At 40.1% G+C, this 144,179-nt stretch overlaps 1 protein-coding gene across 1 annotated transcript; it reads left to right on the top strand.

The window, feature by feature from the left end:
- The first annotated feature begins 28,001 nt into the window (after positions 1-28,001).
- On the top strand, positions 28,002-135,040 carry LOC126335416 (UV radiation resistance-associated gene protein). Its single transcript, XM_049998692.1, has 9 exons — positions 28,002-28,337; positions 32,140-32,260; positions 55,107-55,407; positions 80,677-80,950; positions 113,289-113,587; positions 115,177-115,349; positions 120,586-120,812; positions 122,868-123,038; positions 133,472-135,040. The coding sequence occupies exons 2-9, from the start codon at positions 32,180-32,182 to the stop codon at positions 134,601-134,603; spliced, it is 2,658 nt and encodes an 885-aa protein (XP_049854649.1). The 5' UTR covers positions 28,002-28,337; positions 32,140-32,179; the 3' UTR covers positions 134,604-135,040.
- Positions 135,041-144,179: the final 9,139 nt, after the last annotated feature.

The following is a 144,179-nucleotide window of genomic DNA, read 5'->3' as shown; positions in this document are numbered from 1 at the left end:
TCTAAGCACCATGAAAAATAGTGTTTTAATTAACATTAGTAACAGATATTTATTGATTTATGATTCAAATAAAATTTAATCTTACCTGGAGTTGAATTCAATTCTGTTGCTATATTTTCCATGAATCCAGTTTTTCCCTAACTGTGCAACCATCCGTTTTTTACGCTCTAATATACTTGAATTGGAGACAACCAACTCTAAAAGTATGTATACTTCGAATTTGGAAAAATTCGGTGTCCTTTTCTTGTGCTCCATAGTGCAGTAACAATGCTCATGTTATGCCAACAATTTGAAAAACGCGCGTATCCACTACATACAGACCAAGGCAGTTACAGCACCCTAGCCACAGGCAGACAGCAAATATCATTATCTTTGCGTGTATATGGGCGCTTCCCTTGGTAACACGCGGAGTTAACCGCGGTCAAACTCCCAGTTAGCTAAGCACATTTTGGTAATCAACGTTTAACGTTGGTGCAGCACAGAGACAACTTAATCGTGTTTAAGTTTTAACCGTGATCACGGGACCCTCGGTGACCTTGCTTTTTAATCGGCGTTCGTGCTGTTAGTCATTAAAAGAAAGCGATTAGCAAAGAACTTAAGAACTAAGCGACTTACATTCAGCACGTAAGTGAGCAACGATGTGAAAGGTAGAATGAAATATACACATAGAAAATGCGTGTGACTGAGACGTAAACTATAAAATAGCATATCGTACAAGATGTAGCGAGAGGAGCCATTGTGCACTTATAGAACCATACTTCTTTACAGACAACATTAGAAGTAACCATCTTGATGTACATGGAGAACACATACCCATAAATTTCCTATTACAGAACTCACTTATGTCAGTTGCTATTAATTACATTAATTAATTACCTTACAGGAAAATCATAAGTAGCAAAATGAAACTGTGAACATGAATCGTACAACACGCAGGAGATAAGCTAAGTAAATACGAAAACCAACCAATAAGCACACATTGTAATTACTTGAACTTAAACAAAATACCTGAAGTAAGTACTGTATGTTTAAAAAAGCGATATGGAGAAATAAATGGTTTTCACTGCTTGATAATACTTGGAAATAGAGACAGTGTGAAAGATTTTGGGTTCAATTGGAGGTATTAATTAATCGAAGCGTGCGCACGAATAACGCTGTATGGCACATTTAGACATTTCGTAGAATCGAGTGGAATAATGTTGTGTACGGCAGTCTGCATTGCCTGCTGTTATAATTGACATGTTCATCGTCCGAGGGCAGCAATAAACAGCGACGAGACGCGCACAATTTTCGCGCCTCTGCTCGAACAATGCTGTATGTTACAAGAATGGCAGAGTGCAGCAAGGTGACGCTTACCGCAAGTGGTTTGAAACGTGCAAATAATGAACGGAAAAGGAAAATTAACATTGGTAGTTGGCAGGATATTAAGAGGAAAAGGCTTCGTGATGCTGGACTGGAACATAAATCACGAAAAGGAAAGGTAGTTCCTGCGAAACAGCCTCCAACACAGGTGAGTGGAATAATGCTGTATGGGTTTTGTAAAAAGGTGTATGTCTTTGGAGAAGCATATGTGTCCTATAAACCGGCGATGTGCTCTGTAGAGTACATGGCTCTAATGACATGTTATGTGTATCTTCTGAAAACATTACAGTAAAAGAACATAACGTGAATGAAATTAACTACCGTTCTGTAGCTATCATTAGCGAAAAAATAGAATACTCAGTCTGAGTAATGCTATATTATTAAAAGAGAATGTAAAATTTGATAATCTAGTTGAATATTAGGTAGTAGGTAGTAGTGTCAAAAGTTATGTTTCCTTCAGAATGGAAGTACGTCATTGCTGAGGCATTTGTCGATCCTTCAAAACTGACCACTCACGAGATGATGATGGAAGACTTCAAGGACATAGGATCCATCGAGATGCTTTTGAAGAAGCCACCTGCTTTGAAAATTACCGATGTACTTTGGTTGAAGCTGTGTAGTGACGATCCTCGAGGTTTAAGTGTGCGCCGTACCCACAATGTGCTTCGCCCATGAGAAAGACACTGTATTGTAAAGCAAGGTTGTGAACATCAAGTAAAAAATTGTCCATTGCTTCTGAATTTCGGTTGCTCTATAATGGGACACTGAAAGGTCATAAGGAGAAGAAAAGGGATCTATTGGACATGACGAAATATATGGAACCCAAATACAGGCAGTTTTATGAATACCTGCCGTGTGAAAACTGACTATAATGTACTAGATTTGAACCTAAGCTTGATACACTAATGTTGTATTTTTTTCAGATCAAGTAATTCAGTTTACAATAAATATCTCTTACTTACTATTTTTGGATTCTAGACACCTTATAATTACAGCAGAGCACAGGCTGATCTGGAATAATGCTGTATATCCATTGCCATACAGCGTTATTCCATTTTAAAACTTACTTATTTTCGAAAAACCTGTGCTTAGAGCAATTTTTAAAACAAGAAATTAGTATTTTCCACAGTCTGTATGCACAAACAATACATATCTGCTATTACATTATTATATCGTTTTAATTCTCTGTAACTAACAGTTTTTGTCAATTTCCCAACAACTGCAAAATGTGCCATACAGCGTTATTCGTGCACACGCTTCAATCTATGTTTGTGGTGAAACTAGGAAAAGAACAAAAGTGTATTAGAGTAATATGAGTTTATTTATATTTGCAGGAAGAAGTAAATAGAGCGATGATTCCAGTATGAGAACCTCACAGGTAATACATGGGTATAAATGGAGATTTATGTGGAAGAATTTTAATGGGTATACAGCAATGAATATGAAGACTAATATTACAGGGGTATCTAGTAAAGGAACACGAAGGTGACATAAGAAAGAATAGACTATATAGTTATAAGTCTTAAACGAATGGTTGTATGAGTGTGGAAAGCAAAGTATGATGATGCATGTACGGTAAGTAATTATGAAAACTAACATCTCGAAGAAGCAGTGAAGAGTAAAGAAGAAACAGTGAAGTCAAGAGTAACAAAGGTACACAATACATTTAACATACACCACAATACAGTGATTTGCTACATATACATCAGAATGTAAGACAACTTAGTATGAACAATATTTCCTTAGCGACGAACTGCTACAGCTTTAGTAACTGCAAGCGAATATAAATTAAAATATGATATAAAATTCATATGAGGAATGAACACAAAATGCAGTGAAACAATATTTTCTACACTGAGTTCTTGACACACTCAGAAGCGAAAACAGTAATTTAACATAAGCAATTTCTTCTATAGCGGGCATGAATTATGAGTGGAATTACACATGACAAAAATACAGTAAAATTACTGGTCACACATTACGAAGGTAAACATGTATATGCCATTGCACCAATAAGTCAGAAATATGGCTTGGAATATGTATTCATGAATGTGAAATATTATGACGATTAACAAGCAGTGATGAAATCAGGATTGCCAAGAGAGAAAACATTCCCCACACTCTCTCACAAACGAGCACTTGTAAACTTGTACATAGTATGAAGTTTATCAAATGCCAAGGATAGAATAAGCACACAAACGATGCACCACAAGTAGCAATCCTAGCAGTAGCTTGATCTCTGAAGCAGACCCTAGCAAATCCTCTTTTCTCCATGTAGTGAGTAGTTGGGTTGTTTGGGGGAAGAGACCAAACAGCGAGGTCATCGGTCTCATCGGATTAGGGAAGGACAAGGAAGAAAGACGGCCATGCCCTTTCAAAGGAACCATCCTGGAATTTGCCTGGAGCGATTTAGGGAAATCACAGAAAACCTAAAGCAGGATGACCAGACGCAGCATTGAACCATCGTCCTCCCGAATGCGAGTCCAGAGTGATAACCACTGCGCCACCATGCTCGGTGTAGTGAGTAGTGCTGGAACGTATTTTCTATGTCTATTTGTGAAGGTCAATACACGCAGGAGGTTGGTCCTGAAAGACAACATAAGAGAATGCAAATATTCAGCATGAATGCAAGATTCCTTCTAATTTACTTTCTAGTGTGTAAAGAAGGTGCCTAACATGGAATCCATGTATGAAATATGAATGTGAATTGTCCTTTTAATTGTCAACTATATTATTGTCAATGTCTGTGTCTACAAAAAATGTATGTACTATTATCTATGTGTAGTTGTGAAGGTAAAAATGCGCAGGAAGTCGGTCCTGCAAGACAAGAACAGAAAATCCAAATATTCAGAGTAAATGAAAGATTCCTTCTAATTTACTTATTTGTGTATAAGATGTTACCTAATATGGAGCCCATATATGAAATGTGGATGTGAACTGTAAATTTATTTGTCAGCTTTATTATTGACATTGTCTATGTCTATGAAAAATGTATGTACTATTGCTAATTTTATGTGAAATTTTATTCTTGAAGAAGATCCATGTGTGTATGTATGTGAAATGCAAAGTGATGGACGAGTAAAACACTCGCACATGAAGTGATACAAAAATATTAAGGCCTGATAATAGTGAAAATAGCGGCTGAGCCACTATAAGACTAAACGCTGCAGTCTAACAAACTGAATACAGTGAATGTGATGCATGTGCCATGGAGAAATCAGAGGAAATCCTTATAACCACTAAGTGATGCGTGAGGACCGCCGAACTACAATGCATATCGGAGGATAATGCTGAATCCTGTAGTGCGGCCCTTACCTACAATTCCACTGGCTGAAAACCTCGTCCAGGTGCGAGATTATATATTGGTGTTCTTCGGGTTGAGCGTTGGAGCTGAATCCGTCGTACCCAGTCTCTGGACTGGAAGGCATATACAACACCGACTTCATAAGCGAGGAGCGACATTACGATGGATACGAGAGGCAGTGCTGCTGCTCATGTGGCGCTTGCGTCAATGCGATGGGCGTGTTAAACAATGAGCTGCTGCTAGCCATAAGTGCAGCGAACAATGAGATAGCGTGGGCCAAAAGGGCCCCTTCTCAAAACTGGCAATGAACCAAAAGCAAGTACAAAAAACAATTTTTAAAATGGGGTGAAAGGACAATTTAAGAAATGTAAAATTTTTCCCCTCTTCATACCATATGGCTTAACAAATGTAAGGAGAAATAACAGAGACGTTATCACAACATTGACATGTAATTATGTAATATAAATATTTATGAATGTATTTAGGTGTATGAATTTGTAATGGACAAAGAAATGAAGCTTTGTAGATATACTTGTAGTAGCATAAGGGTATTAAAACTCCATTGACTTGCACCAAGTGACCAACCTAAGAGCCCTAACGTCAATAAGCCTAATGTATACTAGCTTCCTAAATAAAGATACTTATTTCCGACAGTATACAGTAAGGAGGCATTTATGATGATCATTTTGCATTTCTTACTTTTATGTTTTCGTTATCTTTAAAGGCAAAGAGAAAAGGTGAAGTGGCAGCCCAGCATAGAGCCTGCGTCAACTGTCATGTATTTTTGATTTTCAAATGTTACAAAAAACGGCCGTGTGGTTTGAGTCGTCCTGTCACAGACAGCGTGGCCCCTCGCGCCATAGGTTCGAGTCCTCCCTCGGGCATGGGTGTGTGTGTTGTTCTTAGCATAAGTTAGTTTAAGGGGTGTGTAAGTCTAGGGACTGATGATGACCTTGGCAGCTTGGTCACTTAGGGATTCACACATTTGAACATTTCAAAAAACATAAGATGTTTTCCTTGTTCCTCAGTAAGAGTATGGACTTGCTCTCTGTTAATGAATGAGAGTAGACGCATGTTACCTTAGCGCGTAGTTGCAGACCGCCATTTTGGGCGATGTGAATAAGTGAGGAGTACTATTTTCAGTGTGCATCAAATAGACGAATATGGTGTTATTTTATGAAGTGAAATATTGTATGAGTTATTAATTCAAGTAGTACAATAATAAGAAGATCTGAAGCCCACCTGTGTACTTCGGAAAATTTATGAAGATCCGATTAACGCAACATGGACACGGTTTAGGTGGATACAGCGATCGGACATAATATTATTAATTCGTAAGCATAAATATACCACAAGAGAACTAATTCATTTATCTGAAACTAATACAAAATAATTCCTTACCCATTTACAGACACAGCCCAGCTTATTGTTCTAGTCCAAGTGCTGAAAAAATAATCTCATTAATTGAAGGCCTATAAAAAGCCACACACTTAATTTTTTATTGTTATATATATTTTTATTATATTATAATGTCCTATATCCTTGTACAAAGAGATCTATGGACGAATAAAGGTACTATTGCTACTACTACTACTACTATTTACATGCTGGTTACCAAAGATGTGTTGAGGTGTTTGTTTATCTGCTGCTTTATGTTGCCATAGCGCCTCTTCATAAATAAGATCAGTGGAATCCAAAACCAGACAAAAAGCACTCAGTGTCGTTTTCTGGTGTGGCTACTAATTTTTTCCTTAAGTGTGGCGAAAGTCGGCTCTTTAATATAACCAATGCATCCACCTGTGGTGGTGATGGTTAGTGTTTAACGTCCCGTCGACAACGAGGTCATTAGAGATGGAGCACAAGCTCAGGTTAGGGAAGGATTGGGAAGGAAATTGGTCGTGCCCTTTCAAAGGAACCATCCTGGCATTTGCCTGAAACGATTTAAGGAAATCACGGAAAACCTAAATTAGGATGGTCGGAGATGGGATTGAACTGTCGTCCTCCCGAATGCGAGTCCAGTGTGCATCCACCTGTGGTATGGGATTGATCCAATATCTGGTTTCATTTAAATACTTTTCGAAATAACCCCACAAACTTCCATGCTTGCTATTAAATGGAGCTGAGATAAGGACTTCACAAATTAATCTGTCTTGAATTGCTTCCGACCAGTTCTTGTCTAAGAAACAACGTTCAAATTGCTCTTAACTGTGACAACATCCTGCCATTTCAGTGGCCCACAAAAGAATATCACAAAGTATGTTACAGAATGCACTGATAAAAACTACCGGATTCATCCGCTTTCCATCTGTCGAATACATGGGAAACTGCCTATGTCTAAATAGCCCTTCATCAGCGAAGAGGTGTGTTAAATATGCAGCATTATAAGATATCTGTGAGTTGCAAGTGTGCAGAGCACTTTGTGGCAATTGTGTATGTGTTGTGAGTACTGCTGTAGGTAAATTCCGAATTTTAAATTTTCACTTGCACTTGCTATGGGGCTTGTGACAAGATGTAAATAACGATTGTACACATCCGTCTTGGGTACAGGTAGTTGACTATTAGCAACATGACCTATATCATTTGATGATTTGGTTTCCCTTTCCTTCATGGCCTCTTCTGCCACATCTACATATACTTTGCGTTCTGATGCTACCTTTTGCACTAATACACTACTTTGATCTAAGGTACCTGCTTTTCCTCTTTGGCCATATTGTCTAAATTATTCCTTATTATTGTGTAAATTATTCCTTATCTTTTGGCATATTCAGATTCAAAGTCCTAGGTCTAGTCTTAATGTTAGCTCCTCTACTGCCAAGGGTAAAGCCAATGGTAAACCTTCATAGTCCTTGTGTAGCTTGTTGACAGTCGTGGTCAATTTCTTTATAGTATTACATATTTGGTTTTGATTTGCTCTTATACTATTATTCGCGTCTGTGATGTTCTTTAATTCACTTTCTATGTGTTCTTGATTTTCACTGATTGAACCTACCTTTTCGTTCAAAACATCAATATTTCCTTTAATGTCTGAAATAACCTCTTTCAAATATTTTTTCATTTTTTTTAATTTTCAGATATATCTATGTGTGGATTTTCTGTCAGGTCATTTAATTTTTGTAGGACACTGTTTTGGAAATTTTTCAGCACCAGTATTTATTCTCTTTTGAAATCTGAAAAATCTTGTGATAACTCCTTGCATTTTGTGTTCAAATTACTAAGTTGTTGTGTAACTGGGTGCACAATTTCGTGTTCGTAGTTGTCGGTAATTGCTGTAACAGCGCATTTGAGGTACTATTATCTTTGCTATCAGCTGTACTTTGCATGTTAATATGGAGATTACCGATAATTGGTGTCCGTCCTTTGTTGTCAGAATACATTGCTGTTTCAAGTTCCTCTGTTTCTTTCAGAAATGATACATCACTTCAGGAGATGCGGTCTCGTCATAGTTTGTCTGTGTATCTGTGCTGTCACTTCTTACATCTGTGATACCTAACTCTGATTTATGTCGGCTTCCTGCTAGCTGCTCGGCTGGCGCTTCATTTTCATTATCTGTTCATGCAAATCACCACCATCTTGGAAGATTGCACCTTCTGTATTACGATCAAGGACGGGTAATTTTTGGTAAGCCATTTTCATCGTGGTAACAGTTACCAAAAAATTAATAAAAATCAGTAGAATTTTTTTATGCAAGTCAACTTACACCTGAAAACTGCAATTTCCTGTGAAATTATGTTTAGAGAAATTCATGTCGAAAAAAATTTTCGTAATAATTTGAACAAACTGATGAGTCAAAGTTTGGTATGATTTTTAAGTCCTTTCGATTAATAAATTTTCCACTATGGAAACAGTGAGGAAAAAGGAAAGAAAGCCAAATACGAGAAGAGTGGCACTACTAAGCATAATCATGCAAGGCATTGCGCAAATTTCCTACCTTCTTTGCGTAGTCAAGCAACTCACTTAGGTCTCCCATTGGTGTATAAATTGCTCTTTTGAATTCTCTGCTTCTCGAATTTTATATTATGCTCCTCATTTTCATATAATGTGGTTTTTGTTCCACTCGTATTCATGCAATATGATAGTAGACAAAAACTAGTTTTTATTTTACACAATAATGACAAAATCAGGCGTATGTTCATTTAACATTTGCTAAAAAAAGTCGGTGTTTAGTTATGACTTGCCTAGGAAATTCGGTAGCCAATTGTGATAGATCTGTGGTCGATTTTGGAATAACCATGCTGGGAGGAAGCCCAGCAGCTAACACAAAGAGTATGAATAAGCAAGAAAAATACGTGATGAGAGATAATTACTACTTGCAGTACTGGAATTAAAGCATGGATTCTTGTTGAAACTAAATCTGGTGCCACGAACAGTCTTCCTAGCAATGTAAGAAAAACAAAATGCAGTGTACCAATACTGAAGTCACACAAACCGTATTTTGCAGCAAACTTAGTGCTTAACAAAAAGTCAATTGTTCCATAATTATACATTTAATAGAAGTGACTATTAAGTTATGCTAACATCATTAATTTACCTCTAATTTTCTTTGGTTGCTGATCGTACAGTCCATCCACTGAATCTTGATGACTAGCAGATATATATTTTAGACGTCTTACAGGATAGACGAAATTACTGCCTCTTCTTCTGATTGCAAGCATAAATCTTGCTATGAACGAATATTGGCGTAGTAAATAAAAACATTATTGTGGCTTGCATTTTTTATCACACACAGTGTCTACTACATGCACTGTTGATACACGAGTAAAAATTACACGTCCTTTTTGTGTGAGATCTAAAACATAAGTACTCTCAAATGGGACTGAAACAAAATTTGCTAAAAAATTGAAAATTCTCCCGACATTTCTCTTTTGTTAGAAAGATAATTTTAAAAGCCTATATTTGCTGTCTTCTATGGCAATGTACAAATTTCTTATTACTAATGAGGAAAAGAAAACATTCATAGAAGTTAATAATGATATAGAAAGTAAAAGATATTACACAGAGGCTGTGATGGTAACATGTAAGAAGAGAATAGTATATTATGTAACAGTCTTTAGAGAGGTTGAATGGAGTAGGATACCAGAAGGTAAACAGTCGATTAAAATAAGTACCAAAGAAGACCAGAACATTGGTCTGAAAAGTATGAAGTGAGGAGATAACTAGTTAGCTAGGCAGATAAGGTTTATTTACCCATAACAAGGACAAAAGACCTAAAAGAACAGATCTGAAGTGGAAGGAAGATGGCCAAAAGCCCACCAAACAGATAAAATCATAGCTGTGGGTCATTGAGCACTTTGTGTACTTACGGATGGCACATGACACGTAGGAATAAAGGTTTGCCCAAATTTAGTATTGAAGTTTTGATTTGTATACTGTTTGGTCGAATATTCATTTCTTTGTTTGTTTCATAGTATAGGCATTTGTGTTCTAATACAAATTGTCCATTTATTAGACAGTGACCTAGCCCTGATTATGAAAGTGTCGAAGCTAGACATTGCATTTATTTAAAGAATTGTCAAGTCAATAGTTGCAGGAATTTTTCTTTAATATTTCTATCTGTCCAGAATATCTGAATGAAGTTTTACTTTTAGAGAGTATATAAATATGAACTGGGAGCAGGATTAGCATTTAGTGCTAAACATGGCCACTGCATGACAGGTAAAATGCGTTGGATAAGAACTGACATGAAAGATGATTACACCTTGAATTTAGTAGATCTGGTAATAAAATTACCTATTTACTTGTAGGAGTTCTTTTGGAATGAATATTTGTTATCTTGCATATCAAAGCTAGTAGTTACTATGGAAATGGAAATACCCTGTTTAGGAGATGCAGGAGGCAGAAAGTTATATTCAGTCTACAGAGTTTTTTTATGGAAGTATTAAGAACAAATCAGATGTTGTAAACACCCGGAGTCCACTCTAATTCCTCATTCTTAAAACAGTAAGATTTGATTTATGGTGAAATTGAAGCTGAGGAGGACTAAGTGGTCTTTAAATAGTTAAATTTGAGGTACACCAAAGCTTTGGAAATATGTGAAGGCGAGGAGGCAGCCCTGTACTGCGCCAAATTGTGTGACGCGTTTTTGGTCTACTTGTTGCCTCCATGTGTTTGCAAAGGTAAATGTTCGTAAAATACCAAGGAAACTAGGTTGAACAACCTGAAGATGTCGGACAGTTGCTCTGAGGAAATATTGGGGAATTTGCACAATGTGATCCTGTGGCTAACGCGTGAAGACACATCCGCCAGTAAAGCTTGAAGAGACACACCAAGGAAACTAATTCAGAACTGTATATGCATAGTTGTTTATATATTTGTAATAAAATCTGCCATAGAAATCCAGTATGAGGATGGATGCTTCTAAAAAAATCGGCGCATCGAAGCAGAGAGCCTGTGAGACAGCAACTGCGTCCTCCAGAGATCATCAACTGGCAATGCGATCTAACTGCTAGTAGACTGACCAACAGCTGGCCAATACAATGAAGTGATTATTGTTAAATTGCAGTATCGACACAAGGTTCTCTAAAAGTATGGTTCCTAATGTAATCAACATTAAGAGATAGTTAGTTCTTTCTTGACCATTACACACTGCAGATCATCCTGAGGAGGTGAGTTTGCTCAAGAACTTTAAGTTCAGGAGCTGTGAACTTAACTACTTGTATGGAGGCTGTGGTTAGCATGATACTCACGAATCTGCCTATTGTAAATTTTCTCTGATTCCAAGAGAACAGGTTCCTTTTATTTATAATATGGAATGTAGTTGTCTGATAGATCATGCTAAAACTAGGAGGATATTTTTAGGTACTGATGCGAGTTAGCAGATTAATACAAAAACATTAGATCATATAGTTGTCATTAATTTCCGTTTCTTTCTAGAATTTTGATTGATATCCTGGATGTGATCGGACAGAGGATCTGATCTGTTTCCTTTAAAGGAAAGCTAGTGGATCGGTTGGCCCACTCAAAGCACATTGAGTGCAAGTTTTCTATTCATATAATGGTTGTTGGTTGTCTGGGATTACTCGAGTGAGGTGATGTCTCAAGGTGTGTAAGTGGTCATTATATTTGATCTAACAGTCCCTGTTGTTGTTGTTGTGGTCTTCAGTCCTGAGACTGGTTTGATGCAGCTCTCCATGCTACTCTGTCCTGTGCAAGCTTCTTCATCTCCCAGTACCTACTGCAATCTACAGCCTTCTGAATCTGCTTAGCGTATTCATCTCTTGGTCTCCCTCTACGATTTTTACCCTCCACACTGCCCTCCAATGCTAAATTTGTGACCCCCTGATGCCTCAAAACATGTCCTACCAATCGATCCCTTCTTCTACTCAAGTTGTGCCACAAACTTCTCTTCTCCCCAATCCTATTCAATACCTCCTCATTAGTTACATGATTTATCCACCTTATCTTTAGCATTCTTCTGTAACACCACATTTCGAAAGCTTCTATTCTATTCTTGTCCAAACTAGTTATCGTCCATGTTTCACTTCCATACATGGTTACACTCCATACAAATACTTTCAGAAACGACTTCCTGATACATAAATCTATACTTGATGTTAACAAATTTCTCTTCTTCAGAAACGCTTTCCTTGCCATTGCCAGTCTACATTTTATATCCTCTCTACTTCGATCATCATCAGTTATTTTACTTCCTAAATAGCAAAACTCCTTTACTACTTTAAGTGTCTCATTTCCTAATCTAATTCCCTCAGTATCACCCGATTTAATTTGATTACATTCCATTATCGTCGTTTTGCTTTTGTTGATGTTCATCTTATATCCTCTTTTCAAGACACTATCCATTCCGTTCAACTGCTCTTCCAGGTCCTTTGCTGTCTCTGACAGAATTCCAATGTCATCAGCGAACCTCAAAGTTTTTACTTCTTCTCCATGAATTTTAATACCTACTCCGAATTTTTCTTTTGTTTCCTTTACTGCTTGCTCAATATACAGATTGAATAACATCAGGGAGAGGCTACAACCCTGTCTCACTCCTTTCCCAACAACTGCTTCCCTTTCATGCCCCTCGACTCTTATGACTGCCATCTGGTTTCTGTACAAATTGTAAATAGCCTTCCGCTGCCTGTACTTTACCCCTGCCACCTTCAGAATTTGAAAGAGAGTATTCCAGTCAACATTGTCAAAAGCTTTCTCCAAGTCTACAAATGCTAGAAACGTAGGTTTGCCTTTTCTTAATCTTTCTTCTAAGATAAGTCGTAAGGTTAGTATTGCCTCACGTGTTCCAACATTTCTACGGAATCAAAACTGATCCTCCCCAAGGTCCACATCTACCAGTTTTTCCATTCGTCTGTAAAGAATTCGCGTTAGTATTTTGCAGTTGTGACTTATTAAACTGATAGTTCGGTAATTTTCACATCTATCAGCACCTGCTTTCTTTGGGATTGGAATTATTATATTCTTCTCGAAGTCTGAGGGTATTTCGCCTGTCTCATATATCTTGCTCACCAGCTGGTAGAGTTTTGTCATGACTGGCTCTCCCAAGGCCGTCAGTAGTTCTAAGGAAATGTTGTCTACTCCCTGGGCCTTGTTTCGACCCAGGTCTTTCAGTGCTCTGTCAAACTCATCATGCAGTATCTTATCTCCCATTTCGTCTTCATCTACATCCTCTTCCCTTTCAATAATATTGTCCTCAAGTGCATCGCCCTTGTATAAACCCTCTATATACTCCTACCACCTTTCTGCTTTCCCTTCTTTGATTAGAACTGGGTTGCCATGTGAGCTCTTGATATTCATACAAGTGATTCTCTTCTCTCTAAAGGTCTCTTTAATTTTCTTGTATGCAGTATCTATCTTACCCCTAGTGAGATAAGCTTCTATATCCTTACATTTGTCCTCTAGCCATCCCTGTTTAGCCATTTTGCGCTTCCTGTCGATCTCATTTTTGAGACGTTTGTATTCCTTTTTGCCTGCTTCATTTACTGCATTTTTATATTTTCTCCTTTCATCAGTTAAATATTTCTCCTGTTACCCAAGGATACCTAGCAGTCCTCGTCTTTTTACCTACTTTATCCTCTGCTGCCTTCACTACTTCATCCCTCAGAGCTACCCATTCTTCTTCTACTGTGTTTCTTTCCCCCATTCCTGTCAATTGTACCCTTATGCTCTCCTTGAAACACTGTACAACCTCTGGTTCTTTCAGCTTGTCCAGATCCCATGTCCTTAAATTCCCACCTTTTTGCAGTTTCTTCAGTTTTAATCTACAGGTCATAACCAATAGATTGTGGTCAGAGTCCACATCTGCCCCTGGAAATGTCCTACAGTTTAAAACCTAATTCCTAAATCTCTGTCTTACCATTAAATAATCTATCTGATACCTTTTAGTATCTCCAGGATTCTTCCATGTATACAACCTTCTTTTATGATTCTTGAACCAAGTGGTAGCTATGATTAAGTTATGCTCTGTGCAAAATTCTACCAGACAGCTTCCTCTTTCATTTCTTAGCCCCAATCCATATTCACCCACTATGTTTCCTTCTCTCCCTTTCCCTACTCTTTAATTCCAGTCTCCCATGACTATTAAATTTTCGTCTCCCTTCACTACCTGAATAATTTCTTTTATCTCTTCATACATTTCATCAATTTCTTCATCATCCACAGAGCTAGTTGGCTTATAAACTTGTACTACTGTAGTAGGCATTGGCTTTGTGTCCATTTGGCCACAATAATGCGTTCACTATGCTGTTTGTAGTAGCTTACCCGCACTCCTATTTTTTTATTCATTATTAAACCTACTCCTGCATTACCCCTATTTGATTTTGTATTTATAAACCTGTATTCACCTGACCAAAAGTCTTGTTCCTCCTGCCACCGAACTTCACTAATTCCCACTATATCTAAGTTTAACCTATCCATTTCCCTTTTTAAATTTTCTAATCTACCTTCCCGATTAAGGGATCTGACATTCCGCGCTCCGATCCGTAGAAAGCCAGTTTTCTTTCTCCTGATAACGACGTCCCCCTAGCAATGAGCAAATCAGGAAACTTTATGATGGAAGACTGCAGAAAGTGATGAATAGTGGTACGTTCCTTGAAATTTGGAACCATATAAGGAGACTGCATATATCTATTCTGTAATTTGTTGATTGAAGGAGTGACAAAGTGAGTGTTTTTCGCTTTGAGTTAATTAGTCAACAGCTGAGGTGGCTTAGCTTTGTATATTGTCTTAAGGTTAGTGTAAACTGGTGGTCACACTCAGAGCTTTTATTTTATTTCTGTTATTTTTTTCTATTCTGTTAGAAGGAATTAAATTGATTTGCTGGCACTCAGTCACTACTTTTTGCAAAAGGTGTAAAATACTGAACTTAATTGGCACATATGAAGAACGAAGAAAAAAATGACATCAAATAGAATTCAAAAACCCCAAATCAGAATTTTTTATTTCTCTCTGTAAGTTATAAGAAAGTTGCAGAAATATCTTTCAGGTGTGTCCATCATAAAATGACTCCTACAATTAAATTTGTGTGATTTCTTTAATTATGACTAAAATGGACTTGCATGTAGGAAATAGAGCATCTTGAGAAATATCAGAAAAATATTTTCTACAATAAATAATTCTCTTTGAACATTTTTTAAGTAACAACGTTTTATTAATTAATCAGTATGTGCATAGCAACAACTACCCACTTCATAACATGTAATAAGCACTGAGTAATTGCAATACAACAGAGTAAACAAAAAACTGTCGATATCAATTTACATATCCCTTAAATTAGCATCGACACACTCAGCTGGCGGCTACACGGGTAGCGGAGGCTGTGTGGCGTGGACTAGGCGGTTTTTTAGGTTAGATGGCCTCGGGAATGTGCGGGGTGAGGCTGCAATCTCAAAGGGTGCATGGTAAATACAGGACGTGCTTGGATCAAGGAACAGTCAGAATTGTAGTTGAAAATTGTTGTAGTTGTGCTGGAAAAGTCCCTGAGCTTCAAGCGCTAATAGAAAGCACAGAAGCTGATATCGTTATAGGTACAGAAAGCTGGCTAAAGCCTGAAATAAGTTCTGCAGAAATTTTTACGAAGTCTTAGACGGTGTTCAGGAAAGATAGATTAGGCAGAATTGGTGGTGGAGTGTTTGTGTCTGTCAGTAGTGGTTTATCTTGTAGTGACGTCGAAGTAGATACTCCGTGCGAATTAGTATGGGTGGAGGTTATACTTAACAGCCGAATTAAGTTAATAATTGGCTCCTTCTACCGATCCCCAGACTCCGATGATACAGTTGCGGAACAGTTCAGAGAAAATTTGAGTCTCGTAACAAATAAATACCCCACTCATATGGTTATAGTTGGTGGAGACTTCAACCTTCCCTCGATATGTTGGCAAAAATACTTGTTCATAACCGGTGGTAGGTAGAAAACATCTTCCGAGATTGTCCTAAATGCTTTCTCCGAAAATTATTTCGAGCAGTTAGTCTACTAACCCACGTGAATTGTAAATGGTTGCGAAAACATACTTGACCTCTTAGCCACAAACAATCCAGAGCTGATAGAGAGCATCATGACTGATACAGGGATTACTGAACACAAGGTCGTTGTAGCTAGGCTCAATAGTGTTTCTTCCAAATCCACCAGAAACAAACGCAAAATCATTTTATTTAATAAAGCGGATAAAGTGTCACCAGAAGCCTTCCTAAGAGATGATCTCCATTCCTTCCGAACTGACTATGCAAATTTAGACGAGATGTGGCTCAAATTCAAAGATATAGTAGCAACAGCAATTGAGAGATTCATACCTCATAAAGTGGTAAGAGATGGAACGGATCCCCCGTGGTACACAAAACAGGTCCGAACGCTGTTGCAGGGGCAACGGAAAAAGCATGCGAAGTTCAGAAGAACGCGAAATCCCGAAGATTGGCTAAAATTTACAGACGCGCGAAATTTGGCACGGACTTCAATGCGAGATGCCTTTAATAGGTTCCACAACGAAACATTGTCTCGAAATTTGGTAGAAAATCCGAAGAAATTCTGGTCGTATGTAAAGTACACAAGCGGCAAGACGCAGTCAATACCTTCGCTGCGCAGTGCCAATGGTACTCTCACCGACCACTGTGCCGCTAAAGCGGAGTTATTGAACGCAGTTTTCCGAAATTCCTTCACCAAGGAAGACGAATGGAATATTCCAGAATTTCAAACAAGAACAGCTGCTAGCATGAGTTTCTTAGAAGTAGATAACTTAGGGATTGCGAAGCAACTCAAATCGCTTGATACGGGCAAGTCTTCAGTTCCACATTGTATACCGATTAGGTTCCTTTCAGATTATGCTGATACAATAGCTCCCTACTTAGCAATAATATACAACCTCTCGCTCACCGATAGATCTGTACCTACAGATTGGAAAATTGAACAGGTCGCACCAGTGTTTAAGAAGGGTAGTAGGAGTAGTCCATCTAACTACAGACCTATATCATTGATGTCGGTTTGCAGTAGGGTTTTGGAGCATATACTGTATTCAAACATTATGAATCACCTCGAAGGAAACGATCTATTGATACGTAATCAGCATGGTTTCAGAAAGCATCGCTCTTGTGCAACGCAGCTAGCTCTTTATTCGCACGAAGTAATGGCCGCTATCGACAGGGGATCTCAAGTTGATTCCGTATTTCTAGATTTCCGGAAAGCTTTTGACACCGTTCCTTACAAGCGACTTCTAATCAAGCTGCGGGCCTATGGGGTATCGTCTCAGTTGTGCGACTGGATTCGTGATTTTCTGTTGGGAAGGTCGCAGTTCGTAGTAATAGACGACAAATCATCGAGTAAAACTGAAGTGATATCAGGTGTTCCCCAGGGAAGCGTCCTGGGACCTCTGCTGTTCCTGATCTATATAAATGACCTGGGTGACAATCTGAGCAGTTCTCTTAGGTTGTTCGCAGATGATGCTGTAATTTACCATATAGTTAAGTCATCTGAAGACCAGTATCAGTTGCAAAGCGATTTAGAAAAGATTGCTGTATGGTGTGGCAGGTGGCAGTTGACGCTAAATAACGAAAAGTGTGAGGTGATCGAAAAGAAATTCGTTGGAATTCGATTACTCGATAAATAGTACAATTCTCAAGGCTGTCAATTCAACTAAGTACCTGGGTGTTAAAATTACGAACAACTTCAGTTGGAAAGACCACATAGATAATATTGTGGGTAAGGGGAGCCAAAGGTTGCGTTTCGTTGGCAGGACACTTAGAAGGTGCAACAAGTTCACTAAAGAGACACCTTACACTACAGTCGTTCGTCCTCTGTTAGAATATTGCTGCGTGGTGTGGGATACTTACCAGGTGGGATTGACAGAGGACATTGAAAGGGTACAAAAAAGGGCAGCTCGTTTTGTATTATCACGTAATAGGGGAGAGAGTGTGGCAGATATGATACGCGAATTGGGATGGTTGTCATTACAGCAAAGACGTTTTTCGTCGCGGCGAGATCTTTTTACGAAATTTCAGTCACCAACTTTCTCTTCCGAATGCGAAAATATTTTGTTGAGCCTAACCTACATAGGTAGGAATGATCATCAAAATTAAATACGAGAAATCAGAGCTCGAACAGAAAGGTTTAGGTGTTCGTTTTTCCCTCGCGCTGTTAGGGAGTGGAATGGTAGAGAGATAGTATGATTGTGGTTCGATGAACCCTCTGCCAAGCACTTAAATGTGAATTGCAGAGTAGTCATGTAGATGTAGATGTAGTATGAAGTCTAAATGTACAATCACTCCTTCACTCATTTCACAAGGCCATAGTTTCTTACATACGTTTCATGTCTGGCGTTGCTAAGTGGTTTTGTGAAAGCATTGCCTAACATTTCTTCAGAAGGCAGATGTTCAACGTTAATAAGACCTGACTCAACATGCCTACTTATAAAATTCTACTTTATATGCTTTGATCTTGGACTCGTCACTAGATTTTTGGGTCTCTGAATGGCACCTTTATTACCACAATATACTGTAAATGAGGTTATGACTCTACTTGCATCTACCTCAAACAAAAAGTTGTCTTAACCAGAGTAACTCTTTGTCAATTGATACCAAGGCCATATAATCAGCTTCACAAGGAGAAAGTACCATAGTTTTTTATTTTCTACTAGACCATGAAATTAAAGGGTTCTGCAATATTATACATTGATTTTACTTCCCCAATCTGCATCAATGAAGGTCATTATTTCTCTGTTTCCATCTTTAGAAAATACTGGCTTGTAGTCCATGATTCTCTTCAAATATCTAAACAATATTTTTACTGACAACTAATGAATCCTTTTAAATTGATGATCGTATCTGCTATGGACATTTACAGCGAAACACATATCAGGTCTGTAGATTTGACCTAGACATAGAAGACATCTTATTGCTTCTTGATATGGTACCTTTATATCACCGCATTCTACAACTTCAAAGTCCAAACTAAGTTAAAGTGGTGTTGACACTGTTAGCTTCACTCATTCCAAATTTCTCCAGAGCTGTTTTTGTTTAGGATTTCTGGGAGATTCAATTTTTTCCTTTATAGCAAAGCCATGTAATTTCAGTGCCTAGGTATTGGCATGTCTGCCCTAAATCTTTTATCAAAATATGTCTTCAAAGAACTTTTGAATTGATGAAAACACTTCTATCATTTGATAATAATAGCACAACATCGACATATAAAGCTATGATGATAGTTTGGTGCTGCCTCAGTGAAAATAGTTACATGGATCAGTGTTTGAGCTATTCAGTTTCAGTTTCCTTAACATCTCATCAGCTTTTTGATCCAGTTCCTACCAGTTCATTTCAATCCATAAACAGCTTTCTTCAGACTCCATAGTTTCCAGGAATTGCAAAATTTTCTGGTGGAATTACACAAATTTCTTCATTTAAGTCTCCATACAAATAAGCATTAGTGATGTCAACATAATCGATCTCCAGATTCTCTCAAGCTGCCATAGACAGTAGATATATAATGAATGCACGCTGGACTACTGAGGAGAAGGTTTCCTGACATTCAACACATTGAACTTGAGCACATTCTTTTACCACTAGGCGTGCCTTAAATGTTTCTGGTGTACTTTATTGAAATACCTATTTAGTCTTGAGTAGTTTATGTCCCCTGGCTAGCTCTACTTCTTCAAATGTATTATTATGAACTAGAGATGAGAATGTTTTCTTCATTGTTTCTTTTCCATTGTTCATTATTTGTCCCTTCCAAGGCTTCTTTGACATCAGTGTCCTCACTCAGAAGTCCTTCTTTCAAAAAAAAAAAAAGTTCAAATGTGTGTGAAATCTTAAGGGACTTAACTGCTAAGGTTATCAGTCCCTAAGCTTACACACTATTTAACCTAAATTATCCTAAGGACAAACACACACACACCCATGCCCAAGGGAGAACTCGAACCTCCGCTGGGACCAGCCACACAGTCCATGAGTGCAGCGCTTTAGACCGCTTGGCTAATCCCAAGCGGCAGTCCTTCTTTCAAGTAGTAAGTAACATGGTCAGCCAGTGTCTTGGGTTTTGGTTCTCTGTTTGACCTTCAAGGTGTAACATCTTGAACTATGTTTTGATTCTCATGATCCTCGTCTTGAGCTTCAGGTTCTATGGAATCACCCATAAAAGGGTTCATTATCACTGTCTTCTGATTTAACATTTTCTTCAGTTTGTGAAGTGCTGATGTCCTGCGCTTGTGCTCTTAGGTTCCTCTGTCTTTGATGTTGAAAAGCTCCCATACTACAGGGAATTTTACATTCCCCCTGTCTGGCCAGTCTCCCTATTGATGAATTTATAGCTTTGGTTGCCTGACAGTAACCTATGACTGTCAACTTCTGTGACTTATTATCCCACTTCTTGCGATGGGGTTTTAGAATGTGAACCATTGCACTGCAGCCAGAAATTCTCAGGTGTAATAAACAATGCTTTCTCGTATGCCAAAGTTCATATGGCCTCTTATCTCCGAGTGTGGTGGTTGGTGAATGGTTTGATACGTATGCACCTGTAGACACAGCTTCAGCCCAATACTCCTTCAGTAGGTTAGCATCGAACATCATGGTACGAGCCTTTTCAGCCAATATTCTATTAGCTCTCTCGGCAACACCATTTTGCTGTGCACTGTAACGTACTTTAAGCTGGTGGATGATTCCTTCAGAAGCCAGAAGACGTTACACTTCATCGTTGACATACTCCTTTCCATTGTCAGACCGCAACTTCTTGATACTTCTGCCTATATGCTTTTCCCCATGGTTTTAAAATTTTTAAACATCTGTGTTACCTCATATTTTTTCTTCAAGGAAGAAACAAGCTTGAATCTTAAAAATCAGCAATAAATGTGAGAAAACAATGATTTCCACCAATGTACGCTGTCTCCATTTGCCCACACAAATCAGAATGTACTAAGACTAAGGTATGTTTAGAATATCTTTTGCTATGTTTGAATGGAAGACATGACTGTTTTTCCGTTATGCACAACTCGCAGGAATCCTTAACCACAGTATCTTCATTTAGTCCCATCAAAACCTTTCACAAGTTTTGCGATTCATATGTCCTAGCCTGCGATGCCATAGGAATCCACTGTTTTTGTATAGTATCACTGTTTCATTTCACTTGTATTCAAACAATAGATGCCATTCTTAGGCAATACTTTGGCAATTAGTTCACCTTTTACATCGTAGACGAATCCGTCTTCTTGAGAACAGTCACTTCATAACCTTTGCTTCCAATTTTATTAACTGAGAGCAAATTTATAGCTGAGTTTGGGATATGAATGACGCCAGATGCTTCTACTTCTCTTGTTTTATCACCAGTATAGCAGGTCAGATCTACAGTTCCAGTAGTATCTGCTACTAAGCTATCATCCTTCGTGCTGGTCACTAAACTATTACATGGCTTGACATTATGAAGTTTCTTTCCATTTTTAGTAATATGAGACAAGGCACAGGAAATTAAATACCACATATCCTTTCTGTGAGATTGTTTAGCATCAGCGGCAAGAAAAGCTTTCTTTTGTTGTGTCTGGTTCTAAATACATGTCCATCATGGCTATTTTTTGACGAGCTTCCTTCGTTTTCGTTCTTGCTAGAACAATATTTAGCAATATGACTCAGTTTATTGCACTTGTACCGTCTTGCATTTATCTAATTTGGTTGTGATTCATGATCTGAGCCAGCCCACTCTACATGTGAGTCCTAAGTCTACAAATGCTTTTTCCAAGGCCATCCATACTTGTGCTGCTATATTTGTGTCCCTTAAAAGGGAGTAATTCATCTCGTCCATGAAAAATATAATCTGGGCATGTGCTGTTTGGTTTCTCCTCTTCCAAAAATGGTTCTGTTTCGTCGGATCCGAAGGAGAGTTTTCAATAACATCTCACAGTTTGTTGTGGACCAAATACGCCTTCGTGGTATAATTGCCCACGTCGTGTTGTGCCGACTCCACTGTAGCTTGAATGGATTTTTAAGTTTATTTTATATGCCCGACTTCTAATTTCATCAAACAAGTTTCCAAGGTTGAGCAGTTATTGACTGATGACGAAATGCAATACAGTTTGTTAAAGCGGAGTTCGCCATTATTAATTATGTTTTTAGATTTAATTTTATTACTCGTACAGAGACTCAACGTTCCTTTGTTGAACAGTGCGTCGTCAAAATAAGTATGAAATGCTAATGTCTTTGCAGTACATAACATCGACTATTGAATTAAAGTTTCTACCTATTTTGCCATTTTAGAGAAGAGAAATCTTAAGCGCTTCTTCTTCTATAGTCTCAGTATCACTAATTTCAATTTACTTCCTATCTCAGTTCAGTATTTAACACAGATTATGTATCAATGTCATTTCACTAAACGGAATAACACGTAATTGTCATTTAACATCACTTTTATTAATAATCCTTTTTCTTATGATGTAAATGTTAATGAATGATCACTATCTAGGAGGAAAGAGAGATTGATCCTAATCATGAGACAATAGCTTTTAATGAGCCCACAATCGTTAATTAAATAAAAAGTCACGTTCAAGGATGATATGCAAACAACTTTCGTTGCATCCGTTTTCACGTATCTCTCAAAACTAATCCTGTCGCCCACAATTCAAATTAACATCGACTTTAACCCCTTTTGTCGGAACATCGAATCATAACTATTATGTGAAAGTTTATTCTAGTCCCCGAATTAATTCCTTTCAGATACGCGCACGACGAAACAGCAGAATGGAACACAAATGACTTGTTTTAACAACCGAATAACGCAATGACGTTACATTACCATAATGTCCGCCCAATGAAAATTTCTTTGACTTTATCTTTTCTACTCTGCTTAATTAACTTATTCCTAATTACAATTTATTCAGCTATTTAACGAAAACATCTAACATAAAATAAAATAAATTTATCCCAACATAAAAAATCCGTTATAATGGCCAATTTCCACATCAAGTAATTTACACGCCCAATCAACTTTTCAAGTGCTAGAAGTCCAGTTGAGGGTGTACCACTCATTTTTAACATTGAGTGGGAGGAAAAATATTGGCAATATGCATTCAAGAATGACCAGTCGGCAAAATATGAATGATCGGCACAGGCCAAACTGGCTCTGGATTTCAGAGCACGACTTCGATTTGAACATTTATAAAACGTTACTTTCACACCTGTGCTTTAGCTCATAACCTTTTGTTGGGCCTTTTTTAATATAAACGAGAAAGCTTTTTGAATCAAAGTTTTATTACTTAATAAGTATGTGCATAACAGCAACTACATGCCTCAGGACATATAATAACTACCGAGTAACTACAACACAGGAGTAAATAAAACTATCGATATCAATGTATGTATCTTAATAATTCGGAATAGAGAAATAAATTGAATTATCTCATTTTTTATAATACATACTCAGAGTTCAGAGGTATTGTTGGTATAAATAAACTGAAGTAGCGAAATACACTATTAACATTGCTGGGATACACAACAGGCAAAGGGATAATTTTCATTCAAAGAATCTGGGCATCTGTATGAAATATTCATGCTACTTAATATTACATTAAGAAAACTAATAAATTTACTACAAGGTGACATTGGTTTTAACAAGGTATACAGTAAATAGAAGAGTAACTTCAAGTTCTTTGTATATTAATAACAGAGATTAATGGCTTACAAAGTGGTAAACCAAACTCATTTAGCTACTCTGATATGAAGTAGATTCATCTTAGTAGTTTTCACGCGAATTTTGAAGTGACAAAAACTGTTGCAGATTTTTCAACGAATTACTAACAACTAGTAGATGTTACAGTGATTTTTACCTGGATTGCTCATTCATCGAGTAGACGTCATTCCTGAGAATTTAAAACCATTCATGTAGCAGTGGTGTGTCTGATTGTGTGGTGACAGGCTCTTGAATATTAATAACTGTAATAAATTCTGTAAGTGCAATTCTAACAAAAATAATATCGAGAAACAATAGATTAAGAATCCTCAGCTAATTCTACATCAGAAACTACAAATTATTGTACTATGTGCAGGAATCTGTGAAGTATAGCAGGTGCCATTGAGCTCATTATTTATTAAAATATGGTGCACTTGCTGCATCTTGTTGCAGTGTCTTCTTGGAGTGTAATTACTGTTCGATAATACTGTTATATACAGCAAAGTATGGTACAACATTAATACATACAAATGGAAGTCGAACTAATAAATTTCACACAATAGACAGTGCAGAATGGCACAGTATATCTGACAGTGCCTCTGTTATTTTTCAGCAGGTGGGCTTGTTGTGGTGGGGACAGTGTCAGATGAGGTGAGTAGAGAGAGAGAGAGAGAGAGAGAGAGAGAGAGAGAGAGAGAGGGGGAGGCACGAGGCAGCGAGAGGTTCTGGCAGTGGGTAGCTAACAGCTCAGAAGGTGGCAGCTTGTGCACAGGTTATGAATGTGGGAGGAAGGGGTGGCAGGTATATGGGCTGACATGATTGTAGTGGCTGATGAGAAATGACACACGCAGAAGACAATATGGGAATATGAATTGGGAGGGGGTAATAGGATTGAAGAGGGGGAAACTGGTGGGTGGAGGCAAAGTGCATAGAATTGAATAGAATTGTGTTTGAGCCACATGAGGTGTGTCAAGCTTCCCCCTAATTCTGGGTACCAGCAAGTGAAATTTCGAGTCATCTGATTTGCTTCGAAAAATTATTTATGTAGATGAAGCAAAGCTACAGCCATCAGTGTCGTTAGCTTCTTAGTAAAATTTTACTTTTCGCACAAAAAAAGAATACCACTCTTTTGAGATTCATGTGTTCTCCACTATGCATTCTTCGATTTCGAGGAAACTATTACTTTTCTGCACCTTATATCTATGTGTTGCAGCTTAACGACGAGCTTTTGTACTTTTCATTATGGTCCATAGTTGTTGTGATACTTTGTGGTAAAGTACAACATTGTGCTAATTTTGGAAAGATTTAAGTGAAAAATGTACTTGCTGGCCTGTTTACATTTGGTTCACTTTATGCCAACCGTTACTGCATACGAAATATACCTAACATATCGAAATTAATTTTAACAGTGGAAGGAGAGTCCTATCTCTTTCCATACTCGAGAAAATGTGGGAGATGCACTGTATATTCTCCGCGACGACTTTGGCAGTTGCATGCCATTCGCTTGGCTATTGCTGCTTGCTATGTCAAGTGTAGAGCTGCTTTGTCTTCCTTGTCTTCATATAATGCCGGTACAAACCGAAGATGGAAAGGAAAGAAAAACCCAACTCATGAAGCTGACTGTATGTTTTTTCAGTCTATGCTACCTGGTTTTCGGAAACAATGTTACCTTTATTATCGGTATTATTTTGCTCAGAAAGTATATTATTTTATATTTTCGCTCATTAATGTCTGAATTGTCCACTTTACAATTGCAGTTTAGGCTGAGCTCACTGAAACTGTTGACATGCTCCGTTACTGGTTCTTTCAAATGATGCAAGAGCAGTATAACCATAACATGGTTCCATAACTGTACTTGATATATCTGCAGCAAGTAAAACAACCGTACATTCTGTTAACAAGTGTCTACAGAAAAACATCTGAAATACACGTCAGGAAAATAAAGCTTTTTTGCGTTCTAACAATGGGATTGTGTGTACAGGAGATAATGAAACTTTCGCTTTTAATATGTTCTTCTACAGGAAAGCATAGGAATGAAAAACAAAAATAAATAAAACGTTTGTTACTTTTTGATAACTGAAGGACACTGTAAGACATTTACTATTGATACATTCTTCATGAGAGAAGTGTATGAAATTTTTTAAAAAAACTATTGTTTTACGATCTAATAACTGGCACTGGGCTTCTGATCACAGTTGTTGGTTTCTTCGCACCTTTCTCGTTTTCTCTGATTGTTCTAATAAAGTGTGCACACCTCGCTACAATTCCCTCTCTCTCAAACAGAAAAGTCCTATTTTTAAATTTTTAACATGAAGCTTACCTTTCTGTTTTTCTTCTCGAAAGAACTGAACTGAGTTATTTATCAACACTTTTCCATCCAAGCATACTCTTCGATAATGTATATTTGCACAATGATTATCCATTTCAGCAGACGCTAAGAATACACAGAAGTATTAGCACACTATGACTACAATGTGACAGTTAATTGTCAAGCCATGAGTGTCAATCATGTACTGTTGAGTATTGTCTGATGACTTTGGACCTATCTGTATGTTAATTGAGTTCAGTTCCGCTTTCTGCTGTCGGATACTCTACAATGGTAGGTTATCGTTAACTTGAAAACTAACAGCAGCGAGATTGGAGCTGTAGTAAGCGCAGTAGACACCCAAGAGGTGGGGAGCATGGGCATACGCCATCTGGTGCTTCACCACGGAAAAGGCTCCTCTATTTACTTCTATGCTTTGAGGGTGGAGGGTGCAGATACAGTGGGTTACCTTAGATTGAGACCAGGGCACTTAGCCACCTTAGACGATGTATCTGCAGTGTCAAGAACCCACATTGCATAGCATACTGAAGGTCTTGCAGAGCCCTTCACAAGCAGTCATCCCCATCCTACCACCACCCAAAAAACCAGCTACAAAGTGGCACCCCGTCATCATCTAATGTCACCCTGGACTAGAACAACTGAATCGTATCCTTCGCCAGGGCTTTGATTATCTCTCATTCTGCTCTCAAATGAGGGTATTCCATCACCCACCCGACCTACAGAACTCCTAGCCCATCCCCATTCCCAACCAGTTGCCACAGGGACCAAATCCCTGTGGTAAACCAAGTTGCAAGACCTACCCAATGCACCCACCTAGCACTTCCTACTCCAGTCTTGTCACAGGCTTATCCTACCTCATGAGGTCAGGCTACCTGTGAAAGTAGCGATGTCATATAGCAGTTCTGTTAAATCATTGTACAGTTTTTTTTTTATATTGGTATGACTACCAACCAGCTGTCCACCAAGATGAATGGCTACCAGAAAACTGTTGTCAAGAGAAAAATTGTCCACCTGATTGCACAACATGCAGCTGAGCACAACGCACTCAGTTTCAGTGGTTGCTCCAAAGGCTGAGCCATCTGGATCCTTCCCTGCACCACCAGCTCCTCTGAACTGCACTGATGGGAGTCGTCCTTGCAACAAATCTTCCACTTCTGTAATTGTCGTAGTCACAATCTCAGGTAACCCACTGTCACCGCATGCTCCAACCATCAGTTTCCCCTTCCTATTTCCTGTCAACCCCTCCCAATTCATGTCCCCATATCTACTTCAGCAAGTGCCGCTTCCCATTGGCTGCTACGATTGTGCCAGTCTATATACCAGCCACCTCTTCCTCCTGCATTCATCACTGGCAAACCGGCCGCCTCCCTCCGAGCTGCTAGCCACCCACCTCCAATCCCTATCCCTGCCTTCCGTTTCCATTTCCCTCTACCTGCCCCACCCGACACTACCCCTCACAGCTCCCAGTCCACCGGCCGAAAAATAACGTTGGTGGTGTCGGTCTAACTGGAGGCAAAGGCGTGTGTATGTGTGTATTCAATTTTCTCCAGCTCGTCAAAGTATAACTCTGAAAGCTACCAAGTTTTCTTTCTTTTGTGTGTGCCTGTTGACAACTCAATGCTTCTGCTTTTTGGTGAGTGGTGTCCTTTATTCTTAAAGTATTTACATATCATCGTTTCAAATCTTTCTAAAAATTTCTTAGTGACCGTCGGCAGACAACGTCTTTGTAGAACATTTCTGCTAGATAGAAGCACCAATGGTTGGTGTTTCTTTAAGTATAACACTTTAGTAATGTATAAACTACCTGACAGATTTTCCTAATGACATCATTCATTATGATATTACGATGCAAGAAAGAACGGATCAAATAACTAAAATATACTAATTATACGTAAAAATTGTTATCGTTGAAACTTATGAATGATTACGTTTATCTTTGGCAGTTGGTTGGTAGCTGTGTAACATCTGTGAATGTTGTGTTTTTAAGTTTTCTGCTAACCTGTAGTTGTCAAAACAAGAAAATGTGTGATTGCCATATGTGAATGGTGATTTTTCCATTGCGAGAGTTTTATGACGTATCAACAACTTGAAATAGTAACTGATTTGAAGACTTATGGCCTTATATACATTAACGCTCGTCCTCACGTGACAAACACTTGCTGTGGCTAGCGATTGGGTGGCTGATATGTCTGCATTTGTGACAGCCAAGTAGTTTGATGTGTGAAGGTCTCGATGGCGCTGCAGTGTGCGGAGATGCATAACTATCCTGTAATGACAACTGAAATTTGTTTATGTACTATTTGATAAGAACAATATTGTGTAGTTTCCTGCCGCTTAGTATTTAGTGTTTTCATTTTCTCACATATCAGTCAGTACCGACACTGACAATACGTGAATTGTGATAAAGGGTGATTGAAGGGCAACTAACGATACTACTATATTTATTTTTTGATCTGCTGAAAACACTTAAGTTCGCTGTTTACTGCACCCAATTTGAATACCGCAGTGGTTGCAGGAGATACGGGAATATCAAAAAGTAACTATAGTGAAAGTGGATTATTATGATATATTCTTTGTCCAGCATTGAAAAGGAAGGGCTCCATAATTTGTACTGCCCGTCGGCCTTTATTCTATAAAATATCATCCATTTGATTTCGAGGGGGGGGGGAGGGGGAGGGAAGGGAAGGAAATTGTTATTACGATATTTTGTGCTGTTCGTCCAAACTACCAAGTCTCCAATTCCAACTTACGTAATTGCTGCCCAGAACAGCTGAAATTTTACTAACGACTGCTTACTGTATTTGCATGAAAAAAAAGTGCCATTTTTCATATTTATTTACCCACCGTTGGTAGTTTATCTCATTTAGTTTTTTTTTGGCTACTTCTGTAAGTGGACAAGGATGTAATAGACAACAAAGTAGACATTGGCTATTGCAGTTTAGATTTCTGAAAATGCAGTTTAGTTTATGAGGTAACAGGAAGTTATAATAGTCAAAAAGTTTTTGTCCACTTAATGTCACCATCAGTTAGCCTCATAACACCAACCACTGATTAAATTGATATCTGATATTTGCGACCAATAGGTACCCAAAATAAAGCTGCCATAAATCCAGATGCTGACCTTAACCATAACGGGAGTTTAATTAATGTAACTGTAACTCAGTTTGAGTTAGTATACTGTTCACACCACCCAGCTGTTTATAGGATGATCTAAACAAATAAATAACAAGATATGGTTTGGCAGAAAGTAATTTCCTATTTTGTGGATTTATTAGTGATGCTTGTGTGTATTTTGATTCATGAGCTATTAACAACAATGCAATGTTTCTGAGAAGCTACATCCACACTCGGCAAACCACTGCAAATTTAGTGCATAGTGGACTATTGATTGTATTGGATTTTCTTCATGTTCCACATACATAAGGAGCATGGAGAGAATGACTGCTTAAACACAACTGTTTGCACTGTAATTAGTCTAATTTTGTCTTTGCCATGTGTGTGGTGGACACTGCATAGGAAGCTGTTGTATATTCCTAAATTCCTTACTTTAATATGAGTTCTTGAAACTTTGAAAGCAGATTTTACCAGGGCAGCCTATCTTCAAGCAACTGCCAGTTCAGCCTTTTCAGCATTTCTTTGACTTAAAAAACTTGTGACCATTAACGTTGCCCATCATTACATACAGACAGTACCCCCATTAGCTCTATTTGGTATGGCTCCCGCAATTTGACCAATATCCTAGGACGGGTTGCACAAGTTTTCGGGGAACCCTCTTTGTAGATTGACTGTGTTTTCCCAGTATTCTGCAAATTAATTAATTAACGTCTGCCGCTGGATTTACCTATTACAGTGTCTCTGGGATTATTCCAGTTTGTATCCCCACAAACTGTTACATCCCGATATTTGCCTGGATCAGCTGACTCCAGTTATGACTCAACTGCATTCATCAGGTACTCTGTTTTATGAAGTGCACAATTTTACATGTATGAATGTTTAAAGCAAGCCTCCAGTCTTTGCATCTCAGCTTCAGTTGGTGACTCTCCACCCAAGACAATGTGTTGCAGACCCAGAACCACCAGTCCAGTAACAAATTTTGATACACTAAATGATTGCATTTTGTTAATAAAAGTTTATGCCATCAGATACTTTTCAGGTGTCAAGAAATACAGTAAGAACTGATTTGCTTCCTCCATGGTTTTCAGGATGTCATTTGAGGAAAGCAAGTGTGAGTTTGGCATGACTGATGTGTTTGAAAGCCATGCCATCTGTCATGTAAGAGTTCATATTGTTAGAGGTACCTCACTGTGTTTGGGCTCAAAATACTTGCTCAGATTCTACAGTGTGGTGATATTGAGCAGTTGTTTTGTGACTCACTTCTACCATGTAGTTGTGTTCTGTGCTTTTTACCAACTTGCGGGCACAGTGTTTTTGTTTGATCTATGGTAGGCTATATTACGCATAAGAGGGTCTAAACTTTCAGCAGTAAATGAACCAAGTTTTGATTCTTCTCCATGAATTTGCACGCAAATGGTTTGTAATATGTGAATATTACCGTTTACTTCCACATTACTTCACTCCTTCTTATCTCAGTATTTCTTAAATTAAGTACCCTAGGTACTGAAAGTCAAGATTCTTTGGGTTTTGTGGTAGATGGCTCTTATTTGATCCCAAAGCTACTGTATTTGACATGAAACTGTCTCTTAAAAGCCACAGTTGTAGTAGAGCATTGGGAAACAGAACAAAAAGATACAAACCTGTAACAGCAAAGTGTCTACTTATATGATGACTGTCAACCGGTGATCAAAAGGCTCATTGCCATCTATCGGCCAAAGTTTACTTATGGTGATGGCTGCTCTCGCATTGTGTGCAAACGTTAGCTATTAGTTGATGTTTGCTCATAGCCAGCCTGGCGACAGTATACAATAGCTAATGGGAACTGCTGTATCTAATGGTTTCTTTCTGCAAGTAGGAATTGATTACATTTGTTTTTGATATGTAGAATGCCAGAATAACTTTTAGAGATCTGATTATTATGAATTTTAAGGTTGCTGCCTGATTTTCTTATTTGTTTGGTTGTTGGTAAAACCTAGATGTGCTGACAGACTGACCACTAGCAAAACCTGAGCTTAGTCATATTGGAATGTGACAGTTTGGTTGTGAGTTGGGAAAGCCAATGAATGTGTGTGTATGAAGGGGGGGGGGGGGGGGGGACACGATTATGCTGATAAACTGATCTGTAGCATAGCGTGAAGTCTAAGTTAGGTTGGAATGTGATGATTTGCTTGTGAATTGGTGAAAGCAATCTCACCCCAAAAATAAGACTGCTGTAGTAGACCAATGTGTAATGTAGCATTAAACTTAATTGTGTCATTGGAATAACAGACCTGTATGTGTTATTACCAATTTTGCCAAAAATATCAATCATCTGGCTAAATTCTAGCCTTATATAACAAAATACCAGCTAACTTTATTCACAAACCATAGGAAATTATGAATGAGGATCTCATTGACTGCTTACATCTCACCCACGATTCAGTGTGCTGACTTCTCAGAATTCTTCACACGAACTGTCAGCACACAACGGAAAAGCAGAAGACAACACAACTGCATGTTTACCCATCTATTTCAGCTAATGATACTATTAAAATTGTTTTAGCACTTCTGATGTGTTTAGTTTTTGTCAAAGCTTTATGTGAGTTTTAAAAGTTCCGAAATTTGTTGCAGTTGTAATTCCCTATTAAACTCTAGATAGTATATAACTAGATGAATGAGCCATTTGGAGAAGGGGGGGGGGGGGGGGCAAAATCTTCATATAAGACCATGCATATGTTAACGATTCAGTGTTATATACCAACATTTGGACTGACATCTTTTTTGTTAACTATCAAATTCTCTTCTTATTTATTCCTCCACTCATCTAGGAAAAAATAATAATCCAGTGCATATGTGTTTCCTTAGCAAATAGAGACCTTCCTTCCTTTTGTGATGAAAAGTAAGTTTTTGATGTTTACTTTTATATTTGTCATTTTACTTATTTTAATACAATGTAGGCCTATACCAAATTTTATAGGTGTGATGCACAGTTGCGCAGTTAAGGGATGGGCTGAAAGATGCAGAGGCAGAATGAGGCGATGGCACATCAGCGCTCAGCTCCAAGATGGAAAGAATGGATACCTCTTGTCACTCAGCAGGTGTGTCATATTCAAGTTAAATGTCTCAATTTCTTGAGAAATCAATATTCAGGATCATATGAACTTCTCATTATAAATCATATGTTGCGTATCTTGTGAACCAGAGTATCTGTACTCGTACTTGTTGGAAAGACACATTACACCTGCATGATCTGGAGGTGATGGCGACTGTTTATCTTCCAAATACCACATTGCTATGTAAAATATCAAGAAGGTCATCCATCTGTTTGAATTTCTTCCACACTTTCATCTTACATTTAAATATGAATATATACTTGTGAGGGTATATGGGGGCGAAGGGGGGCGGGGGGATGCCCTCGACTGGGAACCAACATGCTCGTTCCTAGAAAATGTAGGCTTTGGGTCTGTGAGGTACAGAATTGTATGAACGCACAGTAACCTACCTTCACGAGTTTATTCCCTAATAACAGTTTACAGTGACACACACACACACTACATTGACCTGTCATTGCTGTGTCACCGCAGCACCGGATAATTATGGACTTTTTGGGGTCTTGTGAGATGAAAAGCCAATTACTCAACGTCCAGGCCATGCTAGTTAAAACAGCAGTCAGCAACTCACTGTGGAGGGACTGTGCAGCTGGTGTCCACTTGTACTGACACAAGTAGTTCATCAATATTCCAAGATAGTGGCAGCTTGCTTGCGTGTATGCAAATTCCACTACGTGCAAGCCTTGAACCCTTACATAACCTCCCCCCCCCCCCCCTTCCCCAAGAAAAAGAGCTACAGAAGGGTGCTCACAGCGACCACCTTAGCGTTGTAAATTTGCTTCATCAGTTACGGCATTGCAACATTTATTTCATTTGCAGACACAGTAACAGTTCATACCGCTGAGCAGGCTTTTAAAACAACAACTTGGGATGTGACTTATGCTGTATATGTAAGACAAATTAGGAAATGGAATAAGAACACAAAACTGACAATTAAATATGAAACTGAACAATGGAAAATCCAGGTTGGAATATCAACAGTTATGAAAAGGATAGATGGCTACTCACCATAAATATGACACATAAGTTGGAGACTGGCACAACAAAAAGACAGTTACACACTAAGCTTTTGGCCAAAGCCTTCTTCATAAAGGAAAGGAATACACACACATAGCTGGAGGTCCGGCTAAAGCAGCCGGAGATAGCGGTCATGTGTGCATGAAATATTTCTGCTTGTGTAAATGTGTTTTTTCCTTTCTTTTCTGAAGAAGGCTTTGGCTGAAAGCTTAGTGTGTAACAGTCTTTTCGCTGTGCCTGTCTACAACTTGTGACGGCAGTTGCATTCCACAGTTCTTTATTTTCACTGTTCACAAGCCCCCCCCCCCCCCCACCTCAATATTAAACAGTTAAAATGACCAGTTCACTATTGGTTAACTTTTGATAAGCCTCATTAATAGTTTGCAGGCAAACATCAGCATACTGCTACAATAGCTTACCATTGAACATCTATGAGCAGTAGAAACCTAGCCCCACAGTTCTTGCAGAATAATATGGTACATGGGACATTATTGAACAGCCTGTCATTATTTTAACACAGCCTATTTGTGTTACACTTATTTCACGGTTAAGTTGATGCATTGTTGTTGATCTAACCAATACAGGTTCTCGTCTGAAAATTGACCATGGACTGACTGTCTTGAGACCAAAATCAGGCCTTTATATATCCTCACAATAGTAGGTACTGAAACTATACATTGTTCAATGTTTAATTTACAGAAATTACAATTAACATAACTCATTTAATTAACTGAATCTATAGAAAAATTCCTTCTTTTTAATAGTTTCTTCTACTACAAGGGTTAGGCTGAATTATTTGTTTAAATGATGAACTTAAAAGATAGTGCTATACAAACAATACTTTTGACAAATCTGGTAATTATTTTGGAATTCATTAAGGGCTGGCTTTGCTAACATGTTTTGGAATAGAGCCAAATAAATACTTAAAGATTGCTAGTGGTTCATCTTCCAAATATTTATAATCAGTATACAATTTATATTTGTTTATAAGTCACAATAGAATCTAAGTCATGGAACAATTACTGATTTCACCCTATAACAAAATATATTAACTAGGAATAATCAAAATAAATGAGGAAATTGATGACATACACAAAATTAGATCTGGTGGTATGGTCCTTAAGATTGAGGGCCAGCCTTTCTATTTTATGAAAATGTAGATTATGCTCATATGTGTTAATGGTAATTAGTCAAAAACTGGAAATAAAATGAATTTAAGGAGGCAGATGGCAAAACAAAAGAGAGGAAGTAAAAAGATCCCAGCTTGCATCCCACAAACTCAACGTGTCATCTTTATGATGAAAAGCACTCTATCCTTTTCATAGTTGTTGACAGTTAATCCATATTTAACAGTACTGGAAGACTTAATTTAGTTGCTGCTTGGAAGAAGTTTTAACTTGTTGGTAGTAGCAATTACATTTTTCCGTATAATCAGGATTAAATCATTATCCTTGGTTAAACTGAGCAGGCAGCAATCTCTCTCTCTCTCTCTCTCTCTCTCTCTCTCTCTCTCTCTCTCTCTCTCTATATATATATATATATATATATATATATATATATATATATATATATATATATTAAAAACAAAGATTCCAAGACTTACCAAGCGGGAAAGCGGCGGTAGACAAGCACAATGAATAAAACACACACACAGAATTTCGAGCTTTCGCAACCGGCGGATGCTTCGTCAGGAAAGAGGGAAGGAAAAGGAAAGATGAAAGGATGTGGGTTTTAAGGGAGAGGGTAAGGAGTCATTCCAATCCCGGGAGCGGAAAGACTTACCTTATGGGGGAAAAAAGGATAGGTATATACTCACGCACACACACACACACACACACACACACACACACACACACACACACACACACGCATATCCATCCATACATACACACAAGGTTAGGGAATATACAAAGGCATCCCGGGAGAAAGAGTGATGAAAAATTGTCCACAATTTGGTACGGGATTCATAGTCAACTTAAAAATAATTGATTCGATAACAGATTTCCAGGCCCAATCTCCTAGGCTCTCAACACTGACAGTAAAAGCATCAAATAAAATCTATACAATAATTAACGCCCATGCTCCCACGAAGCATAAAAACAATAGGAGAAAAACCAGATAAAAGAAGGATGAATTCTCGGACCTACTAGATCAAACAGTGACAAATATAAACAAAAAATATAAACAAAAATCATAGTAAAATTTTAATAGGTGATTTCAATGCACAACTGGGCAGTGAAAAGAGATACAGAGACATAATAGGAAAATGGCCGGCTCAAAAACGAACCAATAAAAATGGTATAAGATTAGTAGAATTCTGTAGAAACCATAACATGATATCAAAATCGACCTATTTTATGAGAAAACCCAATAAACTAAAGACATGGAAACACCCAGATTGAAAAAAAGGGGGAATGGCAATTAGATCACGTCTGTATGAACAAAAATTACCATAAAGAAATCCAAAATGTTAAAGTACTTAGAGGAATAGACATGGGGTCAGACCATTACATGGTGAAAATCAAATGTAAATTCACACCTGCAAAGAAACCAAAATCCAAATTTAAAATGAGAAAAATATATGACCCTCATAAACTAATAAACAATGATCAATATAAAGAACTAACTCAAAAAATTGAGAAAACTGATAAATTGGATAGTCCCGAAACTAAAAGAAATAGCCGAAAAAATTGCCCCACCATACCCAAGGAAAAAGCATCAATGGTGGAATGAGGAATGCGATAAAGCATTTGAAAATAGACACCAAGCATGGTTAATTCATCAAAGCCAGAAAACAGAGAAATCATATGAAGAATTGACTAAACAAAGAAAACTAACTCAAAAAAACAATCAGAAGTACTAAAAGACAATATCAAAAGAGCATTATTCAACAAATAGAAATAGATCATAAAAAGACAAATTCAAGGGATTATTATAAAATATTTAGTAAACAACTTCAAAAATATGAACCACCAACACTCATGCTAAAAGATACAACCGGAAAATAGCACACAACAATAAAGATAATGCCCAAATTCTAGCAGATGCATTCGATCAACTACTGAATGGTGAAGAACCAAAAGAACGGCTTCATATAAACACAGAAATGCCCATTAAAACTTCAACAGAATACATTGGTCCACCAAACATTAATGAAGTAAATCAAGCCATTAAAGAATTGAAAAATTATAAAGCTAGTGGCGAAGACCAAACATTTGCAGAACTGTGGAAAAATGCATCAGAATCAAGTAAAGAATCACTTCACCAAAGCTTAATTAAAATGTGGAATGATGAAACATTGGCGGAACATTGGACAACAGCAGTAATACACCCTCTACACAAGAAAGGAGATAAAACTAATCCGGACAACTATAGAGGAATCTCTCTCTTGGATTGTACATATAAAATATTTTCTAGAATAATTTATAATCGATGCAAAGGTGATCTGGAAAAAGAATTAGGGGATTACCAAGGAGGATTTCGACCATGGCGCAGCTGTCCGGAACAAATCATAACACTAAAATTGCTAATGGATATTTACAAAAGAAAAAAGCATATGATAGTATTCACAGACCTTCAATGTTGAAAATACTACGAAATTTTGGATTACATCCTAAACTAGTGAAGATGATAAGCTTAACTTTAACAAATACTAAATCAAAGGTGAAGTTCAGAAGTGAAATGTCTGAACCCTTCACAATTAAAACAGGACTAAGACAAGGTGATGTATTATCACCCCTTCTGTTCAACTGTACTCTGGAATATTTAATGAGAGAATGGTATAAAGAAAATAAAAAAAATATAAAAATTGGGTACAGTAAAAACAAAATTAGCCTAAATTGTTTGGGATTTGTAGATGATCTGGCACTACTAGCCAACAACATTGAAGAGGCTAGGGATCAAGTCACAAATCTCCAAAATATTGCAGGAAAAGTAGGATTAACAATTTCATTTGAAAAAACAAAAATAATGGCAACAGATCCCCTTGTAATAAATAGTGTACAGATGTGTGGGAATGATATAGAAATTGTAAAACAATTTAAGTACCTTGGAGAAAATATAACCTATAACTTAAATGAAAAAAATGTCCTGGACAGAGAGAACTAATAAATTATCAAGAGCCCAAAAAGTATCCAGAAACACATACAACAAAAAATGATTGTCAGTAAATACAAAATTAAAACATTACAAGACTGTTGTCCAACCAGAAATAACCTATGGAAGTGAAACCCTGTTTAAGCTAAATCAAAAGAACAACACAGACAAAATTCTAAAAATAGAAAAAAGAATAATGACATGCATCAATAAAAAGTACCAAAAAGCAGGAGAAGGTTGTATTGTCCAAAATGCAGTAGTATATCAGGAGATAGAACCAGTAACGGGTACCATGAGAAAGAAGAGAATATCAATTTTTGGTCATCTATTGAGAACACCTGACGACAGATTAATACGCAAAATTTTGGAGAAACTCTGGAAACAAAAACAACAACCTGCCTGGATAAAGGAAATAAAAGAAGACATGAAAGAACTAGACATAACGCTGGAGGACTTGAAAACCAAATCAAAACAAGTAAATAAGTTAAAAAAATAGAAGTATTAGATTCTTGCCAAAAATTGATAAAAGAGAAACAACTAAAAGGGTATTTTCAGAAGAAGAACGAAAACAAAGATTGGATAGAATAAAGAAATACTGGAAAGCCAAGAAGGAAAAAACAATGAGAAATCTTAGGTAGACCGGAAAGAAATTGACTGAAGTGGTCCAATGAGGCCGTAAAAGCACAATTTTTCCACATGGGAAAAATATATTAAAAACAAAGATTCCATGACTTACCAAGCGGTAAAGCGCCGGTAGACAGGCACAATAAAATAACACACACAAAAAATTTCTACCTTTCGCAACCAACGGTTGCTTCTTCAGGAAAGAGGGAAGGAGAGGGAAAGACGAAAGGATGTGGGTTTTAAGGGAGAGGGTAAGGAGTCATTCCAATCCCGGGAGCGGAAAGACTTACCGTAGGTGGAAAAAAGGACAGGTGTACACTCGCGCACACACACACACACACACATCCATCCGCACATACACAGACACAAGCAGACTAATGTGTGTGTGTGTGTGTGTGTGTGTGTGTGTGTGTGTGTGTGTGTGTGTGTGAAAGATAGTTCAGGTGCACTAAAATTTTTACATGTAAATATGGCATTCAGAGTTGAATTGAAAGAGTAAATTATACCTTTAGAACATTGTTTAAGAAATGGCAGCTAAAGATGCATTAAAATTCTAGTGCAATCATCTCTCAGAGAATAAGTCATAAACAATTTTTTGTCACAACTGTACACTCTAAGAACACTGCTGGTTCTAGGCAAATTAACCAGTCCAACGAGGATCACAGAGGTACGTATTCTCTTTTCTGCTCATCTCTAGGAATGTTGCAATCTCTTCTCACAAAGTAAGAAACCTCTTCAGAGGTTATCCACAGCTTAACTATTGAACTTTGGAGTGGTTTTGAACATTGACATATTTGGCTTCAAAATCATCCATGAATTACTTAAATGTACAATGTTTCAATCCAGAGAGCTTACGTGAAGTTTCAAAGTATGAGAGAGGTACTGAAAGATTTGGAAAGTATGAGAAAGGTACTGAAAGATTTGGAAATTATGAGAAAGGTACTGAAAGAACTGACATTGTGAGTGCTGGTTGTGATTATTGTGGTCCAGCATACAGTTTGAATCTGTCAAAGTTTCAAATAAGGAGTGAGAAATGTATCTTAGAGAGAATGTGCAGAGGTAGAGTGATCCTTATGATAGAGGCTTAATATCTTGGTGACATTGAGTTCATTTGAAACTGAGTGCTAACTTAGGTACAGGAAATGTAGAACAAATCAGCCATAGCGTGTTGAAATAGTCAACCAGACTTTCAGTTCAAGTGATGGAAGTCAACTATAGCAAATCAGTCAGAACATTATGACCACCAACCTACTGTTGATATAAACCTGTCCATGTGATCCACGTTCAGACGTTGTGGGGCTGGGCAGCCACCCCCATTTACAGATGTCAGATGTCATTGGCTGGACAGACTGGTAAAACAGGACCATTGGCAAACTGTGGTGAACTGACATCAGACCTTAATGTTAGGCAGAGAGCAAGCATGTCTGAACACACAGTGGAGCAAAAGATTGGCCTCCACAGCCAATGACCCATGTATGATGTAAACATCACAACATTGACAAATAAAACTGAAATGGGCACACAACCGTTGGCACTGGACGTTGGCGCAGTGGCAGAGCATTGCACGGTCTGATGAATCCTGATAGCTTCTTTGTCATGCTGATGGGAAGGTGCAAATCCATCTTCTTCCAGGGTAAGAGCTCCTTGATAACAGTACTACTGAACAGAGACAAGCTGGCAGTGGTTCCATTATGCTGTCGGGAACATTCATGTGGGCATCTGTGAGTCCAGTGGAGCTCATGCAAGGCTCCATGATGGCCAAGGAGTATCATACACTGATTGCAGAACACGTACATCCCTTCATGACGATCATGTTTCTCAATGGCAGTTGCATTTTTCAACAAGATAATCCTCTGTCACAAGACCAGGAGTGTGATGGAGGGGTTCAAGGAACACAGCGGTGAGTTCCAATAGATTTCCTGGCCCCTCAACTCACCATATCTGAAACTGGTTGAACACATCTATGAAGTGATTGAACTTGGTGTCAGAGCTCATCGCACCCTCCCTGGAATTTACAGGAATTACGTGAATTGCGTGCGCTGATGTGGAGCAAACTTCTCCCAGTGACCTAACAAGGCCTCATTGCTTCCATGGCACTATGTGTTGCTTCTATGTCCATGCCAAAGGTGGCCATACCTACGCCTATTAGGTAGGTGGTCATAATGTGGTCAACATAAATCAAATGACTATATTGAGTTAAGAAAATGCACCCATGGAATACAAATCTAGTGCCTCAACCACATCAGTCCTTTCCAAATTAACACTGTGCCGTGCTCTGTTCTTGCCACCTCAACTCAGTTCAAGCAGTTATTAAAATAATCTTCGGAAAGTACTTTCATTTTTTTCCAACACCACCATTGGAAATAGACCTCCAACTTCCTACCAGCAGCTGATCAGCTGGCACAGTAGTCAAGATACTGGAGCGGTGCCACCAACCATACCAGAATTTGTGTAAATGTATCTGGGGATGTATTTAAGAATATAATACAACCAATGTGCTTTGAACCTTGATGTTATTTGCCAGTATGGTGACTGTAATGTCATGCAAGCACATGTATTTTAACTAACAAAGTATAGGGACCACTACAGAAATGGGGATTTTGGGCAAACATGTTCTTGTTTCTCTGTGAAACATTTTAAAAAAAAGTTTAAAATATAGACCACAGTGAGGAAATAGTAGTTTTAATGAAGGGCGTAAATGTAAGTATTGAATGTACAAGCAAAAGAGCACTATTTTGGACTTCATTGCACCTTGTATAAATGAAAAAACTAATTACTTCTTCTAACTTGTTTCTGATGTGACCATTATAGAAAAGTTCCATAAATTAAGTACACTCATGGTGCCAACATATTACTTCATGCCCTCACCTTTTATTGGGGGAGGGGAATTATGCTGATACAACATGTATCAGATTTCAGAGTACTTGATGGCTCAACACAAAAGTTTTGTCTCAAGTACAGATAGTGTTGAGGATCAGTGGACAAAGTTCAAAACCATCGTCCAATATGCGTTAGATGAGTATGTGCCAAGCAAGATCGTAAGAGATGGAAAAGAGCCACCATGGTACAACAGCCGAGTTAGAAAACTGCTGCGGAAGCAAAGGGAACTTCACAGCAAACATAAACATAGCCAAAGCCTTGCAGACAAACAAAAATTACACGAAGCGAAATGTAGTGTGAGGAGGGCTATGCAAGAGGCGTTCAATGAATTTGAAAGTAAAGTTCTATGTACTGACTTGGCAGAAAATCCTAAGAAATTTTGGTCCTATGTCAAAGCGGTAGGTGGATCAAAACAAAATGTCCAGACACTCTGTGACCAAAATGGTACTGCAACAGAGGATGACAGACTAAAGGCTGCAATTCTAAATGTCGTTTTCCAAAACTGTTTCACAGAGGAAGACTGCACTGTAGTTCCTTCTCTAGATTGTCGCACATATGACAAAATGGTAGATATCGAAATAGACGCGAAATAGACGAGAGAGGGATAGAGAAACAATTAAAATCGCTCAAAAGAGGTAAGGCTGCCGTACCTGATGGGATACCAGTTCGATTTTACACAGAGTATGCGAAGGAACTTGCCCCCCTTCTTTCAGCGGTGTACCGTAGGTCTCTAGAAGAGCGAAGCGTTCCAAAGGATTGGAAAAGAGCACAGGTCATCCTCGTTTTCAAGAAGGGAAGTCGAACAGATGTGCAGAACTATAGACCTATATCTCTAACGTCGATCAGTTATATCATTTTGGAACATGTATTATGTTCGAGTATAATGACTTTTCTGGAGACTAGAAATCTACTCTGTAGGAATCAGCATGGGTTTCTAAAAAGACGGTCATGTGTAACCCAGCTCGCACTATTTGCCCACGAGACTCAGAGGGCCATAGACACGGGTTCACAGGTAGATGCCGTGTTTCTTGACTTCCGCAAGGTGTTTGACACAGTTCCCCACAGTCGTTTAATGAACAAAGTAAGAGCATACGGACTATCAGACCAATTGTGTGATTGGATTGATGAGTTCCTAGATAACAGAACGCAGCATGTTATTCTCAATGTAGAGAAGTCTTCTGAAGTAAGAGTGATTTCAGGTGTGCCGCAGGGCAGTGTCATAGGACCGTTGCTATTCACAATATACATAAATGACCTGGTGGATGACATCGGAAGTTCACTGAGGCTTTTTGCAGATGATGCTGTGGTGTATCGAGAGGTTGCAACAATGAAAAATTGTACTGAAATGCAGGAGGATTTGCAGCGACTTGATGCATGGTGCAGGGAATGGCAATTGAATCTCAATGTAGACATGTGTAATGTGCTGCGAATACAAAGAAAGATAAATCCCTTATCATTTAGTTACAAAATAGCAGGTCAGCAACTGGAAGCAGTTAATTCCATAAATTATCTGGAAGTACGCATTAGGAGTGATTTAAAATGGAATGATCATATAAAGTTGATCGTCGGTAAAGCAGATGCCAGACTGAGATTCATTGGAAGAATCCTAAGGAAATGCAATCAGAAAACAAAGGAAGTAGGTTACAGTACGCTTGTTCGCCCACTGCTTGAATACTGCTCAACAGTGTGGGATCTGTACCAGATAGGGTTGATAGAAGAGTGAGAGAAGATCCAACGGAGAGCAGCGCGCTTCGTTACAGGATCATTTAGTAATCGTGAAAGCGTTACGGAGATGATAGATAAACTCCAGTGGAAGACTCTGCAGGAGAGACGCTCAGTAGCTCGGTACGGGCTTTTGTTAAAGTTTCGAGAACATACCTTCACTGAAGAGTCAAGCAGTATATTGCTCCCTCCTACGTATGTCTCGCGAAGAGACCATGAGGATAAAATCAGAGAGATTAGAGCCCATACAGAAGCATACCACAATCCTTCTTTCCACGAACAATACGAGACTGGAATAGAAGGGAGAACCGATAGAGGTACTCAGGGTACCCTCCGCCACACACCGTCAGGTGGCTTGCAGAGTATGGATGTAGATGTAGATGTACAATCTTCTACTAGCTGTACAGTGGCTTGTGGAGTAAAGATATAGACAGGGATGTGGATGTACACTTGCCTAAATGCATTTTGTGGAAATTGTAACTACTGAACAGTTGAATAATGTTGCTGTGTAAATGATGTTTATGGTGGTTTCCTATGGCAGCCAGTGGCTCACAGTACATGGCTGGCGATGTTATCATAAACGGTAGTACATTCCTAATCTGTGTCGCCATCTGCATGAATGATATTTGTATTCATAATATTTTGAGTTACGAAAAGAATAGTTAATAGTTACTACTCACTAAGTAGCTGAGATGCTGAGTCACAGATAGGCACAACAAAAAGGCTGTCGGAAAGTGACCTTTTGACCAAAAGGCCTTTGTTAAATGCAGGATTGGAGAGACAACTGGGTGGTGGGAGTAAGGTGGAGGCTAGGGTGGGGAGGGGTAAGGGGTAGGAACGGTAAGGTGCTGCTCGTGAGAGCGTACAGGGATGAGTTGGAGACAGAGTAGGGCAGCTAGGTGCAGTCAGGAGCTTAGACAGAAGGTAGGGGGAAGAGGGGGGTAGTGGAAAAGGAGAACATTAAAAATACTGTGAGTGCATTGGTGGAATAGAGGGCTGTGTAGAGCTGGAATGGGAAAAGGAAAGGGACAAATGGGTAAGGGTGATGACTAAAAAAGTTTGAGGTCATGAGGGTTACTGGAACATAGGATATATTGTAGGGAGAGTTCCCACAGGTGCAGTTTAGAAAAGCTGGTATTGGTGGGAAAGATCCAGTTGGCACAAGCTGTGAAGCAGTCATTAAAATGAAGAACGTCGTGCTGGGTGAGGGGTGCTCTGCAATGGGGTGATCCTTCATTTCTTGGCCACAGTTCGTTGGTGGCCATTCATGCCAACAGACAGCTTGTTGATTGTCATGCCCATGTAGAAGGAAGCACAGTGTTTGCAGCGTAGCTTGTTGATCATATGACTAGTTTTGCAGGTGCCCCGCCTTTGATGGGATAGGTGATTTTAGTGACTGGACTGCTTCACTGTGTGTGGGTATGACAACCAACAAGCTGTCTGTGTGCTTGAGTGGCCACTGGTAAACTGTGGCCAAGAAACAGCTGGACAACCCCATTGCTGAGCACATCTCCCAACACGAAGTTCTTCATTTCAGTCACAATTTCAGAGCCTGTGCCACCTGTATCATTCCGACCAACACCAGCTTTTCAGAATTGAGCAAGTGGGAACTCTCCCTGCAATATATCCTACATTTCCATACCCTCCTGACCTCAACCATCGTTAGTCATTGTCCTTACCCATCTAGCTTCTTCTCTGTTCCCATTCCAGCACTACACAGCCCTCTATTCCACCAACACATCCTTAGTCTTTTTACTTATCTCCTTTTCCACGAGCCCCCAAGGAGTCCACAGCTCTTTTATGGGTATGTGTGTGGTACACATGGGGCCCTGAGGTACTGCAACGTCTGGTTTCTCCCAGGCTGCACTCCCTTTGCCATATCCACTCCTTCCCATACTAACTCCTCTGCCTCCTGTCCTGGCTCCTTGCTCTTCCTTCTTCATAGATGTTTCCCTTTATGATGACCCAGCTGTTCCCATAGTTCTGTTATTTCTTTATGATCTTGTCTCATGCTTTCACTCTCCCTTTTTTTCAGCTTCTTCTGATCACCCTTGGTGTTTGACCTCCCTTTTAAGGTTGTTTCCTTAGTGGAAGCCATTTGGGGAAGAACTCCCTCCTTAATGCGTCCTACACCCCTTCCCCCAACACCTTTCTTCCACAGTCTAGCATCCCTCCTGCTGTGTCACCAGCATGGTAGCCAGTCTGTGTGGTTGGTCTGTTATATGACCATCTGGCTGAGGCTCCTGACAGCACAGGGATCACATTTCTAGTACCTGAGCTGTCACTGCCTTGTGTACCTAGTAGTAGTTTGCTCATCTTTTTGTGGCATTGGAACTCCCGCCACACCAGGCAGCCATTGCAACAGCTGCATGATACCCTTGGAGTGAGCACCTTATTGGAATGGGTGGACACTCTGTACATGAAATGTGCTAAGTTCTGCGTTCCTGATTGCTCTTATACAGCTGTCTCTTCCGATAGGAACACTACTCTTTGTGCTCCTGCTTTTGCTCTTTCGGCCTTCCCCTGCCTGACCACTTCCCAGGAATAGGGCCAGGCCTGTTGGCTTGGGGTGAAACCCTTTCCCTGTTACTTGGTTTGTTCCAGGACAGACAGGGAAACGTTCGCTGCTATCAGATCGTTATTTTTTTTAGAACACATCAAAGATAAATTTGGTGAAGTTTACTCCCTTAGTGAGGTATGATCAGATTCTGTAATGATTAAAACCTCTTCTGCCAGTCAGTCGGCATCCCTTTGTGTATGTGAGCACTTAAGAGATGTCCTAGTGAATGTTATTCCTCACCAATTCTTAAATATGACCCAGAGAATTATTTTCCACTGAGACCTGCTCCTTCAATCTGATGAGGAACTTGGGACTTACCTGGCACGATGCCAGTATACATTTCATTGAGTGAGTCTGGAGAGGTCACAAGAATAATCGCATTGATACCAGCACTTTCATCTTGGATTTTGAGGGGGTACCCTTCTGGAAAAGTGAAAGTTACGGTTTGCCATTGCAATGTGAAGCCCTGTGCCCCATCTCCCAAGCACTGTTTCTGGTGTCTCCATTTGGTCACACATCTTCACAATGTGAGGCAAGTTCTATTTGTGGTGACTGCAACTGTCCTCTCCATATTAGGAGTTCTTGCACTCCACTGTCCAAGTGCATGAACTGTTCCAGACCACATTCTTATTGCTCACCAGACTGCCTGATCTATAAAAGGGAAAGGAAGATTGAGGAACAAAACTCTTGAACGTCTGTTACTCTGAGGCCAGACAGAAATTTGACTGTCTCCGCCTGGTGTCTTTAAAATCTAACTTTTCTTCTGTTGTGTCCCTTGCTTCTCTTCCTTCCTTCATACCTCCATTCTGTCCCCTTCTCTTTCCTCCTCTGTGGCAGTTACCATTTCCTTCCCTCGACTTCCTCTCTTCCCGACCACACCTCCTCTTGCCTTCTGTCATTAATGATGATGGACACTGACTTGACACAATGATTGATTCTTGTACTACTCTCCTCCAATGGAACTGTAATGGTTACTACTGTCACCTTCCAGAATTGCAGTCTCTTCTTTGTCCCTACTCAGTAGCTCGTGTTGCATTGCCAGAATCTCGTTTCGTGGATAGTCATTTACTGACTCTTCATGGTTTCGAAACCATCTTTTGGAATGAGGACAACCTTTTGGAAGCCTCTGGTAGTGTCTATAAGTTGGTCTGCTTGGACATTTAGTCCCTGGCTGCCTCTTCAAACCACACTAGAAGCAGTGGCCATCGGAACCATTTAGACTCTGTGGTAATGATTTGCAATCTTTATCTTCACCCGACTGGCCTCCTGCGCTTCCTGCTCTTTTTGATCTCCTTACACAGCTCCTTCCTCTATTCCTTCCCCCTGGGGATTTTGAGGCCCATAACCCTCTGTGAGGTGGTACTTTGACCACTCACCACAGTAGGATTGTTGAAGACCTGCTGGCAGGGCTTGATTTCTGCCTCCTCAACATTGGGGTTCCCGTACACTTTCATGCGGTACATGGCTCTTTCTCGGCCATTGATCTACAGCTCTGGATTCCTCTCCTCCATTCTATGGGACATTCACAACTATTTGTGCAGCAGCTATCATTTTGTGGTTGTCTTATCTTCAGCGTCACTCACCTGGGCATGCTTCCATGTAGGCTTGTAGTAATGTGGATTGGGATGCCTTTTCCTTGGCTGCCATCCCAACTGCTTCATCACATGACAGCACTGATGAGTCTGTGCAGAGTTTGACCAATGCCATCCTTTCACTAGCTGTTTAAGTGATTCAGTCTTTGTAGGGGTCTCCTTGGCGGGACCTTGAAATTTTTGCAGATATTAAAGACCACAGCTGTGTCCTCCAATGCTACAAACAGCATCCATCTCCCAACCACCGCCTGGCCTTTAAACAGTTTTGTGCCACGGCCCTTTGTCTTCTTAAACAGTAGAAACAGATTTGTTGGGGACGATATGTTGCCGCTATAGGGCTGCCCACTCCATCTTCACATGTGTCAGCATAGATCAGACATATGTTTAGTCGCTGCACTCCTGAAGGTGTCCCAGGAATTTCCTTGGATGGTGTTGTCCTTACCAGCTCGGACTCTATCACTCAGCATTTTGCTCGGCATTTCATCCAGGCCTCAGAGTTCCAGCTTATCAAACACTGTGTGGAAACACTCCCTTTATCTTTCACTCCCCTTTGCCTGTAGCCTCCTTGTGCCCTGTTTAGTGAATGGGAATTCACAGCAACCTTGCTCTCTGCCCTGACATGGCTTGTGGACAGGATCAGGTGCACAACCAATGCTTCAACACTTACTGGTGGCCAGCCAATGTTATGTAAATGCCCTTTGTAACTATCTCTGAAGTGAGGGGGAATTCCCTTCCCAGTTTCAGGAAAGTGTCATTATTCCACTTTTAAAATTGGGCAAACCACCCCTTCAGATGGACAGCTAGTATCCAATCAGTTTAACCCATAACCTCTGCAAGTTATTTGAACTTACGGTGAGTCAGAGGCTGTATTGGCTCTTTGAATCCTGAGATCTTTTGGCTTTGATGTAGGGTGGTTTTCGACAAGGCCGTTCTGCTGCAGATAATTTAGTCCGCCTGTATTCTGCTGTTTGAATGGCTTTTGCCCGCATCAACACCTTGTTGCAATCTTCTTCAATCTGTATAAAGTTTATGATACCACATTGTGCCACGACATCCTTGGTACCTTATATGAGTGAGACCTCTGTAGCCCGTTTCCAGTTTTTATCCAGAACTTTCATGTAACGCTTTTCAGGTACAGGTTGGCACCTCCCATAGCACCTTCCATCTGTAGGAGAAAAAGGCTACACAGGGTTTTGTTTTAATCGTCCATGATGAGCGTTGCTGAATGCGGACCAGAGGGAGCGATACACTGACTGCAGTGCTGGGTTCTCACTCATGCCTTCCAAATCTAGCTGCCAAGACCTGCACTATACATTTCTGTCATTTCTGTACAGTCCACCCCCATTTGGATCTATACCTTAATGGCCATTCCCTCAATTTGGTGGGCTCCCATCATTTTTTGGGACTGGTCTTTGATGCCCCATTGACATTGCCTCCCCATCTTTGTCAACTGTGGCATATGTTGGTCGCACCTCAACGCTCTTTGATGCTTCAGCAGTACCAACTGAGACGTGGACCACTCTTGTCAACTACAACTCCACAGAGCATTGGTCCAGCTCCATCTGGATCACAGGAGTCTCGCATATGGCATGGCATGCTTGAACCGATGTACCATTGTGGGGTGCGACTGGCAGGTGACGCCTAGGGGACTATTCCTTGATCAGCCTCCCAGCCAAGGCAGGGGTTACACTGTTTTGGGTTCTGCACCAACTGCAGTTGATTGCTTAAGTGCTATGCATCTACAGCTCCCCAGAGCACCTGACCTACAATCTCATCTTTCCAGATACAGGCATCCCCCTCCTACAACAGCAGCCCAGGTCCGGGGTTTCAATCACCGTCCACATCTGGCCCATTTTTTCAGAATTACAGCTTTCCCCTTCACTAACTCTTCTCTGGTCCCTTTCATGTATTCATCCGTGGTGCATTCCCTACCCACAACTCTGCCATGACCTATCACAAGATCCAAAAGACTTGACTCCACCTGAGGCTCTCTGTTGCCAATTCTTCTCCATTCTCAGCATGTTTCGGGGTTCAGAAGTAGTCTATACCAATGGCTTGATGGTTGCCAGTCGCACTGGTTTTGCTTGCATTCAACAGGATGTAATGAATTCCATTCCTTGCCAAACGGCTACAGTGTTTTCACTGTGGACCTGGACACCGGACTCTGGGTCAGATTGGGATCCTGGGGAATGAAATTGCTGATACTCAAATAGGCTATCGGCAAGCCGCCTCTTGATATTGTTATTCCAGAACTGGTTCTTTGATCATTATTATGCTGTTAAGTTCGAAGCATCTGGAATATGGAATGACATACTCTGACTTCACTAAACCAACTATGGGTGATAAATGAGACTACGAATATGTGGAGGTCCTCTGTGCGGGCTTCTCGCAAAGTCTCCATTGTCCTTTGCTGGCTCTGCATCAGCCATACTTGCGTGAATCGTGGTTATCTCCTCCATCACGAGGATCCACACCACACTTGTTGTGGTGTACATTTGATGGTGGTCCACATTTTGCTGGACTGTCCGAAATCTACCCTGTGCTGCACTGTTTAATATTCCTCAGTCACTACCCATGGTGTTAGCGGATGATGCCTCACTGGCTGACGTGGTTTTACAGTTTATCCATGAAAGAGCTTTTATCACTCTTACAGTGCCTCAGCCATGTTGTTCCATTGAGGAATTGTCAGGACACTCTGTTGGCTTCTCTGCTGCAACAGGGCAATGGCTGTGTGGGCTTGGTAGCCTGCAGCAGCACTTGTCCTTCCTGTTCTTTTTCTCTTCTTCCCACTTATCGTGTGTTCTGTTTGATGTGGTGCTCTTCCTCTGTTTTCCTGTGTTTCTCCTGCTCTGTCCATGTTGCTAGTCTTTTTTATGTATTATTGGGTGGGATGCCTGTGTTAAGTGGCTGTGGGTATGTCACCCCAGTCGCACTTCCTACCTGTGAGGGCCTCCAGCTGCACCCAGGATGGGCCAACTCACCCTTCTTTCTTCCTTTACCCCTGTTCTTCTTCCAGGTTCCTGTCTGTAGGCTTTGTTGACCTGTGGGAGACCTTGTGGTTTTCTTTCCTTATCTTTCGCACACTAGGCTCTTCTTTGGTGTATAGTTTTGACTTGCCTGTTCTAGGTAGAAGGGACTGATGACCACGTAGTTTGGTTCCTTCAGTCTTTAAACCAACCAACCAACCACCCAGAATAAGTAAACACTCCTGCTGTCAGGTCAGCACAATGAGATATGCTTATATGGGCAATAGATGCTGATCTGTGGTGCTTGATTAGTTTTGGTACGTTTTGCCTCAATTATAACTTGTCGAGCTTTACACCAAGGAATTTCACAGGATGTTCCATTTAATGTCTAACCATTAATGTGTACTTCTGGTGCTAACAGGTCACTTTGGCTTGTGTTTTGTGAGTAGTGAGATCAAGAATTAAGCTGTCAGCTATGAACCACCTGTAAGTTTGTTCAGCAATAATATAGGCTTTCTGTGGTAATGCTGAGTTTGGACTCTTGCTTACTGTGCCTGTCATTATCAAAAAGAATAATTTTTAATTACCTTTAAAATAATTGGAAGATCATTTGTGTAGATTAAGAACAAGTGGGCTCAGTATTAATACTTGGTGTACCACATAAGTTATGCTCCCCTATTCTGAGATTAGTTTTAAGTCTGTGACACTCTTTGTCAATGAAGCATTCTGTTGTGAATGGAATGTAAATACCATTAATGCCACAACACTCTAGTTCAGCATGGAGAATTTTGTTATCCATACATTCAGAAGGCTGTGACAGATTCATAAATATACTATCTGGATAATTTGTATTGTTAAGCTTTGCTAGGACTTAATTTGTGAGGTACTGTGTTGCACCTTTGCCAAGAATCTAAACTGAAACTTAGGGGCCCTTATCTAGTTCAGCTCAGTTAAATGAATTGATAATCTATAATTGGCCACTTTCTCAAACGTTTATGGAAAGAGCGGAGAGAAATATGTGTGTAGTTAGGTGGAGTCCTTACCTCCAGTTTATAGATCGGTGTTATTGCAGCATATTTAAATCTGTCAACAAATGTGACCTAAGTCATTGATTGATTACAAAGGCATCTTAAGGGTAATCTTATCAAGTCTGCACACAATTTTAATATTCTGCTATATACTTTTTAATGATCTGATGGATTTCTTTCAATCTCCATAGGGGTAGTATTTTTGACACTAGGAACACAATTTCATTTTGGTCAACTTTATTGTGTGTTTCTTGTTTGGTAATGTTCCAAATGGGTTATACTTTATTCTTGCAGTGTTTTATTTTTGAGCATAGGGTGTGTTTTCATTTCTTAATAACAGACTGAAAAATTTGCAATATTGGTGGTAATGGGAGCTTTGCTACAGTTTGCACTCTGAATTAGGCAAAGCTCTCTCTTCATACCAAAAGACACTTGTCCTTTTCTGTACCTATATCCTTATCTTTGGTTCTGTTTGAAGTAAATGTTGTTTGTTTTAGGGGAAAACAAGACTCATAGCACTGTAGACATGTATTTGAGAAAGTGTTGAATTTTCCATCAATGGTGTCTGCTTTATAAATTTCTCCCCAGTGTTCTTCACATAATTTCTCTCTAAACACTGTGATAATCATTGTTTATGATTCTACAAGATAGTACCTTCATTCTACGATCTGTACTAAACTGGTCAGTAGATTTTATTATTAACACTTGGCCATAATGCTCAGAAAAACCATTGGCAATTGTTTTCGCATCTACATTGCTAGAGGTTTCTTTATTTAAAAAAAATAGAAAAAAGCCAGCGCTTGTTAAACAATGATTCTCCAGTTAAATCTGCAGAACTTTTAATACCTGTCTCTAGCTGCAGTATGAAGCTTAAGATACATCCTGCAGAAAACAATTTGCTGACATTCCATCTATCCTTTCATTTTGTTGTATGGATATGAGAAGTTCACCCTATTTAGTAGACTTCTGATGTTTTGATGGGAGATATTAAATGTATTTTCTTTGACTTTGATGAATTTGTCCTACTGCTGTATGTTGTTTTGCTTGTAACTGTTTGAGCTGTTATCTACTATATTCTGAAGCTCTATCTTTTGGATTAATTTACCCTAAAAGGCTTAGGGAACATATAGGAAATTATTAGGATAGGATAGATACTGCTTTCGTCAAATTGAGTGCTTCTGACAATTTGCCGTACAATTAGGTTCTCACCAAAAGCGTTCGGGTGCTAACCACACCATATGGAAAGCGCATATTGACGAATGATGACACTATCAGGCCCATGTTTTAATGTCATCCCCCTTCCCTGAGCAATTTTTCCAAACAGTGCAGTGACATGATGATACATTTCTTATCATACTGTTCAATAGTGACACAGTCCTCACATTGTTTGATGTTCTCAGTTGTGTAATTAAAGTTGCGGTGCAAACTGTTCCCTGCACCTCCCACTGCTATTACACATATTTTCCAAAATTCTCTCCTGCAGGGTGTAAATCATAGGTGACATTTCTGAACTGTGTACTATGTTTAAAAATATTAGTTACCTGGTAATTGCTTCGTAAAGATTTATATATCAGTTCTGTATTTCGCTCCTGTGACTACTACCAGCAATAAGACTTTCTTGTTCATCTTAAAATGTTTCTTTCTAGGCTTAGCTTTCACCTTAGGCCTTGTTCTGTCATACTGCTTCTGAACTCCCTGGGTATTCTTAACGTGTTTGCCCAGTTATTGAACATTTAACCTGTTAGAGACAGGTAACTGGAGCTATCAAACTCCCAGCATCCCGAACGTTTTCACCAATTTCAAATGTGTGACCTAGCCATAGCATTACTTCTGCAAACTGTAGTTCATAAAACTGCTAACTGTTCTTGCACTATGTCTGAATACCTTCAGTGTTTCAAGATTAGCTGCTCTTTATGCATTATTGTGTAGTGACAGTGACGATCACTGCATCTCCAGAAAGGACCAGCATCTTTCCTCACATAGGCTGTATTACAAAATCTCACAAGGAAACAGCACTGACGTTACTCTCGCTGATTGTCATTCTTGACAGTTCTGCAGAATTTTGCAAACTTCTCCGTTTTGACAGTTGAGTTTTGCATAAGGTAGTCAGTTAAAAAGCTTTATGCAATGAAAGGTAACACTTAAGGGACTTATAAATTTAATTTTTGATAAAATGTGGAAATGGGAGGTTGTTGATAGACTATGTACTGTTTAGCGAGCAAAGATAACAATTCGATGCATAGTTAAGGCACTGAGCCATTGATAGGCATATAAATAGAACATAATTAGCTTTTGGACAAATACTTTGTGTGTTCACTTCAATTTATAACTCTGAGAAAGGTGTTTCCCCACAACATTATCAGTTTTGTTTATGTACCTATAAAAAAAAGCTTAGGTTTTTGAATAGTTATCCTTACTCAAAAAATCATTTGTTTTTTATTAAAATAATTTGTAAATGAGAATTACTAATTAAAAACTGCATTGTATTTAAATGTACTTTATAAGCATAAGTATTTTATATAATGAAATTTACTTGTGAGAGGAAATGAAAATTGTTCATGAAATATAATTTTACTTATGAATTAGAATTAATATCATTTATAAAAGATAATTAAAGTTATTGACAAAAGGTCATTTATACAGTTTTTAAGAGCAGTTTATTTTATTATATTCATTAGTGAGATTCATCCAGTATACCGGGTGGTTATAATTAAAATTTACATGTTTAACATGTTATAACATGGAAACTACTTACCGTACGATTACCAAACTTGGTAGCATTAATGTCCAGAGTACTGGGTGCATGATTTCCATATGTCACAGTGCCACCATCCAGTTCCAACTAAGGCCACCAGGTGCTGTGATCAGACATCGTGATTCATAGTCTCACACACTTGACCAGTTGCAGCGCACTTGTTGATGTGTCAATATGAGCTTGGAAAAAAGGAGCAGGGCATTATTGGTGAAGCTCTATTATCAAAACAACTGTAATACTGTAGCTGCGCTTAAAAAATAACACTGGCTGAAAGTATTGAGGAAGGGTCCGTTTTCTCCACCTGCTGTGGGGAGCATGATGAAAAAGTTAGAATCAATCGGAGAACTGGGCATTGCTCTGGGAAGAGGCTGATGACTGGTTGCACCTGAGATGGTTGATGAAATTGCTATTGCTTTGACAGACAACGCTGCACACAATTCCGGATCATCAGGCAGTGGCATGCTGTGTCATGACAGTTGAACATCCCGTGGTCCACTGCACGGAAGGTGCTTCAAACCATTCTCAAATGGTATCCGTACAAGATCCAGATTGTACAACTGCTTGCACCACAGGACACATGATGCCATGTTGACTTTGGTCTCCACTTTCCCGCTAGGACTTAAGTTGATGAGGGCTTGCTCTGGACCATCCTGTGGAAAGGCGATGCTCATCTTTCTCTGACTGGTGAGATGAACACACACACTTGCTGAGTGTGGGGATCTTCATCTCCAGTCACTGTGCATGAAGTTCCCTTGTGAGGTGAATGTTTCACCATATGATGTGCATTCACTGCTACATTCATCATTGGCTTTTTTTTTAAAAGAGGTTGGTGCTCAAGGACCATTGATGTGCAGTCTGGCTGTCCAGCATTACTGCGATATGCTTTGCCACCATGTCATAGCCGCCCTACAGGAGAGAGACGCATTGAACTCAACAGATTTTGTGCATCTATTACTTGTAAAGTTCACCTGCTTCTCAGAGACACATTTGGAAACGATCAAATTATCAGCCAATCATTTCCAAATGCTTGGTCAGCATGATCACCTGATCTCTGTGTGATTTCTGGTTGTGGGGCTGCCTGAAGGACAGTGTTTTCCAGGGGAACATTCACACATATGCTGATCTGAAGTGCAGCATATCAGGAGATGTAGTCAGCATACCTACAGACATGCTTTGTTCTGCTTTGAAGAATGCAATCCTGTATGTTCAGGCTCTTCTGGACACTGATGGGCACCATAATGAGCCTCTTTTGTGGCAGTAATGATACCAGTATGTAAGGGTATGACATATTGTAGCAGCACATTAAAAGTGTTTCAGTTGAATTAATTCTGTATTATTTCTCTTCCCCATGTCCTTGAGATTAATGCTACCAGGTTTGGTTCTCGTATGGTGATTAGTTTCTGTGTTATGACATGTTAAAATAGAGAAAGTTTAATTATACTCACCTGGTATATGTGATGTTTTGAAGTTAATTGGTTTTCAGTCTTGATTGATATTCTAACATTTCTTTCTGAGCCCATCAGATGTATTTTTGTAGTTAATGTGCTTTATACAAAGATTGTGAACTTATGTTCCAAATTACCTTTTTTTTTCAGTTACGTTTGCGAAATTTAATCCAAGTTATTGCCTACAATGTTGGTATTAATGGAGAAGATAGTCATGATGTGAAAATAGATTGGACACACCAACAGAAACCAATCAGGACATGCTGTTCTCCAGATTACATTCTTCAGAAGCAGAAATCTGACAACAAAAAAATTTCTTTCTACTACACTTTACACTTGACAACAATGTCATCACCATTTTATACCAGTGAAAAGCTGGAGAGTGAAAATCCAAAGTGGGAAGAAATTGAAGTGAATGATTTTGTGGGCAATGTAAATACTGCAGTAAATGGTAAGAAATAGAGCAATATATGTTCGTATGTCTTTTATAGTATGTATGGATATGACTTGCATGTATCTAAGGGACAAAGTCCATGATAATTTATTGGAGAAATTTGCAGAATTGATCTCACTGAAGAGAAGTACTATTCCTTCATATAAAAAATAATTATGAGAATCAACTTTACCAGCAATTGCAGGTAATGGAACAAATGGTTTGGACTGACAGTAATGCTCTTTGATGCTCCTGCCATAAGTATATAAAACTCACTACATTTTGGTTTCAATATCTGGTCAACATTTATGTAGAAATCGTGTATAATTTGTGTTTGATAACAAATGTAATGTAACAACAAAAACAATCAATTACTGACAAAATTATTTAGATAGAGAAAAAGTCTACTCGCCAAGTGGCGCCAGAACATACACATAGAAGGCTGTTGCAACTGGCAAACTTTCAGAGCCAGTGGCTCCTTTTCAGGCAGAAGGGTTGAAGGCGAAGGAAGAAGGGTGAAGGAAAAGGACTGGAGAGATATTGGAAAAAGGGTACATTTCGGGAAAGTCACCCAGAACCGTGGTCAGGGGAAACTTGCCATACGGGATGAGAGGGCCAGACAGTATATGACCCATTATGATGGTCCTATGTATTACTTTAAGTGCAAAATTTATGATTTTTTGAAGCAACAGTTTATACACAACTATCTATACTAAAAAGGAATGGGATTGCCACGAATCAGGAGAATTCTGTTGCTACCTGTGTGATCTCATTGCACCAAAAAGTGCAGCACAGAAACTTTCAAGTTATTGATAATTAGCTGTTATGTTTCTATAAGACTGCTTCAAGACTTGTTGCTCCATTGTTGTCCACAACTACTTGTTGATAGTGAACTATTTGTCTGCTTAAATCATTTGCCATTCTCCATGTCATGGAACCTGTCAGGTAATACCAATAGTTCACCAAATTTATAAGCAAAAGACAACACTTTTTTGTACATAAATTGTTTCCACATTTTCTCATATGTATCAGGCTTCAGTATGTGCAGTAAGTGTGGTAAGCCTCCCCTGACCACACTTCTGGGCGACTTTCCTGAAATCTACCCCTTTTCCTAGACTTCTCCAGTCCTTTTCCTTAATCCTTCTTCCTTTGCCTTCGACCCTTCTGCCTGAAGAAGGAGCCACTGGGTCTGAAAGCTTGCCAATTAGAACAGTCTTTTATGTGTGTGTTCTGCCCCCACTTTGTGAATAAAAGTAATGCGTATGTTTATGACATTTAACCCATGTCATTCTAATTTTTTTTTTTGTGAATTTCTGGCTTATCTGGATTTTCAATAATCTGCATGATCTAGGAGCACCTAGTCCATATAACCAGATTCCATTGTGATTCAGAATATCTAACAAAATCTCCCACATTTGAGATCTCTTATGAATCTCTTTATTTCACAACAGCATCTTATGAACATATTTAGTAATTTTGCAAACAATTTAACATGACAAGCTGCAAAGTACAAGTTGACCAAAAGTGTAGGGCAGGAAGACAGCATCAAATGAAGAAATTTGAGTACAGGAACAAGGGGTCATAGTTCTATATTTACAGCATTATGGCAGTGTGAAAATGATGGTCAGTTGGGATATTTGTTATGATGTGCTTATGTTAACTAGTAGTGGCAAGTTTGTGTACAAGAGCATACTAATTTTTCATGTACTTTTACCTTTTTAGGACATATTGAAACATGAAACCGGGATATGTGATTGTTTTCATTTCTAAAGAAGTGCTGTATGGTACATCAGCTAAGTACAATACATATGTGTGTGAAGCTTTAAGTTTTTCTTGTTCTCATTGTGATGATTGATTAGTCCAAATGTTTTGTTTATGTATACATTTTCAGTGGATTACATATAATTTTGAGTAAAGACTTCCATAGGTCAGATTCCAATTACATTCCTGTAGCTTCGAATACCTGCAACTGTGGCACCTAGTTCCTGTACTCAAATTTCTCTTTTTGATGCTGTCTTTTTACTTTACAATTTTTGTCAGTTGTTTTTCTGCACCCCGTGTATTAGCAAAACCCAATATATGACAGTCCTGTGTATTACCTTAAGTGCAAAATTTATGATTATTTTGAAGCAACTGTTTATGCACAACTATCCATACTAAAAATAATGGGATTACTGTGGATCAGGAGAATTCTGTTGCTATCTGTGTGGATCTGTGGGATCTCATTGCACCAGAAAATGCAGAACAGAAACTTTCAAGTTACTGGTAATCAACTGTGATGTTTCTATAAGACTGCTTCAAGGCTTGTTGCTCCTTTGTTGTCCACAACTGCTTGTTGATAGTGAAGTATTTGTATGCTCGAATTATTTGCCATTCTCCATGTCATGGAACTTTTCAGGTAATACCACTAGTTCAGCAAATTTATAAGCAAAAGACAGCACGTTTTTGTACAAAAATTGTTTCCACATTTTCTCATATGTGTTCTCTTCAGTATGTGTAGTAGAATGAACACTGATTACCTAATTAATGCTACTGCTTCACAGTTGGCAAATTAAAACTCATGTGCACACCATGTAGTAGTTCTGCTGGTACTGGGCTGGCCAATTCAGCAGTTTCTCCCTCCCTGTCAGTCTATTGTCACTATTCAGTGTGACCACTGAATGTTTTCTTGAGACAGGTCATACTGTTGTTATGCCATTCACAATTGCGACTAAATGTGTCCATTGTTCTTAGTAGTTTTGATAAATTTAAAATAATAGTACAGTTGGAAAGAAATCTCCAGTTGACTAAGCTTAGTCTGGGTATGAAGTTACACATGCAACACAGTATCAGCCATGTAAAAGATCAGTGATGCCATTACAAAATATGTGAGTGTGTTTGACGATGATGATGGAAGCTTGTACCAGAAAATGATGAAAATAGCAGAAAACCAGGATTGAGACACTGCATTTTGCACATTGTTCATGAGATACATAGCCAAAAGTAAGTGATAAATGTTCTTTTGAGTTGTGAAACTGCCCTCTAAATGGACAAGAAACATGGGTATTACACTGATTTTAAAGTAACTATCGGCTGGCTTGTATGTTTCAAATTGAGACATGCAAAATATGGAATTAGACAGTCAGAGTGGAAAACTGTTAGCCAATAGCGAAGCTGCTAAACTTTTCACGGTGTCTTTTAAAAACATGATTAATAAGTAAGGCTACAAAAAAGTCTACAATGAGAAAAGTTGCTTATATTGGAAGAAAATGCCAATAAAGTCCCATAGTTTTCAAGAAGAAAATATCAGTGCCAGGTTTTAAGGCAACTAAATCACACACAACAGTTGTGATATGTGAAATGTAGCTGGAGCACACACATGCTGTTTTTGCTAATTGTTGGAAAGTCCTAAAATCTGTGGTACATTAAGGGAATACAAATGCAGCTAGAAATCTGAAAGTCCAACAGAATTCACAGATCAATGTAAACATTTTTGTAGAATGTTATAAAACTCTACTTATCCCTCAAGTCAAAAACCATCAGCTTGCAACTGGAAATTCTAGAAATCTTTTGTTGCCGATTCATCCTTCAAACCTTTTACTTGTAAGAGAAAATGAAGTTTAAAGTTGTTGTTTTGTCTTCCAGCATTACTTTAGTCCTCCAATCTATGGAGCGGGGTATCATTATGAGCTTCAAGTCTTATTACAAAAAGGCGTTACAGCACAAGGTATTGGACAAGGAAAAAGTAGGAACAAAATTACTCTGTAAGTTTACAAATAAACTGACTTGAATGGCGCTATATATGCAGCAGCAAAAGCTTGTGTTGCTGTTAAAGACACTGTACTAGCAAAGAGCCATCAAGCAGCTGATTTGTGTCCAGATTGGTTGGGCTGCTGAATCAAGAATCTTCAGGATTTGAAGAACGCTACCAGAAAAAAATGAAAGTATATGAGCCCAGAGACGCTTTCAGGTCTCTGACATAACTTATATATATAATGACGATGTAAATAAAACAGAAAGAAACTTCCACATGGGAAAATATATTAAAAACAAAGATTCCAAGACTTACCAAGCGGGAAAGCGCCGGCAGACAGGCACATGAACAAAACACACAAACACACACACAGAATTACGAGCTTTCGCAACTGGCAGTTGCTTCGTCAGGAAAGAGGGAAGGAGAGGGAAAAATGAAAGGATGTGGGTTTTAAGGGAGAGGGTAAGGAGTCATTCCAATCCCGGGAGCGGAAAGACTTCCCTTAGGGGAAAAAAAGGACAGGTGTACACTCGCGCACACACACACACATATCCATCCGCACATACACAGACACAAGCAGACATATTTAAAGGCAAAGAGTTAAGGGCAGAGATGTCAGTCGAGGCGGAAGTACAGAGGCAAAGAAGTTGTTGAAAGACAGGTGAGGTATGAGCGGCGGCAACTTGAAATTAGCGGAGGTTGAGGCCTGGCGGATATCGAGAAGAGAGGATGTACTGAAGGGCGAGTTCCCATCTCCGGAGTTCGGATAGGTTGGTGTTGGTGGGAAGTATCCAGATAACTCGGACGGTGTAACACTGTGCCAAGATGTGCTGGCCATGCATCAAGGCATGTTTAGCCACAGGGTGATCCTCATTACCAACAAACACTGTCTGCCTGTGTCCATTCATGCGAATGGACAGTTTGTTGCTGGTCATTCCCACATAGAAAGCATCACAGTGCAGGCAGGTCAGTTGGTAAATCACGTGGGTGCTTTCACATGTGGCTCTCCCTTTGATCGTGTACACCTTCCGGGTTACAGGACTGGAGTAGGTGGTGGTGGGAGGGTGCATAGGACAGGTTTTACACCGGGGGCGGTTGCAAGGGTAGGAGCCAGAGGGTAGGGGAGGTGGTTTGGGGATTTCCTCATCCCCTCAAACCCAGAACCTCTCACAGAAGAACCCCAAAAGTGCCCCACTTGTAACAGAATACTTCCCGGGACTGGATCAGACCTTGAATGTGGCTCTCCAGCAGGGATACGACTTCCTAAAATCCTGCCCCGAAATGAGATCCATCCTTCATGAAATCCTCCCCACTCCACCAAGAGTGTCTTTCCGCCGTCCACCTAACCTTCGTAACCTCTTGGTTCATCCCTATGAAATCCCCAAACCACCTCCCCTACCCTCTGGCTCCTACCCTTGCAACCGCCCCCGGTGTAAAACCTGTCCTATGCACCCTCCCACCACCACCTACTCCAGTCCTGTAACCCGGAAGGTGTACACGATCAAAGGGAGAGCCACTTGTGAAAGCACCCACGTGATTTACCAACTGACCTGCCTGCACTGTGATGCTTTCTATGTGGGAATGACCAGCAACAAACTGTCCATTCGCATGAATGGACACAGGCAGACAGTGTTTGTTGGTAATGAGGATCACCCTGTGGCTAAACATGCCTTGATGCATGGCCAGCACATCTTGGCACAGTGTTACACCGTCCGAGTTATCTGGATACTTCCCACCAACACCAACCTATCCGAACTCCGGAGATGGGAACTCGCCCTTCAGTATATCCTCTCTTCTCGATATCCGCCAGGCCTCAACCTCCGCTAATTTCAAGTTGCCGCCGCTCATACCTCACCTGTCTTTCAACAACTTCTTTGCCTCTGTACTTCCGCCTCGACTGACATCTCTGCCCTTAACTCTTTGCCTTTAAATATGTCTGCTTGTGTCTGTGTATGTGCGGATGGATATGTGTGTGTGTGTGCGCGAGTGTACACCTGTCCTTTTTTTCCCCTAAGGGAAGTCTTTCCGCTCCCGGGATTGGAATGACTCCTTACCCTGTCCCTTAAAACCCACATCCTTTCATTTTTCCCTCTCCTTCCCTCTTTCCTGACGAAGCAACTGCCAGTTGCGAAAGCTCGTAATTCTGTGTGTGTGTTTGTGTGTTTTGTTCATGTGCCTGTCTGCCGGCGCTTTCCCGCTTGGTAAGTCTTTTTAATAAATATATATATATATATATATATATATATATATATATATATATATATATATATATATATATATATATAAAACAGAAAGAAACTTCCACATGGGAAAAATATATTAAAAATAAAGATTCCAAGACTTACCAAGCGGGAAAGCGCCGGCAGACAGGCACATGAACAAAACACACAAACACACACACAGAATTACAAGCTTTCGCAACTGGCAGTTGCTTCGTCAGGAAGGAAGGAAGGAGAGGGAAAAATGAAAGGGTGTGGGTTTTTAAGGGAGAGGGTAAGGAGTCATTCCAATCCCGGGAGCGGAAAGACTTCCCTTAGGGGAAAAAAAGGACAGGTGTACACTCGCGCACACACACACACACATATCCATCCGCACATACACAGACACAAGCCTGTGTATGTGTATGTGCGGATGGATATGTGTGTGTGTGTGTGCGAGTGTACACCTGTCCTTTTTTTCCCCTAAGGGAAGTCTTTCCGCTCCCGGGATTGGAATGACTCCTTACCCTCTCCCTTAAAAACCCACACCCTTTCATTTTTCCCTCTCCTTCCTTCCTTCCTGACGAAGCAACTGCCAGTTGCGAAAGCTTGTAATTCTGTGTGTGTGTTTGTGTGTTTTGTTCATGTGCCTGTCTGCCGGCGCTTTCCCGCTTGGTAAGTCTTGGAATCTTTATTTTTAATATATATATATATATATATATACTTCCACATGGGAAAAATATATTAAAAACAAAGATTCCAAGACTTACCAAGCGGGAAAGCGCCGGCTGACAGGCACATGAACAAAACACACAAACACACACACAGAATTACTAGCTTTCGCAACCGATGGTTGCTTCTTCAGGAAGGAGACGAGCATGTCTGCTTGTGTCTGTGTATGTGCGGATGGATATGTATGTGTGTGTGTGTGTGTGTGTGTGTGTGTGTGTGTGTGTGTGTGTGTGTGTGTGTGTGTGTGTGCGCGCGAGTGTACACCAGTCCTTTTTTTTCCCCTAAGGGAAGTCTTTCCGCTCCCGGGATTGGAATGACTCCTTACCCTCTCCGTTAAAACCCACATCCTTTCATCTTTCCTTTTCCTTCCCTCTTTCCTGACGAAGCAGCCGCCGGTTGCGAAAGCTTGAAATTCTGTGTGTGTGTTTGTGTGTTTTATTCTTTGTGCCTATCTACCGGCGGTTTCCCGCTTGGTAAGTCTTGGAATCTTTGTTTTTAATATATTTTTCCCATGTGGAAGTTTCTTTCTATTTTGATGAGACCGATGACCTCGCTGTTTGGTCTCTTCCCCCAAAACAACCCAACCCTCAATGAGGAGATTGTCAATCTCTTTAATTTTACTACTTGATAGTTCTTTTACCCCTCATGGTACCAAAAATTGTCCCCTACCTTGGTATTTTTCTCGACGCTTGTGATACTGCAGTACTTGGTCAATTAGATGGTTGGTTTATTATGTTTGTTTCAGTCTTAATACCTTTTGTGAAATCGGGTTGCACACTTAATGTATCTGCTACATCCATGACCATAGCAGTACTAAATGAGGACGAGGCAGTGCGTGTTGTGGAGCCAGGGACAGAAGAGGTTGGCATGGTATCATTAGCGGATGGGGCGAGTTGACTGCCTGTTGCGTCTTCTAACAAATTATCAAGAGACACAATGTTTAAAAACTGATGGTGTTTCCTTTTGAAGGCGTCCATAACACTACTGGATGAACTATGAATATGTATTTTCTTTTTACAGGTCATACTGACCACAATGTCTTTCATTTTGTGTCTAAAATTCCCACATAACTGAGTCGCTCGGAATTTTGATCCAGATGGTAAACACAAAGCTAATTCATTGTAATATGAATATGGATTAAAGACTGAACTAAAAGCTCCTGCAAAAGTCAAAAGGGAAGTATTACTAACAACAGGATATCACAGAGTGCAGTCAACAATAACTAACAGCAACAAAACGATCTATTGTTTCTGCTAAGAATTGAATGCACTGGTGGCCAGGGAGTCCAGTTGTCACTCCCAGGGTGCTAGAGGGGTGCAAACTTGGTTACACATTTGCAGATTATTCACAATGCTGCCTTGAGATAGCCCTAACTCGAAAATTGAAGTACTATTGTGTGAAGCTGAGTAGTACTTCATCATACCTGTGAAACACTGTACATGTTACTTTTCACAGACTGTGAAATATAAACAGCATTGTATGCATGGGTGTAATTTGTACATATGATATATTTTCAGTTCAAAATATTTACCTTCCACACAAACAAATGGCTGAATAAGTGTTTATGGACTAGATTCAAATTATTGTTAATTTTTGGACATCACCAAACTTTTTGTAAAACCGAATGCAAACAGCTGCTAAAACAAGGCCTCTCTTCTTCATATATATTTAAGGGAACCGTTACACTCACCTTTGCACCCCTAACTCAGGCTTCTGTATGTCTAGGTTTTCCCACATTGGTCCTAGTTTTGAGGGCATCCAGAGGTTACTGGAGGGATTTTTATGCAACTGTCTGGGCTAAAACTGAACCTTTTTTCATATCTGCAGAAATTTGGTTGATTGGAAAATAAAGAGACTGTAATAATGTTTAGTTAAAATTCATGAGGACCGGGCCATAGATAGTTTCCTTGTTTTAGTCTATTAAAAACCCAGTGGCAAGCACACTCAGATACTTTACTGTACACATATAGAATGTTCCAAAATGATCTTTACAACTTTGACCACATATATTTCAGAAGTGAGAATAGGTGAAAAGCAAGGTGTGATTTGCGGCATATTGTTCATGTACACCTGAAACTTTTTTTCTTATTTTTCCTTGTTCGTTATTGGCTGGCTAGCCCCCCCCCCCCCCCCCACCCCCCACTCCTCCCCCGCGCCGCCGCCACCACCACCACCCACCACCACCACCACCACCACCACCAATAGTTGGCACAGACCAAACCTGACACCAAGGTCCTGCAGAACCCATAATGGTTTTTTGGGGTGAGATCTCCAGGAACTACAAACTCACATTAGAGCTGCAAGAACACATGTTTATGAAGACATGCTAGGATAGACATCTAAATTGAATATAGCTGAGATATCCAGTGTGTTACAGATGGCACACACATTTAAGATGTTCGTCTGTCCCTCAACGGGCTTGGCGACCCTGGGGTTTCTGAGCTGGGGACTTGTAAGTCCGCTAGCCCTCTGCCACTGTAAGCTCTGCACATGCTTCAGCGACCACAGTGCGGCGTGGTGGTGGAATGTTGTGTGTCTCAGGGAATGGGGATCTTGTCTTCACTGCCTGGATCTCGAGGATGGAACAAACCTCTATAAAAAAAACCTCTCAATTTCAAGGTGTGCTGTGCTGCGTGCTGACGAGATGCATGGTTGTTGCAGTGGAACAGTCGTAAGTGGGCAACCTCTGGGAAACCTGCCGCACCTCAGTTGTATAAGGCTTACTCAGGCATGCGGAGCTCTGTCTCAGTGAACCCTTATTTCCCTAGCTACTCGTGGGACTGCGTTCCCTAGCAACTCATGGGAGCGAGATGGAACCCTCAAAATCATCATCTTCTTCTTCTTCTTCTTCTTCTTCTTCTTCTTCTTCTTCTCCTCCTCCCAGTAGGAAGGGTGTACCGCATGGAAGTTCTCACACCCATTCATCAAAAAGAATGAGGGAGGCTAGTCCTCCTGATAATCAACTTGTTATCAGTAATGGGCCTCAAGGAGTTGTGAATCACAACGTCTTTGTAGTGATCAAAAGGAAGGAGGGGATGTTTGAAAAAGTGTCTCCCTTCTATATCCATAAAGGCTCAGAAGGGCTGGCTTGTACCCTAAAGTCTATTAAGCGGTTGTGGAATGGTTCTTTGCTTGTCGAGACTAACCGGGCCGGGCAAAGCAGGTGGAACTTCTTATGAAGTCACAGAAATTGAGTGAGTACAACATCATTGTTGAGTTGCATAAACCCCTTAACTCCAGCGAATGTGTGGTAACCTGCCATGGTATTATGGACATAGGGTTTGCTGAACTGAAACAAGAATGGACACCACAGGGGATCATAGATGTGGAACAAAGGACACACAAGACCAATGGAGACACTGAGAAGACTGCCACTTTTATTGTGAACTTCAATTCTCCAAGCTACCTGAGCACATCATGGCAGGTTTCCTCCGACTTAGGGTTCGGTCCTATGTACCTAAACCTATTCGACACTTTAAATGCCAGTGTTCTGGCCATAGAATGCTAAGTTGCAGAGGTGAAGCGACTTGTAGAAGTGTGGAAAGGCAGTTCATGAAGCTGGGACTGACTGTCTGTCTCCAGCAGTCTGCATTAAGTGCTCTGGGAACCCAGTCTGGAGCCGAGCCTGCACTGTTTTTGCAGAGGAATTCAAAATTCAGGAAATCAAAGTGACCAAGCGGATCCCCTACGCAGAAGCCAAAAAGGACTATCAGATAACCCCTGTCTTTGCCACTTTTTATGCTTCCTTGGTGGAGAAACCTGTCATTAAGGTCAACATTTTTACTCAGACAACGTCCATTGTACCATTTTCTACCACTAGCATCTGTACTTGCACCTGCATGTGCCAAAGGCGAGTGAAAGACATAGCGATCCAGCCAGCCATGATGGAAGAAACCAGTAATGCTTCAGCAGTGCGGAGTCCAAAGGCACCCCAAAAGCAGAGTGCCTCTCAACGCCAACTTTCTTCAAAGAAAAGTGGCTCTCACCGCCCTCCTTTCCCCTCATCCTTGCTGGGAAAGGGAGTGGGAAAAGGAACTTAACATCTACATCCACAACAGGCTTTCCTGCGCCAGCATCACCTGTTAGGAATATTTTTTGACATTGAAAAGGCATACAACACTACTTGGAGGCATCTTATCATCAGGCAGCTCCACGAATGGGGTTTTCGTGGATGTCTTCCCAATTTTATTCGGTCCTTCCTGTCGCCACGTTATTTTCGGTACCGAGTCAGAGACGTACTGTCTAGTCGCTTTGAACAAGAGAACGGTGTTCCTCAAGGTAGAGTTTTAAGTGTGACGGTCTTTGCTATTGCTATTAATAGTATTACGTCTGTTGTGAAAAGTCCTGTGCAGTGTTCCTTGTTTGTGGACGATTTCTCTGTATTTTGCTCTTCTTCAAGCCTTGCAACGACGACTCGTCAGTTGCAACTCACTCTGTGATGTTTGGATGAATGGGCACAGAAGAGTGGTTTAAGTTTTCAACTTATAAGTCGGTGTGTGTTCTTTTTAACCGTTCTCGTTCCATTTTTGACTTGCCTGAGTTGAGGATGAGGGACACCGTTCTGAATTTTAAAGACACGGTGAAGTTTCTGGGCCTCACTTTTGATTCTAAGCTTACGTGGCTGCCACACATTAAGGAACTGAAAAAACTGTCTCTTAAGGCGCTGTCTATTTTAAAATGTCTTAGTCACCTCACATGGGGAGCAGACAGGACTTGTCTGCTCTGGTTTTACAGAGTCTTTGTGCGGTCCCGGCTTAATTATGGATGCACGGTGTATGGGTCTTAAAGACCCACTTATTTGAAGCTTTTGGATGTGGTGCACCATGAGGGGATTCGGCTGGCCACTGGAGCGTTCAGAACGAGCCCCATACCGAGCCTGCATGCAGAGGCAGGTGAATCACCACTTCACCTCCGGCGGCGTCTACTAATGGTGCACCAGGCCTATCAAACATTATCCACACCATACACGCCTGCATACCACACTGTTGCTCAGCCTCCACTGGAAAGGCTTTTTCGCAACCGTCAACGAGCAACAAGGCCCTATGGGATTCGTGCAAAGGATTGCATTTTAGAGATGGGTGTGGCCGGTTTTAATGTTTCATGTCGAGGTTGGAGCAGATACCCACCTTGGCTCCTCCAGAGGCCCAGACTGATTTTAGATTTGACAAATTTTAAAAAAGACAGTACATCAGATTTTACTTTCAAATCTTTATTTTTTAACATTTTAGATAGGCATCATGATTTTACAGTAGTATACACTGATGGATCCCAACAGGGGGATTTTCTTGGCTGCTCAGTAGTGTTCCCCGAACGTGTCATCAGGATTCGCCTTCCCCAGGAATACACTGTTTTTTCCGCAGAACTTCACGCGATCCTGAAGGCATTGGAGCAGATACGGTGTACTCAGGGCAAAAACTTTCTAATTTGCTCTGACTCAATTAGCGCATTACAGTCACTGCAGAACCTGTACCCAGCGGAGAAGTTGGAACAGCTGATTTACGACCAACTGTACATCCTCCAACGACAGGGCAGGCAAGTGTCCTTTTGCTGGGTGCCAGGGCATGTGGGCATACGGGGAAATGAACAAGCTGATAGAGCTGCCAAGGACGCCTGCAGATTACTGGAGGTGTCACAATGTTCTATTCCTTTGCAAGGTATTGTTTCTGTGCTGCGGCGGAAGTGTATGCAATTGTGGGAGGAGGAATGGCTGGCGGTGAGGGAAAATAAGCTGCGATTGGTGAAACCCACCATCCAGCCGTGGTGTTCTTCCTGCCGGTCACCTAGGCGTCACGAAGTGACCCTTACACATCTTCACATAGGGCACTGTCCTCTTACGCATACCTTCTTACTACAGCGAGAGGAACCCCCATTGTGTGATGCCTGTGGCGTACAAATCACTGTATGCCACATTTTAGTTGAGTGTGATTTATATCATTCTGTCAGGGCGGAAGTTAATATTAGTGGGGATCTGCCCTCGATTCTAGCCGATGACGAGGCGAGTGTCAAGAAAGTTTTAAGGTACTGTGATGTTTCTGGGCTTCAGCCAAAAATTTTAGGTTGGAATTTTTAGTGTGTTGCCGAGTGGCTTATCACTCCTTTTTATACTTGTAATAGGCCAGTTCCAAACATGTGCTATGTGTTTCATTTTAACCCTTTCACCTACGTTCTCTTGCAGTTATCCTCTTTATGTGCTGCATTCCACTTTGCAACTGTTGATGTGCACACTGCCTATGTAGCCTTTCACTTTTAATTTTAGTCCTATTTTAGCACTTGCTGCATTTTAGTGACACTCGTCCGTTGTTGTTTCCGTTCGGGCGCTAAAGACTACACTGTTGAGCGCACATATCCACCATATCCATCCATCCACCATCTACATCCATACTCCGCAAGCCACCTGACGGTGTGTGGCGGAGGGGTTAAAAGCTGACCCAGGCACCATCAGACTTCATTCTGGCACGTCTGACTGATGATGATATCATGGATTTTGATGCCTCATCACCAAACCCATTCAGCCCTATCACTCCGCCTTGCTCTACTACAAGCACCTCATCACCTCAGCGCAAAGACAGGGGTAAATCAAGACCACATTGATGAAACGGCTCCCATACTCCAGTGGAATATCAGTGGATACAGGACTCATCTGGAGGAATTGAGACTCCTTGTACAGGACAGATCCTTTTGCCTTTGCCTTCAAGAGACTCATTTTAAGGAGACTGACACACCTGTACTTGGAGGCTATCACCTCTACAGAAAAGGGCAAAAGGTGGGGTTGCAGTGTTTGTAAAGGACACTTTTCACGCCTCACCTATTCCTTTAACAACAACACTACAAGCAGTTGCTGTAGTGGCCCATGTTGTGACTTCACTGTGTGCTCTTTGTACGTACCACCTGATGAACCTCTTGACAGTGGGGTTCTCACTTATCTTCTTGCGGAACTCCCCCATCCCTTCCTCCATATGGGGTTCTCACAGCACTTGCCTAAATGGTTGGGCACTGCACATAACAGATCTCATACTTTTGAACATGGGTCAAGCCATACATTTTAGCACCACTACAGGTTCGTCTACCCCCATAGACCTCTCCTTCTGCTGTCCTGCTCTTGGGGACATTGCTCAGTGGGCAGTGGACAATTACCTTCATGGTAGTGACCATTTCTGTATCAGGATCCATCTACCTAATGGAGCAGATTCTGAAACAAAGCCACCAAGATGGTTGTTCAAAAAGGCTAACTGGATGCTTTACAGGCAGTTACCTGCTTTTGAGCAATGTGACGGCATACAGGACTGGGTTGATCACATTATAGCTGTGATTCACCATGCCGCTGATGCATCCATCCCAAAGTCTGTGGAAACCGTAGGAAATGACCTGTCTCTTGGTGGAATGATGAGTGTTGTTTTGCAGTCAGGCACACAAGGGCATCAATGCGTAGATTCAGTAGATGCCCTACAGATGAGAATCTTGCCAACTTTCGAACGGCGCATGCAAAGGTGAGGAGAATAATTTGGGAGAGTAAGCAGCAGTCTTGGCAAGAGTTCCTAAACTCTCATCAATAGGTCCACACCCACATATAACGTATGGGAAGCCATTAGGAGGATTTGAAGGCACAACTCTCGACCACCAATAGCAGCTGTATGAATCCCCCCTGCAGGTTCAGGGGTATGAATAGGGCCACGGTGTTCCTGCCTGTCATAAGAGGCGACTAAAAGGAGTCTCAAACATTTCGGCCCATATGTGATGGTCCCCTCTTGGGTTTGGCCACCATATTTCAAAATTATTCTGAAGAGTGAGCCAATTGGGGAAGGGCGCCTTACTTGGTGCATTGTGTCCATCGTGCAATGAGACCTTCAGCCAACTTATTCATCATTGCATTGGAGTCCCACTTGCTCTCCATCTCTTGGGCGAGGATACATTCCTGGGTGCGATTTCTGCCATGCACTGTGCAGTGTTGCTTTCTGCACTGATGATGACCATGGACCACTTGCCACCTAATATCCAGCACGGTAGCCAGTTCGTTGTGGTGGGGCTGCCATGTACCCAGTTGGTTGTAGCCCCCTGACAACACAGGGATCACTCTACTGATGCCTGCGCCGTTAACTCCCCATGTATGCCACGGAGTAGATGCCTATCTCCCTGGAGCATCGGGCCTCCCGGCAATGGCCATCCTGCCAGTTGGCCCTTGCTGTGGCTAGGTGGCACCCATGGGGAGGGCCCTTGGTCGCAGTAGATGGCATCAGGGTGGATGACATGCAATGAAGTGTGGCACATCTTCTCTTGCTGGTGGCCAACCACCAGCTGTATCTAAGCATTCAAGGGCTTACTTTAATGCAAACATGTATGACCCCAAATCGTTCCACTCCGTGGCCACACCATGGGAGGAACAAAAGGCTATGAATGACAGCGAGATGTATTCGCCGCGGTATCTAGTCTGTAAGAGAGCTGATGGGGAATCCTTTGTGTCCATGAAGCCTCAGTTATTTGTAGAGCATTTAGAGGACAAGTGTGGGTTCTGGAAACCAGGTCCCTACTCAGTCGCTCCCAGTGTGGGTTCAGGAGGTATCACTCCACTCTCAATAACCTGAACCTGGTCTAAGCTGCAATTCAACAAGCTTTCCTTTGTAAGAAACACCTTATAGATGTTTTCTTCGATTTGGAAAAGCCCTATGACACTAGCGGGAGGCATAATATTTTGTTGCAGCTCTATCAGTGGGGATTCCATGGACGTCTAACGACCTTCATACGGTCCTTTCTCTCGGACAGATATTTTAGATACAGGGTTGGGAATGTCTTATCTGACCATTTTAAGCAGAAGAATGGTGTCCCTCAAGGGAGTGTTTTAACTGTCACGGCTTTTGCCATCGCAATCAATAGTATTATAACCGCAGTGCGACGTCCAGTACTACGTTCCTTGTTTGTGGACGACTTATCCATCTTCTGTGCATCCTCCAGCCTTGCCATGGCTACTGGGCAATTGCAACTGACGATCAGGTGGTTGGAAGAATCGTCTTGCGCCACAGGTTTTAAATTATCATTAGAGAAAACAGTTCATGTTGATTTTAATAGTTCCCGCTGACTGTTTAATTTGCCAGTTTTAAAACTGGGGGGACACCATTCTCACTTTTAAGGAAAAGGTGATGTATCTGGGTCGTATCTTTGATGAGAAGTTAACATGGTTGCCACACCTTAAAGAACTGAAACTGAGATGTCTCAAGGCCTTAAACATCCTTAAATGTGTCAGTGACAGGTCTTGGGGAGCCGACAGAGCACATCTGCTCCAACTTTATATAGTCCACAGCTTGTGATCTCGCAGTTACGTTCTCGCTTCCCTAGCACGGGGTGCCAGGCTCGATTCCCGGTGGGGTCAGGGATTTTCACCTGCCTCGAGATGACTGGGTGTTCTTTTTGTCCTCATAGTTTCATCATTCAAGACAGTGATGAGATTGGACTGAGCAAAGATTGGGAATTTGTACAGGTACGGATAACCGTGCAGTTGAGCGTCCCACAGACCAATCATAATCATCATCATCATCCAACTTTATAAGGCCTTTGTGTGACCCTGGATTAAATACGGATGCCAGATTTATGGGTCAGCAAGGCCTTCATATCTTAAAATGCTGGATGCAGTTCACCATGATGGTATTAGGCTGTCAACAGGGGCCTATCACACAAGCCTCTGCTCTCAATTCGATGTCTTCTTCTCGTGGTATGCCAAGCATATAGAGCTTTGCCCATTCCTACATCGTCAGCATCCAGTTACGTTGTTCAGCCGCCACTGGAATGGCTCTTCAATCATCAACCACAAGCTACTCGGCCATTTGAGAGAGCCTTGAATTATTACAGGTTGGGGACATTAACGTCTCAAAGCCAGGGGTGGAGTAGGGCATCCCCCTGGCTACTACCAAGCCCCAGATTGCTTTTAGAATTGACAGCTTACAAGAAGCATTGTACCCCAGAACATGTTTTTAAAATTAAATTTAATGAAATTTTACACAGCCATCCAGATTTTATTACCATCTACGTGGATGGTTCTAAGCAGGGAGATGTTTTCGGTTGTTCCATCATGTTTCCTGGCATTGTCCTCAGGATGGGGCTCCCAGAGCAGTTTTCAGTTTATTACATGGAACTGTTTGCTGTCCTGAGGGCAATGGAGCAGATGAGATGATGCCATGACAAAAAATTTATTGTCTGCTCTGATTCTCAAAGTGTCCTTTTCGCTGTTGGACAGATGTACCCAGCAGATCGGATGGTGCAACAAGTGCGGGACACTGTCCTTCTCCTGCAAAGGAAGTCACTTTTGGCTGGGTTCCAGGGCACATAGGCATCCAGGGAAACAAACTCGCTGATGATGCTGCTAAGGAGGCTCGCTCCTTTCCTCCTCCTGCCTACCGTTCAGTCCCTCTGCGGGCTGTGCAGCGTTACATGGCTTTATGCTTAATTACAGACTTACTATTTGATCAGTTGATTTGTTTTCACCATGTAACACCTGATGTTTACGTCCTCCTTCGTTGCTGAACGCCGTATCACTTTTCGTTCTGACGTCGCAACTCTTCCTTTCCTATATCTTTACTACTTTTTATCTATATAAATGATGAACTATTGGTTTTGCCGTTTAACAACTTTTTAATAACTGTGGAAGTATTACAGGCATCGGATCCCACCTAATGTGTCACCCGCCTATATGTTTTGCATGAACCTTTCAAGACTTGATCGATCTGTTTACAAAGAGAAAGCAGAATATCTCTTCCTTTGATGTTGTCCAACAACGACCTAGGAAGTTTGATGCCCTCGTGGCCCAGGCTCTTCCATGGTTCGCGGTAGTTTGCAGCATTCGTTTCATTCCTTGCCCACTTGCTGCTACGTTGAACTTTCGTGGTGATCCTTGGGCAACGTCTTCCACGTTATCTGCAACATAAATAAACTTTCTTCCCACAGTATTTCTGAAAACCCAAAAACAAACTTAAAGAACATAATAATAATAATAACTGTTCTTACAATTATTTGTATAAGTCTTGGTCAACTTAATGAGGGGTGGGACAGGTCTAAGCCTTGTGACACCACAACTGCCACTTCATTTATGACTAGGAAGGCCATATGTTGGTGGGAGTCCCAGTGGCTGGAAGTGAGGAACAATAAACTACGTTCCATCAAGACTTCAGTTCGACCATGGATCACCTCCTTCTGCTCGCAATGATTTGAAGAAGTAGCCCTTACTCTTCTTAGAGTGGTACATTGTCCATTGTCCATTGACACATGGCTTCCTCTTACGTAGGGAGGAGCCCCAGTACGTCAGAGATGCGGGACACAGCTGTCAGTACAACATCTTTTAATTGAGTGCGTTTTATATGTCGACCTGAGGGTTGAACTGGGTCTCCCACAGGATCTTCCTTCCATTTTAACTGATAATGAGTCGAGTGTTGTTCGTGTCTTAAAATTTTGTGTGGTGTCTGGAATTCTTCCCAAAATACTTGGTGTGCGATATTAATGTGTCACGGAGTGATTTGATGTTTTATTGGTCCAGTTTTATCATACAGCACAAATTGTACAATTGATATTGGACAGGTCAAAAATAAGTTACAATAATACATAGTATTAACAAAATAGTAGGCAAATTAAAAATAGGTACCTATTACAATTAATTTTGTTACGTATTGAGAAATTCTCTGACAGAATAGAAACAGTGCTTTGTTAGAAATGCCTTTAGTTTAGCTTAAAATATTGGATGACCAGCATTTTTTATTTCCTCTAGTATCTTATTGTGTATTATTACACCAATGTTAATTATTCTCCTCTGATAGGTGGTTGTTCTGTGATATTTTTGATGTATATTTGATTTCCCTCTGTTACTAAAGTTGTGTACATTTTTGTTCTGTAGCTGTTTGCCTGTTTTCAGGGGTAGTGCTTAGTGAACAAGATAGTTTCATAAATGAATAAACCTGAAACATTTAGAACACCAAGCTCAGTAAAATGGGATTTACAGGACTCCATCTTTTGAAGGCCACAAATTATTCTTAGAGTTGTTTTTTGCATTCTAAAAACCCTTACACTGTGAGTTGAGTATCCCCAGAAAATGATCCCATATTGGACTAGTGAGTGGAAATGTGTGTAATATGCCTGCAGTACTGTTGTTTTGCTTATTGTAGCCTTTAAATTCTTAGGCCATAGCACACAGATTATAGATTTCTAGAAAAGTTATTTATATGTGTATCCCACTTTAAGTCTTGCTGAACCCATAGACCCAAAAATTTGGTGACACATATTCTAGGGGATCATTTTAGACTGTGCTTGAATAGACACTTGATTAGTTGGAGAAATTAAATGAAAATCGACACACACAGTTTTTTCAGTGTTTATAATTAGTCTGGTTTTTTGTGAAAATCACTCAGAAAGTCTTTTCATAGAACTTTCTGCTGTGGCCTGCAGAGTTTCTGGACTGGATCCAGTGAGCAATATGCTAGTGTCATCGGCAAACAGGGTAGTTTTTGTGGGGCTCATATATTCAACTAAGTCGTCCACATAAATCAAGAAGCGTAGTGGACCTAAGACTGAGACCTGTGGTACCCCATATTTTATTGGTAATTCGCTAGAAAGAAAGGAGTTGTTTCTTGCTTTATTCATTTTGTTGAATTCATACTGAAGTGATACTTTCTGCCTGCAGTTTTTAGGTATGAACACAACCAGCTATGTGCTACACCTCTTACTCCTTGTCTTTCTAATTTTTCGAGCAGAATGTTATGATCCAGGATGTCAAAGGCTTTTGATAGATCTAGAAAAATACCTGCAGCTAATTTATGTTGACCAAGGGATTTTAAAATGCAGTCTAAGAATTCGAAAATTGTTGTCTGTGTAGATTTAGACTTTCTAAAACCATATTGTTGTACTGTAAGAGGTGCATATTTATTTACGAAACTTAAAACCCTGTCATAGAAGAGTTTTTCTAGAATTTTTGAGAAGGAACTTAACTGTCACACAGGTCGGTAGTTTGATATTTTTTCAGAAGAACCTTTTTTTGGCAGTGGTGAAACTTTTGCTATTTTAAAAATATCTGGAAATACACCAGTTTTTAAAGAGAGGTTGGAAATTTTTGCCAAGTGGTTTGCTATGTGGTGAGCACATTTTTTAAATATAAAATCAGGTACTTCATCAAGACCACTTGACATATATAAATTAATGAATTAAAGTGTTACTGGAGTTTGCATTTATTACATTTAATTACGACTTTTATTTGAAATATCAAAATTTTTTGTTTTTACTGAATTAGGATCTAGAAAATATGGTCAACTTAACACAATAAACTAGAACCTTAGGTTTCTGTGAACATTATGCTGGAAACCATATATTTCTACCTCTCCCCATTTGTAAAATATATGTGATTAAAGTTGTAAAGATAATTTTAGAACACCCTGTATTTTCATACTTCTTTATTGAGATAACGGGAAGCTGCCAACAACTGATGATCACATGCACCTTGATGCCACCCAACCTGCCAGACAGCTCTACTCATTGATTCCTTGCTCCAAATGAGTTCTTTGCTTGAACATGAACAATTCTGTAATGTGCTTTCATGAATCCTTGTTACTCACACACGTAATTTACGTCTGCTGATTGATAGGAGGTGCATGCAAACTGCCGTTGTCAGCACTGACACGCAAGCAAGGAAACATTCTCTTTCTCTTGTCCACACTCCCCATGGTATGAGGGCGGTCCCATAAGTACCTGGCCTAACCAAGAGGTGGCAGTCGTTGAAAAGTATCTCTGGATTAGAAAGTATACAATCCATGAAGCATATGTTTAAAGTTTAAAGATGCCACATTGCGTAATATTTGTTTGGCAGCTATCAATAGTGAACATTGTGAGTGAACTTGTGAAAATGGAGAAAATTGGTCATCGTCATGTGATACAATTTCTGAAAGGCCTCAGCACAACCAATATTAAAGCTGAGCTAGATTCTACAGTGGAAGAGTGCTCCTTCATTGACAACAGTAAAATATTGGATAGCTAAGTTTAAACGAGGCCGTATGAGTTGCCAAAACAAGCATCACAGTGTCGACCAAATGAGGTGATGACTCCAGAAATGGTGAAGAAACTCCACAAAGCGGTACTGTATGAGTGTCGATTGAAAGTGTGCGAGTTAGAAGACATAGTAGGAATTTCAAAAAGATATGAGAAAACTGTGTGCCAGATTTGTGCCACGTTTGCTCACACTCGAGCAAAAACAGTGTCATGAAGAGGTTTCAATTGACTGGTTAACGAAATTTTGCAGCAACAGAGCTGATTTTTGGTGCTGTTTCATAACCATAGCTGAAACATGGGTCCACTGCTTCACTCCTAAGACAAAAGGACTATCAAAACAATGGACACAAATTGGAGAACCAACCCCAAAGAAGACGGAGACCGTTTCATCTGCAGTCAAGGTCAGAGCGTCGGTTTTTTTGAATGTATGTAGGATCATTTTCATTGACTACCTTGAAAAAGGAAAAACTATCAATGGCGAGTATTATGCGAACTTATTGCAATGTTTGAATGAAGAAATCAACAAAAACGGCTGCATTTGGCCAAGAAGAAAGTGTTGTTTCTTCAGGACAGCTCACAAGTCCATTATTGCAATGGCAAAAATTAATGAATTAAAGTTTGAATTGCTACCTCATGCACAGTATTCACCATATTCAGCTCTCTCAGATTATTTTCTGTTCCCCAACTCGAAAAAATGGCTTGGTGGTTGACAATTTTCAACAAATGAAGACGTGATGTTGGCAGTTGATGGCTATTTTGAGGAGTTAGTTCTCATTACAAAAAGGGTATCAAACTGGAAAAAGTGTATAGAGCTGAAAGGAGATTATGTTGAAAAATAAATACATTTTTTCCAAATTTTTTTGTGTTTCCTTTGTTGGGTCGTGTACTTATAGGACCACCCTTGTAAATCATGGCCATCGGCCAACTTACCATCAACAAACTATTTGCGTCTGGGAAATTAATCTGATTTGACCCAGACATCCAGGGTTTTCAAAGTTCTTTTTATGGAATCAGCAATTTAAGTGATACATCAGCTTAAATAATTAAGTGTTAATAACATCTGGAACAACTTAATCCACAGCAATGTATAAATGAAAAGACAAAATTAGTCCATTCAGTACATAATTAAATGAACATATATAATGCTTATTGTAACTTTGACATACTCTCTGAGATACGTCTTCACTTATCCATGAGGGTAGGGCTACACTTTGGTGGTGTAATGTAGCACTGCTTTAATTCAAATAATGAAAATACTGTAGGCTGGTTTCACTCACAAGAATGAGTGGATAGCTTTGTTAAAACATTATAGTGTGGTTTTAGTTGAAAGAGTGACTAGATGATTCAACCAACAGAAAAACTGCTGACAGTTTTCAGTTGACAAGAAAGAATGAATAATTCAGTCAATACGTGAAGCTGCAACAATCTCAAATGTTTTCAATTGGTTGCTCCTACAGACTATTTTCATTTAAAAGAATGAGTTAGTAGTCCAACCAACTGAATCAATTATATTCAAGCCCCCCTATGCCTGTGTTTCAGTTGAAATCCCCCATTTGGTTTGATGCTGAGATGCTACCCCAATTCAGTTGTAGAACCTCTGCAATGCTGTTAAAGCTAGGTGGAATACTAGGTGGGCTGGGAATGTGGACTGAGGAGGGAGGCGTGCTGGGGTAGTCGATGCAGTTGTGCAAAGCCACTGTGTCAGGGTAGTGTAATGGTTTGTGCATCTGCCTAGTGACCCAGGAGATGTGGGTTTGAATTCCAGCCTTGGTACAAGTTTTCATATGTCAGTTCAGTGTTCATATACAGGATGAGGCAGCTAGGTCATAACACCCCTTGTATCTCCCCAACCATTATAGATACAAAGATGCCATTTGGACAGTGAATTGCAGGGACTATGGCTACTTGAATTCATCACATTTCATGTTTGTGCTATTTTTTATTACAGAGATATGAGGCCTTCTTTGGTTTTTTTAAATGGAGCCATATGTTAAACTTTAGCATAAACTGATAGGCTTAAAAAGACTGTTTCAAATATGTTTATATCATAATATGTAGGCAAGTAGTTTGTGAGACACAGATATGTTCTCATATCATGTTCATCTTTCGAAGTGGCATCGTCCAATGCGACCTTTCCTGTTGCCCACTGAGGAACTTAACAGGGAAGGCGTTGTTTTCCTGCTTCTCGATAACTCGCAAGGTGACACATGACATAGCTGGAGAGAAGGGTATAAATGTGCTGCTGGGGTATTGAGACATCACATTTGTCACAGTTTCTTGGGGGCAGACATGTACACCAACGAAGAAAAGTTAGATATGCTTCTAGTGTGTGGTGAAATCAGAAGAAATGCTGTTAAAGCAATAAAGCAATATGGAAAGCTGTATCCTGATTGTGAGCATCCTACGCGCCAGCTTCTTGCACGTATTTGCGGGATCATGGAATGCCATACAGAGGACAAGGCAGAAAACTGCAACTGGCAAGGTATATGAAGAGGGCATTCTGGCGTTGGCGCATGATGACCCTACTGTTTCATCATGACGTATTGCCTTGGAATGTGGTATAAGTCAGAGAAGTGTTCTGCGCACATTGCACCAACATAGATTTGACCCACTTCACCTTTCATAACATCAAGCACTCTCCGGTGTAGATTTCAAACAGCGCCAGGAATTTTACTGGTTTGCTCTGCAGCACCTACAAGATGATACAACGTTTTTTCAATGGGTGCTTTTTACTGATGAAGTGACTTTCACCAATCACGGTAAAGTGAATTTGCATAATATGCATTACTGGTCAACAGAGAACCCTCATTGGCTTCGACAGGTACAGCATCAGCAACCGAGGAGTGTTAATGTCTGGTGCGGCATCGTTGGAAATGTCATTGTGGGGCCGTACATCATTCCGGGTATACTAAATGGCAATAACTATGCACAGTTCCTGCAAAATGTTCTGCCCATTTTACTGGAAGAGGTACCACTAACTACGCGTCAGTGCACGTGGTTCCAACATGATGGCTGTCCTGCTCACTCTTCCTATGCGGCATAGAGCTGGTAAATGAAAAGTTCCCGGATTGTCTGATAGGACGACGTGCTGAAGTGAAGTGGCCAGCCCGGTCTCCTGATTTGACCTCTCTTGATTTTTTTCTGTGGGGAGCAATCAAACATAAAGTGTATGCTCAAATACCAACTACACCAGATGATATGGAGCAACGTATCATCGAAGCATGCGCTGATATTTCATGTGACACCCTCGCAGCCGTTCAAAAATCATTCGAACGGCGACCACAAATGTGCTTTGCAGCAGAGGGTAAGCATTTTGAGCATATGCTTCAGTAAAGTTTTGTATCATTTATAGTATGTATTTTGCATCTTTGTGTGTATTTACTTTGTATTGTGATCAATAGTAAATATTTTCAAATAAAAAACAAATATGTACAAAATAATTGTGACCAATAAGGGCCTCCTCATTTACATTTGTTTTTTCTGTTACTTAAATTGTATTAACATCTTGTAGTATTTTAATACTGTATGATATCTACTATTTTGTTATCACAGTTGTCAAATAACTGAATAATATTTGCACAGCATCATCAGTTAATTTTTGCCCAAAATATCGTAGTATGTATTACTATTGTCGGGTAAATGGGTGTGTTTGTGTAAGGACAGACTCGTGACGTTTACCATGTACTCTACGCAACAGGAAAGGTCGCATTGGACAGCGCCGCTTCGAAGGATGAACACGATATGAGGACATATCTGTGTCTCAAAAACTATTTGCGTAAATATTATGATATACACATATTTGAAGACGTCTTTTTAAGCCCAATTCACTGTCCAAGCGGCATCTTTTTATCTATTACGGTTGGGGAGATACAAGGGGTGTTATGACTTAGCTGCCTCTCCCTGTATAAATTAAAGACTGGCTTGAATGTGACATTGATGACTCTGGCTGTCACATATTGCTTGACAATATAAGTATTACCATTGTCATCAATGACCAAGAGCCTTGCGGGGGTGGGGAATAGCCTAGTGACAACAGTCATGCTCAAAAAGGACCATTCACTGAGAAAGCCTTTCACTGTCTTGAGATGACTATGAACTAGTTACAACCAGAAGAAGAACATAATGCATTCCGACTGCTGTCTTTAAAACATTTGCAACATTTGGTGGCAAAAAATGAGTCTTAGCTCTGAAACAAAAACAAATTTTGGTTTTCTTTTCTTAAAATTTAGGCCTTATTTAATAGTCATTTAAAATTCCTAGTCAATTGTCTATGTTAATTGTAAGATGTGTAATATGTATGTACAGTTTTGCATTTAATTCACTGTTTCTTTGTTTTACTTTTGTATGAGCATTGGTACAATATGTTTTTATAAATTATCAAATGATTGGTTAATCAAAAAATCAGTTACTCAACCCCACCCCCTCCACCCAATCAATGCTCTACTGTTAGGTCATGACTGCTTTTTGTTCATTTGCATGTGACAGTTGCTTAAAAAACAAAAATAATCAAGAACCTGAAGCTATCCTGGTCGAACTATTTAACATGTAAAGTATATAAGCTACTCTTTTTTATCACTGTAGTTTGTACTTCACCTAACAGATGATTTCAATTTACAGGTATTGTCATCCGTCTCTGGTTACACCGGAAACAAGAGAAGGATGTAGTTTTGACTGTTTGGGGTGTTTACTTCAATGGTTTAATTTACTTGGGACCCAAGCTCTGTTCAGATCCATCTTCATTTTGTATTAACACTATTGTGTTTCACATGCATGGTGGCTATTTTACTGCTCCTGAATGTTTTAAGGAGCAGCCCCAAAAGATTAGAAATTCTAGAATTTTACTCAATCAAAGTGATGTACGCCCCAGCTATACTGTTAGTCTTTTGCTAAGGTAAGTATACAGTTAAGATGTTGTTGGTTCTTAACTTAATTGACACTGCTTTGCTAGAAATGTACCTTTCCTCGTACTGTTTTTTCTTTTTTTTTGTTTCTTTTTATATTTTATTTACTCTTATTTTCTTATGTGTTCAGCGGAGCTCTCACCAAGTAATAAGTGTAACACTCAATTGGGTCTTCACAAGGTGTTGAGGCAAGACATCCACTGATCTTCCATATAGAATCTGTTATAAGTTACTGGCGATAGCAAAGATGTATTTGACCTGAAATTTGATTTCAACATCACAGTGCTTTACTAGGCATGGATGCGTTATGCAAGTGATATGCTCTTGCTATCCTCAAATCTTTAAACAGACTTACCCAGCATGTTACACTGGAGCTTTGGTTTAATGTGGACTTTGAACTATGGTGAATATTTTTCACTTTAACAAATCATTTCCTAACTGAAAGAAGCAAAAAATGCTGGGAAAAAGCCTGTGGCTGAATGAGGTTTGAACCCCAAACATTTGTATTTATAGTCTGACATTTAATGACTGATACCAAATAAAAAATGACAATTCAATGGAGGACTACCATTGATTTATGACCTACAATATTACATATGTATCTTAATTAGTGCATGAAGGATGTTGCATAACCTGTCCTGACATTACCTCTTTGTATATGTTGCACAATTTCAGTTGTTTACAATAAAGATTGGCAACGAGTCTTAGTTTTCTATCCTAACTTTTTTTCTCCGTGACAGTGACAAGCTGAGCTTCTACGGATTGACAGTGGCCAACAGCAGTCTCACATGATGGCAACATGGTCCCACCATACTTTTATTTATTTGTTTGTCTCTTTACATTCATTTTTCAGTGTAGTAATCACACAATGACACTTGCAAATGTCATATTGTTTACAAAGTTGTAGTAGATACTGTTACCATATTTGCTTACAGAGGTTAAATATATTTAATCTACAAAGGTTAATACATAATAGACACAATTTAGATTTCTTTAATGAATACAGATATTTATAAGAAAAGATTTTAACATTGTTTTAAATGGGTCCCCAGTGTTTGTTCTTCTGGCAGTTTGTAATACCAGATTGAGCCGCTGAAATATGGATCGTCATCTGTTAATTAGTTTTGTTCTTTGTCTGTAATAATTGAGCTCATTCCTTGTGTTTTGGTTATGTACATCTTAACATTTGAGTATGTCACTCTGATGGCTTACAATAATCTGATAAGTCTATACAAAGGGTGTCCCAGGTGGAGTGGTCAGTATTCAGGGATATGACAGGAACCATCCTTTTAGGCACAAACCTTCATATAGATATGTGCCCCATTCTGAATGGTTTCAGAGATAGAACCCATACAATGTACATTGTTATTTATTTTCTGTGTTATTCTATACATTCCGAGGTTTACACATTTACAAGAGTTATTACACATTACAACATGTATTTTACGAAATATCAGTTGAGAAATATGTACTATAGTGTCTTCCAAAGTATAAAGTCCCAGATTAAAGTATACAGGGTGGCCCATTGATCATGACCAGGCCAAATATCTCACGAAATAAGCATCAAACGAAAAAATTACAAAAAATGAAACTTGTCTAGCTTGAAGGGGGAAACCAGATGGCGCTATGGTTGGCCCGGTAGATGGCGCTGCCATAGGTCAAATGGATATCGACTGTGTTTCTTTAAATAGGAACCCCCATTTTTTATTACATATTCGTGTAGTACATAAAGAAATATGAATGTTTTAGTTGGACCACCTTTTTTGCTTTGTGATAGATGGTGCTGTAATAGTCACAAACATTTGGCTCACAATTTTAGACGAAAAGTTGGTAACAGGTAGGTTTTTTTAAATTAAAATTCAGAACGTAGGAACGTTTGAACATTTTATTTTGGTTGTTCCAGTGTGATAAACATACCTTTGTGAACTTATCATTTCTGAGAACGCATTTTGTTACAGGGTGATTACCTATAAATACTACATTAATGCAATAAATGCTCAAAATGATGCCCGCCAACCTCAATGCATTTGGCAATACATATAACGACATTCCTCTCAACAGCGAGTAGTTCACCCTCTGTAATGTTTGCACATGTATCGACAATGCGCTGACACATGTTGTCAGGCATTGTCGGTGGATCACGGAAGCAAATATCCTTCAACTTTCCCCACAGAAAGAAATCTGGGGATGTCAGATGCGGTGAACTTGTGGGCCATGGTATGTTGCTTTGACGACCAATCCACCTGTCATGAAACATGCTATTCAATACTGCGTCAACCTCACGCGAGCTATGTGCCGGACGTCTATCATGTTGGAAGTACATCGCCATTCTGTTATGCAGTGAAACATCTTGTAGTAACATCGGTAGAACATTACGTAGGAAATCAGCATACATTGCACCATTTAGATTGCCATCGATAAAATGGGGGCCAATTATCCTTCCCCCCATAATGCCGCACCATACATTAACCCGCCAAGGTCGCTGATGTTCCACTTCTCACAGCCATCGTGGATTTTCTGTTGCCCAGTGGTGCATATTATGTCAGTTTACATTACCGCTGTTGGTGAATGACGCTTCAACGCTAAATAGAATGCGTGTAAAATATCTATCATCATCCCATACTTTCTCTTGTGCCCAGTGGCAGAACTGTACTGGTGCAATCGATGTTGATCTAGCATTCTCAACACCGACATTTTTGAGATCCCCAATTCTTGTGCAATTTGTCGGCTACTGATGTGCGGATTAGCCATGACCTCAGCTAAAACATCTACTTGGGCATCATCATTTGTTGCAGGTCATGGTTGATGTTTCACATGTGGCTTAACACTTCCTGTTTCCTTAAATAACGTAACTATCCAGCGAACGGTCCTGACACTTGGATGATGTCATCCAGGATACTGAGCAGCATAGATAGCACACGCCCGTTGGGCATTTTGATCACAATAGCCATACATCAACATGATATTGACCTTTTCTGCAATTGTTAAACGGTACATTTTAACACGAGTAATGTATCACGAAGCAAATACCGTACGCATTGGTGGGATGTTGCATGATACCACATACTTATACATTTGTTACTATTACAGCACCATCTGTCACAAAGCGAAAAAAGTGGTCCAACTAAAACATTCATATTTCTTTACGTACTACGCCAATATGCAATAAAAATGGGGGTTCCTATTTTAAAAAATGCAGTTGATACCCATTAGACCTATGGCAGTGCCATCTAGTGGGCCAACCATAGCACCATCTGGTTTCCCCCTTCAAGCTAGACAAGTTTCATTCTTTGTAGTTTTTTCATTTGATGCTTATTCCATGAGATATCTGGCCCAGTCACTATCAATGGACCACCATGTATACCCCATGACAGCAACTCAAGCTAAGGGCAGTCACTGTCAGATGAAGCCACGAATGAGAGTCGTCGGAGAAGGCACGCCCTCAAGAGGTTCCCAACACCGCTGCTGCTGGAAGTCTACTTCTGTCAGAGTGCAGCACCATACAACCCAGTCTGTGACAGCAGACTATGATAACAGCTTCATCATAGGTCAGACCCAGGCATTGAGCTAGTATCATTAGTCAGAACTGTGTACCAGAGTTATAATTAATGGAATATGAATTTGATGATAATGCAATATTGTTCAAGTGATAAACAGCTACCGTGTACTGTGACAGTACCATAAATATATGTTATACAATTGGATAGACAAAAAATCCACTCACCAAGTGATGGCGGGACAAATCACATAAAAGTTAATGAAATGTGCAAGCTATCTGAGCCAGTGGCTCCTTCTCCTGGCAGAAGGGTTGAAGGGGAAGGAAAAGTGGTGAAGGAAAATGGCTGGTGATGTTTGGGAAATGGGAATAATTACAGAAAAGTCACCCAGAACCTTGCCTGAGTGTCCACCTAGATGGGCTCTGTTCTTTCCAAAGCTGACTGGGATGCTTTCACCATTGCCTCACCCTTCACACCCTGCCACATGGAGGTATCAATGCAGTTGTCAAGAGCACAACTGCAGCCGTTCTATTGGCAGCTGACCCAGTGATCCCCTCGTCTTTTGGGATCCCCTCATCGGAAAACAGTACCTTGTTGGGCCCTTGAAATTAACATGGCCATTAGAGATTGCAGGCGCGCTCTCCAATGCCATAAACAACGTCCGTTGTTGCAGCATCTCTCTACCTTTAAACAGCCATATGTCCAGATCTACCACCTCATAAATTGACAGAAAGAAGAAGGCTGAGTGAAATACGTTGCTACTATTGGATCACATGCCCCTCCTTTGCAGATTTGGGTGAAGTTTAGACACCTCTATGGACATCAGTACCCCACAGATGTGTTTTCTCTGTGAATGGTGATGTTTGCACTCTTCTAGACACTATTGCGAGCCTCTGTGTCTGAGAATTATCAGCTTGCATTTCATGCCCTCAAACAGTGGGTAGAGTAACTTCCATTACCATTTACTACACATCACCTGGAACCTCATAATGTTCAGTTCAGTGCAGGGGAATTCCTCAGTGCCCTAGCCCTTTGTCCTGACACAATGCCAGGACCGGACCACATCTACAGCCAAATGCTCATCCACTTATCAGTGGTTTGCTAACATCACATCCTTGCTATTTTCAACCACATCTGGAGTTAGGGCGAGTTCCCGTCTCAGTGATTAGAAACCATGATTGTCCCAGTATTGAAACTGGGTAAACACCCTCTTGAGATGGATAGCTGTGTTTGTACCTTGAGCTGGGTCTTTTGGCTCCATCCCTGGGAGATTTTGGGCAAGGCAGTTGTACTGCTGACAATTTGGCCTGCCTGCAGTCCACTATTTGGCCAGCTGTCAAAAATACTCTTTGACTTATACAGGGCATATAACACCAATGGTATCACCACATCCTAGCTACCTTCCATGAGTGGAGTCTTCAGGGTCAATGCCCAGTTTTTATCCTGAACTTCTTTTCTCTCCATACTTTCCAGGTTCAAGTTGCTGTTTTCTACGTTAAGACTCATATGCGAGAGGATGAGGTCCTACAGGGCTCTGTATTGAGTGTGCCCCTTTTTCTAGTGGCTGCCAATGGCCTAGCTGCAGCTGTGGGATCTACGTATCAGCCTTCCTGTATGCTGATGAGTTTTGTGTCTTTTATTGCTCCTCAACAATAGGTGTTGCTGAATTCCGACTGCAGGGTGCCATACAAAAGGGACAGTCTTGTACTCTCACCCATAGTTTCTTGTTTGCCATCACCAAGACATTTGTCATGCAATTCAGCCGCCATTCTATTGTCCATCCCCAACCAGAACTCTAACTTGAGGACCAAATGCACAATGTAGTGGAGTCTTATCATTTTTTGAATTGGTCTTTGATGCCCAGTTGATGTGGCTGTACCATCTTCGCCAGCTTAAGCAGATCAGCTGGTCACATCTTAATACTCTTAATTGTCATAGTTACACCAGATGGGGTGCAGACCGCTCTGCATTTTTTGCGGCTATACAAAACTCTGATCCTGTCATGTCTTGATTAAGTGGGTCAGCAGCACCTTCACCATTGTGGATGCTGGATGCGATACTTGATTGTAGGGTCAGACTTGTGACAGTGCATTTCAGTCCAGCTCTGTGAACAGGCTATTCATAGAGGCTAGTGTCCCTCCCCTACAGATCAGGCACCAACAATTGCTACTCATCTGTGCAGTACACATTCACTGCTCCCCTGGGCATCTGAACTACTGTGTCCTTTTTCCTAGTAGGGAGATCTACCTCCCACAAAAAAGACCAAGGTCTGGAGTCAGGATTGCAGTTCACATACAGTGTCTCTACTCTAAACTCCATCCTCCTCAATGTTGCCTCTTGTCAGTGAGAAATGTGCCCCCATGAGGGTACCCTGTCCTCGGATCTCCCTCAACCTCTCCTTTGAACCGAATGACTCAATAGAACCTATGATTTTTCACCGCCTGTTTCTGTACATCCTTGACGCATTTCCAGGCTCAGACAAAGTACAAACTGATGCTCTACAGTCAACGTATAAATCAGTTTTGTCTACACTCTTGCAAGATGCAGTGAGCTATCCTTCCTGCTGAATTGATGCAGTGTATTCACTGAAGAACTGGTGACAATTGCTCGAGCCCTTAGCCACCTCGGAACCGCGCGACTGCTACGGTCGCAGGTTTGAATCCTGCCTCGGGCATGGATGTGTGTGATGTCCTTATGTTAGTTAGGTTTAACTAGTTCTAAGTTCTAGGGGACTGATGACCTAAGATGTTAAGTCCCATAGTGCTCAGAGCCATTTGAACCTTAGCCACCTTCGTTCTTGCACTGTCAAGTAGTTCTTAATTGGCAGTGATTCCTTGAGTGTAATCTGCAGGCTGTTGACCAGTGCTGTCCTTGACACCCATAGGTTGTAACTATCCAGGATCTCCTGTATGACCTCCACCATGATGAACTGTTGGCCGTCTTAGTATGGATCCCTGGTAACATTGGGATCCCAGGGAATGAATGTGCTAACCAGTTGGGCAGGTTGGCTACCAGGTTGCCGACTTTGGAGACAGGGGTACTGGAACTGGACCTTCTGTTGACTCTACGTGAACAATTGTTGGAAGTTTGGAATGTAGATTGTTGTACGGTGATTTCTATGAATAAACTGTGAAACATAGAGGAGACCATGGTCATGTGGCAGTCTTTCTTTCATGCTTCTCACAGGGAATCTACTGACCTCTGTCCTCTGTCAGCTTTACATTGGCCACACTTGGCTGACGCATGATCACATCCTCCAACTTGAGGATCCACCCTACTGTCAAAGTGGTGCCCAACTCACAGTGGCCCACAAGCTGCTGGACTGTCCTATTTTGGCCACCTTATGCTGAAACTTATTTGTTGACATGCTACTTCTGGTGCTAGCAGATAATGCAAAAGCAGAAAATTTGGTTTTATGTTTTACCTGTGAAAGTGGTTTTTACTCTTCTCTGTGATGTAGGGCACATTAGCCTCATCAGCTGATTGAGAGATTGGAAGGGTGCCCTGTCACCTGCTCCGACCTGAGGGGCCCATGGCTGCCCTTGCTTGGTGGTCTGGCCTGGCTCCTGACCTTCCCATCTGTTTAATTATTTTTATTCCTTTACATCTGTAATTGTTTGACAGACTCATCATCATTGTCCTCTTTCCTGAGATTTTATTTCTTGTTCATGTAGCTAGTTTTCTTGCGGTTATTGAGCATGTGGATGCACTGGTTGGATGCAGTGTGTGTGTGTCTCTCCAGCCACGTAACAGGCCCTGGTGCCTCCAGCTGCTTTCTGAGCAGGGCAACACTCCTATTTTCACCCTTTTATGCCTCCCTCACTTCTACCTCTTGGTTTCTTTGAGTCACGGATACAACTGAATCCATTATGATTTGTCTTTGGTGTACTTCTTCTCTGGGGACTATTCCTGGAAGGAATCAAGGTACTAATGATCTCATAGTTGGGTCTCTTTGGCCCCAGCAGTCAATCAATCAATCAGTCAATCAATCTGTCCGTCCGTCCATCTATCCATCTATCTATCCATCTATCCATCTATCTATCCATCTATCCATCTATCCATCTATCCATCCATCCATCTATCCATCCATCCATCCATCCATCCATCAATCTTTTGTCGCACCAGTATTCGGTTAAAGTGAATATAAATTGCATGTCCCCATAGCTCTACCCCATAACTTACAAATGGACAAACATCCCATAGTTTACTGTTTTCTGCATTAAGTTACAAAAAATTTAGGGTGTTGGCTGATCAAGACCATTGCACTTATGATTTTCCAGTATACAAGGTTAACGTGGTTTCCCCATTGAAGACTGCTATCCAAGTGCAGACCGAGGAATTTAGTTTTCATTGTATATGCATAAAATTCCACAAATATATATTAAACATCTGTGGTATACATTGCCTGCTTTGAACTCCAGTACCTCTGATCTTGTGGTACTGACTTTTAGGCTCTGATTACTAAAATATTTAGCCACCTCTGATGTCTCGTGTTGATGGAATTGATGTGGCAGTGGTACAGGGGACACTTGAGAACTTTGTGACCGTGTTCTTCAGCCACTTCGTCAACACACTGTTGAAACTGTGGATTTTTTACTAGTTACAGGTGCTCTTCCTACTTAAATCAACCTGAACTGTACATTGTGGCATTTGAACCATTCAACAACGTTGGCTGTTTTTCGTTGCCATCGTTGGAGCTTTATCTTTAAAAACTGAATGGTGTGGGCCTTATCGATTACAATGACATATAGCTGATTTATGTTTTTCGATAGTTGCCCTTTGAAGCACTTCAAAAATCTATTATGATTAATCTCCTGATGGTAATCGCTTATTTTCCTTGATTTGTAAACAGGGAGACAGTTCGGTAAGAAACCATATGAAGTTCCAGCCTGCAAGACAATAACTCTTGCCCCTTTCCCTTGGGAACAGCTGAACTTCCACATGTACTATCATCTGTCCAGTATTCTTGATGGAATGACTGGCATTTATCTACATTTCATTGAGTCACACAATGTTTTCGAACATCATGTTAATAATGTTTCTAAAAAGTTGACAATGCCATGAAACAATGTTGCCTCTCTCCATTATAATTTTGGGTCTAACAACTGTTAACATAGAAGTCTTGGTGCGTCTGATTAATTCTGCCTCACAAAGAGTAACACAGTTTTTTTATAGTTGCATTATTCACTCTTAATATTGTTTCTTACTCTTTGTTCTGGCCGCCTCTTTTTATCAGGTGTTCATAGCTGAGATGAACGAGCCCCTTCATATTCTGATGCTCTGCATAGTGTTTTTCTTTTCAAACTTTGGCAACAGTGTTTGTATATATCTTCAGAGTTTCTGCAGTTCTTTCGGCAACCTTGATTAGGGGCAGTAGCGTTTCACCTCCTTCTCAAACTGTTGCCTTGCTGACAACACATAGTCTAATCATGCAAAATATGACCAGATCACAGAACTTTCCATTATCAACCACGTTTCTCTGCACACTTCTGCTCCAGGCTTCAGACATTCTATAGCACAAAATAAACAAGCTACACAGAGAGGATTAAAAGCACTCAACAGGATGGGTCACAACTGTTAGGTTACCAACCACAATCATCATTTACAACTGGTTATAGTAGCAAACAGGTTCTATGGTTGGCTGCTGCTACAACAGCAGCCTTGTAAACAGCTAGACATTGGTGACTTTGTTATTCTGATCCAACTATAGTCGTGATGTTGGTGGTGGTACTACTACACCACCACCACCACCACCACCACCACCACTACTACTACTACTGTGTGTGTGTGTGTGTGTGTGTGTGTGTGTGTGTGTGTGTGTGTGTGTGTCACACTGCAGACAGTAAGGCAGCTCAAATAAGCAGCTCATACTTGAAGTAACAAGCACAAATGTGAACATATGTTCTTCTATATACTCTTTGTGAAGCTGTATCAGTGAATTTTTGAAGATTTTATTTTCTAATTACTGCTTGGAATAATGGTTTCCTCCAGAATGTAGGTCAGGATATTTTTCTTTGTTTGAATAAATTGATGTTGTTGTTGTTGTTGTTGTTGTCTTCAGTCCAAAGACTGGTTTGATGCAGCTCTCCAAGCTACTCTATCCTGTGCAAGCCTCTACATCTCCAATTAACTGCTACAACTTACATCCTTCTGAGTCTGCTTAGTGTATTCATCTCTTGGTGTCCCTCTTTGATTTTTACCCTCGATGCTCCCTCTAGTACTAAATTGATGATCCCTTGATGCCACGATCCCTTCTTCTAGTCAAGTAGTGCCACAAGTTCCTCTTCTCCCCAATTCTATTCAGTATCTCCTCACTAGTTACGTGATCTACCCATCTAATCTTCAGCATTCTTCTGTAGCACCACATTTCAAAAGCTGCTATTCTCTTCTTCTCTTAACTGTTTATCACCCAAGTTTCACATTCATACATGGCTGCACTCCATACAAATACTTTCAGAAAAGTCTTCCTGACACTTAAATTTATACGCAGTGTTAACAAATTTCTCTTGTTCAGGAATGCTTTCCTTGCCATCGCCAGTCTACATTTTATATCCTCTCTACTTTGACCATCCTCAGTTTTTTGCTGCCCTTAGCAAAATTCATCTACTGCTTTAAGTATCTCATTTCCTAATCTAATTCCCTCATCTTCACCTGACTTAATTCGACTACATTCCATTATCTCATTTTGCTTTTGTTGATTTTCATCTTATATCTTCCTTTCAAGAAACTGTCCATTCTGTTCAACAGTTCTTCCAAGTCCTTGCTGTTTTGACAGAATTACAATGTCATCAGCAAACTTCAAGGTTTTTATTTCTTCACTCTGGATTTTAATTCCTGCTCCTTTTTTTTTTTTTTTTTTTTTTTTTTTTTTTTTTTTTTTTTTTTTTTTTTCCCGTTTCCTTTACTGGTTGTTCAGTGTACAGATTGAAAAACATCGGAGATGGGCTACAACCTTGTCTCACTCCCTTCTCAACCATTGCCCCCCTTTTGTGCCTCTCGACTGTTATAACTGCCTTCTGCTTTCTATAGAAATTGTAAATAGTCTTTCACTCCCTGTGTTTTACCCCTGTCCCCATCAGCATTTGAAAGAGAGTATTACAGTGAACATTGTCAAAAGCTTTCTCTAAGTCTACAAACTCTATAAATGTAGGTTTGCCTTTCCTTAACCTTGCTTCTAAAATAAGTCATAGGGTCAGTATTGCCTCACATGTCCCTACATTTCTACGGAATCCAAACTGATCTTCCTTCAACGTTGGCTTCACCACTTTTCCCATTCGTCTCCAAAGAATTCGTTTTAGTATTTTGCAGCCATGGCTTATTAAACTGATAGTTAGGTAAATCTCACACCTGTCAGCACTTGCTTTCTTTGGGCTTGGAATCACTATATTATTTCTTGAAGTCTAAGGGTATTTCTCCTGTCTCTTACATCTTTCCCACCAGATGGAACAGCTACATACTTCCTTCTAGCTTTCGCCTTTCCCCTCTTTGCTTAGGACTGGTTTACCATTCTGAGCTCTTGATATTCATACATGTGGTTCTCTTTTCTCCAAAGGTCTCTTTAATTTTTCTGTAGGCAACAGCTGTCTTACCCCTAGTGATTCATGCATCCTTGCATTTGTTCTCTAGCCATTCCCACTTAGCTGTTTTGCACTTCCTGCCGATCTAATTTTTGGGACGTTTGCATTCCTTTTCGCCAACTTAATTTACTGCGTTTTTATATTTTCTCCTTACATCAATTAGATCCAATACCTCGTGTCACCCAAGGGTTTCTACTAGCCATTGTCTTTTTACCTACTGGATCCTCTACTGCCTTCACTATTTCATCTCTCAAAGCTATCCATTCTTCTTCTACTGTATTCCTTTGCTGTGTTGTCAATTGTTCCCTAATGCTCCCTCTGAACTCTCAACAGCCTCCGGTTCTTTCAGTTTATCCAGATCCCATCACCTTAAGTTCCTATCTTTCTGCAGTTTTTTCAGTTTTAACCTACATTTGATAATCAATGAATTGTGGTCAAAGTCCACATCTGCCCTGGAAATGTCTTACAATTTAAAACCTGGTTCCTAAAACTCTGTCCTACCATTATATAATCATTCTGAAATCTTCCGGTGTGTGCAGGTCTCTTCCATGTACACAACCTCCTTTCATGATTCTTAAACCAAGTGTCAGCAATGATCAAGTTATGCTCTGTGCAAAACTCTACCAGGCAGCTTCCTCTTTCATTCCTTACACCCAGTCTGTATTTACCTCCCACTTTTCATTCTCTTCCTTCCCCTATTGTCGAATTCCAGCCCCCCATCACTATAAAATTTTTGTATCCCTTAACTATTGAATAATTTCTTCTATTTCATCTTACATTTCTTCAGTTTCTTCGTCAGCTAGTTGGCATATAAATTTGTACTACTGTGGTAGGTGTGGGCTTTGTGTCTATCTTGGCTGTAATAATGCGTCCATTATGCTGTTCGTAGTAACTTATTTGGAATCCTGTTTCTTTAAATTCATTATTAAACCTATTCCTGCATTACCCCTATTTGATTTTGTATTTAGAATCCTATATTCACCTGAGCAGAAGTCCTGTCCCTCCTGCCACCAAACTTCACTAATTCCTTCTATATCTACCTTTTAATCTATCCATTTTCCATTTTAAATTTTCCAACTTAACTGCCTGATTAAGGGATCTGTGACATTCCATGCTCCAATCTGTAGAGCACTAGTTTCGTTTCTCCGTATAACGTTGTTGTCCTGAGTTGTCCCCACCCAGAGATCCGAATGGGGGACTGCTTTATATCTGAAATATTTTACCCAAGAAGATGCCATCATCATTTAACCATATTAATTGGTAGTACGTTAAGTATTTACGAAATTTGTTGTGGTCATAAGAAGAATAAATATGGTTCATTTAACAGTCATGAATCTAGAATTAAGATTCCCTTTTGCTCTTTGATAATTTTTTTTTTCCCATGTGTGCAGGGATTTTCTCCTATTCTTTTACATGTCCACTCTGATAAATTTCCTTTCAGTAAATTTTAATATTAGCCTTTCGCTCTTTAATACTACATACATGAATTACCCAAATAGAAATTTACTTTCTCAATAAATATTTTAAAATCTTTCACAATTAAATAATGTCAATATGACATCATATAATAACTTTGTCATACAGCTTGCATGCAACAAATCAGAAGTCTGTTCTTGAATAAGGCAGGAAATGAAGTGAACAATTTCAGCATGATACATATTAGTCATTCAACAAATATCATCAAAATGGATAGATAAAAAATCTACTCACCAAGCAGTGGCAGGGGAACACAAACAAAAGGGTTTAACTTTTACAAGCTTTCAGAGCCAGTGGCTCTTTCTTGTGGCAGAAGAGTTGAAGGGGAAGAAAGAGCGGTGAAGGAAAAGGTCTGGAGAGGTTTAAGGAAAAGTCACCCAGAACCTCAGGTTAGGGAAGACTTGAGACGGCCAACTGTTTAAGGCAGGGTTTAACTTTTACAAGCTTCCAGAGCCAGTGGCTCTTTCTTGTGGCAGAAGAGTTGAAGGGGAAGAAAGAGCGGTGAAGGAAAAGGTCTGGAGAGGTTTAAGGAAAAGTCACCCAGAACCTCAGGTTAGGGAAGACTTGAGATGGCCAACTGTTTAAGGCAGTGTTCAGTGTCAGGTTTGCTGTTGGAAAGGTTTTGGAATTGGGTTGCAAAATGATATTTCCAGTTGAAATTACATGTAAAGGAAAGTAGGTCCTTCACCAAAGCAGCATGGTTAAATGCTGGTTTAGTGCTGAAAATGAGACCCTTGGATAATGCAGATATACATCGGGGAGAGTGCTTTGGATGAGAGGTTGAGAACACTGCCGGTGCGACTAGTTCTTGTGATTAAGCATTATTACTGATCTGGGAGGCAGTGGTGAAGGCTGTGGGATGTTAAGGATGTTGGCCAAGCTTGGTTTGTATGAGAGGAGTGGTGGTTGATGTTGTGGCTATTTGGGGAGCTGTAGAGGGACAGGAAGGTAAACACCACTGTTGAGGTAGTTCAGGAGAAGGTGGGATAGCTTTTTGAGGTGAAGTCTGACATGTTGTTGCAGTCTGAAGTTGGCTTGGTGGGTGATACCATTCACGAAAACATGAGGGGCAGATAACTCTAGGATTTTGTAGAAAGTTAGAAGTCTGATGCGTTGGAAACTGGCAGATGAGGCATACAGGTCACAGTTTAGTTGGGTAAGTGCAAGAAGTCGCTGTATTTGAAACTGTAAAAGAGGTTGGTGTAGAGTAGGATTACACCCAGAAACAGAGACATTCAGCATTAGAACTTTGGCAGTAACTCCAAGGGACAAGAAGATTTCAATATTCAGAATGTGGCACCTTAATTTTTTTTTAGTTTAAAAGCATGTTTTCAAAAAGAATGGATGTACTATGTGATGGGATTCATCATAGCAAGAGAGGATGGTTTAGAGTATTAGAAATGGTGGGAGTGGCAAAATGAGAGGCAGAGGGTGGAAAAAAGATAGAAAAATGGAAGAAAAACGGGGAAAATTCGGAAAAATCAGAAAAATCCACATAAAGATCATGAGAACAGGCAATGGTTAACAAGAGGCAATGAGTGGGTGAGAAATTCTTGCCACAAGATTGTCCTATATGATCCCAAAAAATGATTGAGAAGAAAAAAGAAAAGGAGCAGGTAAGCAAAGTAGTGAAAGAAGACAAAATTTTAAAAACTGGCCAGACGGAAAGAGAAAGTCACAGGTGATAATGTAAACTACTTTGCTTGGCAAATAAAGTAATTTAGGAGATGGTAGTAAAAGTCGATCATAGCGGTTTGACAGGAGGGGGAAAAACAAAAGAAAAAACACAAAAACGTGAAAGAATTGTTTAGAAACAGGGCAAGTGAAGGGCAGGAAAGAAAATATCTGTCAAATTTGAAAATAAATCGGTGAAAGATGGCTGGGAGAATACTCTGCAGTGTAGTGAACTGTAGGCAAATTCATGAGTAATTGTGGAATTCTTATATGCAAATTCGCGAATAACAATGGGCCCGTCTATGTGCAAAAAAACCAATACTATAAAAGATGTAGGGTCAAAGTGTGGATTAATCTGGGAGGCACAGAAACGTAAATGGTAGGAATACTAGCATGAAAGGTAGAAAACAGATGGTAGTTTGAACAAGTCAGATGACAATGAAGACTGACAAGAGGGTTACACATGAAGAAATGGTGGCTGTGTGTGATAATATAACCAAAAAAACCTGTTGTTGATAATATAATGTAAATGGATAGACGAAAAATCTACTCACCAAATGTTGACGGGGGAACACACACACAAAAGGGTTTAACTTTTAAAAGTTTTCGGAGCCAGTGGCTCCTTCCTCTGGCAGAAGAGTTGAAGGGGAAGGAAGAGGGGTGAAGGAAAGGGACTGGAGAGGTTTGGGGAAAGGGGCACAGTTCAGAAAAGTCACCAAAAACCCCTGGGTCAGGGGAGACCTCCAGGATGGGATGAGAAGGGAGTCCCCAACAATCAATCTTTCCTTCTCATCCTATCCAGTAAATCTCCCCTGGCTGGGGGTTCTGGGTGACTTTCTTAAACTGTAACCCTTTCGCTAAACATCGCCATTCCTTTTCCTTCACTCCTCCTCCTTCCTCTTCGACTCTTCTACCAGAAGAAGGCGTCTAAAAAAATCTGCTTACCAAGCAGCGGCAGGAAAAGCACATGAAAAGATGTGGTAACATACAAGCATACAGAGTGCTCCCGGCAGAAGGCTCAGTGAGAGAGTAGGGAGGAAAAGGAATGGTGGGATTTAGGTATTGTATAGAGTTATAGAAAAGTTGTCCAAAACCATGCATCAGGGAGAGCTTACTGGATGATTTTTTTAGATCAGGCAACTGTCCATCCAGTGCAGATGATGATAACTGTGGGACACAGCTCAGAACATATTCTGAGCTCAAGTGTAAGGAGGTATATTAAACAGAATGACTACCTCCATGCCAACTAGAACGGATTTCAAAATCATAGATTATGTGAAACCCAACTTGCACTTTTCTCACATGAAGCAGTGTAAGATCCAAAGAAATCCCTCCTGCAGATGAGAGTATCAGAATTTAGTGGTTAAATACTGAAGCTTTCACTACAAAGTGCCAGAGTTCAAGGTGCACCTGAAAACACTGAAGTTCACATAATTTTAGACCCATTAACTGAAGTTTTAGTAGTGAGATCTTTGGAGAAAATTTACAGGAAATCTGGAAGTATAGTGACATGGGAAATGGAAGTGATGTATTTGTTGCAGTAGACAAGAAACTCAAATCCATCAAGGTGGTTAGATGGAAGTTGAAACTGCATGCAAAATTGTTTGGGCAAGACTCAGTATCAACTGTCAGCAAAAAATTACAATACTGTCCTTTTACTGACCACCCGATTCTCCTCATGATGTAATTGAATACTTTAGAGGAACCCTCAGCTCACTTGTAAATAAGTACCCTAATGATACTGTAATCATTGGAGGAGACTTTAATCTTCTAACAGTCAGTTGGGATAATTATAGTTTTGGTAGTGGTGATCATGACGAGACATCCTGTGAAACATTGCTTCATGTCTTCTCTGAAAACTACCTAGAATGGATAGTTCAGAACTCCACACGATATAAACATTTTAGGTCTAATGGCAACAAATAGACCTGACCTCTTTGAGGAAGACCACATCAAATCAGTGACCATGAGCCAGTTACAGCAACAATGAATACCAAAACACAAAGGGCAATTAAAACAAGCAGAAAGATTTGTATGTTCAGTAAGCTAGACAGAGAACCAATAGTGCCATAGCATAATGAGGAACTTGAAATGTTTAGCTCAGGGCAGGAGCATGTAGAGGAAGTGACTCAAGTTTAAAATAATAGTTGATCATGCTGTGAGCCTAGTAGGACAGTTCGAAATTGTAGAGATCCTCCTTGGTACACAGTCACTGTAAAGAAACTTCTAAATAAACAGACTACTGCATAACAGGAATAAAACAAAGCACAGAGTTATAGATAGGGAGAAGCTGAATGAACCACATTTCACAGTCAAGAGAGCGATGTGTGAAGCTTTCAGTGACTACTGTAGCATAATATTGTCAAATGAACTTCCACAAAACCCAAAGAAATGCTGGTTATATGTAAAGACTGTTAGTGGCACCAAAGTTAGTGTCCAGTCCCTAGAAGAAGTAGACTGGAATTGAAATTGAGGGTAGCAAAGCAAAAGCTGAAATGCTTAACTCCATTTTCAAATGTTCCTTTACAGAAAAAAATGCAGCAGAATTACCCCAACTTATTTCTTGTACCACTGAAAAGGTGAGTGGAATAGATATTAGTGTCAGTGTCAAAGAGAAACAGCTGAAATCATTAAAATTGAACAAAGCCCCAGTTCCTGATGGAATCATTATCAGTTTCTTTTCCCAATTAGCAGCTGAATTATCCCCTCTGTAAACTATAAACTGTTGTAGAGCCTTCAAACAAAAAACTGTGCCCAATAGTTGGAAGAAAGCACAGGCCACACTTGTCTACAAGAAGGGTAACAGAAGTGATCCACAAAACTACTGTCCAATAACCTTGACATAGATTTGTTTTAGAATCATAGAACATATTCTTAGTTCAAATATAAGGAAGGATATTAAACAGAATGACTACATCCATGCCAACTAGCATGGATTTTGAAAACATAGATTATGTGAAACCCAACTTGCACTTTTCTCACATGACATCCTGAAAGGCATGGCTCAGGAGTCAGGTAGATGCAGTATTTCCAGATTTCCAAAAAGCATTTGACTCAGTACCACACCTACACTTATCAAAAGTATGATCATATGGCGTATCAGACAAAATATGTGACGGGATTGAGGATTTCGTGGTAGGGAGGATGAAGCATGTTATCTTAGATTTAGAGTCGTCATCAGATGTAGAAGTAACTTTGGATGTACTCCAGGGAAGTGTGTTGGATCCCTTGCTGCTCAAATTGTATGCTAATGATCTTGCAGACAATATTAATAGTAACTCAAGACTTTTTGCAAAAGATGCTATTATCTACAATGAAATACAGTCTGCACAAAGGTGAACAAATATTCAGTGAGACCTTGATAAGATTTCAAAGTTTTGCAATGATTGGCATCTTGCATTAACTATTCAAATATGTAGAATTTTGTCCTTCACAAAAAGAAGAAAATGTAGTATCATATGAACATAATATCAGTGAGTCACAGTTGTGATGTGTAAACTTTTACATATACTCTAATGTGGAACTTAGCAGGGATATGAAGTGGGGTGATCACTTAGGCTCTATTATGGGTAAAACAGGTAACAGACTTTAGTTTATTGTAGAATACTAGAGAAATGCAGTCAGTCTTCTAAAGAGGTTGCTTACAAATCATTTGTGTGACCCATCCTTGAATATTGCTCAAGTATGTGTAACCCATACCAGACAGAACGGTCTTTTTTGAGTCATCTGTCTTCTGACTGGTTTGATGTGACCCTCGACAAATTCCTCTCCTGTACCAAGCTCTTCATGTCAGAGTAGCACTTGCAACCTACGTCCTCAATTGTTTGCTGGATGTATTCCAATCTCTGTCTTCCTCTACAGTTTCTGCACTCTAGTAGCATGGAAGTCATTCCCAGTTGCCTTAGGAGATGTCCTATCATCCTTTCCCTTCTTCTTGTCAGTGTAATCCACATATTCCTTTCCTCTCTGATTCTGTGCAGGACCTCCTCATTCCTTTGTCAATCTTTACTTTATCAATCTTTACTTTATCAATCTTTACTTTATCAATCTTTACTTTATCAATCTTTACTTTATCAATCTTTACTTTATCAATCTTTACTTTATCAATATATCAATCTTTACTTTATCAATCTTTACTTTATCAATCTTTACTTTATCAATCTTTACTTTATCAATCTTTACTTTATCAATCTTTACTTTATCAATCCACCTCATTTTCAACATTCATCTGTTGCACCACATCTCAAATGCTTTGATTCCCTTCTGTCCGGTTTTCCCACAGTCCATGTTTCACTACCATACAATACCGTACTCTAAACGTACATTCTCAGAAATTTCTTCCTCAAGTTACGGCCAATTTTTGATACTAGTAAATGTCTCTTGGTCAGGAATGCCCTTTTTGCAAGTGCTTGTCTGCTTTTGATGTCCTCCTTGCTCTGTCCATCATTGGTTATTTTGCTGCCTAGGTAGCAGAATTCCTTAACTTCGTCTACTTGGTGACCATCAATCCTAATGTTAAGTTTCTCACTGTTCTCATTTCTGCTACTTCTCATTACTTTCAGCTTTCATCTATTTACTCTCAATCTACATTCTGTACACATTAGACTGTTCATTCCATTTCACAGATCATGTAATTCTTCTTCACTTTCACTCAAGGTAGCAATGTCATCAGCAAATCATATCATTGATATCCTTTCACCTTGAATTTTAGTTCCACTCTTGAACCTTTCTTTTATTTCCATCATTGCTTCTTCAATACATAGATTGAACAGTAGGTGTGAAAGACTACATACCTGTCTTACATTTTTCTTAATCTGAGCACTTCATTCTTGTTCATCCACTCTTATTATTCTTTCTTGGCTCTTGTACATATTATATATCACCTGTCTCTCCCTATAGCTTACCCCTATTTTTCTCAGGATTTTGATCATATTGCACCATATTACATTTTTGAAGACGTTTTCCAGGTCGACAAAGCTTATGGATGTGTCTTGATTTTTCTTTAGTCTTGTGACAATTATCAACTGCAAAGTCAGAATTGCCTCTCTGGTGCCTTTACTTTTCCTGAAGCCAAACTAATCATCATCTAACTCATCCTCTACTTACTTTTCCATTCTTCTGTTTATCATTCTTGTCATCAACTTGGATGTGTGAGCTGTTAAACTGATTGTGCAATAATTCTCGCACTTGTCAACTCTTGCAGTCTTCGGAATTGTGCGGATGACATTTTTCCGAAAGTCAGATGGTATGTTGCCAGACTCATACATTCTGCACACCAATGTGAATAGTGATTTTGTTGCCACTTCCCCCAATGATTTTAGAAATTCTGATGGAATGTTATCAATCCTTTCTACCTTATTTGACCTTAAGTCCTCCAAAGCTCTCTTTAATTCCGATTCTTATACTGGATCCCCTATCTCTTCTAAATCCACCTCTATTTCTTCTTCTATCACATCAGACAAATCTTCCCCCTCACAGAGGCCTTCAATGTACTTTTTCCACCTATCCACTCTCTCCTCTGAATTTGACAGTGGAATTCCCATTGCATTCTTAATGTTGCCACCCTTGCTTTTAATTTCACCAAATATTGTTTTGACCATCCTATATACTGAGTCAGTCCTTTCGACAATAATTTCTCTTTTGATTTTTCCTGCTGCCATTTCGTCGTAGCTTCCCTGCACTTCCTATTTCATTCATTCCTCAGCTACATGTAATTTGTATTCATAAATTTCCCTGAACATTTTTGCACTTCTTTCTTTCATCAATCAACTGAATTATTTCTTCTGTTACTCATGGTTACTTCGCAGTTACCTTCTTCGTAACAATGTTTTTCTTTCCAGCTTCTGTGATGCTCTTTTTAGAGATGTCCATTCCTGTTCAACCGTGCTGTATCTACGGCCTTAGAGAACTTCAAGCATATCTCGTCATTCCTTAGTGCTTCCATACCCCACCTCTTTGCATATTGATTCTTCCTGAATAATTTCTTAAACTTCAACCTACTCTTAATCACTACTAAATTGTGATCTGAATTTATATGTGCTCCTGGGTAAGCCTTGAAATCCAGTATCTAATTCGGAATCTCTGCCTGACCATGATGTACTCTAAGTGAAATCTTCCCGTATCACCCAGCCTTCTCCAAGTATATCACCTCCTCTTGTGATTCTTTAACAGAGTATTCGCTATTACTAGCTGAAATTTATTGCAGAACTCAATTAATCTTTCTGCTCTCTCATTCCTTGTCCCAAGCCCATAGTCTCCTGTAGGCTTTCTTTCTTCTCCTTCTCCTACAACTGCATTCCTATCCCCCATGGCCATTAAATTTTCATGTCCTTTTATGTAGTGCATTACCTTTTCAGCATCCTCATATACTTTCTCTCTTTCTTCATCTTCAGACTGCGACATTGGCGTGTATACCTATAATATTGTTGTCAGTATTGGCTTGCTATCGGTCCTGATCAGATCGATGCTATCACTAAATTGTTCACAGTAACTTAATCTCTGCCCTACCTTCCTATTCATAATGAATCCTACTTCCGTTACCATTGTGTCATTTGCTTCTGCTGTTGAAAGTATCCTGTACTCATCCGACCAGAATTACTTGTCATTTCACTTCACTGATCCCTACAACATCTAGACTGAGCCTTTGCATTACCCTATTCAGATTTTCTAGCTTCCCCACCACGTTCAAGCTTCTGACATTCCACGCCCCGGCTCATAGAATGTTATCTGTTTTCTGATTATTCAATCTTTTTCTCATGATCATCTCCCCCTTGGCTGTTCCCTCCCAGAGATTTGAATGTGGGACTATTCCGGAATCTTTTTCCAATAAAGAAATCATCATGACACTTTTTCAATTACAGGCTACATGTCCTGTGGATACATGTTGTATGTCTTTAATGCAGTGATCTCCATTGCCTTCTGCATCATCATGCCGTTGATCATTCCCAATTCTTCTGCCTTTAGGGGCAGTTTCCAACCCCAAGGACAAGAGTGTGCTGTGAACCTCTGTCTGCTCCTCCACCCTCTTTGACAAGGCTGTTGGCAGAATGAGGGTGACTCCTTTTGCCGGAAGTCTTCGGCCGCCAATGCTGTGTATTAATCAGTATTTAAGCAGTGGTGGGTTTCAAACCCAGAACCGATTATGTTTTGATCTAATCAAAGGCACTATTGCTAGACCATCGGTAGCAGGGGATATTGAATGTAAAAAGAGAAGGGCAGCACAAAGGGTGACAGGTTTGTTTGAGTTGTGGGAGAATGTGACAGTGATGCTGAAGAAACAGAACTGACAAATTCTTGAAAATAGGCATAAAATATCCCAAGAAAGTGTGCTAACAAAGTTTCAAGAACCAGCTTATTTTATTCATTCAAAGGCATCAATTACAAGAGAGTAACAAAAAACTTAACAGCTGTATATGTGAGCATAAACAATTAACCTTAACACATTTAAGCATGGAAGCTGACATGAAGAACAAGCTGTATATGATGAATTTATGAATACACAACTACTCCGCTACGTATTGCTTCCATACGGATTGGAGGATAAGGTTGGATTAATTACAGAATGCACAGAGGCATTTAAACAGTCATTTTTCCTGTGTTCTGTACACGAATGTGATGGGGAAAAATGCTAATAACCAGTACAGTGGGATATATCCTGTGCCATGTACTTCACATTGGTTTGTAGATACAGATGTTTATGGAATCGGAAGAAAAGAATGAGATTTGAAAAACAGAATTTAAAAGTGGAAGGAGTATTAAGCAAAACAGACAACTGGAAAGAGAGAGAGAGAGAGAGAGAGAGAGAGAGAGAGAGAGAGAGAGAGGAAAGTTAAGTGCATTCTATAGTAGACAGGTGAATAGCCAGGAAAATAGACAGGTCAGAAAAAAAGTAACAGCAAATGAAGAAAAGGAATAGCTATTGAAAAGAAATTCTGGGTCCAATAAAATTAAGGTAAATTTATGTCATGTGTAACCGTAGGCTTCCGTGGCCGTTGTCAATGTCAATAAAATTCTTCTGGGTTAGAGACCGCATTGTCATTTATAAAATTCCAACGTTTCGGCATCTGTTGCAAGACGCCTTCCTCAGGGTGTGTTGCTAACTGCTGAATGAGCGCAAGTGTGGGTACATATATACTATGGAAGAGTGTTGTGATTGGATGTGAGGATGAGGAGGAAGGGTACTAGGAGTTCATTTTGTTGGCGTTTGCATTGCGTCTTGTTATTGGCGGAAATAGGCGTGTTCCATTGGAGTTTCCTTTACTGCCTGCCATTGGTGGAAATCGGCGAATAGGAGACTTAGCGGCGACTGCAGCGTAGCGTTGTTTACTAACTGCCTAGTATCGACTAGGCCCGTCAGCGCTCTGTGTACCATCCTCCGCTGTGGCCTACTGCATGCCTGTTGCTTTGCGCGAGCTGTCCTTCCGCAAAGCTTTCACAGCAGGCAGCCAAGATGCTGGAAGTCTGTACCTGTCTTCTCTGTTCATATTATGAGGTCGCTTGGCTATTTCTATAGCCTCTCTAATCTTCCTCCTCAAACTAAACGGCTGTTTCGCCAGTACTCGGGCCTCTCGAAATTAGATTTTCATCCTGCACTGCTCATGATGTTCTGACACCGCTGATTTGCTATATTGTTTGAGGCGGATATATCGCTCATGTTCAGTTAGCCTCGTGCCTATTGGACGCCCAGTCTCACCTACATACACCAGTCCACATTCACACTCGATTTCATAAACTCTGGCGGCATGAAACTTGTCAATTGTATCTTTTGTCGAGCTCAGAATGTCTTTTATTTTGTTGTTGCTACGAAAAATCGGCTTCATACCTGCCCGACGGAGAATTTTGCCCAGACTTTCAGTAACCCCTTGTACATACGGTAGCACGGCGGTGTTCTGTGCTTCGTTCTGTATTTCCCTGTTGCCCTCCTTCTTCGGCGCCATGGTTTTGCGTATCAGCCTCATGTCGTAGCCATTAGCTCCAAAAATGGTCCTGAGGTTCTGCAGTTCAGCTTGCAGGTTGTATTCATCGCTGATCCTGTAGGCTCTCTTAGTTAAAGTTCGCAGGGCTGAATTCTTTTGCATAGGATGGTGGTGGGAGGATGCATGCAGGTACCTGTCCGTGTTGGTGGGCTTCCTGTAAACTCTGTGTCCAAGCTTCCCGTCTGGCTTACGATAAACTTCTACGTCGAGAAAAGGCAATACCCCGTTCTTTTCAATCTCCATGGTAAAATGAATTTTGCTGTGCTGCTGGTTAAGATGTTCGTGGAAGTTCTGAAGCTCTTCTTCTCTGTGTGGCCAGATAACAAAGGTGTCATCCATGTATCGTAGCCAGAATTCCGGGCGTAATGGCGCGGACAGGAGTGCTGTTTCTTCGAATGCTTGCATAAAAATGTCTGCGGCAGCTGGCGAAAGAGGGGAACCCATAGCAACACCGTCCGTCTGCTCGTAAAAATCCCCTTTGCACCTAAAATAGGTGGTCGTTAAACAATGGCGCACTAGCTCGCTGATGTCAGGTGCCATGCGTTCCTCTAAGATGTTCATGGTGTCCGTCATGGGTACATTCGTGAACAAAGATTTCACGTCAAAACTGACCATCAAATCCGTATCAGAGACACGCTTCTCTTTCGAAAGTGCTATAAAATGGGTGGAGTCCTTGACGTATGCATCTGTATGTCTCACTAAACGTCTAAGTTTCGGAGCCAATTCTTTCGCTAATTTGTAGGTCGGCGAGTTGATACTACTCACTATCGGCCATAAAGGGAAGGCTTCTTTGTGGATCTTTGGTACCCCATATGTTCTTGGTGCCTGTGGCACCTGTGGAATGAGTCTACGGGTCGTGTCAAAATTCATCCTGGTTTGCTTCAGCAGCGCTTGCGTCGATTTCACTATCTTGACCGTCGGATCCCCCTTAAGTTTATGGTAAATGGGTTCCTTCAAAAGATCCTCCATCCGCTTATCGTAATCTACTGTGTCCAACACTACAGTGGCATTTCCCTTGTCCGCCTGTATTATCACAATCTGAGAGTTGTTCTTCAGCTCCTTGATGGCCTGACGTTCCTCTTTACTGATGTTTTGCTTCGGGGGCTTTGTGTGAGCCAAGACTCGTACTGTTTCTTGTCGGATCTTCTCTGCTTCTGGTTGTGGTAGATGGCGTACCGAGGCCTCCACTGATTCGATAATGTCTTCTTTCGGTATTAGTTTTGGTGCGATTGCATAGTTCATCCCTTTCGCCAAAACTTTTGTGGCTGCATCACTCAAGGTGTGGCTGGAGAGGTTCACCACTGTTCGTCGCGTATCCAAAACTGGTCCTTCATCTCTTGTTTTCCGTTGCAGTTTGTCAAACTTCGTCACCTGGCGACTGGTGGTACATTCACTTGATCTGGCAGCTTGCTGGAAGGTTAACCTGTCGACCTTGTGCCAGTCATCCTCATCCAGTTTCCCACTCAGAAAGAGGTGCAGTTCACACAGTTTTATGTTGTTCACGTCGAGACTACCACGAATGTGACGGATCCTTTCCCGCAATAAAGCTTTGCTGGCCTGTGCACAGATATTCCTGGCCTTGTACGATTTTATGTGGGACGTCAGCCGTAAGAATGTTGGTACTACATTGGCATCCCTACATCTCTTCAGGAACGCAAGATCATTCAGCAGTTTACCTTTTTTCAGCCTCAGTGATTCGAGCTGCCTGATGTTTGCGTAAATCTCCTGCCCATACAGGTGCGTTAAATGTAACCGTAGGCTTCCGCGGCCATTGTCAATGTCAATAAAATTCTTCTGGGTTAGAGACCGCATTGTCATTTATAAAATTCCAACCTCATCCTCACATCCAATCACAACACTCTTCCATAGTATATATGTACCCACACTTGCGCTCATTCAGCAGTTAGCAACACACCCTGAGGAAGGCGTCGTGCAACAGACGCCGAAACGTTGGAATTTTATAAATGACAAAGCGGTCTCTAACCCAGAAGAATTTTATTGACATTATGTCATGTGGTTGGCATAAACTGAGCACATGTTGGAAAGCCATCTCCCAACTGCAGAGTTGTGGGGAAACTGGTGTCAGGAGGGAGAATCCAGATGACACGTAGGGTGAAACAGACACTGAGTTCATCAAAGTCATGTTGAAGTTTGTGTTTTGCAACAGGATATTGTGTGTATCCAATATACACCCTGTGTCTACTCCCATTCATTCTAACTTATAACTTGGTAGACGGCCAGACAGTGTTTACTTAACAGTTGGTATGTGACATGTTGTTTCACACTGTTAAACATCATCCAGTCTTCTACATTAATACGCCTACCTCCAAGTCATTGGTTAGTATAAATAGGCATAGACAAAGGGCGTATACTGAAAACATAAAATATCCTGTTGCAAAACACACTATACATGACAGCCTGTTTCATCACATATGACATCTGGATTCTCTGGCCTGACATCAGTTTCTCAGAACTCCGCTGTGGGAACTGGCCTTGCAACATGTGCTTCATTCTCGCCACCCACCGGACTTAAATTTACATTGATTTCAGTGGTCTCAGCATTTCTTTTCCATAAATATTCCCCTTCTTCACTCCCTTTAACTTTTCTTTTCAGACCTCTCTATTTCCTCCCTCCCACCTGTCTACCATAGAATGCTTTCTGCTCTTATTAGTTTCTTCATATTGGTATTCAGTTATTTTATTTTATTTTTTTAGCTCACTTATAATTAACACAGTGGAGTAAAATATCTATGACACTGAATGGCAGGATCTTGTGGCAGTTGCCCACTGTGGCATAATTTATGGTGGTGGCCAGCTCAGCAGCTGTTGTTGCTGCAGTGAAGATACTGCTCGAGGAATGTTGCATCGTTCAGGGTCTCAAATTCAAACAAAAATAAAAACTTATGAAGAATATATTACACTTGCTACTGTAACTCTTAAACAAAACTTTTTGAATATGTGTTAGTTGACTTTAATACATGTTACATTGCTATTAAGGCTTCTCATCCTTAATCACTTAGGCAGAAAGTACAGCAGTCTGGAAGATCTACACTACTGGCCATTAAAATTGCTACATCAAGAAGAAATGCAGATGATAAATGGGTATTCATTGGTCAAATATATTATACTAGAACTGACATGTGATTACATTATCACACAATTTGGGTACATAGATCCTGAGAAATCAAGTTCCCAGAACAACCACCTCTGGCCTTAATAACAGCCTTGATATGCCTGGGCATTGAGTCAAACAGAGCTTGGATGGGGTGTACAGGTTCAGCTACCCATGCAGCTTCAACACGATACCACAGTTCATCAAGAGTAGTGACTGGTGAATTGTGACGAGCCAGTTACTCGGCCACCATTGACCAGACGTTTTCAATTGGTGAGAGATCTGGAAAATGTGCTGGCCAGGGCAGCAGTCGAACATTTTCTGTATCCAGAAAGGCTCGTACAGAACCTGCAACATGCGGTTGTGCATTGTCCTGCTGAAATGTGAAATGTAGGGTTTTGCAGGGATCGAATGAAGGGTAGAGCCACGGGTCGTAACGCATCTGAAATGTAACATCCACTGTTCAAAGTGCCATCAATGCAAACAAGAGGTGACAGAGACGTGTAACCAATGGCACCCCATACCATCATGCTGGGTGATACGCCAGTATGGCGATGACGAATACACGCTTCCAATGTGCGTTCACTGCCATGTTGCCAAACACGGATGCGTCCTTCATGATGCTGTAAACAGAACCTGGATTCATCCAAAAAACTGACATTTTGCCATTCGTGCACCCAGGTTCGTTGTTGAGTACACCATCGCAGGTGCTCCTGTCTGTGATGCAGCATCATGGGAAACCGCAGCCACGGTCTGCGAGCTGGTAGTCCATGCCGCTGCAAACGTCGTTAAACTGTTCGGGCAGATGGTTGTTCTCTTGCAAACGTTCCCATCTGTTGACTCAGGGATTGACACATGGCTGCACGATCTGTTACAGCCATGCGGATAAAATGCCTGTCATCTCGACTGCTAGTGATACAAGGCCAGTGGGATCCAGCACGGTGTTCCATATTACCCTCCTGAACCCACCGACTCCATATTCTGCTAAGTCATTGGATCTCAACCAACGCGAGCAGCAATGGCGCGATACGGTAAACCGCCATTGCGATAGGCTACAGTCCGACCTTTATCGCAATCGGAAATGTGATGGTACGCATTTCTCCTCCTTACATGGGGCATCACAACAACGTTTCACCAGGCAACACTGGTCATCTGCTGCTTGTGTATGAGAAATCAGTTGGAAACTTTCTTCATGTCAGCACGATGTAGGTGGCGCCAACCTTGTATGAATGATCTGAAAAGCTAATCATTTGCATGTCACAGCATCTTCCTCCTGTCGGTTAAATTTCACGTCTGTAGCACTTCATCTTTGTGGTGTAACAATTTTAATGGCCAGTAGTGTAATATCTTGAGGACTAAAACTCTCAGATAAATCCAGGATAGTCCTTGCCAGAAGTATGTGAATAAGACAAATAACGAAGAGCTAGGCTTGTGCTGTGATGCTTCATTGTAAGATGACCATCTTGAAGATATGTACTGTCATAGCAGCCCCTTATTAGTTAAAGGGTTCACACGACTCACACGCTAGATGGGCTGCCGACCTCCTTTCAGGAGCATGGAGAGGGATGTTGCCAGCAGATATAAACAATAACAGGCTGTCCAAATACACGGAACTACTTCACCAGACAACATGTGACAGTGTTCCACCAATTGGAACTCACATGACTCATGTAACACTCTGCCTACCTAGCTTCATAAGCATGCCCAGACAGTCAGACCGGCAGTGTCTACCTACCGCTAGGAAAAGTTCCTTATCGGTCTGCCACCACAAGAGTTGTTTTTTTTTCTTTTTCTTTTTTTTTTGCATTTAAAACTTAGTGTATGCCAAGAAAGTGTTTTTCTTTAATTAAAATTGACTGTTAGTTCTCTCCTGTCAACTGCAGAACATTACAGTTATTGGCAACGAGGATAAAACTTTAATTTTTGAGCAAAATGGCCTCTTCTGAGGAACTTCTTCAGTCCTTGGTGGATTCAGGCAGTGCTAACACGTTCAGAACTTTGCCCCCACTCACCAGTGTTGAAAGAGTTAGCTCATAGAGGTTATTCAATTGCAAGTAAATTGAACACTTTGCACGTGGCTCGACCGATGTTTCCGGCATTCGATACATCTGTGGAACCATGGTCAAATTATGTTGAACAGTTTGAACAACATTTAGTGGCACCATGTCTTGATACGGCTGTTTTCACAGCTCGCTAGTTGCCTAGTGCCAAAGGGCAGTCTTGTCGATCTGTTGGTTCATCCCGTGACAGGAAGTGTCTCACCCGGCTTCCATCCTGTCCAGACTGTTTCCAGACTCACCAATGGTCGGAGTGCCTCCACTGGCAAGCAAGATTCACTGCTTACAGCCAAGCGGGCCATATCACCATGGTGTGTCAGGCTTTGTGGAGACATAGCATAGATGCCACGCTTCCTGTGGACGCACATGCTCATCACAAATCATCACCTCAGGACCTGGAAGCCTCGCATTCCATTGACGGTGACGGCCCAAGTATTCTTCATCATTCTCCAGTCGGGTGCCTGTTTTGTCCTTACCTTGCAGGTCGTGCTTATTCTCCAAGTCAGCTCTCTAACACTCTCCTTGTCTGGCCACTTACAATCCTTGACACCTCCCCCTTGGTTTGTTTCAATGTGGAACTGGACGTGGACACAGATCTCTTTGCACTTCTCTTGGATGCCGATGTGGTCTGGCAGGCCACTGCTCAGGATCAGACACTGCAAGCTCTCCACAACCAAATCATTGCAGGTTGGCCGACCAGCTGTCGTAGCATCTGTGATGCAGAGGCCCAGCAGTTTTGGGATCATCTGCACAGTCTCCCTTTCCGCAGTGGCGCAATCCATTTTCATAGTGATTCCGATGTTCCGTGCATTGTGCTGCCCTGTCCTGAACATCCTCCATGCTGGCCATTTGGGCGTTGCCCTCACCAAACAGCTGGCCCACTGACACCTTTATTGGCACAGTTTGGATAAAGACATTGCCTCCCTTGTGTCAGCGTGCACCATGTGCCAAACGTGTCCAGTAGCACCCCATTCCAGTATTTTTCGCAGCTGGATGCAGCTGCTCTGTGGGAACGTCTCCACTTGGATTTCGCAGGGTCATTTCATGGTTCCCAGAGGTTCATACTGATAGACTCCGGGTCGGGATATCTTTGTGTCTCCCACATGACTTCTGCTGAGACTATCAAAATTCTCCGGTTCCTCTTTGCTGTTGAGGGACTCCTCAAAACTATTGTTATGGATAATGGTCCACAGTTTATGTCAACTGAATTTAAGTAATTATGTGCTGCTCCTTTTCACCTTGCGTCAAACAACCAGGCAGAACGTTTTGAGTAGATGTTCAAGACCCAGCTCAATAAGCTGCTCAGCGATCACCCGCTGGAGGAGGCCGTGCTGCTTTTCTTGGCTACATACCACCCCCCCCCCCCCCCCCCATGCTCTTAAAAGTCCAGTGAAGATATTTCACAGTTGACCATTTCCCGCTTGGTTATCTGTCCTGGTTCCTGAGGCTTCTCCCCCTCCTGCCCACCTGCCGGCGCACTCCTTTCACGTCAGGCAGGGGGTCTGGGCGTGGATATTCTCTCATCCACGGGCACGCTTGGTGCCTGCGGTCATCACCAAGCTCTGCGGCCGGGTGATGGCTTCTCTCCGGTGGGCTGATGGTTCCGCCCCCCCCCCCCCCCCTGCACCTCAACCAGCTCTGCCCCCATCTGGTGGACTAAGATGGCCCCGGGGGAGCTGCCAGTGCCTTTTGCTGGTCAACCTGTGGTGGAACCTCCACCTCCGCCTCAGCCTCTGTCTCCGCCACCAGCTGTCCATGCTGCGTCACCGCGTCCTGCTCCTGCCGGCTATGAATCCATGGATGTCAACCAGGATACCCCTACTCCTGTTGTGGTCCTGGGGAATTTTTTTCCCAGGGGGGGGGGGGGTGTCGTAGTGACCCCTTATTAGTTAGAGGGCCTGCACGACCGACATGCAAAATGGGCTTCTGACCTCCTTTCAGGAACACTGAGAGAAACATCACCAGCAGATATAAACAATAACAGCCTTTACAAATAAACACGGAACTACTTCACCAGACAACATATGACAGTGTTCCATGAATCGGAACTCGTATGACTCATGTAGCACTCTGCTGACCTGGCTCTATAAGCATGCTCGTACAGTCAGACCGGCAGTGTTTACCTATTGTTAGGTACAGCTCCGGCCAGTACCTTTACCGGCCCAAGCATTGTATACACTCGCCACAGCATTGTAGTAGCACGTTGTGTTTTGGAAATGGGTAGAGTAGATTTTGGTTGGTATTTTCGGCCATTTCTTGTTTCCTTATCTGGTATACCACCAGAAGAGGTGTGGTGTTTTCTTGTTCTAGTGTTTAAAACTTTGTGTATGCCACGAAGGTGTTTTTCTTTAATTATAATAAAGTGTGTTGAAACTGTTAGTTCTCTCCTGCCAACCTCAGGACACTACATGTACATGTTACCTCAATTTCCAGGAATATGTTCTTAATGGATGTATGTATACATATTCCCTGTTGATGAATGGTTAATGATCTTTAATCTTCACAGGTAGCTGTATCCTGTCTCTTTTTTTCTTCTCCTTTCTTCTTCTTCTTTGTAACAGTATAGGATTAGCCTAAATGGTTAATCAGGCTTCAAATCACTGTTTATTGAGAAGTAAATGACATACAAAGATGGGTGGTACATGAAAAGATAGATACACTCACCAAGTTTACGAAGCCTGCCTTGTTGATCATGTGCATGCTATATTGGATGCCTGTGGCCCCTATTGACCGGTTGGCAGCAGTGGAGGAGTAGAGCTATTGTTTGTCAGAATGTGTGAAGTGTGCATCCGTTATGAGCTTTCAGCATGTATTCATACACAAGTATGGAAATGCTGCACCTGATCACCAGTGCATTTTGCATTTGTTTTGCCAGTTTCACAACACTGGTTGTCTTTGTGGAGGGAAAAGAAAGGGGGTGACCTGGTGTCTCAGAGGAAATTGCAGTGTGTGTGAAACAGAGCTTTGTGTGCAGCCCACAAAAATCAACAATTTGCTCAAGCAGTGAACTGGGCATTTCACAGAAAACAATGTGGAATGTTTTTGCATTTCACACCTTACCATTTGTAGCTGTTAAAATTCCTAACCCCAGATGATTATGCACTCCGATTGGAGTTTTGTTCCTGAATGCAGCAAGCTATGGAAGGTGGTGGTGGTGGTGACGACAACTTTGCAAGGACAATGACAAGCCGACTTTCCGTCTGTCGGGAAACAGGATTAGTCAAGTGTGAGAGCAGAGTGCTGAATTGCTGCAACATGGCTCCAGCTGAAATCTGGATTTACCAAATAAAACCTGCAAAAAAGGATGACTGATTGCTGCACTTTATATCAGATCACAGTCACTGAGTGCACCCACATTCGTAATAGAAGGTAACATGATGAATATTTCAGATGTGTTTTTGTGTGTGTCACATACGTTCTGACTATGAACTGTCATTTTCAGACATTAGTTACATGAACAGAAGATGTTTAAGTTAGCTCTTATATTCTCTTCAGTTGATGGGCACATAAACACAGAAATCTGCAGTACAGGTGTGTCTAGGAATTGCTGTGACTGTATATATTAATAATTTAGTAGGTCATTATTGTAGTGTACATATCATCATCTGGCCTACAATGCAGTGATTGCATCTATAATAAAGACCAATGCCAGTGAGATTTCCTTGTGCTGTCATTTCCAGAAAAGTGAGCCTTTCTACGCCCAACATCCATAGTTTTGGTTCTGTATTTGAAGTCCACTCATGTACATATTACCTGTGTGGTCTAGGGTATATGAAAGTATGGACATGGCTTGCTTGTTGAAGTGATAATTGTTCAGAAATGTAATTTTGTGACCTCTTTGCAAATATTGGATGGGGAACATCATTGTCTTCTTGTTTCCTTCCTAGTATTTACTGCTTACAATAATTTATTTGTACTAGCTTAATAATAAAAAGGAATAAGGTAGTGTTTTTATTCCAGGCTACATACTGTTCAACAAGCAATAAAGAAACAAATGCTCTCAGCACAAAGTTTGAGAGAAAAAATTACTCTTGGAGGTCTGGTACCTCTCAGATCAAATGAAGGCGAGTCACTCTTTAGGCTACTGAATGTTAGCCAGTCCAAAAACCGTCGACAGGAGATTTTAAAACTTAAGCAGGAAATAGAAAAATTGAAGTTCAAAGTCTCATTACTCAGCCAAGAGAAAAGGAGAAAGCAGGAACAAGTTGTACAAATTGAAAAAACGAGTATTGCCGTAACTGAAGAAAATCAAGATCGGGGTAAAAACTATTTTATTTCCTTTTTTAACTTAAAATAATAGTTTAAAGTAGTTGTGTTCCTTGTATTATAAAGATATTGTTATTATCACAAATTAAGCAGTGTATAGAATGTTACAAAAAGAGAACTGAAATTATGCATGCCTTTGAGCTGCTTAGTATGTGTGTGTGTGATAAGACTTTGTCCAAAAGATTAACAACATTTCCATTTTTATACACCTGTGTGTTGCTCACTCCCTGTTATGTTAGGTGCGGAGTGGTCTGTCCTCATGAATTTATTCCATTCTTGTTTCTCCATAACTTTACCATTGATTTTAAATTGTTACAATGGCTGATATTCATTAATCACCACTTGAATGCCTTCCTTTCAATTCAGATTTATTACCCTTTGTTTTTTCTAAGATTGACTGGGAACATAGTGAACCAAAGCGTATTCAGTATTAGAAATTATGTACAACTAGCTTTGAATATAACACATTTTTTCCCTTCATTCTAAAGCAGAGACAAGGCCAGAGTGATGGACAAAAAATCTCTGGTAATAGAAGAGTATGCAAAAAATAATGACATTGTATTATTTTGGTTGATACAGTAACACTAAAAAGTCATCAATGGCTCACATTCATAAAAGTAGTGTTCAGATTCCTGTCTGGCCATCCAGACTAACTGTCAGTGGTTTCTCTATATTGTTCAAGGCAAATGATGGTATGTCTTCTTTAGAAAAGACATCACTGATTTCCTTTCCATCCTTCTCCACTTCAAGCTTCTACTCCGTCTTCACCTTTGTTCCTTCCTATCTAAGAAAGCTGTTTTATGTTTACTTTATCATAGAAACATAATCAAAGGCTTAGAACTGTAATACATTCTAAGGAATTGTCATATATAAATGTGAAGAAAACAGAGGAACTTACGACAATGTATTTCAGAATGGCCTAAAGATTATAGTATACTATTGTAACATCTTAATTCTTATAAACATAGGAGGAAAAGTGACTGGAGATGTTTGCAAGAAGTTATTGCAGCCCACATCAGAACAAATAAGTTATACTGCAATATAATGCCATTTTCTGTCATTATTGTTAAAAGAGCAATGTTAACTGAAAAATGCCTAGAATGATGAGGTCAGTACAGATGTGATACAAACAGCAGTAAATAGGATTTATAGTGCTATGTAGTTTTCATTTGAGTGTATTAAAGGGTAGCCAATAACTACAGAAGAGCAGTGATGCCATTTTACAGAAAAGGCTTATCTTCTTAAATATTCCTGTTGTTATTCTAGAATGTTCATTTTGTGCCCATAGAAAGATACCTGTAAGAAACATAGTTTTTCTCATTGTCTACCATTTTGTGCCTGTAGTAAGGATATCAGCTGAATTACTATGTGGTATTACAGTATCAAAAGATACAGTTCACAGGGTTCCAGGGAACTACGTTGTTGGCAATCAATAACTGATTCACAGCTTATTTATTAATTTTCAGAATATTTTCAAAATTTTCTTGTTTGTGTCACCACTGATGAATTATTTTTAAATTCCTGATCAGTTTTATTCTGTTTTCAAGTGTTTATAAATGATGTTTGCTGTTGCACTTTCAAGGAATTAACTTAATGGCCAAATATGAACACCTGTACAAAGAAACAGAGCAGTTAAAAGAATGGAGAAAGAGCTATTTAGATGCTCGGGAATCTTTTGTGCATATAAATGCCCAGCTTAATTTTCGCAGAAGGCAACTGATTTCGGAGTTAAGTTTCATATACCCAATCGTACAGGTATGTTATCATGTTAATGTTGCTTATTGCTAAAGACTTCTAGTATTATTGGATGGCTCTGTGTTGTTTCATATAGTGCATTACTGTTAAATTGTAAATTGTGAACAGCGGTGAACATAATGAATATAGTGTAGAATATAGATGCCACGACCAATTTGTAGTACTTTGATGCAGGGATAAACATTTAGTTCTTGTCTTACAAGAGGTCGCACCTCCCCCCCCCCCCCCCTCCCCCCAAGAATAAATCGTGATAATACTGTGTGAGACGGTCTCTAACCTCTATAATGGCCTCATTTCAGCAAGGAAGAAAATCTACAAGTTTCCTCACATATGCCATGTTCAGCTGAAGCCCTTCATGATGACTGGAGCTACTAAATTTTTGGGATACTGATCAGTATGTTTCAAGTGGTGATCGAGATAGTTCTCAGTTTCGAATGTTGAAATTTACATAGTATATTCATCAGCAAGATGTTGAAGAAAGGGCACACTTTGTCACCAGGAATGTTGAAATAAACAATGTGGTCCACGATTGTGGTAACCTGAATGAGTGGGCTCAAGTCATAGTGTGAAAAATAAACCAAAACATAACAGTAACTCCTCTGGCATGAACCACACACTCCATACAAACTGTGGATTAAAGGCCTCACTGGGTATTAAGTGAAACTGACATCTTGCAGTTATTTAAAACAGGCAAAATTGCAACTTTTCGGACAAAAATACATGCTTTGAGTCCACTACAGTCCAGTTTCTCTGTTATTTGGCTTACGGAAGACATGCAGCTTTATGTGCCACACTAGCCCAAAAGTGCATAAATAAGGCTGGTGACTCCATGTAGAAAGAACAACATGTAGCTGAAAACTTGAAGTATTCAACATTGTTATTGTCATTTCTGTATCTGTTATATTGTCTGTGAAAATAAATAGAAGGCATTATTTTCGGAATGACCCCAGCACAAGCCATCTTAAACCATCAAGTGTTTCCAGGATTCTTCCTCTTACATAACCATCATTTGTGATTCTTACCAGCAACTAAACACAGGGTGATTCAAACAGAATACCACAACTTTAGGAATTTAAAACTCTGCAATGACAAAAGGCAGAGCTAAGCACTATCTGTCGGCGAATTAAGGGAGCTATAAAGTTTCATTTAGTTGTACATTTGTTCGCTTGAAGCGCTGTTGACTAGGCGTCAGCGTCAGTTGATGCTAAGATGGCGACTGCTCAACAGAAAGCTTTTTGTGTTATTGAGTATGGCAGAAGTGAATCGACGACAGTTGTTCAGCATGCATTTCGAACGAAGTATGGTGTTAAACCTCCTGAAAGGTGGTGTATTAAACGTTGGTATAAACAGTTTACAGAGAATGGGTGTTTGTGCAAAGGGAAAAGTTCTGGACGGCCGAGAACGAGTGATGAAAATGTAGCACGCATCCAGCAAGCATTTGTTCGCAGCCCAGGAAAATCGACTTGCAGAGCTAGCAGAGAGTTGCAAATTCCACAATCAACTGTATGGAGAGTCCTACGAAAAAGGTTAGTTATGAAACCTTATCGTCTGAAATTGGTTCAAGCACTGTCTGCAGCTGATAAGATTAAAAAAAATCGATTTCTGTGATTTTATCGTTGCTCAAATGGAAACAGATGAATCTTTCGTTTCAAAGATTGTGTTTAGTGATGAAGCAACTTTCCACACTAACGGGAAAGTCAACCGTCACAATGTCTGTATATGGGGCACTGAGAATCTGCGGGAAACAACTCAGTATGAACGTGACTCGCCTAAGGTGAACGTTTTCTGTGCCATTTCAGCCAATAAAGTTTTTGGTACCTTTTTTCTTCGAAGGTGCTACTGTAACTGGACTACAGTATCTGGAGATGTTAGACAAATGGCTGTTCCCTCAGCTCGAACAAGAAGCACAACAATTCATATTTCAGCAGGATGGAGCGCCACCACATTGGCACTTATCTGTCCGTAACTACCTGAACGTCAACTACCCGAGGCGATGGATCGGCTGCCAGGCAGCCCATGACAGAGCACTTCATCACTGGCCTCCAAGAAGCCCTGATCTTACCCCCTGCGATTTTTTCTTATGGGGGTATGTTAAGGATATGGTGTTTCGTCCACCTCTCCAAGCCACCATTGATGTTTGAAACGAGAAATAACAGCAGATATCCAAACTGTTACGCCTGATATGCTACAGAGAGTGTGGAACGAGTTGGAGTATCGGGTTGATATTGCTCGAGTGTCTGTATATTGAACATCTCTGAACTTGTTTTTGAGTGAAAAAAAACCTTTTTAAATACTCTTTGTAATGATGTATAACAGAAGGTTATATTAAGTTTCTTTCATTAAATATGTATTTTTAAAGTTGTGGTATTCTTTTTGAATCACCCTGTATATCTAAAAACAAAGACGATGTGCTGGCAGGTCGATAGACACACAAACAAACACAAACATACACACAAAATTCAAGCTTTCGCAACCAACAGTTGCTTCTTTAGGAAGGAGGGAAGGAGAGGGAAAGACAAAAGGATGTGGGTTTTAAGGAAGAGGGCAAGGAGTCATTCCAATCCCGGGAGCATCTGCTTGTGTGTGTGTGTGTGTGCGTGCGTGTGTGTGTGCGTGCGTGCGTGTATGCGCGCGCGTGTGCGTGTGCGCATACCTGTCCTTTTTTTTCCCCTTTAGGTAAGTCTTTCCGCTCTCGGGATTGTAATGACTCCTTACCCTCTCCCTTAAAACCCACATCCTTTTGTCTTTCCCTCTCCTTCCCTCCTTCCTGAAGAAGCAACTATTGGTTGCGAAAGCTTAAATTTTGTGTGTATGTTTGTGTTTGTTTTTGTGTCTATCGACCAGCCAGCGCTTTTGTTTGGTGAGTCACATCATCTTTGTTTTTAGATATATTTTTCCCACGTGGAATGTTTCCCTCTATTATATTCTTACCAGCAACTAAATTATACTCAACACATAATTTTACCTAGTGGCCTTCCATTTGATTCCTTTTGTCTGGTCGATGTTACCCTACTACATTTCTCCTTTACTTATTATCCCACTATCAAATGCCAGTCCCCCAATACAATTACATTACCACCTCCCTTATGAACTGAATAATTTCCTGTATCTCATCACACATTCTTTCAATCCAGTCTTTCAGCTGTGGGAGATAGTACAAATTCATATTTGTACTATTATGAAGAGTGTTGGCTTTGTATTTATCTTGGCTATGATATGGCATTCTTGTGCTGTTCGTAGTAGCTCTCCTGTCTTCCTCACCTGTCTAACTTCATCTATCCATTTTTATTTTCATATTTTCTAGCATATGCAGTGTCATAGAGATGTAATATTCCATATGCTTACCTGTAATGCAGCAGATAAATTTTTTCCTCTAATGGCAGCATCCTCGTGAGTAGTGTCAATGTGGAGACTAAAAGGGCGAACTATTTTACCTCTGGTACATTTTATCCAACAAGATGTTATTGTCATTAAACAGTAGAGTAGAGTAGAGCGGCGACACAGCTCTTCGTAGCTACTCCCATTGTTAACTCCACAGTTACTTATTTTTACATTTTTGCTTGCATTTTTGTGTAGAGAAATGTCAATTAGAGATACTCCATTTGATAAATTATTGTCTGTGAAGGTAACTGTATAAAATAGACTTGTATGTTGACACTGTAGCTGGCTGACTGACTTATAATTTGTGATTGTCATGCTTACTCTTAAAGAATTAAGGTTTCCATTTTGAGATTACATTTTTGTTTTGTTTTTGACAGTACTTTTTTCAGTTAAATTTCTTCGTATGTTGACAAAGAATACTCACCTCAAAGCTTTAAAACACCCATATCAATAAAATAAATCTTCATTTTTCTTTCAGGCCATTTTGTTTTGTGATGATTTTGTGGAATAATCTCTTCTTTGGCTGAGGGCTTTACCTGATATTTAATAAACACAATTCTACACTATTTTAATAAATGGATATCACTAAAACTGATTTTTAAATATTTTAAATGTGTACATTTTCGAAATTAAAATGTGGGTAAATACAAGTTCATGACTACCTCAATTCGAAATTGTTTCTCTTCTAATTCTCTGTTAATGGAGCATGAGATGAACATCATATCACCTCAATGGGACACTGCTCCAAGACCCATTTTTTCCACTTTTAATGGAATGGATGTAATGAGTAATAACATAGTAATTGAGTACTTAATTGCTGATACATCACAGAATATTGTTGCTTCCATTTTTCTAAACAGAGAGACATTTGTTTAATTTATATATATGAATTTTGGCTCAAGAAAATTACTACAAATAAGTGCCTGTGTAGAGTTAGTGCTCTGCTTTTAATCACTGATGAATAATTAATGTTGTGTAATAAGTACACAAATGATTAGGCAATGAACTTCTGGTTTTTGTGATGTGTTTATCTGCTAACAAGCAAAAATATGAAATCTTGCTCTATGAAGCAACCACATTATGGCAGATCCAGTACACTTTAAGACTGTACTGTTCGTCTGCATCGGCCATTGTTGAGTAAATACTGATAAATGGCCCCGTCACACAGAAAAATATATGCCCTTAATTACATACTGTGTTAAGCAGGTCTGTTTCTTTTTTTTTTTTTTTATCAATATGTAATAATGTCAGTTCTTTCATTCTTTTTCTTTGCTGGCTTTTGTGGAAGATACACAAATAAATCTTTCAGCAACAAATCTTGTTATATGAAATTGCATTAACAATTGACAAAGCAGTATGTAAACTTTTAACAAAGGGAGGATGTTACTATTGGCTTGGTTGCAATTTTCATTGCTTGTGGATATAGGCTTGTCTGTCTTCCTTCATGTAGATGCCATTCGTTATAAGAGGCAATTGTTATTGCTGTAATTTTAAAAGTAAATGAGTTCAAATCAAGTACTATTAACACTCTGAAAAAGGCAAATTTGTGTCCTTCCTTTTATAGGTATTACACGATAAAAAATTTGCACATGAATTTAAATTTTATATAGTGAAATTGATGGGTCATCAGGTTTTTAGCATATACTTGTAAACTTCACTTGGTCTACTTGCCTGTGTTTCCGAAATGTGTCTATGAAGATCTCAGAAGTCTAGTATTAAATGTTACTTTTAGGCAAATCAACACAAAAGAGCTCCAAAACATGTTATTGCTTATTCTTTTGTGACTTTGATTTAGTACTTCTAAATACTTCATGGCCATTTGAAAGAAAAACTTAATTCCATTTTATCCTAACAGGAATCAACAGACAAGTTCACAATTGCTGGTGTCCATTTGCCCAATTCTGAGGACTTCGCAGGGCATGAAGAAAACACCATTTCTGTTGCTCTGGGATATGTTGCCCATGTTGTGCAGATGATTTCAGTATTTCTGCAAGTTCCGTTAAGATACCCCATTATACATTTTGGATCAAGAAGCAAAATTGTGGATCATATATCAGATAAAATACCGGATAAAGACAGAGAGTGAGTAACTTAAACACCCCCCCCCCCCCCCTCCTTAGAAACAAGTTATAGCAGGAGTAGTCAACCTTTTCCTCTGCCGTTCACTCAGTTTCTTGTAAAATTTTCTAACCACTCACTAGTTCCGCAGTAATGGCGATTTATAAAATAGAGAAGTATCTTTACATTATAAAATTTATAAAGCAGAGTTGCAACAAGTTAAAGCATATAATAGTAATTACATACCAAATAATTCACGTGAAAATTGTATGAAAACTTGAAAACCTACGAGTGGGTGGTATGGACCAGGTTGACTACTCCTGAGTTAAAGTGTTAGTAGGGACATCACTTACCATAGTGAAAAGTGCTTCAGAATAATACAGCAGCATGTGCGTGTGCGTGTGTGTGGGGGGGTGGGGTGGGGTGGGGTGGGGTGGGGGTTGTCCGCATCTAGTGTTTATACTTGCTCAAATTTTTTGATGCACATAGTTCAGTGTAGTCCCTTGGCATGCTGGGAGCGTTTGACTTGCTTCATGCTTGTATGACTTGACAGTCAACTCTGGGGAAGAGAGGAAAAATTCTCTGATATTCACTCTGTAAAAGCACTTGAAGGTAAGTAAGACTAAGCCACTTCATTTTATGAACTTATTCCTTCATCAAAAGCTTTAATTGCTTTGTGAAAATAGAAAACTGCTAAATTTCATTTCACATGCCTTTTAGTATGATAATGTTTCACAATCTGTTTTGAAGAATGTAAATGGTTAAATTTTTTGCACATGCTAGTGTGAAATCTTAGCTTCTTAACAAACCATTTACCTTTGTAGTCTTTGTGAAATAATGCTATTTATGTAGCATGTAAATCTGATTTACAAATTTGTGTTGAAAGTGTGATAATGTGCAGCTTACCAATTGCTATGTTCCAGGCCACACATTCTAGCAAGTGAAATATAGATAAAAGTACAAAGAAGTTTTTGAAATGGTAGTGCACTGATTTATCATCTTTCTGAAGTAGACATGAGTTATTAAAGTGCACCAATGCAGCAATCACAAACTGACTGAGTTCACATAAGTTTAGTATAATGTCAAACCCTGCAAGAGAGGAAAAACAATTACTAGCATTCATTGCATGCTTAGTATTGGACCCTCATATGATTTTAATCATCCATGTTCAGAAAACTTCAAATACATTCAAATTTTTCCCTCAACAATGGCAGATTACACTGGAGGATTCTCTACCAGTCATATAATAGCCCAAACATTATATCATAGAAGCAATTGATTCTTGTCCATTTCTTATAATGTTGCAAAAACAGATCGACCCAAGCTCTTCCTGCCTCCCTTTGTTAATGGACCTTGTAGACTACTACTTGTCGCTTACTGGTAAGCCAATCAATGTAGGGAATCACATGTGAAGACATAAAATTTCTCTTCTATGTGAAGTTGGAAAGACACTTTTTCCTTTCCCAGTTCTGCACTGGATACAAGTTTTCTCTCAATTTTCTGTGAAATGTTTTCCTAAATGCTTGCAACACCGACTGTGGTATGTTAAATATTTTAGCAGACTTCAGTTTCTATTTCTGATCGCATGAATTGCCTTGGTCATATTTATTTTGTTCCATTTCCTCCTTTTTTCCTGCATGGTATATTTTGTTTTTGTTTTTGGCAGTCTAGAACAGAAACGGTACAGGTTAATCACGTAGACAATGTGCTACAAAATCTGACAGTGGCCTATGAGCATTCATACTTGGGACAAGCCTTGCCCAAACGTGCGTGTGTGTGTGTGTGTGTGTGTGTGTGTGTGTTTGTGTGTGTGTGTGTGTGTGTGTGTGTGTGTGTGTGTGTGTGTGTGTGTGTGTACGTGCACGCGCACGCGCGCGCGTTTCACTCTTCATACATAATTTCTGGAGTATAATTTTGTTGTTGACATCGTATCTGAATAATTTTGAGGAACTTTATAATATCTTACCCTTAATTGTAAAAGAACTGCAGGTATGATGTTTTAAAGAGATGTAGATAGTAAGTTATGCAGTATTTGCAGTCTGCCTCAAGCAGTAACAGAAAAATTTCTCCATGTCATAGGTTCCCATTATTTTCAAGAGGAAAGGACAAACTTCAGTTCAATTATGGTGTTTATTTATTAAATAAGAACATTGCTCAACTTAGATGGTATTTTGGCTTACCAACACAGGATCTTAGAGCCACACTACCAAACATGGCAGCACTTCTTCAGCTTGGTCCAGGAGCTAACAAGTAATTGTTTATAATTGTTTTACTATTTAATTTAGGTTTTCTTCTTTTTGTATGAAACTTAGCTTCACTAACGAAATAGTGTAACGTAGATCTGTACTGTTTTGTGAACAGAGGCCAACTCTGGATATCCAAGAAATTAAATGAGTCAGGGAAATAACTTGCTGTAAGATCTCTCTCTCTCTCTCTCTCTCTCTCTCTCTCTCTCTCTCTCTCTCTCTGTGTGTGTGTGTGTGTGTGTGTGTGTGTGTGTGTGTGTGTGTGTGTTTTCTATCCTATGTCACATTTATGAATAGTCTTAGCTTAAGCTTCAAGAATAGTAATAATTAATGTGCTTAAGTGTTTTATGCAAAATTCAGACTTTTTACATTTCTCAGTAGACAGCAGATATGAAACTGAAGTGTCCAGTTATTATTGTCTTCACTTTGTGTATTTGTCAAAAAATTATGTGTAAAACAGTTGATTTATCACAGTGGTTTGCATTTTCACCATCACTGACTTTACAGTGCATATGCTTGTAGTGAAAAAGAGCATATTATTTTGAATAAACCTTGTCAACACATGGCTGTCCAAGGTATGGTGACATTTTGTGACTGCAAGTATCTTAAAGTTTTAATTGAGCTGCGAATGTGCATAATTTTGAAGTATTAACATTGCAGCATCATGTATTCTGGTCCGAAATGTATGAAGACTGTCCTGAAACTATTTAAAAAGCAGGCCCAATGTAAATTTTGCTGCAAATTACATGTAAATGTCAGATAAATGTACAAAATGCTTATGGCCATTATTGACTGTCCAGACATACACTGAAATGTATTTATGTGGCTGAAATGGAACATACACCATAAATTCTCTCATGGAACATGATTGTAAAATACAATCACAGAACTGTACATGATTCATAACTGTGGAACTCTATGAGCTGCAATCAGTCCATAAACAGCATAACATGGAAGTTAATAATATCGTTATATGTCCCTGGTGAATCTCCCTCACCTCACTGAATTTTGTATGCTGATCTGCAAAGCATCATCATTTTTCATATCTTGGACAAATGTTACATGAAGAAATACACATGGTGCCTCACAAAAGACGCCAGGAAGGGGTCCACAGGTCACGCGGCATGGCCGCTGGCTGCCACCATGCCTGACTCTCATACACTAATCTGCCAGTAGACAGCTGCATGCATGCTTCCCCTGAGTTAAACTTAAACAATGTTGCTGTCTAATTAACTTAAGTTTACGTTTATTTACAGTAGGTGCTCAAATGATGTTCCTCTTTGTTAAGAACATCCTGACATCTCCTAAACATAGTAGCAAACACTTCTCAAATTTCAGCTGCCGAAATCATGGAAATGGCTAGCCGAACCCTGTCTTCCAACTCTTCAAGTGTGTGGGGGGTTGGTTGCATACACCTTGCATTTTAACATTCCCCAAAGGTAAAAATCGCACAGATTTAGATGTTGAGAATGAAGAGGCGAGTCAACTATCCTGTCATCAAAAATACTTTGTAGTGCTGGCATAAAAGCATTGGCGACATGTGGTCTTACATTGTCCTGCATGAAACAACCATACGTCTTTTCGTTAGGTGTTAGTTCTCGGAAAAAAGGCTGCAGTATATTGCTCACATACCTGTCAGAATGTATTTTTTTGTAGAAAGAGATTGCTCCAATAATTTTTCTTGCACTAATTGTCCAACACACTCCTGTTTTCACCTCATGCAGAAGTCTTTGATGTAATTCATGAGGATTTTCGGAGCTCCATTGTCAATTATTCTAAGAATTTATGTACCCTGACAAATGCAGCTGTGCTTCATAAAAAATAAAAAAGAGGCATCTCAGGATCAGCTTTCTCCTCGTGCATAGACTGTAACAGCCAGCTGCTGTAACAATGTCAAGCAACAGTGTCCGAATTCCTCAGTTGATGCACTACTGTAATTTTGTATGGTTTCAATTTCAGTTTGTGCACAGGTATGTGAGTAGATGCTCTTGACACACCAATCTGAAGTGCCAAATGGTATAGGGATTTTCACTAGCCTCTTTCCAAGGCTACCCCTATCTTGTGTAATTTATTTTCAGTTAAAATACTACATTTTCTATGCCTTCATTTGTGTAACACAGACCCAGTCTCTTGAAATTTCTTCACTAATATGCGTATCATCAGATCATTGGAAACATACACACCAGGAAATTTTCGTATGAATTCATGCCAACATACCACATACAATTCAGTTTTTGTGTAGTTCAACACAAGAAAGATTCATTGATCCTTTGTGTATACGATACCAAATGGAAACATGATAACAAACTCAATACTGCCTACCAGCAGACGCAGCAGCAACAGCCAGCAAACACATAGCGTGACCCACAGACCCCTCCCAGGCATCTTTCATGATACACCGTGTACTAACAAGCCACTTCTTATACAGGGTGTTACAAAAAGGTATGACCAAACTTTCAGGAAACATTCCTCACACACAAATAAAGAAAAGAAGTTATGTGGACATGTGTCCGGAAATGCTTAATTTCCATGTTAGAGCTCATTTTAGTTTCGTCAGTATGTAATGCACTTCCTCGATTCATGGCCAGTTGGCCCAATTGAAGAAAGGTAATGTTGACTTCGGTGCTTGTTTTGACATGCGACAGATTTTCTTTGAACGTTTGGGCAGGCATTGTTGGTGATGTCTTGATTGGGCCCCATGTTCTTCCACCTATGCTCAATGGAGCACGTTATCATGATTTGATACAGGATACTACCTGTGCTGCTAGAACATGTGGCTTTACAAGTATGACACAACATGTGGTTCATGCACAATGGAGCTCCTGCATATTTCAGTCGAAGTGTTTGTATGCTTCTCAACAACAGATTCGGTGACCGATGGATTGGTAGAGGTGGACCAATTCCATGGCCTCAACACACTCCTGACCTCAACCCTCTTGACTTTCATTTATGGGGGCATTTAAAAGCTCTTGTCTACGCAACCCCGGTACCAAATGTAGAGACTCTCCGTGCTCGTATAGTGGACGGCTGTGATACAATATGCCATTCTCCAGGGCTGCATCAGCGCATCAGGGATTCCGTGTGACGGAGGGTGGATGCATGTATCCTTGCTAACGGAGGACATTTTGAACATTTCCTGTAACAAAGTGTTTGAAGTCACACTGGTACATTCTGTTGCTGTGTGTTTCCATTCCATGATTAATGTGATTTGAAGAGAAGTAATAATATGAGCTCTAACATGGAAAGTAAGCATTTCCGGACACATGTCCACATAACATTTTTTTTCTTTGTGTGTTAGGAATGTTTCCTGAAAGTTTGGCCGTACCTTTTTGTAACACCCTGTATAACTTTATTTATGCCAACATGTGTTTTTGGTTTTCACCTACCTTCATTCAGTAGGCATAATACATTTACATCTTCAACAAAGTACAGGGTGATTCAAAAAGAATACCACAACTTTAGGAATTTAAAACTCTGCAACGACAAAAGGCAGAGCTAAGCACTATCTGTCGGTGAATTAAGGGAGCTATAAAGTTTCATTTAGTTGTACATCTGTCCGCTTGAGGCGCTGTTGACTAGGTGTCAGCGTCAGTTGATGCTAAGATGGCGACCGCTCGACAGAAAGCTTTTTGTGTTATTGAGTACGGCAGAAGTGAATCGACGACAGTTGTTCAGCGTGCATTTCGAACGAAGTATGGTGTTTAACCTCCTGATAGGTGGTGTATTAAACGTTGGTATAAACAGTTTACAGAGAATGGGTGTTCGTGCAAAGGGAAAAGCCCGTGACAGAGCACTTCATCACTGGCCTCCAAGAAGCCCTCATCTTACCCCCTGCGATTTTTTCTTATGGAGGTATGTTAAGGATATGGTGTTTCGGCCACCTCTCCCAGCCACCATTGATGATTTGAAATGAGAAATAACAGCAGCTATCCAAACTGTTACGCCTGATATGCTACAGAGAGTGTGGAACGAGTTGGAGTATCGGGTTGATATTGCTCGAGTGTCTGGAGGGGGCCATATTGAACATCTCTGAACTTGTTTTTGAGTTAAAAAAAACCTTTTTAAAAACTCTTTGTAATGATGTATAACAGAAGGTTATATTATGTTTCTTTCATTAAATACACATTTTTAAAGTTGTGGTATTCTTTTTTAATCACCCTGTATTATGCAAACTACAGTTGGACGAAAAACCCGAAATGCCTCTTTGCATAAATAAAGTTATATAAAAATTGGCTGATTGCTATATTTCTTAAAGAAATATAATCCATAGCAATGAATCACAACCACCATTAATGGATTCATTAATATATCAGACTTTTAATGGGGAATGTGTCAGGATACTTGCAGTTTAAGGAAGCAGTGGTACACCTGACCTTCTCAGAATAAGATGTTGCATGTTGCTCACTTTTGTGACTGAACATTGTTGTGCTGAAATACGACTTTTATCTGGATGAGCGACAGTATTGTAGGATCTAAAATTTCCTGATGTATTAGGTAATGCCAGATTATTCACTTACAGTAAAATAGGGAATGCACCCAATGTTGCAATTTTCACCCTGCATGACATGTTCTGGGAACTCATAAATATAGGTAAACAAAAAAATACAATTGGGCCAATACTCCCCTTGGGACTACTATGTTTACCATCTGAAGAATGTTTCTTTTCACATTCAAGTTTTCTATAAGTCTGTGATATTTCTATATCTCTGTGTTTCACGAGAAAGAACTGGGATCGCTCGTTTACTACCCCTAATATTCCTAGTTCCTCTAATTCATGAATAAGTATTTTGTAGTCTATCATGTTGATCCCCTCGATCAAATATGCCACCTCTATCCAGTGCCTCTATTACGTTTTTAGAAATTTCTGCTATTGCTGATTGTGTACTACTTACTGCCTTGTCTGAATCCAAGTTGTGATTTCGTTACTAATTTATACACTGAAATGCCAAATAAACCAGTATAGGCATGCGTATTCAAATACGAAGATATGTAAACAGACAGAATATGGTGCTGCAGTTGGCAACACTTATATAAGGCGAGAAGCATCTGCCGCAGTTGTTAGATCAGTTACTGCTGCTACAATGGCAGGTTATCAAGATTTAATTGAGTTTGTATGTGGTATTATAGTTGGCACACAAGTGATGGGACACACCATCTCCAAGGTAGCGATGAAGTGAGGATTTCCAGTACGTCCATTTCAAGAGTGTACCGTGAATATCAGCAATTCAGTAAAACATCAAATCTCCGACATTGCTGTGGCCGGATAAAGATCCTGCAAGAATGAGACTAACGATGACTGAAGAGAATCGTTCAACATGACAGAAGTGCAACCCTTCCACAAATTGCTGCAGTATCAATGCTGGGCCATCAGCAGGTGACATTGTGCGAACCATTTATTGAAATATCATCGATGTGGAATTTCAGAAGCCCACTTGTGTATCATTGATGACTGCACAACACAAAGCTTTACGCTTCACCGGGGCGCGTCAAGACTGTCAATGGACTGTTGATAAATGGAAACACGTTGCATGGTCAGACGAGTCTCGTTTCAAATTTTATGGAGCGGATGTACCTGTACAAGTATGAAGACAACCTCATGCATCCATGGAGCTTGCATGTCAGCAGGGGACTGTTCGAGCTGGTGGAGGCCCTGTAATGGTGTGGGATTGTGCAGTTGGAGAGATGTGAGACCCCTGATAAGTCTAGATATTACTCTCACAGGTGACACAAACGTAAGCATCCTGTCTGATCACCTGCATTCCATTGTGCATTACAACGGACTTGGGCAATTCCAGCAGGACAATGCGACACCCCACATGTCCAGAATTGCTACAGAGTGGCTCCACAAATGCCCTTCTGAGTTTAAACACTTCCGCTGGCCACTAGATTTGCCAGATATTAACATTACTGACAATATCTGGGATGCCTTGCAACATGCTGTTCAGAAGCGATCTCCAGCCCCTTGTACTCTTACGGTTGTATGGAAAGCCCTGCAAATTTTGTGGTGTCAGTTCCTTCCAGCTCTACTTCAGACGTTAGTTGAGTCCATGCCATGTCATGTTGAAGCACTGCTGCATGCTCGCAGAGTCCTACACAATATTAGACAGGCGTACCAGTTTCTTTGACTCTTCATTGTATTTATTATGTTGGCCCATAAGTCTATCCTTACTTTCTCTGTTACATTTGAAAATGTGATAATGAAAGTGGTCATAGTTTCCTGTTTTGATATGACCTTTCTTGTGAAATGACAGAACCCTGGCTTGCGTCAAGTACTCAGCTGAATGATTCATTTGTAATGTATGTTAAGGCTCTTTTTATGCTGTGTATGCACAATGCACAATGGAACTTCACCTAAGCCTGGAGATTTTTTATTTTTTTAACTTGTGCACTACATTTCTTACTTCCTGCTCTGTAGCAGGTAACACCACCAATGAGTTCAATAAATAGCTTCTGGATTGCAATGTGTAAGATTCTGGAAAGTTCTGTTGAAATGATAGTGAAGCAATTGTTTATGAAACTGGCCAGTTTGCTGAGTTTAAAGATGATAACATGAAAGGGATTGTTTATGACATGCATTACATCCATATGGTTGGCATGAAGATATAACAAAAACTGTAAAAGAAAATAAAAACAGGAAAGTTGTTTGTTGATATGCTTACAGCATTACTAGAGACTGAAGCAGATGTACTCTTATGAATTTCTAATAAGTCTTTGACAGTAAACAGTGACATTCCAGAAAATTGGATTAAATTATTTACTACGAGGAAGGTTGTGATAACTGTACGTAGTAGAACTTGTTAGTTGGGCCAGTAACTCTATAGTGAAGTTGGATCACAGGGTAATAAAAAAAGAGGATTGGGAAGAAAAATAAGATACTGAAGAATAAAGTGATTTCTGAGCCAGCAGGTCATGCCTACATAATATGTTTGTCTTGAGGCGGCAAGAAGAGAAACAATTAGAAATGAATGTGGATTCCCATTTAAAGGGAAAGTAGCTAACAACATTGTACCACCGTATAATTTCCAAAAGTTTTGGGTGAATCTGAAGTTAAAAAATATATGTGAAAGAACTATACAAGCTACACAAAATAAAAATTTCATTAGTCATCCATGTTGATTCAAATTTATGTTCAAGAAACTCTTGAAAGAAAACTGAAAAAGGGGCTATGTAAATAAGCAAAATTATCCATATATTCTCTCATTTGCAGACACATGAATTCAGTCACCTCTAATGAAAAAAGTATGAACAGAATAATGAATAAACTATTGAAGGAATATTCAAGTTAGGGTCTAGTTGCAATTTTTTTTTAAAGGAACATTTGAAAGTTCATCCTTCAAATTTTAGGAGTGCAGCTCCATTTCTTCTTCTTCTTCTTCTTCTTCTTCTTCTAATACTTCAGCTGCATGCCTTTCAGCTATCTTCAAAGTGAGCTGACAGACTGAAGCTACAGTATATGTTCCATCAATTGAAACCACTGATACATGAATGCCACAGATGACAATCAGCGGCAAATAGCACGCATATATTGTATAGGTGGCTGTGCAGTCAATCCTTGCTTGGATAATGATGTATCATCATTAGCTGCACTGTAGTACCATGAAAACATGAAGACGCATATTTGGAAGTTGATGGAAACCTTGTAAACCTAGCTCCAGAACACACTACTTTTAAAGGACTTAAGCAATATGGGTGCCTTGGAAACATGACATTGAAAGTAAAGGCAATAATCGTGGGACATTTAATGGGAATGGAGCATTTTGTCATGGCCTGTGCCTTGTATCAAAATATACATACCTTCCAAGTTGTTAACATCTTGTCTTTTTTATTTAACTTACTATACTGCCAACATGAGTAACTTAGAAGTAGCTATCCTTGGAGTTGTGAAGCAACTTAAATAAAGCAAGTCTTTCAGTCCAGACTGTATACCAGTTAAATTCCTTTCAGCTTCCCCCATACTTAGTTATCATATATAACCACTCACTTGATGAAAGATCTGTACACAGAGACTGGAAAGTTGCTCAGGCCACATCGACAGTCAAGAAAAGTAGTAGGAGTAAACCATTAAATCACAGGCCCATATCATTAATGTTGATATGCAGCAGTATTTTGGAACATATATTGTGTTCGAACATTATGATTTACCTCGAAGAGAACATGAAGGTGCATATTTGGAAGTCGATACGGGTTTATAAAACACAGTTCTCGTGAAACACAACTAGCTCTTTAGTCTCTCAAAGTGTTAAGTGCTATTGACAAGGAATTTCAGATTGATTCCATATTTCTAGATTTCCTGAGGGCTTTCGACACTGTACCACACAAGTGGCTTGTAGTGAAACAGCAAGCTTATGGAATATCGTCTCAGTTATGTGACTGGATTCATGATTTCCTGTCTGAGGGGTCACAGTTTATAGTAACTGACAGAAAGTCATCAAGTGAAACAAGTGATTTCTGGCATTCCCCAAGGTATTGTGATAACACTCTGTTGTTCCTAATCAATATAAATGGTTTAGGAAATAATCTGAGAAGCCATCTTAGATTGCTTGTAGATGGTGCAGCCATTTATTGTCCAGTCAAGTCATCAGAAGATTAAAACAAATTGCAAAACAATTTGAAAAGATATCTGTATGGTGCAAAAATTGGCAATTGATCCTACATAATGAAAAGTGTGAGGTCATCCAAATGAATGCTAAAAGGAATCTGTTAAACTTCAGTTACATGATAAATCAGTCAAATCTAAAGGCCACAAATTAAACTAAATACTTAGGAATTACAATTACAAACAACTTAAATTGGAAGGAACACACAGGAAATGTTGTGGGGAAGGCTAACCAAAGACTGTGTTTTATTGGCAGGACTTTTAGAAAGTGTAACAGAACTGCTGAAGAGACTTCCTACACTATGCTTGTCCGTCCTCTTTTAGAATACTGTTGCACGGTGTGGGATCTTTACCAGATAGGACTGACCGAGTACATCAAAAAAAGTTCAGAGAAGGGCAGTACATTTTGTATTATCGCAAAATAGAGGAGAGAGTCACTGACATGATGATACAGGATTTGGGGTGGACACCAATAAAACAAAGGTGTTTTTGTTGCAGCAGACTCTTCTCATGAAATTTCAATTGCAAACTTTCTCCTCCAAATGTGAAAATACTTTGTTGATGCTAACCTACATATGGGGCAACAATCGTAATAATAAAATAAGGAAAACCAGAGCTTGCACAGAAAGATATAGGTGTTTGTTTTTTCTGTGTGCAGTTCGCAATTGGAATAATAGAGAATTATTGTAAAGGTGGTTTGATGAACCCTCTGCCAGCCACTTAAGTGTGATTTGCAGCGTATCCATGTAGGTGTAGGTGCAGATAAATTCCAATTTGGTAATGAACGAGAGATGACAGGGTACTCGGTTGTAGAAGACAGTCATGGTAACCCTGGTGGAACCTGATTTAATTTATTATAAATGGTTCTGAAACTTAAAATCAACAAAATAAAGCAGACTCTCACACATTGACAATATGGCATAACAAACACAAAAAATGCACTTGAGATTGGGAATCATTTCCCGAAACGCGTCGTGCGAAAAATAAAAATAAACAAAATCGTGACTGGTAGCAGATGAGTTACTTATAAACAAACCTAGTACTTGATGGAACCTTCCTGTTCACTTTGTCCTCTATACATTAGTCATTTTGAATATATTTAATCTGCATCTTGTAGTACCACATAGGTGCCCCACAGGTGTTTTGTACTGTGAACCATTTTCTGTAATGCAGTTGGGGAAGCAGCCTCAAGTAGGAAACTTGTCCTGACCATCTCAACTGTTGACCATGCACTGATGTTATCCCTTTCTAGGACCTGGATGTTGGTCGTCTTTCTTGATTTTTCATAAGTAGTCTGAAGTTTGAGATGATGAAAGTGTTCAGGCTTTTTGATGTCTTGGTAGTGATGCCTTCAGCCATGGATTGAGGACACAAAACTATCTTTTTTTATGGTGGACACTTTGTTAGTTATATTGTGAGAGAAGTGATTCAAATCTGTAGCCTAGGTACTTTTCCAGAAAACAGTTGCTAATATTGCTCTTTTGAAAACTTTAAAATGTATATGCCCCTAAATTACAAGTTGTTACAAAGACTCTGATATTTGATAGATTCAAATATTGACCACTAGATCCTGAAATAGGTTAGATTTAAATTTAATTTTTGAGTACAATTAGATTAAACTACATGAACCTGCTATATGATGTTATATTATAACAAATAGGTCAGAAAGCTGATGTTTATTGTTAATTGGATTTTGAAACAGAGTAACTGTATTTTAGTGTGCTGATACCTTTTTGTTTGTGTAAAATGTGCTAACTGGTTTTCATTTTATATTTAAATAAATATAATAAATGAGATGTCGGCATTTCAGGTTTCTTAAAATATGTCTTGTTTCTTTTCAGCTTTGACATAACCCATCATGCAGTGTCAAGTTCCTCATTGGATCTTCGTAGCTCCTCCCAAAATATAAGTTCACCTGGAAGTGTCCAAACAGTTTTTCGAAAAGGGCATAGGGTATCAAAATCAATGGGCAGCACCGAACTTCATTTTCAGGTTACTGCGCAATCAAAAGTAATTTGTTCCGTCCACCAGAATGGCACTACTGCCAGAAGTGATACTCATGTTGGTGGATCGTCTGCTACACCCAGTACTCTTAGTTATTCCTTAGATAAAGGCTTAGACGAATATCATGAGATGAAGAAGTCAGAGGATGGCAGGAAAACAGCTTCAGATTTCCGTGAGGAAAGAGTCTGTGGAAACTTAGGCCATGTTGGCTCTGAACCCATCCTTTCTAATAAGAATAAATATCAGAATGCTGTGGTGCAAGAGCCTGAAGCAACCAGTTCAGCTGATGAAGGCCAGAAGAAATTCTTACAGAATTGGCAAGCTCGTGGTCCTGCGCCTATCTGTTCTGATGATGATGCTGATGTTCTACAAGCAATTCAGTTACCATCAGAGCTGAGTACTGGAAACTTAGCAGGTGAAGTAATGAGAGAAAGGCACAGCACACAACACAATGAACATTTAAAAGAAGAAACTGTGAATGGTGATGTTGTTAGTAGTATCCTTGTATCACCAGTGTTGAAATCTATCTGTGTAGACAGTTTGTGTAACAGTTTAACAGCCAATGAAGGCAGCAACCATGTTGAAGTGGATGTGACTGAAAAATATGTTTCTTGTCCAAATACTGTATTAACTTTGGAACAGAACAGAACACCTGGAGTCCCTGGTCAAGGGATGTGTGAGAATAGTATGTATTCACACAGTGCATCTCTGTCAGATGATGTAAGTATCTTGTCCACAACAGTGTGTCCTCTTTCTGACATTAAAGCTGTTTCTGTTATTAATGAAAGACTAGATTCTGAAAGGTCAGAAAATGGCATTTCATTGAGTGAAGCTTGTCCTGTGGTTGGAGAAACTGCACTTGTTGACAACATGTTTGAAAATGTTACTGTTCGGACAGAAGCATTAGCTAGTCGCTCTGGAAGTTTCAATTTGGTACGATCAAGGCATAGCAGTATGATTGATGACTGATATTTGCCATTTAACTGTAGAATTATTTGAAGCATTTTTTTTTTCAAATAATGTGGCTGAACTGTAAATAGCATTTGCAATTGTAATATATTTATTTTGTAATTATGTATCAATGTGGAGTCCAATTTATTATAGGTTGCAAAGAGAAAAGTGTGTGGTGTTCCTAGGAAAGGCTGCTGGATTTATTTGAAGAGGGTTACACACTGCAACTGTAAATGTCAGTGTTTTGTTGTTCTTATGTTATAACATTTATTTGGAACTATTCAGTACTAACCAACTGAATAGTTCCTCAAGCAAAATCTATTATGACATAATGATTATTATTGTTAATAGCTACTAATGTTCCAATAAAAAGTAAGAACATTTTTAACAGAACTTGAGAGAAAAGACTGTACTAGGCTTCTTGAAAAATAAATTTAAAAAAATTCTTTTTTCTTCATAAATTCATGCTGTGTAAGTGTTTTATGGTATTTTATTAATAAAGAGAAGTCAGACAGACAAGTGATAAATTCATATTAAGAAATATGAATGGAAAATACTTATTAGAAGGCATAGACAATGCAGCACTGAAGGCACTTTAATAATTAAATAGTAACAAAGTAAATACTAAATAACTCCTGAAGCAAGGCCTGACTTTTAAAACCACAGGTTCTATCTGACAAAGACTAAGGAAAGAATGGATTGCTACATAGGTAAAGATGAGATGTTTAGTGGCAGACATGCACAATGAAGTTACTGCTATACTTTTAGCTCTCGGCCAGTGCTTTCTTTAGAAAAGAAAACGTGCACACCTTCACACATGCAAGCGCACCTCACACACACATGACCACAATCTCGGGCGGCTCTTAGCCATGTTGGACTTCTCAAATACCTCTGTTTCTCCTGATCCTTGCAATGGAAACATTTATTTTACCACCAGTCTCTCCAACCAAAACTGACCTAATTCCAACATCGTACATTGCTTCTCTCAGTTCATACCATCATCCAACCATGATCCTCTCCCCATCCCACCTAACCACCCCTGGTCACCTTCCAGGAATTCCTTACCTCCAGCGTGGCCTTATCATCCTTCCACACACCCCTTCCTAAGCACACCATCCTTTCAGCAGGAGAAAGGACAGCCACACACAGCCTCAAAACAATCCTGAACTAAGCATCCTACCTGCAGACACAGGTTCCACGACCATCTGGCAGAAGGCCTCTGCCAGTTGTCTGACTCCTTCACGTATAAATGGTGCCAATGATCGTACCTAGTAGACCAACATAACCTCTAGTCCCTGCTTAATGCCTTAAAACCTTCGTAGAACCTGTGCCCTGAATACATTTCCCCCCTCACCCCTATGGCACCACATACACCCATCTTCTACATGCTCCCAAAAATCTACAAACTCAACAATTGTGGACACCCCAATGCAGCTGGTTATTGTGCCCTCACTGAAAGCATTTCAGCCCTCATTGACTAACTCCTCCAATCTACTGCCCAAAATTTAGCCTCCCATATTGAACATACCAACTACTTCCTTCACTTCCTGGACACTTGCACGTCACTTTTGATGCCACTTCCCTAAACACCAACATCCCTCATGCCCATTGTCTTCTCCCTATGGAACACTGGCTTTCCTAACATCCTGAAGACTCCAAAACCACTACCTCATTCTTCCTACACCTTACTAATGCCAGCATAAATCACAACTACTAGTTTGAAGGGAAGGTATACAGACAAATCCCTGACACAGCCATGGACACCCAAATGACACCCTTGTATGCCGAACTGTTAATGGGCCATCTAGAGCAAACCTTCCTAGCCTCTCAAAACCTCAAACCTATGGTCTGTTTCACGCTCATGAATGATATTTTTATGATCTGGACTCAGGGCAAAGACACCCTACCCTCATTCCTTCACAACCTCAACACCTTCTCTCCCATCCACTTCACCTCGCCCTCCTCAACCCAGTGTGCATAGCACGCTGGACTCTCATTTGGGAGGACGGCAGTTCAAACACGCGTCTGACCAACCTGATTTAGGTTTTCTGTGATTTCCTTAAATTGCTTCAGGCAAATGCTGGGATGGTCCCCTTGAAAGGCCACAGCTGATATCCGTCCCCATCCTACCTTAATCCGATGGGACCAATGACCTTGCTGTTTGGTCTCCTCTCCCTGTTAATCCAACAACCAACCAATCCAGCGTGCAACCTTTCTGGACATTGACCACTTCCTCTCCTATGGCTGCATCCACATCTCTGTCCATATTAAACCCACCAACTGCCAACAGTACCTGCATTTTGACAACTGTCATCCCGTCCACACCAAAAAATTACTCCCGTACAGCCTGGTCACCTGGGGCCTGGTATATCTGCAGTGAGAACAGCTCCCTTGCCCACAGACAAGCACTATCCCCGAGACCTAGTCTACAAACAGATTTCCCATGCCATATCCCCCTCCCCTCCCCCAATCCTCCCACCAGCCCAAAGAACCTGATACAAAGGTGCTCCCTTTTTCGTTACCAATGCCACCCCGAACTGGAACAACTGAACCATATCCTTCAGTAGTCCCCCAGTGAGGGACATTTTACCCAAGACCCCTCCAAACACTTCTAAAATTGTATTCCATCCCCCACCTCCAGGGCACCCTGGTCCATCCCTATGCTACTCCCAATACCAAGCCCTTGGGATCATATCCCAATGAAGGCCCAGGTGCAAGACTTACCCATTCCACCTACCCAGCATGTCCTGTTCTAGTCCTGTTATAGGCCAATCCTACCCCATCAGAGGTCAGGCTATCTGTGAAAGCAGCCATGTAATATACCAGTTCTCCTACAATCATTGCATTGTTTATATATATAGCTACCAACAAGCTGTCCATCAAGATGAATGGCTGGCCCCCATCAAACTGTGGCCAAGAGCAAAGTGGAAAACACTGTGGCACAGGGGTGCCCATATGATAGTTTGTGTGTATGTATGGGGGGGGGGGGGGGGGGGTGAGAGGGGTTAGACCCAGTGGTGTGGAGTACTTTTAGTATTTTGGAAGATGAGTAGCAACTTGTAAGTAGCCATAAAAAAATTCCTGTTCCAACCCTGTTAAAAACCTGCATAATACCAACTTTTAAGTCTTTTCTTGAATGAAAAACATCTGATAACTCCATATTTTTTCCTTTCCCCGAGAGCTAGGTGGCAGTCACGGCCCCCACTTGCCCTCGAGTATGGATGCCTGTGCTGTGGAACAACATGCGACTTAACATAACATGCGACTTAACATAACATGCGACTTAACATAACATGCGACTTAACATAACATGCGACTTAACATAACATGCTTGATTTCAATGGCTACTTCACAAACTGGACTATCTGAATCCTCCCATCCACCACCACCTTTTCTGAACTGAGCAGATGGGCGTCATCTTAACAACAGAATCTCCACTCCCAAAATTATCCTGGCCTCAACCTGCAGTAATGTACTGTCTCCACATCCTCCACACAACTGTTTCCATCTCCTCTGTCCTACACCTCCTCCCAATTCACATCCCCTCATCCTCATTGTGCACTGCTCTTTTACAATGTATCCACTGGTCTTTTGCCCCTTCTCTGCCTCTCTCCTTTTCTGATCTCCATCACCCCCCCCCCCCCCTCGCCCACCCCAATTCGTCCTCCACAACCACCTTACACTGCATCTGGCAACCTTGTCTGGCTACCATCTAGGCCCTACACACTCTGCCAGGCAGAACAGTCTCTGCTGTTTCCACTGTTTAAAGAATAAGGAAAGAAGTGATTGTGGCAAATGTGGTCAGGGGTTAGAGGAAAGGGTGAGGAGAGACTGATTAAGGGGCACCACAAGGTTTATGGAGGAGAGGTGGTGAGCCCAAAGGGAATCCGTGCAAGTTGTATTACTTCCTATATCAGACCAACTACCTAAAATTTAGAAAGAAGGCAATTTTTGTATGTATAGAGAAGACATTTCCAGAATGAAATGGGGAAAAAAAGCTGAAAGTGCATCCCACTACCTAGGGTGTCTAAGAAAGGAATTTCAGTATAGTTTACCTGAACACTCTGTATGTACCAGGCTGCTGATTAACACTTCTGTAGAGTCTAACTAGCGTGATTGCTTGCTACTGAGAGCACCAGTGTTCATTTTCTAAACATCAGCTTTCTTTCATTGCTGTAAAAATTATGCGCGCGCCCACACACACACACACACACACACACACACACACACAAAACTACCTCTGTTACACCTACCCCTGGTTTTGTGAATGGTGCAAGTGCAATGTTATATTTTGAGCACTTAAATGGACAGATGGTTTTAAATCTGTCTTTTCTTTAGCATATTTTCCTTCTGCAGTCTTCTAGGTCACCTGTGTAAAACTGCACAGAGGACGTTTACAGTATGATTCAGCTAATACTGATGAAAGCAAGTTTCAGGGTTGTTAGCCAAATAATAAATTTGAGCAGTCACATCAAAGGTGAGTTCGGGGGGAGGGGGGGGGGGGGGGGGAGACAAGTTACTGGGGCTGTTATCAGCCTGCTTGTTGTGAAACATCAGACACCACTGAAGAAAATCTATAGCCTGGCCAAGGATTTCTCTGTTGCCAGTCTTGTGAAGGTGACCCAGGTGAACAGAAGGTTCTATTTTACATTACAGGGAAAGAGGAGTCGCTGCAGAAACTAAAAGAATAGGAAGTGTTCTGTTCCCTATGTTTTACAATATCTATGCAGGTGACACCTCAGATCTAGGAATATGTTGGTTCATCTATGCTGACAATGCAGGATTAACTGCCCAAAGAACCTCTCTTAGAGGATGAATTGTGATTAATAGACACTGTGGAACACTTCAGTGTATATTTGGTAGAAAATCATTTCAAGGTAAATCCCAGTAATACAAAGTCCACTATTATCACCTACACAAGGAGCTCACTAAAAAGCATTTTAGTATCACTTGGAAGCGAGTCGACCTGAAGCACAGTCTGTAATCTAAGTGCACAGAGGTAGAGATTGTGATGTTGGCAAATCATCAGTACTGATTTCAGTTTCATTATCAATGTCTGAACAATGACAGCTGATAATATTAGACCTCCAATCCTAAGTGTTTTGATTTTAAATAATTTATAGAATAGTGCACATACTGATATAAAAATATGACTTTTACTAACCAATAAATATAGCAATAATTAACATGACATCGACTACAGGCTGCAACAATAACATTTTTGCATGTTGACAAAGAGCATATCTTGATTTTGATAAGCTGGCATTTTGAGTATACAGCTCAGGTAATTGAGTGCAGCTTTTTATAGTTTTGCTGTTTTATAATGTTCACTCCATAAATCAAATTTGGTTTCTCTGTTATCCTGTATGTGGTGTCAATGTATTGTCCATATTCACTGACAGATGTGTCAACAGCTGCAAGTAATTCCTTGAGGGATCTGATGGCCTTCGAACATGATACATATCTTGACAGTGTGTATTTTCTTGAATCTAGGATCAGGTAGCACTGATATTTATTTGTGACTTATTTATCCTGATGAGATTAGGGCCATTAAGCCCTCTGTTATGTCTGGCCAGGAACAACACATACTGATTGAACTGTTTTAAGAGGAAGAAGAAATTGCATGAAGAATGATAAAGATTCATGTAGCACATTTGAATATATGTTTGGTATTATAGAAGCAGAAAGGACAAAGAGAGGACTGAAAAATTGTTGATGGGATTGACAAAGAGTGATCTGCATGCTATTATATGGGAGAGATGGCTTTTGTGATAGAAGTTTGGAAGGAATTTAATTTCCCTGGTTTTTGAGGAGTACTGGAAAGTTGCTTACTTATACAGATGACTGACAAAACACAGTAGTGTTATATAATGGCACAGAGAGGATTTTACTTTAGTGGGAACAAGTATTTCTGCTGTGCTGTTCAGAGTAGTGTTAGAGTTGTGGATAAATGAAATAAAGTGCAATGATGGAGAACACGATAGAAGAGACGTAGAGTATGGTAGTCTCTGTGCTTCCGAGCACACAACCATGATACGGTTGAAATAACATGTCTCAAATGTATCGCACCCAAGCATTCATTGCCAGTTCTAGCCTGCATGAGTTTTTGTACGAAAGTCATTGGAGAATAGCATCACTTCAATCAAATATGGGGAGTATTAGTGACTATGAGCTTCTTTTTAAACTTGAAAGGAAATACTTTTTTTAATTTTTGCATTGAATGTAGTGACAATGACGCCTCCTTACAGATTACAGTTGTGTTTCAGTGCTCTCTTAAGTGATGATACAAAATTAACCCTCAAGATCTTTGTAGAAGAGGAAATGATTTCTGTGCTGTTTTAAGACTGAATGTGGAAGAGATTCTCTGAACTGTACAGTAATAAGTCTTTTACGAGTGACTAAGATTACTTGTATTTTAGATAGGTTATGTTTCAAATCTATGCTCTGCACTCACTCAGATAAAACAGTTCAATCAGTATTTACATGTTGGATGGCTGTGCACAAGTTTGTTGGACTTGCACTCATATATAATTAAAGGTTGTCAGTGTATACATGGTACCTGCAGTGAGAGATGATAGTTGAAGCATCATTAACATCCATGAGAAAAGTAACAGTTCCAATGTATCCTTGTAGGACTCTTGGTAATATGTCCCTTTACTGCAACCTTTTAGTTTAAATCATTACTCACGGTTGGCAGGATGGAAGGTATGAATGGAACCACTGTAAAGCACATTAAGGAAGATTTTGACTTGTGAGTTTAGCAAGTAAAATGTCGAAGTCATCAGAGTTGGAAGCTTTGCTGAAATCCAAAAAGCACGTAATAGTCACCTGCTGTTTGTCCATAGCTTGTTACAGTTCAGTGACGTGCTGCGATTTTGCCAGAAATTCGACTGATATTCAAATAAGAGGTCATTTGATGGTAAATAACCAGTAAGGTGTTTGTGGACTATGCATTGTAAAGCTTTGAATGATGCTGGTAGAACGCAAATGAGCCCCTAGTCGGAAGTTGTTTGGGAGATGCCTCCTTGGGTAATGTTTTTATAAGACCCTGATTCCAGGGTGTTGGGAATATGCTGGAGGTTAGAATGGTTGAAAATGTCCATTATTATTGGAAGTAGAAGACTGATGAGAAAATATATCATTTGCACTGTTATATTTTCGTATTTTGTGGCTGCTGAATGAATGGGAACAATGGACTTCCTGACCATTTTAAGGCTCACTTATTGCATAAACATTTTTTTTTTCGTTTATACCAACCTCTGGTGCTTTAAGGGAGCGAATGGTTAGCTCTCTTATGCATTTGTCAAGTAAAGATTTCAACATGCAAAATAGCAATTTAGATACTCCATATGAACTAGTTGTTCAGCTGCAGATTTAGGTTTGCCTATTTGTAGACCCCCCCATGAACCATGGACCTTGCCGTTGGTGGGGAGGCTTGCGTGCCTCAACGATACAGATAGCCGTTCCGTAGGTGCAACCACAACAGAGGGGTATCTGTTGAGAGGCCAGACAAACGTGTGGTTCCTGAAGAGGGGCAGCAGCCTTTTCAGTAGTTGCAGGGGCAACACTCGAGAGGATTGATCTGGCCTTGTAACATTAACCAAAACGGCCTTGCTGTTCTGGTGCTGCGAACGGCTGAAAGCAAGGGGAAACTACAGCCATAATTTTTCCCGAGGGCATGCAGCTTTACCATATGATTAAATGATAATGGCGTCCTCTTGGGTAAAATATTCCAGAGGTAAAATAGTCCCCCATTCGGATCTCCGGGTGGGGACTACTCAGGCAGACATTGTTATCAGGAGAAAGAAAACTGGCATTCCACGGATAATCGGGCAGGTAGGTTAGAAAATTTAAAAAGGGAAATGGATAGGTTAAAGTTAGATATAGTGGGAATTAGTGAAGTTCGGTCACAGGAGGAACAAGACTTTTGGTCAGGTGAATACAGAGTTATAAATACAAAATCAAACGGGGGTAATGCAGGAGTAGGTTTAATAATGAATAAAAAAATAGGAGTGTGGGTAAGCTACTACAAACAGCACAGTGAATGCATTATTGTGGCCAAGATAGACACGAAGCCCACACCTACTACAGTAGTGCAAGTTTATATGCCAACTAGCTCTGCAGATGATGAAGAAATTGAAGAAATGTATGATGAGATAAAAGAAATTATTCAGGTAGTGATGGGAGATGAAAATTTAATAGTCATGGGTGACTGGAATCCAAGAGTAGGGAAAGGGAGAGAAGGAAACATAGTGAATATGGATTGGGGCTAAGAAATGAAAGAGGAAGCCGCCTGGTAGAATTTTGCACAGGGCATAACTTAATCATAGCTAACACTTGGTATAAGAATCATGAACAAAGATTGTAAACATGGAAGAACCCTGTAGATACTGAAAGGTATCAGATAGATTATATAATGGTAAGACAGAGATTTAGGAACCAGGTTTTAAATTGTAAGACATTTCCAGGGGCAAATGTGGACTCTGACCACAATCTATTTAAACTGAAAGAACCAGAGGCTGTACAGAGTTTCAGGGAGAGCATAAGGGAACAATTGACAGGAATGGGGGGAAACAAATACACTAGAAGAAGAATGGGTAGCTTTGAGGGATGAAATAGTGAAGGCAGCAGAGGATCAAATAGGTAAAAAGACGAGGGCTAGTAGAAACCCTTGGGTAACAGAAGAAATATTGAATTTAATTGATGAAAGGAGAAAATATAAAAATGCAGTAAATGAAGCAGGCAAAAAGGAATACAAATGTCTCAAAAATGAGATTGACAGGAAGTGAAAAATGACTAAGCAGAGATGGCTGGAGGACAAATGCAAGGATGTAGAGACTTATCTCACTAGGGGTAAGATAGATACTGCCTACAGGAAAATTAAAGAGAACTTTGGAGAAAAGAGAACCACTTGTATGAATTTCAAGAGCTCAGATGGAAACCCAGTTCTAAGCAAAGAAGGCAAAGCAGAAAGGTGGAAGGAGTATATAGAGGGTCTATACAAGGGCGATGTACTTGAGGACAATATTATGGAAATGGAAGAGGATGTAGATGAAGATGAAATGGGAGATACGATACTGTGTGAAGAGTTTGACAGAGCACTGAAAGACCTGAGTCGAAACAAGGCCCCCGGAGTAGGCAACATTCCATTAGAACTGCTGATGGCATTGGGAGAGCCAGTCCTGAAAAAACTCTACCATCTGGCGAGCAAAATGTACGAGACAGGCAAAATACCCTCTGACTTCAAGAAGAATATTATAATTCCAGTCCCAAAAAAAAGCAGGTGTTGACAGATGAGAAAATTACCAAACTATCAGTTTAATAAGTCACAGCTGCAAAATACTAACGCGAATTCTTTACAGATGAATGGAAAAACTGGTAGCAGCTGGCCTCGGGGAAGATCAGTTTGGATTCCGTAGAAATATGGGAACACGTGAGGCAATACTGACCATACGACTTGTCTTAGAAGAAAGATTAAGAAAAGGCAAACCTACATTTCTAGCATTTGTAGACTTAGAGAAAGCTTTTGACAATGTTGATTGAAATACTCTCTTTCAAATTCTAAAGGTGGCAGGGGTAAAATACAGGGAGCAA

Source organism: Schistocerca gregaria, chromosome 2 (assembly GCF_023897955.1).
Source record: "Schistocerca gregaria isolate iqSchGreg1 chromosome 2, iqSchGreg1.2, whole genome shotgun sequence".
Taxonomy (NCBI): Eukaryota; Metazoa; Arthropoda; class Insecta; order Orthoptera; family Acrididae; genus Schistocerca; species Schistocerca gregaria.
Note: the sequence above shows the minus strand (reverse complement) of the source record. Positions and strands in the feature narration are given on the sequence as shown.

Bases quoted from the DNA above. Each gene is read 5' to 3' on its own strand.
- LOC126335416 (XM_049998692.1), top strand. From the start codon at position 32,180: ATGCAGAGGCAGAATGAGGCGATGGCACATCAGCGCTCAGCTCCAAGA. The intron at 115,350-120,585 runs GTATGTTATCAT...TTATCCTAACAG, and splicing joins TCATATACCCAATCGTACAG to GAATCAACAGACAAGTTCAC. The intron at 120,813-122,867 runs GTGAGTAACTTA...TCCATGTCATAG, and splicing joins ATACCGGATAAAGACAGAGA to GTTCCCATTATTTTCAAGAG.